Source organism: Cottoperca gobio, chromosome 16 (assembly GCF_900634415.1).
Source record: "Cottoperca gobio chromosome 16, fCotGob3.1, whole genome shotgun sequence".
Taxonomy (NCBI): domain Eukaryota; kingdom Metazoa; phylum Chordata; class Actinopteri; order Perciformes; family Bovichtidae; genus Cottoperca; species Cottoperca gobio.
Window position 1 is genome coordinate 14,943,240 of NC_041370.1, and position 144,179 is coordinate 15,087,418.

At 39.4% G+C, this 144,179-nt stretch overlaps 4 protein-coding genes and 1 long non-coding RNA gene across 7 annotated transcripts; all 5 read right to left on the reverse strand.

The window, feature by feature from the left end:
* Nucleotides 1-17,072: 17,072 nt before the first annotated feature.
* LOC115021490 (uncharacterized) lies at nt 17,073-18,332 on the reverse strand. The gene is made up of 3 exons (XR_003833730.1): nt 18,016-18,332; nt 17,764-17,938; nt 17,073-17,460 (listed from the first exon to the last, which is right to left on the reverse strand). It is a non-coding gene; the product is annotated as an uncharacterized LOC115021490 (long non-coding RNA).
* A 7,423-nt stretch (nt 18,333-25,755) lies between these two features.
* Nucleotides 25,756-39,444, reverse strand: LOC115021296 (secretagogin-like). Its single transcript, XM_029451637.1, has 11 exons — nt 39,260-39,444; nt 38,723-38,793; nt 36,521-36,613; nt 33,258-33,347; nt 32,453-32,509; nt 32,182-32,259; nt 31,593-31,648; nt 31,207-31,252; nt 30,642-30,701; nt 27,157-27,225; nt 25,756-26,319 (listed from the first exon to the last, which is right to left on the reverse strand). Exons 1-11 carry the CDS (start codon nt 39,327-39,329, stop codon nt 26,188-26,190), a joined length of 822 nt encoding a protein of 273 aa, XP_029307497.1. The 5' UTR covers nt 39,330-39,444; the 3' UTR covers nt 25,756-26,187.
* Nucleotides 39,445-39,730: 286 nt separating this feature from the next.
* On the reverse strand, nt 39,731-105,434 carry LOC115021102 (F-actin-uncapping protein LRRC16A-like). Of its 2 annotated transcripts, none has more exons than XM_029451261.1 (38): nt 104,936-105,434; nt 100,529-100,626; nt 83,455-83,505; nt 77,321-77,380; nt 73,021-73,142; nt 72,150-72,247; nt 71,821-71,891; nt 71,551-71,624; nt 71,212-71,287; nt 66,041-66,129; nt 65,406-65,500; nt 64,737-64,823; nt 63,191-63,294; nt 62,651-62,728; nt 61,925-62,001; nt 60,995-61,099; nt 60,558-60,627; nt 58,762-58,843; nt 58,573-58,672; nt 58,282-58,336; nt 54,335-54,507; nt 53,754-53,822; nt 52,255-52,348; nt 52,016-52,114; nt 51,420-51,548; nt 51,145-51,276; nt 50,359-50,534; nt 50,192-50,279; nt 49,813-49,953; nt 48,132-48,198; nt 47,686-47,912; nt 47,372-47,481; nt 46,900-47,154; nt 46,580-46,790; nt 45,055-45,091; nt 44,378-44,641; nt 44,142-44,279; nt 39,731-43,027 (listed from the first exon to the last, which is right to left on the reverse strand). In XM_029451261.1, the coding sequence occupies exons 1-38, from the start codon at nt 104,973-104,975 to the stop codon at nt 42,855-42,857; spliced, it is 4,215 nt and encodes a 1,404-aa protein (XP_029307121.1). In that variant the 5' UTR covers nt 104,976-105,434; the 3' UTR covers nt 39,731-42,854. The 2 variants fall into 2 exon arrangements, with proteins under 2 accessions (XP_029307121.1, XP_029307120.1); XM_029451260.1 differs by having other exon boundaries at nt 44,378-44,644.
* Nucleotides 105,435-110,856: 5,422 nt separating this feature from the next.
* On the reverse strand, nt 110,857-113,506 carry LOC115021472 (tumor necrosis factor receptor superfamily member 6B-like). Its single transcript, XM_029451961.1, has 5 exons — nt 113,481-113,506; nt 112,492-112,879; nt 111,969-112,148; nt 111,766-111,847; nt 110,857-111,666 (listed from the first exon to the last, which is right to left on the reverse strand). Exons 1-5 carry the CDS (start codon nt 113,496-113,498, stop codon nt 111,438-111,440), a joined length of 897 nt encoding a protein of 298 aa, XP_029307821.1. The 5' UTR covers nt 113,499-113,506; the 3' UTR covers nt 110,857-111,437.
* A 3,588-nt stretch (nt 113,507-117,094) lies between these two features.
* On the reverse strand, nt 117,095-137,149 carry LOC115021441 (tumor necrosis factor receptor superfamily member 11B-like). Of its 2 annotated transcripts, XM_029451901.1 has the most exons (7): nt 136,649-136,692; nt 136,088-136,112; nt 127,332-127,559; nt 126,528-126,672; nt 120,472-120,687; nt 118,516-118,740; nt 117,095-118,425 (listed from the first exon to the last, which is right to left on the reverse strand). In XM_029451901.1, exons 2-7 carry the CDS (start codon nt 136,100-136,102, stop codon nt 118,031-118,033), a joined length of 1,224 nt encoding a protein of 407 aa, XP_029307761.1. In that variant the 5' UTR covers nt 136,103-136,112; nt 136,649-136,692; the 3' UTR covers nt 117,095-118,030. The 2 variants fall into 2 exon arrangements, with proteins under 2 accessions (XP_029307761.1, XP_029307759.1); XM_029451899.1 differs by lacking the exons at nt 136,088-136,112; nt 136,649-136,692 and adding an exon at nt 137,032-137,149.
* Nucleotides 137,150-144,179: the final 7,030 nt, after the last annotated feature.

Below are 144,179 nucleotides of genomic sequence, written 5' to 3' on the forward strand. Positions count from 1 at the left end.
TTATAGTTCATATATACATAAAACATTTTTGTTTTTTAAATGCTATATTCAATATTTTCATTTTAAAATAAAGAATAATTCAAGTGTTATTAATTTTTGAAAAAAAACAGCAAAACAATTAAATACAAATTTTAGACAAAGCTCCATGGTGACAAGTGTTATTTTTAGAAAAGACATGGTCCCTGCGGTATATATATATATATATATATATATATATATATATATATATTTACAGATACATATATATATGTATATATACATAAATATATATACGTATATATATATATATATATATATATATATGTATAAACACATATAAATATATACATATATACACATACATAAACACATATATATGTATATGTATGTTTATATACATACATATACGTATATATATATATATATACATGTATTTATATATATATACATAGATATAGCTATACATATATCTATATATATATATATATATATATATATATATATATATATATATATATAAACGTATATATATATATATATATATATACATATATATATATATATATATATATATATATATATATATATATATATACATATATATATATATACGTATATATACATACATATATGTATGTATATACATATGTTAATTTTTTTTTTTTTTTTTATCATTACTTTTTTTTTTTAAATCAATTTTTAGGGCACAATTGGCCCCCCTCCCAAATCATTTCGCCCCTCCCCATGACCTCCCATGTATAGGGCCGCCTTGGCTCATTTGACCGCCGCTCGCACCGGCTTATTAGGCCCCCTGGGGTTTTATTGGCCGCCGGCGATCGGGCAATTGCGGTCGCCAAGACTCATTTGGCCTGCCCTGGTGTGTGGTGTCTGGCCGCCCTGGTGCTTTGTGCTTTCTGCTTGCTGCTCCGAGTTAGCTGTTAGCGCTGCTCCTAGCTAGCTAGAGCTGCTCCTTGCTAGCTAGCGCTGCTCCTTGCTAGCTAGCTAGCTAGCGCTGCTCCTCGCTGCTCCTTGCTTGTGCTGCCTACCTGTCTCTTTTCCTCGTGCTTAATGACCAACGGCCTCAAACCGGCGGCTTATATAGCCTCATCTCGTCGCTCATTGGTCAGTTAAAATCAGCCGTTGCGCGTTGCTCATTGGACAGTTACAGCTGAACACGTTCGCCCAAGCAAAGAAGCACGCCACCAATCGAACCCTGGAGATGCAACAGTTTTGTGTTTCCTCTTCACCAATAAATGTATGAAATACTCATTTACAGGATGTGATAAAGTGTCAAATCTATTCGAACTGATAGCAAAGGAGTTTCCTTTCATATAGATCTCAAATAAACCGTATTATTTTTCTGTATTTTGATTGGGAAGCCTTTAAACCTCCCCAACTACTGCTGTGTGAGGCACTGATCTGTGACTTTCCCCTGTAATATCGCTGCTAAATGCTTTAAGCACTTACAACTCTCTCATCCTTCTTCTCTTAGCGACTCTCGCTTAATCCTCAATTGTTTACACTCCTTTCGGCTCTGCTAACGTTAGCTACTGTAGCTTGGCAGCTAGCGATGGCATCTCTCTCTTCCTTTTCTGCCCTGTTGAGCCAGAGACTTGGCTGACTTTTGGGAAACTCCTGGTCTGATTAGCAGTGACGGCATCCATCGTAGGATGGAGTGGATCTCATATCTACTAATATTACAAAGTTTATTAGTGGACCTAATCCATGACAACCCGGAGTTGAGACCAGAAGGCAGAGCTGCAGTTTTACACACTTCTGTGCTTCCTTCCGGGCAGTCGCCCACTCAAATCCCCATAATGACTGTGTCTGCCCCACGACCACTGAAATCAAATCAATGTTAAACAGAGGGAGAGTTATACAAAAAAACCTAATAGAAATTAACACCACCACTGCTAAAGTGCAACTAAGTAGAACAATTAAATGTGGGCTCTTAAACATCAGATCTTTGTCATCTAAAGCTGGACTAGTAAATGATTTAATATCAGATAAGATTTATTTATTTTGTCTCACTGAAACTTGGCTGAGACGTCAAGAAATATGTCAGTCTAGATCAGGGGTCTCAAACTCAATTTACCTGGGGGCCGCTGGAGGTAGATTCTGGGTGTGGCTGGGCCACATCAAATATTCCACAAAAAAAGGGTTTCTATTATGCCAAAAAAAGTACAACTGATCCAATCTTCTCAATCTTTAATAATAACAGTTCAGAACACGAACGGTTCTTCAGAACATATGCTTCTCTAACCTACTCCTTGGTGCCAGAGACCTGGCAGCGCTTCCTCTTACACAGCAGAGCCACATTTGGCTTGAGGGAGGAAGCAATTGAGACCCTCAGTATGGCTTGAAGATGTTCATCAGTAAGTTTGGACCTGTACTTTGACTTATTAAAGTTCATGGTGGAGAAGAGCTTTTCACACAAATATGTGCTCCCAAAAAGGCACACGGTCCGCTTGAACATCCTGGAAAGCTCAGGGAAGGTGGGGGGCAATTCTCTCAAAAATTGTCCAAGCTTGTCTGCTTTTCCACTCACCTCCCTGAACTTGGCTTTGCGTTCAGAATTGCACTGCAGGTCAATGAGCTCCATTTGAAGCACAGGAGGGGCATCTTGCACATCGAAGGAGAAGGGGTCAGCAAACATTTGAAAATTGGCTCTGTGTGTCTTGAAGTCTGCAAACCTGTGATCAAATTCCTCCTGTAGCTTTACAATGGCATCAGCATACTTCTCGCCACTGAATGGTGTGCCCACATCCATGAGTGCCTTGCATGCTGGGAAATGGCAGAGGTTTGTCTGAGAGAGCTGGGCTTTCCATAACACAAGTTTTGTGGAGAATGCTCTGACGTTGTCATAGGCAGCACTGACAAGCTGCCCCTGGCCTTGTAATTTCTTGTTCAGTACATTCAGCTCCTGTGTGATGTCAACAAGAAAAGCTAAGTCCATGCGCCATTTGGGATCACTTAGCACAGGAACAGCCATCCCATCCTTCTCCATGAAGGCTTTCACTTCTGCTCTCAACTCAAAGAACCTCTTCAAGACGTTTCCCCTGCTGAGCCAACGTACCTCGGTGAAGTAGAGCACATCCTCATATGCTGACTCTATTTCCTCCAAAAAGGCGCGGTACTGCCGGTGCTTTAAGCCCCTGGATCTGATGTGGTTGATGCACTTCACAACAACAGACATCACATTGTCAAACTTCAGGCATTTGCTGCAAAGGGCCTGCTGATGAATAATGCAGTGCAGAGCAATGGCCTCCTCCACACCCTCATCTCCCAGTTTTCTTTGAACAAGTGCCACCAGTCCATTTCTCCTCCCTGTCATTGATGGCGCTCTGTCGGTTGTTATTCCAGCAAACCTCTTCCATGGTAAACCGGCATCCACAATGGCATCACACAGCTGGCGGAATATTAAAGCCAATTTTATTTGTTATACTGTTCTGAATTTATATCTGAATTCTCAGAATTTAGTCCTTAAAACAGATAAAGTAATTATCGTAGGTGACTTTAATATTCATGTGGATATCGATCATGACAGCCTTAATAACGGCTTTATCTCATTAGATTCAATTGGGTTCAGTCAGGATGTACATAAACCAACTCACCGTTTAAACCACACCCTGGACCTTGCAAAAAGTCCAGTGTTGAATTAACTCCCAGTTGATTTCAACACTTTTTCAGGGTTTATATAGGTCCACACTTTTCAGAGTTAAATGAACACTTTCATAACACTGTGCCAGAGTTCCTTCTTTAACTCACAAAACAGAGTTAAAGTAACACTAATTAATGTTATTAAATAATATATTCATTGATTCCAATAAACAAAGCCATTTTCATGGTATAATGTATAAACTTTCATCTGAAACATTGTATGAGCTTTGAATATCAAATGGCTTATGGAATTTAAGCTCAGACATTTTTAGTATGAACCTTTCCTCACTTTGAACACTCGAAATGCACGATGATGGTCATCAAAAGAATTCTCTGTGAATAGCTTGTTAATAAACAAAATGTGTTACCTTCAACCAAAAGTATATCACATATTTGACAAAAGACAAACAAGTCCACATGTATATTCTACACCATCAACTTTAACCCAACTAGTTGAGAAAACATCTTTTGACAAAATAATTTCAAGCATTTCATTGTTGACCACTTTCACATCTCTGAAGGAATAAGTCTTAATTGGACCATACTCTTTTTATTTGAGGGTGAAGGTTTCCCAGTGATAAGCAATAGCCATCTGATGCTTTTTAGCAAGTGATTTTGTTATGTTTTTGAAATAATCTTTAAACATCTTGTCTTTGGCTTCACACCTCATAGACCACATATACAGTGGGTCATAAAATGATGCTTAACGAGCAAGTTTCTATGTGGATACAAGTTCTTAAATAGTTTGTGGTGGTCAACAATCAAATGCTTTAAATATATTGTCGTACCTAGAGTGAGAAAAAGTGACACAACCATGTTCATTATTTTAAGTAACAACAGTAACACATTCCAGTTTTCGTTTCCTGCAGGAATAATGTCACCAAACAACAGTGGGATGTTTTTCACCAGACACAATGTCTGAATAGAATTCAAACCAATGCCATTGCCAGCACTGTCCAAATTTATCTTGTGGGACGTTTCTTTTGTTCTAAAAATCTGCAGTCAAAACCATAAATCCTGGAAAGCAAGTTCTGTTGTGATATTAAGACTTTTGTGAGATATTCAAAAAGCAATTTGATCTCACACTGAGTCACACCCTCAAGAAGGTCATGCATTATATCAAATGAGTAATTATTTCAAACATGGAAATACTTCAATGAGTTAAGTGTAGAAGTCTTTTTCAAACCATACAAGGACTTCAATTTTGGGTTGTCTTGGAGACATTTGTAATGCATATCAAACATATTTTTTCCACGAAGGATCACTTTGGGATCTTCCTCAATGTATACCGTTTGAGAATCATTCCTCTCAATCAAACATTACTAAGACTAAGGCCTTGGGTTTCCAGTAATTCTATATCATTTATCAACGGTTCCAGTATAACACCATCCACTTCTGGCTGCTGGGATACAAATTCTGACACGAAACCGGTCAGTATTGTTTTAGCCTCTTACTCAGAGAGTGAGACCGGTACTAGCTGGTCAAGCAGTCTTCAAGCAGTCTCTGACTCTGGGTGACTCCTTTATTTTCCCCACATCAATGTTATACACTGTTGTCTGCAAGAATGGGTAAAAATTCAGTAACGCAGCATCGTACGACAAATTAAACACAAAATGGGTTTTGGAAAGTTTGTCGAAAGCCCCAAGGTAGGGAGCGGTTTGCCTGCCGTGGGATGAGATGCTTATCCATGGTGATGTAGAAGCTGTCAATCTTGCTCTTCTGACGCCCAACAGCGAGGAGGTATGGCTGCCGACCCTGCTGGTTGCGGAGATGCTCCTCCAAACTGCAGCATGACTAGGGTTGAGATGAAGAAACCTAACATTACACACAAGAATAATGTGCAGCCACAGAGAAAACTACATTATAGAAGTGATCAGTTATTCAAACATCTTCTTAAAGGCTAGTGCAAGATGGGAATGCTTGTGAAGACTTCATTTCAATTTCATTCACTTTTTAACAACCCTCTTTTGTGGCTAAGGTGACGTGACAATTATAATCACTTTAATAATATAATTACCTTATGAAAGACTAAGTCTTTTTGGAGATACTTGTTTGATACAAACTTCCTGAATAACATAGTTGCACGGTTCACCTTTAATGATAATATTATCATTAATAATGATAATACATATTCATATACGTGAAGAGACTGTCTGATCACATGTTAATGTTAATTATTCCTCACAATGATTATTAACAATGATTTACCATGGTAGGAAACAGATATCTTTAAACATGCAACATTATTTATTTAAGTTCTTAATCTATTTCAACATTTGAAAGTCAGAGTTATCACATCTCTGATATTTTTGTAAATATCTTTATTGACAGTTTTGTATGAATGAGAACATTTGTAGCATTTTGTTCAAAATTACACCAGTTATATTTTAATACAAAGCATGACTTCTGTAAAAAGATTTAGGAAATCATTAACTGTCACATCTTCAAATCATATTCTGTTTGTACAAACACTAACTTTGTAACATTGGAGAGAGTGGAGATGACATCGGAACCTTTCTTCTCATCTTAGAACAGTGTTTGCAATAACCATCATTGCACCTTTCCAGACCTCTCCGTCCGAAAAGGCTTTCTTGTACTTTATTTAAAAAATACGTATTAAAAATGTGCAGCTCTAAATTAAGCTTCCGTTGCTTTCTGTGACTTGTTCACCGGCCTCGTGAAAAGAGATGCTGCTGCCCAAAGCTGCCTTTAACTCCCGGCTTGTTCTGCCCGCAGTGCTGCAGGTGTGTAGTTAGCATGTAGTTAGCATGGTAGCTTCTGTGACACGTACCGAAGTGTCTCCACAATGTGCCGCTTTGCCGTCGCCACGCAAATGAGACATACACACTTTTCCTTCACTGTTGTAAAAAATAATTCTACCTCCCAATCATTGTGAAAATAGTTCGTTTTCTTTCGCTTTTCTGCCATGTTTAGCGTAAACAACGCACCTAGCGCCCCATCGTAGCTGCTCCCGCAGCTTGTCTCAGCGAAAAGGGAAATGGAGATTTAGTTTACAGGGTTATAGTTCATATATACATAAAACATTTTTGTTTTTTAAATGCTATATTCAATATTTTCATTTTAAAATAAAGAATAATTCAAGTGTTATTGATTTTTGAAAAAAACAGCAAAACAATTAAATACAAATTTTAGACAAAGCTCCATGGTGACAAGTGTTATTTATTTTAGACGAAGCTCCATGGTGACAAGTGTTATTTTTAGAAAAGACATGGTCCCTGCGGGCACCGCGTTATATATATATATATATATATATATATATATAAATATATATTTACAGATACATATATATATGTATACATACATAAATATATATACGTATATATATATATATATATATATATATATATATATATATATATATATATATATATATGTATAAACACATATAAATATATACATATATACACATACATAAACACATATATATGTATATGTATGTATATATACATACATATACGTATATATATATATATATACATGTATTATATATATACATAGATATAGCTATACATATATATATATCTATATATATATAGATATATATAGATATAAACGTATATATATATATATATATATATATATATATATATATATATATATACATATATATATACACACATATATATATATATATATATATATATATATATATATATACGTATATATACATACATATATGTATGTATATACATATGTTAATTTTTTTTTTTTATCATTACTTTTTTTTTTTAAATCAATTTTTAGGGCACAATTGGCCCCCCTCCCAAATCATTTCGCCCCTCCCCATGACCTCCCATGTATAGGGCCGCCTTGGCTCATTTGACCGCCGCTCGCACCGGCTTATTAGGCCCCCTGGGGTTTTATTGGCCGCCGGCGATCGGGCAATTGCGGTCGCCAAGACTCATTTGGCCTGCCCTGGTGTGTGGTGTCTGGCCGCCCTGGTGCTTTGTGCTTTCTGCTTGCTGCTCCGAGTTAGCTGTTAGCGCTGCTCCTAGCTAGCTAGAGCTGCTCCTTGCTAGCTAGCGCTGCTCCTTGCTAGCTAGCTAGCTAGCGCTGCTCCTCGCTGCTCCTTGCTTGTGCTGCCTACCTGTCTCTTTTCCTCGTGCTTAATGACCAACGGCCTCAAACCGGCGGCTTATATAGCCTCATCTCGTCGCTCATTGGTCAGTTAAAATCAGCCGTTGCGCGTTGCTCATTGGACAGTTACAGCTGAACACGTTCGCCCAAGCAAAGAAGCACGCCACCAATCGAACCCTGGAGATGCAACAGTTTTGTGTTTCCTCTTCACCAATAAATGTATGAAATACTCATTTACAGGATGTGATAAAGTGTCAAATCTATTCGAACTGATAGCAAAGGAGTTTCCTTTCATATAGATCTCAAATAAACCGTATTATTTTTCTGTATTTTGATTGGGAAGCCTTTAAACCTCCCCAACTACTGCTGTGTGAGGCACTGATCTGTGACTTTCCCCTGTAATATCGCTGCTAAATGCTTTAAGCACTTACAACTCTCTCATCCTTCTTCTCTTAGCGACTCTCGCTTAATCCTCAATTGTTTACACTCCTTTCGGCTCTGCTAACGTTAGCTACTGTAGCTTGGCAGCTAGCGATGGCATCTCTCTCTTCCTTTTCTGCCCTGTTGAGCCAGAGACTTGGCTGACTTTTGGGAAACTCCTGGTCTGATTAGCAGTGACGGCATCCATCGTAGGATGGAGTGGATCTCATATCTACTAATATTACAAAGTTTATTAGTGGACCTAATCCATGACAACCCGGAGTTGAGACCAGAAGGCAGAGCTGCAGTTTTACACACTTCTGTGCTTCCTTCCGGGCAGTCGCCCACTCAAATCCCCATAATGACTGTGTCTGCCCCACGACCACTGAAATCAAATCAATGTTAAACAGAGGGAGAGTTATACAAAAAAACCTAATAGAAATTAACACCACCACTGCTAAAGTGCAACTAAGTAGAACAATTAAATGTGGGCTCTTAAACATCAGATCTTTGTCATCTAAAGCTGGACTAGTAAATGATTTAATATCAGATAAGATTTATTTATTTTGTCTCACTGAAACTTGGCTGAGACGTCAAGAAATATGTCAGTCTAGATCAGGGGTCTCAAACTCAATTTACCTGGGGGCCGCTGGAGGTAGATTCTGGGTGTGGCTGGGCCACATCAAATATTCCACAAAAAAAGGGTTTCTATTATGCCAAAAAAAAGTACAACTGATCCAATCTTCTCAATCTTTAATAATAACAGTTCAGAACACGAACGGTTCTTCAGAACATATGCTTCTCTAACCTACTCCTTGGTGCCAGAGACCTGGCAGCGCTTCCTCTTACACAGCAGAGCCACATTTGGCTTGAGGGAGGAAGCAATTGAGACCCTCAGTATGGCTTGAAGATGTTCATCAGTAAGTTTGGATCTGTACTTTGACTTATTAAAGTTCATGGTGGAGAAGAGCTTTTCACACAAATATGTGCTCCCAAAAAGGCACACGGTCCGCTTGAACATCCTGGAAAGCTCAGGGAAGGTGGGGGGCAATTCTCTCAAAAATTGTCCAAGCTTGTCTGCTTTTCCACTCACCTCCCTGAACTTGGCTTTGCGTTCAGAATTGCACTGCAGGTCAATGAGCTCCATTTGAAGCACAGGAGGGGCATCTTGCACATCGAAGGAGAAGGGGTCAGCAAACATTTGAAAATTGGCTCTGTGTGTCTTGAAGTCTGCAAACCTGTGATCAAATTCCTCCTGTAGCTTTACAATGGCATCAGCATACTTCTCACCACTGAATGGTGTGCCCACATCCATGAGTGCCTTGCATGCTGGGAAATGGCAGAGGTTTGTCTGAGAGAGCTGGGCTTTCCATAACACAAGTTTTGTGGAGAATGCTCTGACGTTGTCATAGGCAGCACTGACAAGCTGCCCCTGGCCTTGTAATTTCTTGTTCAGTACATTCAGCTCCTGTGTGATGTCAACAAGAAAAGCTAAGTCCATGCGCCATTTGGGATCACTTAGCACAGGAACAGCCATCCCATCCTTCTCCATGAAGGCTTTCACTTCTGCTCTCAACTCAAAGAACCTCTTCAAGACGTTTCCCCTGCTGAGCCAACGTACCTCGGTGAAGTAGAGCACATCCTCATATGCTGACTCTATTTCCTCCAAAAAGGCGCGGTACTGCCGGTGCTTTAAGCCCCTGGATCTGATGTGGTTGATGCACTTCACAACAACAGACATCACATTGTCAAACTTCAGGCATTTGCTGCAAAGGGCCTGCTGATGAATAATGCAGTGCAGAGCAATGGCCTCCTCCACACCCTCATCTCCCAGTTTTCTTTGAACAAGTGCCACCAGTCCATTTCTCCTCCCTGTCATTGATGGCGCTCTGTCGGTTGTTATTCCAGCAAACCTCTTCCATGGTAAACCGGCATCCACAATGGCATCACACAGCTGGCGGAATATTAAAGCCAATTTTATTTGTTATACTGTTCTGATCTGCTCTGTGAATAGCTTGTTAATAAACAAAATGTGTTACCTTCAACCAAAAGTATATCACATATTTGACAAAAGACAAACAAGTCCACATGTATATTCTACACCATCAACTTTAACCCAACTAGTTGAGAAAACATCTTGACAAAATCATTTCAAGCATTTCATTGTTGACCACTTTCACATCTCTGAAGGAATAAGTCTTAATTGGACCATACTCTTTTTATTTGAGGGTGAAGGTTTCCCAGTGATAAGCAATAGCCATCTGATGCTTTTTAGCAAGTGATTTTGTTATTTTTTTGAAATAATCTTTAAACATCTTGTCTTTGGCTTCACACCTCATAGACCACATATACAGTGGGTCATAAAATGATGCTTCGGTAGCAAGTTTCTATGTGGATACAAGTTCTTAAATAGTTTGTGGTGGTCAACAATCAAATGCTTTAAATATATTGTCGTACCTAGAGTGAGAAAAAGTGACACAACCATGTTCATTATTTTAAGTAACAACAGTAACACATTCCAGTTTTCGTTTCCTGCAGGAATAATGTCACCAAACAACAGTGGGATGTTTTTCACCAGACACAATGTCTGAATAGAATTCAAACCAATGCCATTGCCAGCACTGTCCAAATTTATCTTGTGGGACGTTTCTTTTGTTCTAAAAATCTGCAGTCAAAACCATAAATCCTGGAAAGCAAGTTCTGTTGTGATATTAAGACTTTTGTGAGATATTCAAAAAGCAATTTGATCTCACACTGAGTCACACCCTCAAGAAGGTCATGCATTATATCAAATGAGTAATTATTTCAAACATGGAAATACTTCAATGAGTTAAGTGTAGAAGTCTTTTTCAAACCATACAAGGACTTCAATTTTGGGTTGTCTTGGAGACATTTGTAATGCATATCAAACATATTTTTTCCACGAAGGATCACTTTGGGATCTTCCTCAATGTATACCGTTTGAGAATCATTCCTCTCAATCAAACATTACTAAGACTAAGGCCTTGGGTTTCCAGTAATTCTATATCATTTATCAACGGTTCCAGTATAACACCATCCACTTCTGGCTGCTGGGATACAAATTCTGACACGAAACCGGTCAGTATTGTTTTAGCCTCTTACTCAGAGAGTGAGACCGGTACTAGCTGGTCAAGCAGTCTTCAAGCAGTCTCTGACTCTGGGTGACTCCTTTATTTTCCCCACATCAATGTTATACACTGTTGTCTGCAAGAATGGGTAAAAATTCAGTAACGCAGCATCGTACGACAAATTAAACACAAAATGGGTTTTGGAAAGTTTGTCGAAAGCCCCAAGGTAGGGAGCGGTTTGCCTGCCGTGGGATGAGATGCTTATCCATGGTGATGTAGAAGCTGTCAATCTTGCTCTTCTGACGCCCAACAGCGAGGAGGTATGGCTGCCGACCCTGCTGGTTGCGGAGATGCTCCTCCAAACTGCAGCATGACTAGGGTTGAGATGAAGAAACCTAACATTACACACAAGAATAATGTGCAGCCACAGAGAAAACTACATTATAGAAGTGATCAGTTATTCAAACATCTTCTTAAAGGCTAGTGCAAGATGGGAATGCTTGTGAAGACTTCATTTCAATTTCATTCACTTTTTAACAACCCTCTTTTGTGGCTAAGGTGACGTGACAATTATAATCACTTTAATAATATAATTACCTTATGAAAGACTAAGTCTTTTTGGAGATACTTGTTTGATACAAACTTCCTGAATAACATAGTTGCACGGTTCACCTTTAATGATAATATTATCATTAATAATGATAATACATATTCATATACGTGAAGAGACTGTCTGATCACATGTTAATGTTAATTATTCCTCACAATGATTATTAACAATGATTTACCATGGTAGGAAACAGATATCTTTAAACATGCAACATTATTTATTTAAGTTCTTAATCTATTTCAACATTTGAAAGTCAGAGTTATCACATCTCTGATATTTTTGTAAATATCTTTATTGACAGTTTTGTATGAATGAGAACATTTGTAGCATTTTGTTCAAAATTACACCAGTTATATTTTAATACAAAGCATGACTTCTGTAAAAAGATTTAGGAAATCATTAACTGTCACATCTTCAAATCATATTCTGTTTGTACAAACACTAACTTTGTAACATTGGAGAGAGTGGAGATGACATCGGAACCTTTCTTCTCATCTTAGAACAGTGTTTGCAATAACCATCATTGCACCTTTCCAGACCTCTCCGTCCGAAAAGGCTTTCTTGTACTTTATTTAAAAAATACGTATTAAAAATGTGCAGCTCTAAATTAAGCTTCCGTTGCTTTCTGTGACTTGTTCACCGGCCTCGTGAAAAGAGATGCTGCTGCCCAAAGCTGCCTTTAACTCCCGGCTTGTTCTGCCCGCAGTGCTGCAGGTGTGTAGTTAGCATGGTAGTTAGCATGGTAGCTTCTGTGACACGTACCGAAGTGTCTCCACAATGTGCCGCTTTGCCGTCGCCACGCAAATGAGACATACACACTTTTCTTTCACTGTTGTAAAAAATAATTCTACCTCCCAATCATTGTGAAAATAGTTCGTTTTCTTTCGCTTTTCTGCAATGTTTAGCGTAAACAACGCACCTAGCGCCCCATCGTAGCTGCTCCCGCTAGCTTGTCTCAGCGAAAAGGGAAATGGAGATTTAGTTTACAGGGTTATAGTTCATATATACATAAAACATTTTTGTTTTTTAAATGCTATATTCAATATTTTCATTTTAAAATAAAGAATAATTCAAGTGTTATTAATTTTTGAAAAAAAACAGCAAAACAATTAAATACAAATTTTAGACAAAGCTCCATGGTGACAAGTGTTATTTTTAGAAAAGACATGGTCCCTGCGGTATATATATATATATATATATATATATATATATATATATATTTACAGATACATATATATATGTATATATACATAAATATATATACGTATATATATATATATATATATATATATATATGTATAAACACATATAAATATATACATATATACACATACATAAACACATATATATGTATATGTATGTTTATATACATACATATACGTATATATATATATATATACATGTATTTATATATATATACATAGATATAGCTATACATATATCTATATATATATATATATATATATATATATATAAACGTATATATATATATATATATATATATATATATATACATATATATATATATATATATATATATATATATATATATATACATATATATATATATACGTATATATACATACATATATGTATGTATATACATATTTTTTTTTTTATCATTACTTTTTTTTTTAAATCAATTTTTAGGGCACAATTGGCCCCCCTCCCAAATCATTTCGCCCCTCCCCATGACCTCCCATGTATAGGGCCGCCTTGGCTCATTTGACCGCCGCTCGCACCGGCTTATTAGGCCCCCTGGGGTTTTATTGGCCGCCGGCGATCGGGCAATTGCGGTCGCCAAGACTCATTTGGCCTGCCCTGGTGTGTGGTGTCTGGCCGCCCTGGTGCTTTGTGCTTTCTGCTTGCTGCTCCGAGTTAGCTGTTAGCGCTGCTCCTAGCTAGCTAGAGCTGCTCCTTGCTAGCTAGCGCTGCTCCTTGCTAGCTAGCTAGCTAGCGCTGCTCCTCGCTGCTCCTTGCTTGTGCTGCCTACCTGTCTCTTTTCCTCGTGCTTAATGACCAACGGCCTCAAACCGGCGGCTTATATAGCCTCATCTCGTCGCTCATTGGTCAGTTAAAATCAGCCGTTGCGCGTTGCTCATTGGACAGTTACAGCTGAACACGTTCGCCCAAGCAAAGAAGCACGCCACCAATCGAACCCTGGAGATGCAACAGTTTTGTGTTTCCTCTTCACCAATAAATGTATGAAATACTCATTTACAGGATGTGATAAAGTGTCAAATCTATTCGAACTGATAGCAAAGGAGTTTCCTTTCATATAGATCTCAAATAAACCGTATTATTTTTCTGTATTTTGATTGGGAAGCCTTTAAACCTCCCCAACTACTGCTGTGTGAGGCACTGATCTGTGACTTTCCCCTGTAATATCGCTGCTAAATGCTTTAAGCACTTACAACTCTCTCATCCTTCTTCTCTTAGCGACTCTCGCTTAATCCTCAATTGTTTACACTCCTTTCGGCTCTGCTAACGTTAGCTACTGTAGCTTGGCAGCTAGCGATGGCATCTCTCTCTTCCTTTTCTGCCCTGTTGAGCCAGAGACTTGGCTGACTTTTGGGAAACTCCTGGTCTGATTAGCAGTGACGGCATCCATCGTAGGATGGAGTGGATCTCATATCTACTAATATTACAAAGTTTATTAGTGGACCTAATCCATGACAACCCGGAGTTGAGACCAGAAGGCAGAGCTGCAGTTTTACACACTTCTGTGCTTCCTTCCGGGCAGTCGCCCACTCAAATCCCCATAATGACTGTGTCTGCCCCACGACCACTGAAATCAAATCAATGTTAAACAGAGGGAGAGTTATACAAAAAAACCTAATAGAAATTAACACCACCACTGCTAAAGTGCAACTAAGTAGAACAATTAAATGTGGGCTCTTAAACATCAGATCTTTGTCATCTAAAGCTGGACTAGTAAATGATTTAATATCAGATAAGATTTATTTATTTTGTCTCACTGAAACTTGGCTGAGACGTCAAGAAATATGTCAGTCTAGATCAGGGGTCTCAAACTCAATTTACCTGGGGGCCGCTGGAGGTAGATTCTGGGTGTGGCTGGGCCACATCAAATATTCCACAAAAAAAGGGTTTCTATTATGCCAAAAAAAAGTACAACTGATCCAATCTTCTCAATCTTTAATAATAACAGTTCAGAACACGAACGGTTCTTCAGAACATATGCTTCTCTAACCTACTCCTTGGTGCCAGAGACCTGGCAGCGCTTCCTCTTACACAGCAGAGCCACATTTGGCTTGAGGGAGGAAGCAATTGAGACCCTCAGTATGGCTTGAAGATGTTCATCAGTAAGTTTGGACCTGTACTTTGACTTATTAAAGTTCATGGTGGAGAAGAGCTTTTCACACAAATATGTGCTCCCAAAAAGGCACACGGTCCGCTTGAACATCCTGGAAAGCTCAGGGAAGGTGGGGGGCAATTCTCTCAAAAATTGTCCAAGCTTGTCTGCTTTTCCACTCACCTCCCTGAACTTGGCTTTGCGTTCAGAATTGCACTGCAGGTCAATGAGCTCCATTTGAAGCACAGGAGGGGCATCTTGCACATCGAAGGAGAAGGGGTCAGCAAACATTTGAAAATTGGCTCTGTGTGTCTTGAAGTCTGCAAACCTGTGATCAAATTCCTCCTGTAGCTTTACAATGGCATCAGCATACTTCTCGCCACTGAATGGTGTGCCCACATCCATGAGTGCCTTGCATGCTGGGAAATGGCAGAGGTTTGTCTGAGAGAGCTGGGCTTTCCATAACACAAGTTTTGTGGAGAATGCTCTGACGTTGTCATAGGCAGCACTGACAAGCTGCCCCTGGCCTTGTAATTTCTTGTTCAGTACATTCAGCTCCTGTGTGATGTCAACAAGAAAAGCTAAGTCCATGCGCCATTTGGGATCACTTAGCACAGGAACAGCCATCCCATCCTTCTCCATGAAGGCTTTCACTTCTGCTCTCAACTCAAAGAACCTCTTCAAGACGTTTCCCCTGCTGAGCCAACGTACCTCGGTGAAGTAGAGCACATCCTCATATGCTGACTCTATTTCCTCCAAAAAGGCGCGGTACTGCCGGTGCTTTAAGCCCCTGGATCTGATGTGGTTGATGCACTTCACAACAACAGACATCACATTGTCAAACTTCAGGCATTTGCTGCAAAGGGCCTGCTGATGAATAATGCAGTGCAGAGCAATGGCCTCCTCCACACCCTCATCTCCCAGTTTTCTTTGAACAAGTGCCACCAGTCCATTTCTCCTCCCTGTCATTGATGGCGCTCTGTCGGTTGTTATTCCAGCAAACCTCTTCCATGGTAAACCGGCATCCACAATGGCATCACACAGCTGGCGGAATATTAAAGCCAATTTTATTTGTTATACTGTTCTGAATTTATATCTGAATTCTCAGAATTTAGTCCTTAAAACAGATAAAGTAATTATCGTAGGTGACTTTAATATTCATGTGGATATCGATCATGACAGCCTTAATAACGGCTTTATCTCATTAGATTCAATTGGGTTCAGTCAGGATGTACATAAACCAACTCACCGTTTAAACCACACCCTGGACCTTGCAAAAAGTCCAGTGTTGAATTAACTCCCAGTTGATTTCAACACTTTTTCAGGGTTTATATAGGTCCACACTTTTCAGAGTTAAATGAACACTTTCATAACACTGTGCCAGAGTTCCTTCTTTAACTCACAAAACAGAGTTAAAGTAACACTAATTAATGTTATTAAATAATATATTCATTGATTCCAATAAACAAAGCCATTTTCATGGTATAATGTATAAACTTTCATCTGAAACATTGTATGAGCTTTGAATATCAAATGGCTTATGGAATTTAAGCTCAGACATTTTTAGTATGAACCTTTCCTCACTTTGAACACTCGAAATGCACGATGATGGTCATCAAAAGAATTCTCTGTGAATAGCTTGTTAATAAACAAAATGTGTTACCTTCAACCAAAAGTATATCACATATTTGACAAAAGACAAACAAGTCCACATGTATATTCTACACCATCAACTTTAACCCAACTAGTTGAGAAAACATCTTTTGACAAAATAATTTCAAGCATTTCATTGTTGACCACTTTCACATCTCTGAAGGAATAAGTCTTAATTGGACCATACTCTTTTTATTTGAGGGTGAAGGTTTCCCAGTGATAAGCACCATCCACTTCTGGCTGCTGGGATACAAATTCTGACACACGAAACCGGTCAGTATTGTTTTAGCCTCTTACTCAGAGAGTGAGACCGGTACTAGCTGGTCAAGCAGTCTTCAAGCAGTCTCTGACTCTGGGTGACTCCTTCATTTTCCCCACATCAATGTTATACACTGTTGTCTGCAAGAATGGGTAAAAATTCAGTAACGCAGCATCATACGACAAATTAAACACAAAATAGGTTTTGGAAAGTTTGTCGAAAGCCCCAAGGTAGGGAGCGGTTTGCCTGCCGTGGGATGAGATGCTTATCCATTGGTGATGTAGAAGCTGTCAATCTTGCTCTTCTGACGCCCAACAGCGAGGAGGTATGGCTGCCGACCCTGCTGGTTGCGGAGATGCTCCTCCAAACTGCAGCATGACTAGGGTTGAGATGAAGAAACCTAACATTACACACAAGAATAATGTGCAGCCACAGAGAAAACTACATTATAGAAGTGATCAGTTACTCAAACATCTTCTTAAAGGCTAGTGCAAGATGGGAATGCTTGTGAAGACTTCATTTCAATTTCATTCACTTTTTAACAACCCTCTTTTACACATGTGGCTAAGAAGGTGACGTGACAATTATAATCACCTTAATAATATAATTACCTTATGAAAGACTAAAAGTATTTTTGGAGATATGGCAACTTCTTTAAACAAGCTAAACAAATACAACTCACTTGTCGTCTCATCAAGCTCACTTCCTGTGGGACTCTGCAACAAGCGACGAAACTCTGCGTGTTGAAGTAAGCCGCTTTGCCTCTTTAATGACATTTGGACTGAAGAACACATCCCATTTCTGAAGGAGCCTGGAGGATGTTTCATGATCTAATAGAGGGTGAAGTCTTGATCCACCTTTACGAAAGAAGATATTACCGTTATTACTACAGGAAATGTGTCAAACCATTGTAAACATTTAATTCCAAACTTACCAATCCTTTGTCATCCAGGAATCTTGGGAAGGTGGAGAGGACATCAACACCTCTGCTTGGGTCATTAACAAGCTTCTGACGGTGCTGAAAGGTTTCTCTCATTTTCTGAAAAATCAGGGAATTGTCTGTTGAGCAAAGACATGTCCTCTTGGCAAACATCCCGATCCAGCTGTCTTTCTACATGAATAGCTCGTTGGACATTTGGGAGAAGTGTCCATAGGGCTATTTGGTGATGGTGCAGATCCTCGACAAATCTTTTGTTGAATTGCTTATAGACGCCAAGAAATGTATCCTGTGCTGCTTGCAGCATCATGGACGTGTTCCTGAAATAAAAAATATATATATATTTTGGTCATACTTTAAAGAACTCAAATGTCAATGTCATACAAACACCGTTGTGTCATAATATGCACGTTTGATATGCAACTTTCATGCAAACAATAATAAGGAATATTACATAGCCTTTCTTGGTATATGGATCCTTGAGGGAACGGAACGGCGTGACTATCCCAAGAGCATACTCTTCTCTTATAGCTTTAGTGGGGATGTGCCCGAGAGGAGATATTAAATTCCTAATCAAAATTTGCACAATGGGCATGCAGTTATTTGGCACAAATGAAACAATATAAAAAAACCACACTCATGATTTTCAATCTTGCGAGCTACCAGTATGTTAACCATTTGTCTTCTTGTGGCATCTTTTAATGTTTCTATTGTTTGGTATTCATGTTTACTTCTTCCCCACCAGACTTGCCTCAGCACAGCTTCAATCAACTAATAAATAAAACATGATAACGCAAAACATAATGATAAACAGCCTTTCTAGAGAAAGTGTTAAGAGACTACTGAGAAACAAGCTTTGTTATGACCTCAGTGTTTCCCCTAGGTTTACTGCTTTACCGCTCACCGCGCGACGGGGGATGGTTGCTCCTCAATGCCCATCTCTAATGCAGCAAACACCCTGGCAATAAGCTCGAGTTTTGTTCTTTGGTGAGGTTCAGATGTGGAAAGTCAAAGCTTTGAAAGTATTTCGCCGCAAGCGGAATTTAAAGGTTTCAGGAACAAAGCTGGAGCTTATTGCCAGGGTGTTTGCTGCATCAGAGATGGGCATTGAGGAGCAACCAAGAGCTAACGAAAGACTTTCAATCACAGAAAAAGAAAAGACTAAGCTTTTGGTTATGCCGAGTGGCGTTTCAGTGCCTGATCCCTTGACATTGCAGGATGGCTGGGTCAAAGAAAACAACAGCATGACTTCTTGGCCGCCGATATAACATTATTTTTAATGTCTGACCACCCAGGGAACCATGTCGAGTTTCATAAACCAACTTTGAACGAATACAAAGAAGGCAAAGCATTTAGACTGTTTGAAACATATCTTTCAATCCTCTCGCAGATTCTGAGTATTGCTTTTTGAAAGCAAAATGTACTCATTCAATGAAAACTTCCCATACGCCACATTCAGCATGGATCTGCGCAGTCAAGAAAACTGGAGATATCATAAGTGCTTATTGCAGTTGTGTTGCAGGGTAAGCTATTATAAATATATACCTAGCTTGTGTTTGTTAATTATTATAAAACTCAATATATAGAAAGTACATTTGTCAATATATAAATCAAGTATAGACTACATACCCCAGGTCGAGTTCAGGATCAGGGAATTCATTTGTTGGTTTTCCTTGCATGAAATGAAGATTTCTTGGGCTCCCAAGACTTCTCATTGTAATCCTGTCTCTTTACATCTTTGGTTCATGCTAGCCTTCTGTCTTTGTTCTTTAGTGCAGTTGGAAATGGTAATAGTTTGAACGGTGGCTTGCAGTTGCAATTTTTGCAATCGAGAAGCTCACAATGAGATTCTGCCCATTTATTTAGCTTTTTCCCACTGTTTGAACATCCTTTCACCCATAACTAGAAGAGCGATGATTACACACTACAAACCAGCCAAATACAATGTAAATACGCTTGAAGAATAAGCTAAATACAATGTAAACACGTAGAGAAGAAATCCAATATGGTGGCCCTTGTAGAGTTGGTGCTCACTTTTCTAGGCTTGCCACCCCAGCATGCATTGCGATTCCACCGGAAGCCCGAAACTCCGATTCCGTCTATTTAGTTCTCCCCTCTCCTTTCTTCCGCTCTGTAGGTGTGTGCGCCAGCTGCGAAGCCCCGCCCTTCGCAAAACGGAGCCGACGGAGAGAATGTGAAAGTAGACAGTACAAACTGAAACGTGCACATAAATTAGATCAATAGCATAAGCGTTTAGTTTATTTAATAAAAGAGCAACCTGTGAATGTGAAAAGTGAGTTGTGAATAAAACAAATATTATTTTGAAATTTGAAATTTGTATGCCAAAACAATGGTAGGGGAAACACTGGACCTGTTTAGCAGACACTGCATCAAGTGTATCCTCGATTCTTTGTCTCTTGCTCGGAACCTCATCGACATTCGCAGTTGATGCACTTGAGCTGAAGCTTGAATCGGACTTATCAGAAGCAGAGGAAAAAGGACCATCCGGAGAACTCTAAATAAAAAGAAAAGATATTGATAATTTTATTCTGCTCAGTGAGGTGTTTGATTATACTGGTCTTTTTTTTTATCTTACAATCACCTGAGAAAACTGTCAGCACCACGTTGCCTTGTCCAATGAGGTCTCTGAATATTTTTGTATTAACTTCTGTCTCCGTTGCATCCTTGTATACAACTTTCGCATCAGGCAAAATCTCTCAACGACTGGAAAAGACAGAACAGACTGAATGTGCTTTGACGTAAGCAGTTTCTTGCCACAAAGCAAATTACTTTTCCCTTACACACACAGACACAGAGAGACACACAGAGAGAGACAAACTGACACAGAGAGACACACACTGACACAGACAGACACACTAACACAGACACACAGACTGACACACACAAACAAAGAAACACACACAGACACAGAAAGACACATACACAGACTGACACACACACACACACACGCACACGCACACGCACTCGCACACACACAGAAAGACACAGACAGACACTCTAACACAGACACACAAACAAACACACACAGACACAGAAAAATAAAAATAACAAAATAAAAAAAAAATAAAACACAAAATAACTTAATACAGTGAAGGCCCAGTCTTACGGACAACTAGACAAGTTCGACAAGTGAGCCACTGTATGCATGTTGAGACAAGTTTCTTAGGGTCTCGCTGATGTTAAGCCGTCCTAAATGTAAAAAAACACCATTTAGGACCAAGAGTATTTTATTGCAGCTATGAATTTTGATGTAAGCTAATTCATAAAACATTGTTACATTGCTAATTCAAACCACAAAGTGAGAACAAAATATATGATTGCACTATGGGTGGGCGATATGGCCAAAATCACGGTATATGTGAGTAGTATATTCAAATAAAAAACAAGTGTATGCAATTTTTTTTAATGGTTGAATATTATTTTGATTCAATTCTGTGATTCATTGGAATACATTATTTATTTTAATTTCTCACTTTCATATATATTTTCATATTTGAGGTTTTTTTTTTTTTACATTTGCAGATTTTATGTTTTCAGATTCATTTTAGATTTTTACAGTTTCAAATCTTTTTTCTATTTCAGATCCCTGAATACAACTTTTGCATCTGGCATGGTGGCCGTGGCTTCAACTGAGGGGCGTTATATATATATATATATATATATATAGACCGTCTCACCTCAGTATACAGACTATACTTTATAAAACAGCGCTGTCCTCCGGTCTGTTTGTTAGCTAATAGCTAATGCTTTATATACAGCCTCGTAATATATGACGTTTGACATCAGACACAACGATAGAACCTCAACCGCAGAAACTTCGAGAAAGAATCAAGTTATCAAGCTTTACAGATGTCGATGTGTCCAAGTAGAGAAATAATTGATAAATAATTGTCGGGTTCATAACAATTCAAGGAAACCAAGCTATCGACTCGCTAGCAAGCTATCGATAGCTTGCGATCTATTTACGATCGAGGATAATGTTACGTTTTATTATGATGTATTTACTATATATTGAGAAGTTCTATGAACTATCGTCAAATGATCTCCACCAAATCCAGAATCACCGTCACCATCATCCGCATGTTCGCTCCCGTCTGTGTCTCCATCTTGAACACTGTGTCTCGAGCTGCTCTGTTTCCATCAGGTTAAACTCGCCCGCATGATCTAAATCCACGACATCGGCATCTTCTTCAATAAACTCCTCTTCTTGAAGGTGCAACGAGTGACAACTCACTGTCACTCTATTCTGTCGAATTATCCGAGCCAGAGTCCGACATAGAGTGCTGCCTGTGTATACTGGTGGACTGTTTTCTACTTGTGACGTCAGAACACGGCGTCGGGTGTTTCCGGTAGCGGCAATGTAAACATCGGTGGTTGACATACTAAATCATGATCTATTAAATACTGCGATCATTGTGTCATAAATAACACATCATTTTACACCACAAATAGCATTTACTATCATCAGTAGAAATTCATGTTTATCATTTCGTAGGCCCTTTAAAAACAAAAGATTCAAACCAGTAAAACAAAAAACAATTCAAGACGGAAGCTTTAAGGTCCCTGAGAACAATACTTTTAAGTGTTACAGGTTTTAAGGTTAACAGGTGCAAAAATAGAAGCCCTCCTGCCATCAGCGATACCGCTACCGTGGTGGAAACAGTATCACCAAATCTCTAACGCTGGACACATTTCTACTGTTGCACGATGTATACTGTCATATCGCCCAACCCTAGGTTGCACATATGATGTGCATTTAGTCCCTTACAAAAGGTTAAACGTAACATGCCCTTTGTGTTTGACCGTATCTTCCCCCTTCATTTTTCTTGGTTTTGCATCATTTGTGTCGTGTTCCTGGCTTCATCTACAACAGATCACGCACTAGAGCTACAACGCCCCAGGTGAAGCACTTGTTAATGTGACAGCAATTGAACACCACTAAATAACTACCTGATAACCTGTTTAGGAGCTCAGAGCAATGCTGGTCCAGGGCGCTTTGACTGTGAGGCAACAGTTCAATAAGGCCCACATCACTGAATGAATGGAACAACATGCTTAGCAGGGCTCCAGACCTTTTTCACCATCATCCTGGAACCGTCCCGAAAAACAATTTAAACGGTCCTGAAGTCAGAATGTTGGTCTTTAACTTTATTATCATCTATACTTGTTAGTTGTTAGCTGCAATGCTGCAACAATGCTGAAGCATAATAAAAACACCATTAAAATGTTTAAGAAATATACTTAATACTTCTCCATATAGCTCTGAACTGTTCATAAAGTCACTGGTGTCGTCCCTGTCACTCCTTTTCAGGGAACCAATTATATATTAGATGGGGCTGGACTCGTCACCCTCGTTTTTATCGCGTCTGTATCACAACAGACAGAAAAGTTTATTTGTGGGAGCAGATCGGCCGGACACTGAATGTTGCTTAATCATCAGAGTAGAGTTGAAGCAAAGTTAAAGCACTCTAATGTACGCAGAATCAATAACATATTCTCTTTCAATTGCAAAATAATACTCATTTAAATTATCTCAGTAGAAAAGTAGAAGCAAGATGAGATTAGCTGCTTTCTCTGATTCTATTAATTTATCATTTCTGTTGAACTAAGCTCCATTTTGGCTGTGCTTTTATCGCCGTATGTGTTGTAAGTGCACAATGGAGAAGTTGGCTTTCAGGGCTCTCTGACAGAAATGTTGAGGAGCTCCTCGGCACCAGCATTCAGTCGGACACAAAAGGCTTTATGGACACTTGGTCGAAACTGTAGTTCACTGTTAACGCTTCATTGTCCTCCATGTTTAGCTCTGTCACGTCAGCCGTTAGCTCTGCTAACTAAACACATTGAAGAACTTTGCCACCTTGGCTACAGTTCTCCATTTAAATGTGTCCTTACCTCAGACCTTTGCTTGTGACTGAGGGGATAGATGGACTGGTACTGCCTGAACGTACCTCGGGAAACTTTTAGAATCTTCATATTTTTAGTAGTAGGTCTCGCGCTGATAGTAACTATAGTTACAGAGATGACACGCTCCGGTTTAACATTAGTCAGCGTGTCATTTGCTATACTCAGCAGTGCTGGTTATATCGGCAAAACCGCCTGTCGTCTGTCAAGATCTCTGTCCGTCCCAAACACATTTTCTGCCGTCCCCGGGACGCCGTTAGTCTCAAGCCCTGAGGCGTAGATATGTTTCTTGGTAGGTTGAGAAAACCAAAAAACTATAACAAGGTATACAAAAAGTATAGAAGGAAATTCCAGAATCAGTCTGAAGCACTGTTATCTATCCACAATGGAGCTTAATTCAGAGAAATCAGAGAAAGCAGCTAATCTCATCTTGCTTCTACTTTTCTACCGAGATAATTTAAGTATTATTTTGCAATTGAAAGAGAATATGTTATTAATTCTGCATACATTAGAGGGCTTTAACTTTGCTTCAACTCTACTTTCAGGATGAGAATCATCTGATAGTGTTTTATTGTAATTCCCTGCTACTCCACCACAAAACCCGATAAACATCCACCGTTAATGAGGCCTGTGAAAAGAGGGTGAGTAAAGCTTTCAGCCTAAATGGGAAGCTGTTTGTTTTTCGGCAGCTGTGCAGCAGCTGCTCTGCCCACACAAATACACACAATCGTAAGCCCTTCACTGTAAAGCACAATACACACACGCAAACACTTACATAAGTGTATCTATTTACTGTACAAAAACACACTATCTAAAGTCTCTTTTTGTTTGTCGTTTAATGTTTGTCGTTGTGTCTCTCTGTTTAATGAAAACACACACAGACAAAGATGGAGACTAGATCAAACCAAACACTACAGCTTTGTGGGGACTTGAAAGGCAATCAGGCGGTCTGAGGCAGAGTGAAGCTTTTAGGTCCGCACCATTAGCTCCCTTTTAGTGGCCGGGGGGGTTTCCATCTACTTAACCATGCTGGTTTTCAATCTCTGGCTTAGATTTAACAAACAAAGACTCGACCTGTCGGCTCGGTGCATCTCACAGGAGAAGTTACATTGTGTCTGGAGATGAAACAGTTCAGATGTTAAGGCCTCAGTTAACCTCTACAGCTATATTGATTTACACAAAGAATATCAAGTTTACATGACCAGGGGCTTTGTTGTTCTTTACGAGATGTTAGTTTTGTTTCGTGATTCATATATGGTCATATTATTTTATGCTGTAGTTCTTCATACAAAGAACGCTTTCCCTCACTTCTGGTGGCTCTTCAATGTCACCAAATATTTTTCTGCAATAATGTGTTATTTAAAAAAAGTGTCATTGCATGGAGAATGTGAAATTCAAGAAACTATTCTATTGTAATTCATTCCTCATATTGGACCACCATCAGTATAGTGTTTTGAATGCTTTTAGAAAAAGCTTTAAATTTTGAATCATTTACATAATTATTTCTAATTCTTACAGCATTTCTGCCTTATATATAATATATAATATTGTAACAGCTTGTCAACACTTGTAAACATAACTAAGGTTTCTTTTAAAGATGTTTTAATGATACAATTCTGATTTGCTATATAAAATGATGGTTTTAGGATTAACACTAATGCTATATTACATTATCAGATCAAAACGTTACCTCCCTCAGTAAGTAAAGAAAACCTAATTTAATTATTTTTTGTTTACATTTTGACTAAGTTTAAGAGTTTAATTTATATTTATTTAAAAGAGCTGTTACATTACAGTAGGGAAAAAAGAAAACAATATGCATCACTTCATCTATTTATTTCCTCTGCAGCGCGTGATATTACAATTACAACAACATACTATACTTAAGCCTTCTTTGACAGAGAAACATGCAAATGGCCAAACAACTCCAGCACCGACCAACTGATTAATATGCCACAAATCTCACAGCACATTCTTATTATCCAAAAAACATTCACATCTCTTGCTTTTCTTCATGCACGAGAAAAGATTTCAAGTTATAGAAGATCTGCAGACTTTGATTTTATTTTTCATCACACGATATCAAATTGTTTCTATCACTTCCAGGATCAAATAACTGTATAAATATTGACCTTAAATATCCGAGTAATTAGACTGATCTGTATCAAAACACCACATTCTACCATTGTTGACTATACAACGAATACAGAGTGCTTGTTTCATGATACCATCTCATAATACAGCTCTCTAACTAAGTTTAGGTTTGACTCCCAGACACAGAGCCAGCTCATTTCTCTGGATCTTTCCGTCCTTGTTGACGTCACAGTGACGCAGCAGGACGCCTCGCAGTTTGTCCAGCTCAGGACCTGTGAGATTGGGCTGGAGAGGACAGACAGAAGAGAGAGGGAGAGTGGAAAGACATTATACTTATAGTCCGTAAACAACACTATGCCAGAGTGGTGTCACATTAAGTGCTCAGCAGATCTTCAAGCGTTAATAATTCTGAATTTTCCAGTCAAAAAACTTGCGGTTTTATAGAGAGTTGTCGGGCTGCAAGTAACAACAATTTTTGTATTTGATTAATATTCTTCATTAACAGACTAAAGGTTTGTGTTAGGGCTACACTGCGAGATTGCACTGACTTTAAAATGTAACTAATTCTTTTTTTTATTGGTGCCTTTTTGTGTTCAGTTCAATAAAATAATGTTGGAAAGGTCCAACTGAGTACACTTTAATATCTGTTTATATATCACAAATAATATTGTTTTATCTCATATTCCATATTTTCCTCATATCGTGCAGCCCTAGTTTGTGTATATAAATTGTCAAAAGAAATGTCCATTTTAATATTACAGAGTCCAGAGTAGCATCCCAAAATTGCTTAATATTACCATCAATTAAAAATTCATTTTATTCTTATAATTATATTTCATAGAAAGTAGTGAATCTTCAAGGTCGACAAGTTGATATGATATGATATTTGTGCATTTAACTGAAATAATTAATTCTCAGTAATTTCTATTGTTAGAGATTTTGGCAGGTACCTAAAAGGTATTGGGGGTTCAATACCAAGCCCTACGTGTACAGGACATGGAGAAGGAATATTATCAGCAATATGTGATATATATACCTGTAAATTACAGTAATCGTACATTTTTGGTAAACAACGCTCTGTCAGAAAGCATGTTCTCAAAAAACAGCATCATAGTGTCGTACCCTGACCAGCCCCATCATGTCTTTGACAAAGCCGTCCACCTCAGGACCCTCCAGCGCTCCTGTCTTACTCTGAACAGGCAAGAAAGAAAAGGGAAAAGACAGAAATGGAGGATTACTTCATCTAATTCACATCCCACTCACATTATTCACTCAGTCATTTGTCCTCCTTTTCTGGGCGTATTCCTTTGGTTCATTAGTAGGACAGAAACACTTCCCAGCATGCCTTGGAGTAGCTATAGAAAGAACCCAGGAGTGTTTTGCCTGCTAATCATATAGCTATTCACATTACATTTATTTGAAATACACACAAATTGTAGAGAAATAAATTGATGCTTGTAACCCTTCACACAAAAGCTGCTAGTTGCTGTTAAATCAAATCAAATCAAATGTATTTGTATAGCCCAATATCACAAATTATACATTTGTCTCAGTGTGCTTTACAGACTGTACAGGTTACGACACCCTCTGTCCTTAGACCCTCGCATCGCACAAGGAAAAACTTCCTAAAAGAAACCCCAAAATTAAAGGGGGAAAAATGGAAGAAACCTCAGGGAGAGCAACTGAGGAGGGATCCCTCTCCCAGGACAGACAGACGTGCAATAGATGTCGTGTGTACAGGATAAACAACATAGTACAAATACAACATTTGACAGAAATTGTGTTGTGTTGAAAAAAAAAAGAAAGTATGGATGAATCCAGGAAAATGTCAAAAAGGCTTCCCGGTGTCCAGCAGGACCAGGGCAGCAGGCGCAGCCACGATTCATGATCCTGACGTAAACTTTATCAGTGGCAACCTGCCACATGAGAGACAGACACTCCGGGGATGATGCCCCGGATGATGAGTTACTAACATACATTTACATAAATGCATACAGATGGAGAGGGAGAAGAAGAGAGGGAGGAGAGAGGAAGAGAAGGAAGAGAGCAGGGAGGTGTCCCCCGGCAGTCTAAGCCTATAGCAGCATAACTAGGGGCTAATCCAGAGTTTAGGGCCATGTATAATAACTTCAGTTTTGTCTGTGTTTAACATCAAAAAGTTGCTAGACATCCAAGTTTTTATGTCCTTAAGGCATGCTTGAAGTTTAGCCAATTGATTGGTTTCATCTGGTTTAATTGATATAATTGGGTATCATCCGCATAACAATGAAAGTTTATAGAGTGGTTCCTTATAATATTGCCCAAAGGAAGCATTTATAAGGTGAATAGAATCGGTCCAAGTACAGAACCCTGCGGAACTCCAAGACTGACTTTGGCTGGCATGGAGGATTTATCGTTAACAAGTACAAATTGAGATCGCTCAGATAAATAGGACTTGAACCAGCTTAGTGCGGTTCCTTTTATGCCAACACAATGTTCCAGTCTCTGTCGTAGAATGTCATGATCAACAGTGTCGAAAGCAGCACTGAGGTCTAACAAGACAAGAACAGAGACAAGTCCTTTGTCTGATGCCAATAGAAGGTCATTGGTAACTTTCACCAGTGCCGTCTCTGTGCTATGATGAACTCTAAATCCAGATTGAAAAACCTCAAATAAACTATTATTATATAAAAAAATCACATAACTGTTTTGCAATTGCATTCTCAAGGATTTTAGCGAGAAAGGGAAGGTTAGATATCGGCCTATAGTTGGCTAAAACCTCTGGATCAAGACTAGGCTTTTTAAGAAGTGGTTTTATTACAGCTACTTTAAAGGATTGTGGTACGTAGCCAGATAATAGAGACAGGTTGATCATATTTAATAACGAGGTGTTAATTAAGGGTAAAACTTCTTTAAACAGTTTAGTTGGAATCGGGTCTAAAAGACAGGTTGATGGCTTAGACGATGAGATTGTTGAAGTTAGTTGGTTAAGGTTGATTGGAGTAAAACAGTCTAGATATATTTCAGGAGTTACAGATGTTTTTAAAATTCCGGCAGTTGAAGTTAAGTCATTACCAATTGAGGTCAGGAGGAGATTAATTTTGTCTCTAATAATTATAATTTTATCGTTAAAGAAGCTCATGAAGTCGTCACTACTGAGAGATATAGGAACAGAAGGCTCTGTAGAGCTGTGGCTCTCTGTCAGCCTGGCTACAGTGCTGAAAAGAAACCTGGGGTTGTTCTTATTTTCTTCTATTAAGGAAGAGTAATAAGCTGCTCTGGCATTACGGAGAGCCTTCTTATACGTTTTAAGATGATCTAACCAGACTAAACGAGATTCTTCCAATTTAGTGGAACGCCATTTACTTTCAAGATTTCTCGATTTTTGTTTTAGTTTGTAAATTAAGCCATGGAGCTTTCTTTTTCTGTTTTATGATCTTCTTCTTTAGAGGAGCGACAGAGTCGAGTGTTATTGGCAGTGAGGCTGCAGCGCTATCAACAAGATGATTCATTTGGGAGGGACTAAAGTCCTCCATTATATTGATATTGAGTCCTGGTATTGAATTAAGTGCTGATGGAATCACTTCCTTAAATTTAGTCACAGCACTTTCAGATAGACATCGAGCGTAGGATATTTTGCCTACTGGCTTGTAGTCCAGTAACAGGACTTCAAAAGTTATTAAAAAATGGTCTGATAAAAGAGGATTATGTGGACACACTGATAAACTTTCAATTTCAACACCATATCCCAGAACAAGGTCCAGAGTGTGGTTTAAACAGAGAGTTGGTTCATGTACATTCTGACTGAACCCAATTGAATCTAATATTGAGATAAATGCATTATTAAGGCTGTCACTATCAACATCCACATGAATATTAAAGTCACCTACAATAATTACTTTATCTGTTTTAAGGACTAAACTTGATAAAAATTCTGAGAATTCAGATAGAAATTCAGAATACGGACCAGGAGGGCGGTACACAGTAACAAATAAAACTGGCTTTATTAAGTGTTAAGTGTTTGTTAAGTGCTTGATAAAAGCAGCCACAGTGTGAAACATGAGTGACTGGAGGCTGATGGTGCCCACAGGTCACAAAACTTCTCCAAGCATTAAAGTAAGTGAGGCAGAATTAACACACGGGCCATTTGTACTTGCACTTTACAGGAAAGGTCATGAACATGATATAAAGGCCGTGTCACACATATCCGTATGACAGAAACCGGCATACGAAAATTTGTTAGAGTCCAAATACGTCCAACTTTTCATCGGATCGGAAAAGTAAACATATACAGATACGCATGTCTAACCTGTTGATAGTGTATCACTTAATAATACAAAATGTATCAGACGAATGCCACATTATGCAAATTTGAGAGTGTCAATTGGGCTGGATTTCTTTTGTATATCTTTATATATCTATAAAGTAAGATATTGAGAGAGAGTGTTTGCTGTCCTCCTCTGCAACATAGCATTTCCTACAGGCTAGCTGACAATACAAACCTGCAACCTTTTGGTCAGAAGCCCTCTGTGTTAATTGTCCATATTGTCACATAGTTTCCTGTAGGACATAAACTTATGAAATAGCAGTCATCATCTGTGTCCCACCCAGTGTGTTGTTGTACTTACAACATCATAATGTTCAAAGATCTTCATAAAGTCTCTCTTTCTCTCGTCTTTACCGCTGGCCTTGGGAAAAGAAGAGAGGAGTTGTGAGAATATTGGAGGAGAGAAATGAGTTTAAAATAACAGAACAGAACTTAATTAACGGTTGCCACATGATTTACTTATGTTTTCAACTGCCAAATAGTGTTGTCACAATACCGACATTTTGATTTTGATACCAATACAATAGTTAAGTATCACAATACTCTAAATGGAAACAATACATGAAACTAAAACAATAGGGATTCTATACTATCAATATCGGATAAACGACGAGTGTCGAAATGCATTTATAATGAAAATCTTAACTTTTTAATTTTCTACATAGAGTAAATGACTAATCTAAGGTAATATTTACTGGACTGTCTGAAACTATAGAAACACCACATTTGTCCTACAACAAGTTGTGAACATTGCGAAGTTCTAATACTTAACCGATTTTAACAAAAAAGTATTGAAAAGTACCTAGATGTTGGTATACACTACACTACTGACAAATATTAAAGAAAAATATGTAGAATACACTTACATCCATTTGGAACTGGAGGAGGAAGTTCTCCTCTAAAGCCAAGATCCTAATGGAGGTGGAAAAACGAGTTATTATTGCGATGAAATAGTCAAGATTTATTTAAGAGTTCACCACAGGTTGGTGCATCTTTTTATTTTTTTCTTCGTAATCAAAACACTAATAGTCAGAGTTTAGTATTTTGTTCTACTGTAATACCGAAGTAACAATGTAGAAATCCCCATTCAGTTGCTTTTAGCTCTCTCAGTTAACATTTGGCAAAATGTGATAAATCTCTTTTTATGAACATTATAACCATCTGTCACTTGAGTAATGCAAATACAATTACAGGTGACAGACATCTTAACATAGACTTTTTAAAATAGATCTTCCTGCTCTTTGAAAAGTACCTGGCCAAGTCGTTCAAATCCAAAAAGCCATCCTTGTTTTTGTCAAAGATTTTCATCTGCAAGAAAAACGAGAGGTACTGAGACATAAAAAAAACCTTCAGCGACTGTGAATCTCTCTTTCTGGCTTCTTTCTTTCTCACTCGCACTGTCTTTTCTTTTCAGTCTTTTCAACTTCTTTTTGTGAAAATAAGCATGGTGATTGGATTTTCCATTTCAATTAATTTATTACCGTTTAGAGACTGGTTTGTTAGGAAGTTAAACAGGTTATAATTATCTCTCTAATATCTATTTTATATTGCTGGGAAAACATCTTCAAACAACTGTATTTATTCAATTTTCTCCCAGAAATCTACATTTTACAAGATTACATTTGAAAACATCATGATAGCGTTAAAATTGAGCTTCGCCCAATCCAAATCTTTACTCCATTAACTTCAGCTGTTAGCTCCGTTATTTAGCCAAGCAGGACTGTGCTGCCCACCAGCTGCTAACAGCTAACAATAACTAGCTCTCCTCTTGCCGATTTCAACAAAGATTTGTTGTTCACACCTGACTAAAAACACCTTAGATGCTAAAGCTGTATTACTACCATTGTGTCTGTGTACTCCTCCAGTTTATCAGATGAGACATCCTTGTGATGTTGTTGGAACAGATCTCCCAGGAAGGCCTAAGAACAAAAGTTTATCTCATCGTCAGACATTCCAGGATTTTATAGCGAGGAAGAGGACAAACATCTGAAATAGTGGCTGAGGGCTACAGTCATTATTTGTCAATGAATTTGGTTCCTCATACAGAAAAAACATGTATAACTGGTTCGGTTGTGTGAAGGGATGTGCATTTTGTTGTGTTGGCAACTTTACCTTAAGCTCCCGAGCTGATATGTAGCCGCTGCAGTCAACATCGTATTTCCTCCATATCTACAGTGTGCAGGAAAGGGCAAATGCTGACATGCAATGTGCAACAGTGGTGAAAGGTGAATTTGAACTAGTCATCATAGCAAGTAGTGTTATTATGTTGTGTTTTTCTGATGCAACATTTACAATGAGAACTGTGATTCACTGTTAAAAATATCACACTTGATTAGATGCAACTTGTAATTGAAACATTATCAAAAAAAACAACCCTGCAATGCATGTTATCACCACTACTTAAGTCAGTTTAGAATCATAGTGCTGAGGTTGTTGGGAGACTTCCTCATACTTGAATGTGTTGCAACTGTTTTACGTTATCCCGCCACTGGAATCTAATTCTACAAATAGTGTTAGAGATGCCCCGGTCACAATTTCGTTCAACGACAACGTTATAGTTTACCTTTGCCCAATACAAATGCTTACTAAATACAAATTGAACGCATCATAATGCAACCTCCATTGACGCTAGCTGTTAGCTACATTATTTACCAAGCACAACTGTGCTGCCCACCAGCTGCTGGTAGCGTGTTGAGCCTGAGCAACCATGTGCAGCTCCTGGCCAGTGAACGAGGTGGCAGACGGTAATACACTACACTGCACGCACACTGTTGTTGCTCTCAGCCGCATGCACAAGATTGTTTTACCACAGGTGTGTAGTACTAGTTTAATGCTCCTGTATAATACTGGTCTTATAGCCTTTCAGTGACACATTATAACCAATCTATTCCTAATAGTTTATAATCTTTTATCTTACCTTCATGAAGTCAACACTGTTGTCCAGAGGAGTTTCTCTGCGGAAAATTAACAGGAAGTTCTCATCTTCAGGGAGGATCATATTGGCCAACTAGAAAACAGGGCAGAGGCCAGAACAGGCAGCAGTGATTGGATAATGCAATTCTATGAGGCTTTCTATCTGGTTAAGTATTGTCCATTTTATTCTAAAAGAGAGAAGAACCAAGTGTAGAGCAGTCATGTAAACTCCAGAACAATTGTCTAACCTGGTCTGGTGTTGTAATTCTGATCAGATCAGGGGTCAGTTTTAATTAGTTTGATTTTCTACAGAAGAAATCGATCCAATGACTATTGACATTTGTGTCAATGAAGCTTATGGATTATCCTGATAAACTGTCGACACTGTACAGTATAAGAGACTTTCTATTTGAATTCACCTTTATTGGATGGCAGCAGAAGTTTCAGCAACAGATCTCTCTCAACCTCCGCAAACTGAAAATATCTGCATTGCTACATACGAGGGACGTGTGAGAATTTATGTTTACTGTGATTTGCAGCACTACACCAGTTCGTCCTGGCTCCTCTCCAGTTCATGTTCTTTCCTGTCCTTCTTTAATAGTATCAGCACTCCATTAGCAGATTAAACTGGCCTCCATCATCAATCTATTTATAATACAAAATGACACTGCGGCCAATTGATTCACAAAGCTAAAGAACAGTCGGAAAAAAGCGCAATGCACCAACAGTGCTGGCAACTCCAGAGTTCAGGAAAGAAACACTTACTGTCAGTAATTGGATAACAAAGTAGCATATTTATAATACCCACAGTAGTCTTGTCTTAACCCTCACTATGGATTTTCATTTTTGTCATTTTGGCTGGTTATTGCTTCTGGCATTGCATATGGCATAGATTTTAGCAAAATGTGAGTTTTCTTTTTAGAAGTTAAACCTCATCTCCTAAAATAAGTATATAACCGTGTAGACAAAATACAGACAAGCAGACCTTTTAAGAATAAAAATGTCCCCATTAAAACAACAATTTTTAAGTTCTACACAAGTTTGATTCAATGTATCAAAATCAATGTTGTTGCAAATCAGACACATGAGACTGTGAAAAGAAATACCCCCCCTATTATACAGAAAATATATCTATGTTTTCCTTTCATAAAAAGCAACAGTGGCATTATGTAACAAACAAAAACATTCTGAAAATTAATCAATATTTTGTAATTTTGATCAGAACTGATGTTGATAAAAACTTTACTCAGTAAAAGTGGAAAATAATATCAATAGATAGTATTATTATAGCAGTTCTAGGAAGGGGACATGTGCTTCTAAGGTAACAAGTGCTTTTCTGCTGCTAATCATTGATAAATCCCAGACTGTGAAAACCCTAGCATTTAGTGTACAGACAATAATAAAAATAATAAAAAATGAATAACAACAGTGAAATTATGACGCAGCCAGAAGGCAAAGCTCTCAATCTACCGGTCGATCTTCGTTCATACCCTCACCTACTGACATGAAGGCTGGGTCATGACCGAAAGAACGAGATCACGGGTACAAGCGGCCGAAATGTGTTTTCTCAGACGGGTGGCTGGCGTCTCCCTTAGAGATAGGGTGAGAAGCTCAGCCATCCGTGAGAGACTCGGAGTAGAGCCGCTGCTCCTTTACGTTGAAAGGAGCCAGTTGAGGTGGTTCGGGCATCTATTAAGGATGCCACCTGGGCGCCTCCCTAGGGAGGTGTTCCAGGCACGTCCTATCTCCTCACTGGCCTGGGAACGCCTCGGGATCCCTCAGTTGGAGCTGGAGGATGTGACCCGGAGAAGGGAAGTTTGGGGTTCCTTACTGGAACTGCTGCTGCCCCCACGACCTGACCCCGGATAAGCGGTAGACGATGGATGGATGGACATTTTGTCCTCTAAGGACATCGGGCACACCTTTTTTAAAGTGAGACACAAGGGGTAATAACATACACCTACGCATACACCAGTAGAGTGTAACTCTTCAGACTGTATAGAGCTTTATAGATGGCAGTTAAAAGATGATGGATGACAAGTTGAAACCCTCATTTAATCAAGTATCCACCACTGAAGTGAGTAAAAGTGAGTCTCTGCCAGATCCATGACAAGTTTCTCAATTCAGGATCATTGCCATTAATTAAGTATGCTACAAGTGCACAGGATACTAATGCTTTGGGATGGGCTCCCTAACTTCTTCCTAGTGCTATTTGTAGAGGAGAGTCGAACATATAAGGAGAAATAGAAGACAAAAACTAGTCAGTAGAGACATATTTATCATGTATGTTCACAACATGAGCCTAGTCCTATATTCTTACTGTTCTTAGGGAAGCACCCGTCTGAGTCGCTGGATCACCCAGTCAGACACTGGCCTCAAAAGGTAGATCAGGTTTTGAACATGTATGAGCAATCCACACTAAATACAGTACTGTACAGTATTGTGTGTACAGTTTCTTTGTCAATGACGGTGTTTCTGCTATCAGCTACATTCATTAAGTCACATAACATATGTTAATGTTCCAATAAGATTCAAACAGTGAGGTATACAGATTTTACATTTGGAAAAGAAAAATGCACGGGTATCAATTCGGAAAAGAAACAGTCGGATGGGTGCCTAGTTGGCAGGGCGTGTAGCTACAAAGAGGTTTGACCATACTGTTCCTGCATCAGCCACAGTGAATCAGTGTAAGTGTATTGTATTGATTTTATTTTCTAGCTCTACAGTATGAGTAAAAGCCAAAGCATGTGGGGTCTATGAGGACAATGCATTAAGTGATTGACCTAATGAATGGTCTATGAAGCACTGCTGCTGTGCCAAGCGCTGCATCGATTACTCTGACTGGAGACTGAAAAAGCAATGCAATCAAAATGACCTTAAACAGCTGCATAGTACAAGCTGCATCATTGTTATGGATACATATATATGAGAGAGAGAGAGAGAGAGAGAGAGAGAGAGAGAGAGAGAGAGAGAGAGAGAGAGAGAGAGAGAGAGAGAGAGAGAGAAAAAAAGAAGGGGCGGAGGAGAGGAAGATGCATGTAGAATAAAGAGGAAGTTAGCAGATGGTGACGGAGAAAGTGGTGTAGTGAGGGAGTTGACCTGCTGCTGGATGATGCCAAACTGCTTAGTTTGTTATGGACCATAACTATGAAGGAGGATTTTATATATCAAGAGTTCATCTTCACTAACTATAAAATACCCTTTCTTACATATGAAGGAAATCAAGTGAATGAGGGAGAGATTTTAGACGTAGAAATTGTATAGTACCTCCTGAATCTGTAGTTTCCCATCAGCAGTGACATCGTAGGCGGACATAAACCTTTGCTTCAGCCTCTGGACTTTCTCTTCAGTCACTTTCTCCTGTAGAGACACAACAGATTAAAATGCAACTTAAAGCCATAATGAACCTGGACACAGATATGATGGGGCAAAGTTAAATGGTAGATACAGTAAATTGTAATTAATTGATTACTTGTTGTTTTACACTGAATCCTTAGTCACATTTTTATTTTATTTTTTGAAAAAAACGATATCAAAGGATAAAAACGTAACCGGCTGAATCACAGTTATTTTAAGATTTGTCACCATGGATACTCCTTTGATCTCCTTTTTTCCTCTCAAGGTTTGCTGTGTAACTGCCTGTAAAGCGTTTATGCTGCTCACTCTACATGTCCGTGGTCTTTCTAATAAACACAACAAATACTGTTTCTCACCACAAACATTCCCTCCTTGAATATGAGATTTTTCTAATCCATAGTGCCATGATTGTGTGAGTTTTAATGCATGTACAGTGTGTTAGTCCAGGACTTGACTACCTTTGGCTCCAGCGAGCAGTTTACTGCAAATACCTCAGTGAAATATTTATAGCCCATCTAAACTCTCTCATTAGTCTACAGCACGTAGCTATAGATAATAAACAGTCAGTGAGTAAATTCACTCATGAAGCGTGATGCACTTCAGGATGTGGAGTATGAACATATTCTAGCAGATCATATCAAAGGATAAAGTGAGATGAAAAAGCTACGATAGCTTGTTGCGTGCTTATCTGAGTTAAGAATCATATTTCCTTTTCCTGTCCAGACCACTCTTTCTCAACCAGAGCTCAGACTAAAGCAGGAAGCAACTGAAGGCGAGAATATTTTCAGCCATTGTGGTTATTTTACAAACCCCCCATCACTGAACTGTAACTATAGAAACCTGTTGATCTGCGGTGCTGAAGCCTGATTCATGGTTTCATGCAGTGCAGAGCACAAAGTCTGCCGACTAGCTGGTGCCGGATGCTTGCTCATTACAACAATTTGTCTTCCTCATCAGGTTAAGTTTTATCAGACACTCATGTTTGGCGCCAGTGATCTCCTGTTGCTAAGCAGAAATTTTGAAAGCAAATACACTGCATAACAAACTTGTGTATTCAGGTTCTAACTAATATATTACAGTGTATCACATGCAGATTCAGAGCAATTCATTGAAAATGTGTTGCTTCATGTAAGAAATATCTGCATAATTACTGGAGTTGTTTCACTAGAGGAAATAAAAAGACAAAAAATAGAAAGTAAACATGTGGTTAATGTCACCCAATGGCTGAATATAATATAATAGGCTTCCTGTATCATGAGAAATGCACAACAGTACTTATCCTGGGGGCATTCATAATTAAAAGCAAACATCAGAGAAACAAAGTGACGTGTTCGGTGGTCTGTTTGTTTAATTTTACCCCGTTAGTGTCTGAGGCAGTCCAATCACAAGCAAACACACACTGAACATGTGCTAATAGTTGTATGCCCACTTGATTTTCCATTATAACAGGTAGGTAACTTTTCCTTTGACAGTGTCCAGAGCTCTTTAATTGTGTTTCGCTTGCCATCGTTACTCACCCCACCCCCATCGAGATGACTGCATAAAGCTTCAGCTGCCCACACAGAGTTCACAAGTACTGCAGTCTGTGTGTGAAGCCAAATGTATATCCTAGAATCTGATTCAAGATTTAATGTTGATAAATGGTGTCTTATATTAAATAATTAACCTAAGCATGAGAAAATGAATTACCATTTCATGCAGATCATTGAATTTAATGGTAAATTTCACAATAAATGTTGACTGTACTAGTAGACCATGTGCATTAAAGTAAATGACAAGATACACTTCACAAGATTTTGGTTTAAAAACAGTAATGTACATTACTTACACTGTATTATTATTATTGATTTCTGAAATACTCAAACCTACAACCAACGTTCAAAGTCATTTAAATCCCATTTCTTCCCAATTCTGATACTTTGTTTGACTTCAGTAGATCTATGTCCTCATTCCTAAATGCATTAAGTTGCTGCCATCTGATTGGCTGATTAGATATTTGACACAGTATAGTCTCATATGCATTTGCAGAAGGAAATGATGTTCGTGCTTGTTCAGCTGCCTTTGACGTGCACGCAAGTTATGGATTAATTAATTTAAACAAAATTGACTTACCTTTGGACCCAGTCTCTTCATCATGTGACGGAAAAAGTCATCAAGCTCTTTGTCCTCAATGTAGCCATTATCTGTCCATTAAAACACAAACAAACAAGTCCTTAGACTATAGATCCAGTGAAGCAAGTATGAATGCGTTTCAAAATTCAAATACTGAGTGAGAACGTATAAAGTCACGACTAAATTATTTTCAGGTTACTATAGGTTTGACCCGTGTAAAGTCTTGCTGCTTGCTGTAACTGTGCACTTTCCATTTTGTATCAAGCTCCTTTCAGACATGGCACATATGTGAAATGGTACTTTTTCCAATATACGTTCACATAGGACTTTCTTCAGACACAAACGGGACAGTTATTCTGCAATGAAAACAATATTTAACATACATTTTTTTATTACTTCCTACAACTAGGAATCACATTTGTCATCACAAATAAGGACGGTCTGTTGTGTGACAGCAGGAGATGCATTTTAAAGTACTGTACCATCTGTTTAGGGTACATGGACAAAATAGATTAAATAAATATGTCATTAACTCACCATCTGCATCAAAGTGTTGCCATATTTCCAGGAAACCAGCTGCATCCAGGATATCAAAAGCACTGTCCATTTTGATAAAGAAAGGCAAAGTAAGCTGTCAACAGAGGAGACAAACTGTGTTGCACTGTTCAGTTGCCTGCTTGGTTGACATATGCTCTTTCTGTCTTAGTAAAAACCACACCTTCTCAGTAAGAGAGTGTGTGTATGTGTGTGCGTGTGTGTGTGTGTGTGAGTGCAAGAGAGAGAGAGCATACTGTAGCACTGTATTTGCCATCTGGTGGCTGTATTGTTACACTACAAAGCAGATCTTCAACAACAGTTACAAAAAAGACAGTGCAGTGATTTTAAAGCCTGTCAAATTATTTTAATTATTTTAATTAAAATTTTAATTAATTTTAATTATTTGCGTGAATGACTTGGTGAAACATTGATCCACAACGAAATGGAACAAAAAACGTATTAAGACTGATGATGAGCAAACATGTCATTTGCATTTTTATTTTTCCAGCTCGAGGAAAACAGTCATTGATTTGCGTCATTTCTTTTTTGAATGATGAAAGTAACATTGATTACATGTAATAACAAATTAATACATACAAATAATTAATTTCTACATTTATGAACACAATGTACATGTGAGAGCAAAAACAACAAAGGATCAAGACATCACCGGCAACTTTTTTTTATTCCAAATAAGTTACAAACAAACCCCTAGTATAGTAGTGTACTTAGTACCAAAACAATATAGGATTTGCTGTGTTCACATAGGCGTGTGAATGTATCAGTGTGTATATTACACATACATATATACACATGCACACTCCTACATGTATGAAAGCACATATATACATACAGTACAACTCACATCATGCAGTCATACACACGTAGACTCAGGAGTCTCCCCTCAATGCTACTGCTTATTTTCACTTTTTCCCCTCCGTGCACCAACAGTAATGAAGCGGGATTCTCATTTTTCAGGATTGAAAACATCAGTTTTTCACACAACTTGACAGAAACACAGCCAGCTGCTTCCGAAATCCCAAACACACAGAAGAGGGTGTCCATGTGATATCCTTGCAATGGCTAAACATATCAACAGCTCACAGCCACACGTGTTCGCATTAAACCTATTGCAAAGTAGTGTTTTTCTTTTTTTTCTCAGTGTTCTGAAACACCTTTCAAACTGAAAAATGTTAGATTTTTGGGACTGAGACTGTAACTTGAAGCAGTTGTTGACATCGGAGATGAACTATTTACAGCAGTGTTATTTCAGAGCCATGATTAGTGACAAAGAAGCAAAATGTTATCAGAATAATCCTACAAAAAGACATCGAAAGACACCATAGGAAAAGGTGCACCAGTACGACCTTTGGCCCCGACTTGAATCTGACAAATGTCAAGTCGGCCCCTTTCACACTGCACATAGAGAACGAGGTCTGATGCACGGTGTTAATGTTGATATAAGCACTACATCTCACATGCAGGTGTTGATGGGGTATAATGCTGCGTTTACATCATATAGGACGATTGCAGAAATGGGACAAATTTCCATGTTTCTGACATGCAAGCATTTCCGTCATCAGGTTGTATTATTGCGAATTTGATTTGATAAGGTCTAAAAATTCAAAATATATTAAATGTGGGTTTATTTCCCTTGAATGATGGACTGATGTGAGGCATCCATGTGTGTTTGCTTGCAAAAGAACATTTCAGAAAAATCCAAGTTTTAGTTATGACTACTTGGATGTTGATGGTATTTCTGGTCATTACAGTAACTGATATGATATGAGTGCAGCATAATGTATTGCAAAGGCTCAATGTCTGTCCCAACCTTTATATCCAATATTGGTTAAACAGCAGGATTTTTAAATTAAATAAAACACTCCAATGCTAAGGGTACAAACTGTAGATAGAGGTATGAGTTTTGAATGATGAAGATGAACGATTTTGAACATAAAGTAATATTAAGGACCCAGTTTGTAGCAGTGTGAAAAGGGCATTTCCTTGCATCTAAAAGACAAATGAAAAGAATCTGCCTGAGACCTGTTGTTGTAGAATGAAGTAAAAGTGAACTGAATTGCAAAGCCCTGAAGGTCAAGTCTGAAGTGTTTGAAGGCTGGAGTTCCCTCAGTGTCCTGCTTTCACACAAAGTCAAAGATAGCTACTGAAATGGGAAGCGAATGTCAGTGGTTTCTGTGTTTCCTTCTATGACATTTCACCTTTTGAGCAAGTTCTTTGCTTTCATTGGATCATCAGCACACCAGGAGAATATTAATAAATTAAGCTTTATCATAAGTGAGCAATCCATCCGTCTGTAAGAGCAATATAGGGTCTGCATGACTGTGACAAACACTCAGTTTACTTGAATAGGTCTCATTTGTTCAGAGGAGTATCAGCTAGAAATTAAGCGGTTTCATTTTCTTGACCAAAAAACACTAGACATGTTTTTGATTGCACTCTATTGCAATTTAATGACAGACACATTCTCCGTTTCTCCCGGAAAAAAGATGTCCGTAGTTTAAAGGGTATCATAAGATACATTTTCCACAGTGTTAGTTAACAGCGCTGAAGCCATCAGTGAAGTTAAGGTGTACCACAGTCCTTTGGAAGCAATACTTCATATGGTCACTCCAACTCTCCTACAGAGACAAACCAGAGTTCAGTTGGGATGTTTGATGTCTATCCTTCAGTCCTCTCCTTTGAGTGACATGTAGTTTTGCTGTTATGCAAGCTACATCAAATGTGTTTCTGATTATGATGGGCTGAGATTCTCAGCTGAACCTGTATTTTCCTGAAAAAAAGATTGATTGCATAATGGATTCAGTCACCTCTGAAGTCCGAAGAAAAGTAACTTGCGCATACTGAAAATAGTATATAGAAAAATCTATACAAATATATTGAAGGAAGAAAATGCCATTGGGTCCTGGTCTGGTCGTATGTTTAAGTTCAAGCACAGTAATCCTGGTATTATTGTTCCACGTGTTTGGTCCCTGGGAGACGAGCTACTGCAACAAAACGTTTGATTATTAGTCAAAGAAAGATTTGGTCAGTGAACACTCATAGTTTCAGAGTCTCTCCCTGTCTGTCTTTGCACACAAAGTCTGCTGGTTTCTGAAAGCGTCTTTTTCTTCTTCTTAGTGGTTAACAAACTTCACACCAGGTTTTTAGTATTCATTGGTTGAAGTTGCTCAGTCATCCTGGGAACCATTTCCTCAAATCCTGAAAAGGTTATTCTTTTAGAGACATGAGATTTTCCTCTGACAGCAGAGTAGGAATAAAAAAAGGAAGAGAAAAGGCTGTGAGAAGGAAGCTCTGAGGAGCATTAGCACAGTTTGGTTTACTGAGGATATTTCCCCGAGATTAAATAACAATAGTTTTATCGTAGATAACTAAACTTTAATTTGAAACCGATTATTACCTGATGCTGCAGAAGGTCCTCCTGCACACCAAACAGGATTTCTACATTGCGGTCAGACAGAACTCACAGGTACAACCTCTAATATAAATTAAATTTGATTAGTTTCCTCCTTAGTTGCTTTTCTGGAGCAAAACGTGTGAAGCTTGTCAACAGGTTTTTGCTGTGAATTTGTCTTAATCATATTAAAATAAAGTCTTTGTCTGCCTCCTCCCCAGAGTCTGATGACTTCTTGCCCGCTGCCTTGTCTGGGTTTGGAGTTTGGTCCTTGTTCTTGAAGGAGCCGTGATCCTCAGAGTTGGTCCGGAGACGACTGGGTCGCTGAACAGAGTCTGACACAGACCCCGCCCTCGCTGAAAACAACAGAGACAGTAGATAAAAATGACAGCAAGTGTTGACAATGCTTAGAGTAAGGGGAAGAAAGGGGGGAGAGAAAAATACTAATGCATACTTAAATATACAGCACCAACTATTTTTTATTTATTTGAAAATTCTCTTTGTTTCCAATGTTTCATGTACTGTACACTACAAATCACATCCAGTGTGGAAATTCTGAAGACTAAATTATTATTGTAAATTATGAATTTTGAGAATATTTAGATTGTTATCCCTGTGATTGACTGGTGGTCTCACACCTTTGCCAAAATGATCAGAAAACTAAAAAGCCAAGAATGTCTCTTGTGAGGCACAAGTGTTCAAAGGTATTCTGGGTTAGGACTCTGCCACTTCAACATCTTGTACATGCACAAAGATAAATGAACATTTCTCTGTGTATACTGACACCTAATGGCTCTTGATTTACTCCGAAATAAGGTGAACGATCCAAAGAGGCTTACGTTGATTTGCACCTGGCACACATTGTGAATGCATGTAATACAGTGCTTTCATACAAAAGGAGGAAAATGTGGCAGTGTTCTTCTTCTCTTGAAAGCATTTATATTCTGTGATACAGCATCAAATGGATAAAATGTGGCAGCGTCTAAGTATCCCTCTCATGGTGCAGATGTTTTGAGATTACCTTGGCTGCACTGAGTAGATAGAAACTGCCCCTCTAGCTTTTAAGTCTCTGGAATCATTCGATAACGGTTACAAAAGAAATTCTTATTTGCCCGAAAGCAGAAAATTATGCTCATGAACGTGAATCAGATGCGTGCACTTCCGACAGGCTCCAGAGGGTGTCACTGATAACATAACACACAGGAGAGCAGAGAGACAACGTATTAGAGAGCTAAGACAGACGGACATATATCAGCTGTCTGTTACATAATAGATAATACTGCTGTCAGATCCTGACAGTGACATCAAACATCTATCCAGGGGAAATCTGCTTTGGCCAAAGGACAGGTTTTGGGTGAAGGAGAGAAAAAGGCAGCTGCCAATGTGTTTTTAAGAAGACAACTCTTTATTAGCATTAAGACCACAGCATGAAAGAGCTATGTGGACATATTCAAAGATTGTGTGACCCACCATCCTGAGTGGTTTTGTTGGCAGAGCCTCCTGACTGCAGACTGATCTGACCGTCTTTGTCTTTGTCTGACACCGTCCTCTTCAGTGCTGTGACCTTTGGAGACACACCGCCACTGCCGGGGGAATCTGAGCTCTCATCTGTCAGGGAAATTATATTATCAATTTAAAACAAATATGCCTCATCTGTCATACAATCTCACAGTAGGATAAAACTGAATCACTGCAGCAACAATCACCTATGCTCCTGCTGGTACTGCTGGTCCTTGGCTTCTGTGGGATGGTGGGTCGGGCAGCCAGAGCGGGCTTTGCTCCCTGTGGTACCGCCGGTTTAGGAGTTACTGGTCCCCCAGGGGAACTCGAGGAGGACGTAGACCTGAGACGAGTGGCCTTGTCAGGCTTGTTCTCTCCACGAGGAGGGGTCTTCTCTGGTGAACCCGCCGGTGGATCAGATTTATTAATCGAACCACTGGGGGACTTGCTTTCTGAAATGGCGGGCTTGGCTGCTGACACATCAAAATACAAAAATGATGCACACAATGACTTTTATGGAGTGTATAGGAAACCAAAACATGAACAGCCAAAGTAGCACTTCATAACCGAACTCGTCTCCCTGCATTTGAAGGCTGAGAAACAGTAGCTGCCTCAGAAAACAAAACCATTGACTAAGCCTTTTTTCCCATGTTTATCTCAACAGATGAATAGAATAGAATCGGAGGGATGAAACCCTCTTTTCAATGGTCTCACATGCAGAGCACAGCACAGTGAAATTTGTTCTCTGCTTTTAACCCATCCTAGTACCAGGAGTCAACTACTAGGAGCAGTGGGCAGCTAATGCACAGCGCCCGGGGAGCAATGGGAGTGAGGGGGGAAGGGGGATGTCCGGTGCCTTGCTCAAGGGCATGAATCTGTTTACCTGTTGAATTGCTGTCAGGCCGGTCAGGGCTGGAGGACTGGAGGAGACACAAGGACACAATATTGGATCACTGTGACTTCAGAATAGTAAAACAATTACAAATATATATCCTTTTACCTTATTATACAGTTTTAGGAGATGAAACCTAGTATGTACAAATATTGAACACAATTTTAAGACCACCTTTTTGAGTTTGCTATATTTCATACATTGCAGTCAATCTTGTAAACAGTATATTTTTATTTCAGCGTTTAGTGATGCCGAGTGTCCATGTAACACTGCCAAGCAACATTCAAACATAAGGGCGCGCCTTTGTGTTAGAAAAGGCTCAGGATACAGCTCACAAACACACTTTGCATTAATGACCCGCCTCCTGAATAACTCTCAAATTACCTGCATACACAAAGACACACATATATACACACAACTGGAAGCCAGCCATAACAAGCAGATGGCAGGAGAAGCTTTAGTGCCACTGATACAAGGTCAGAAAAAAACCCTAATGCTAACACCATAAACCTCTTATTGTGCGCTCACACACACACACACACACACACACACACACACACACACACACACACACACACACACACACACACACACACACACACACACGTGCTAACAGCAAATCATATTTCAACGACACTAAGATTGTATACAAAACAGTTATTGCCCTTATTAAACTGGGGATATGTGTTATCTCGCCAATTCTCCCCTTGAATCACACTTTTATTTTCAAGTAAATAAAAAAGCTCTTCTTGTTTGGAATTTAAAATGGGTGAAATATTCCCACATGTCGTGACAGGCCATTTGCATATCGGCCTTCTTTCTTGTCTTCATTCTGTCAATTTGCTGTTCATGCCTCCTATCTCTTCCACTCTGCACTTTCCTCCTTTCACCTTGTTGTTTGTGTTTTCATGTTGACAGACGCAATGACTAGCCTGAAGATAAACACATAAGCATCCGGGCCTGTGTGTAGATGCTTCTTATTTTGTGTGTCTCAGCTGGAATCCAGAGTGAATGAACATAACAGCCTTGACAAGTCGAGACTGAACACAGACAGCATTTTGTCCCCAAAACAAAATCTAATGTTGTCATATCACTATCCTAAAACCTTATTTTAGTAGCGTTAAATAATAGATTTTGTATCTGTCGTTTTTCAAAAACACACTTTTTACAGGAACGTTCAACTACATCACATGGCCTTCATCCGCAGATTGAGTTTGGTTAGTAAAGAACCATGTGATACAAAGTTGACCTTGAATTTATTCGCTGTTTGCAATGTTAAGAATAAACAGTCAAAGCTCACTTGTAACTGTCTGGGATTTTTTAAAATAAATTAGCACCCATCACAAATGTTGGTGCAGGTGTATAGTGTATTTAATTTGGGGAGCATGATAATGTTGTCTTTTCAAATCATGGACAAGAAGACTTTTGCCACATGTTCCCCCTCTCCCATCAGTCCCTCACTTTCCCTTCTTTCTTGTAACCCTGGTGCTGACTTTTCAAAATCACACCACCTCACCTTATGCGCTCTCCTCTCCTGCTTGGCCTTCATCTCTGCGAGGAGGCCGCTGCCCATCATCTGCATCCCCGGGTACCGCCTGCCTCCCTGAGGACTGCCCCTGCCGTCTATGCACTCCCAGGGCTCGTCCATGGAGTCTGGCGTCCTCAGCTCTTCTGAGCGGTCTGAGCTGCTGCTGTAGTCTGTAGGCTGTGAGCGGCTGGAGGCGTCTCTGCAGGAAAGACAGGATTTATTAGTAAATCAAAGCAGATTGGTGCATTAAGACTAACTTAGTTAGTGGGTGAACTGTTGTTCTACAACAGAAAAATGTTCATCTATACCTAGACTTTGGTTCAGGCGCCGGGCTCTTTACAGCCACCTTTGGAGAGGACGGCTCCTCAGGGATAGAAGCTGGCGTCGAGGCTGCAGAGGCTGAGGATGTACCCGAAGCTGCAGGGGTCGCCTGGTTTTTCTCAGACTTATCTGATTTTTCAGATTTATCTGCTTTGTCGGATTTGGAAGAACGTTTGATGAGGTTGAGGAATCCTCCTTTCTTCTTCTTCTCTCCATCCTGAGATTCTGAATTCTTGGAACGTCTGAGAGACAAAAATAATTAAGAGAGGAGTACAATAAATAGTGAGATATGAAAACCAAAGTCACCAGTTCATCCTTGAGCCCAAGTGGACGTTTGTGCCAAATTTGAATAAATTCCCTCAAGGCGTTCCTGGAGATATTGTGGTCACAAGAATGGGACATACGGCTGGACAACCTGCCGGCGTGGAAGCTTAAATATAAATAAAGCATAATCCTTACTTGGAATCCATCCTGGTGACTTTTGTAGAGAAGAACTCGTCCACACCCTCATCCACCCTTCCCATGAGGCCATTCTGCTCTCCATCCTGAGATGGAGCGCTGTTGATTTGCTGAAAGAGGAAGTTGAAGAATCTGATATTATGTCTGGACCATCTGACAAACAGTAGATCTACCGTCTCCGTACATGTGAGTGTTTAGTCCACTCATGTTTCCTGTTCAATTTAATGTGGCAAGTAAATGAAAGTAAGCCTCTTTAAAGGGCCACTAATGTCTTGAAAACTTGAATCCATGCAAAGCGGCTAAGCTTTACTCACAGGTATTTTGCTGGAATGCTTTTTCTTGTTTCGGCGCGGTCGCAGTTTGGTGAAGTGCTGCAGCTTTTTTTCCTCCTCAGACGGCAGCTCCACCATCACTCCTGATGGCCGGTGCTCCAGTTTGGGCAGGACCTGAGATGGAGTCGGAGGAGTTTGAGATGAAGTTGAAGTTTCCTCCACATGGATCGGGACGTCCTCCAGGGCCTTGTCCAGGTCAAACTCCATCTCTGTAGGTTGGGCGGTCATTAAGAGGTTTGTAAGAAGACATACATTAAATGCTTCAGTGTCTCTCACTTGTCATCATATTGAGGAACTACAACAAATACAGTATGATTCAAACCAGCACACTAACCCATCTGTTATAGCTTTTTATTGTACAAAGCAGATAGAGAATGAACTATTTGTACTAATACCAATGTCATATAAAATATAAATAAACTGCTTACCAAAAGCACGAGACACGGGCCGAAGCATTCTGCTGTGGATGCTCTTCCTTTTGGATTTAGGAGTCATCTGAAAGACGATAATAATCAGATTTGTGGTAATTGTTAACAAAATCTCAAAACTGTCATTTCTATCATTCAAAACCGATTGACCTTTGAGATTGATAAACTATGTTCGAAAGAATAATTGCTTGGGTGAACACAATGAACAAGCAATATTGTCAAAAATCATACAATTTATACACCAACTCTGTGGCTGTATGATACTGGTTTTAGATTTGGGATTCTGTCCAGTGCTTATTTGTAACTACACTAGATATCATTGTCTGCCAATTTGTACTAAGACCAAACATCTAACAGCCAATAATATTATTGATCGTTATTGGTAATTATCTATATTAATTGATACACTTCTTCAAGCTAGAATAACACAAACATCTCAATCTATATATAGACAGGAACTTTTAATGTTTAAATAAGGTTATCAACGCACACTGGTGAAGCAAATAGTTAATATCCTAAAATGTAAAGTGAGAAAGGGGCAGGGGTTATAGAAATCTATTTTCTTCATACATTGGTAGAGTAAACACAGTAGCACATGTTGTAAATTATATTGTACTGTGATCCACATTTACAAGGTGGAGATGACAGACAGTGCATTGAGTGGTTGGGTGCATTACGATCATAAATATCAGTATTCCAACAATTTTTAAATAATTTGCAGAGTGATGAAAGAAAATATATATGTGTTCTACCGTAGGTAAAAAAACAAAAACAAAAGTCCTATTTAAAATAAATCACTGGGGTCAAAAATCTATATACATGAGACTCTTTGTTCTGTAGATAAAGCTACAGCACAGAGAGCTGTGGAGCAGGCACAGTGACGAGAGACAGAAAAGGGAAAGAAGAGTATAGAGCGACAGTCCAGAATTACTTACAGTGGTGCAGCACAAAATCTCCATGGAGCAAAAATGGAAAGAGAAGGAAGAAGAGAGGAAAAGAAGAGGAGAGAAAGACAACACACAGTAAAGCCTAGTGGAGACAAACATGGAAGAGATAGCTGGAGTACCCTGTTCATGTAAAACAGGAGAAAGTAGAGGGATATAAGATGAAGAGAGGAGCAAGACATCAGAGAGACAGACAGGACCAGAGACAGAAGAACATGCAGCCTGTATTCACGGTTATAACTGATCTACATAAAATTGTGGTAAAAAGCAACCATTCCTCATCTCAAGACCCATGAACTTTCACAAAGGTTGAATAAAGTTGAACAGCGGTAGGTGATAAGTTAACTTCCCCTCTTTCTTGTCCTGGAGATTGTACTTCCCTCCTACGCATAAATGTTAATTTACACCACAGAATCAAATCAGACAATTATTTTTGGAAACGTGAAACTTTTGCCCTGATAGACTCAGACATGTCTCCACACATATACTCCAACCCGAACAGCCAAGTATAAAAGTTAACTTTACTGAACATCAAAATCAGCTCTCAATTGTCTTCAGTAAATGTAGATTCGTCAAGTTCGATTTTTTCGAGAAGAGGGTAATATTCAGCCAGTGCTTGTGTGTAATACAACTGAATGTAACAGGTTGCATTTTAATAAATACATTTGACTGTAAATCCAATTCCAATAAAAACCTAAGAATATAAATCATGGACACACATTTGCACATAAACCTACCATGCACGTCTCTAGATCCTCCAGCCTCTCAGCCTCCAGTATCTCGGTGGATGCCCGTTTAGGAATCTTCTCTTCTGGGACGTCCAGGTCCATCGACTCCTGCTGCACCAAGGGGCGACCTCGTCGCACCAGGTGGTCTGCCTGGGAGCACAAGAGGAGAGGAAAAATGGAGAAGAGAAAGTTGCGGATAGGAAAGTGGGAAGAAAGGAATGATAAAATGAAAAGCAGTTTTAGAGAGATTTACAATTTAATAAAAACTAAAATTGGAAAAGGTTAAATGAATGTGGATGTAGCTGGAAATACTGTATGTTAGAGCAATTAACAGCCACTGTTAATGAATCAATGAGCCAGTTCAGAGCTCTGTTGACTTTAATCTTACCAGAGTGAGTTGGGAAGAGGAAAGAGCCTCCAAAATCTCATCCACAATACGATCGGACAGGAAGGACGCGAGACTCAGCTTCACCTCACTGACGGAGAGAAAGAAGGACAGTGATGGTCAGGTAGCAGAACAAGAGAGCAGAACCAAACATTAAAACACACACACACCTGATCTTGTTGATAATATCCACCCCAGACTGCTCCAGGAGGGTTTTGGTGACAAAGCTTTTGGGTACAACCATCTTGGCTGAGCTGGCCTTCATTAGCTCTGGACGAAGACTACTCCTCTTCATCACATGGGGACACAGAGACTCTGCTGCATCCACCATCGACTCCAACAGAGTCTGGAAGGAGTCAAGTTAAAAGATGGATGGATGTGAACATGTGCATGATGAGGGTTTGATTAAAGTAATTCGACACCAGCAATTAACTTCAAAGGAACACTTTTATAACCTCTGCCAAGGAAGTTATGTTTTTAGTTTGGCTTGTTGGTTTGTCAACAGGATTACGAGAAAACTGCCAGCCCTGTTATTCATGAAGGGTGTAGCATCGGCCAAGGAAGACCCCATTACATTTTTGGAGCAGATCCGAATCACAGGGCGGAAACACACAATATATTTTCACTTATGGAAACGGCCTTGTGGAGGTTTAATTTGGTTTTACCCGTTTCATTATATAAACTATTTTATATTTTGGTGATTGGTGTAAAGCATTTTGTAATTTAGATTTTTAAGAGTGCCAATAAAGATTATTATAATAAAACATCTAATAAAGTGTGTTGAAGTCTTTTCCTAAGAGTTAATGTTTTCTGCTCACCGCCTGTAGGTGGTGCCTATTTTCTATTTATTACAAACAGACCCTGTAAATCACTTTGACCCCTTGGTAGTATTATATTTAAGGTATTGAGCCATAAATCAAACAGTTAATTTAAACTATAATTCTTTGGTGGCATACCTGTAGTTGTTGGTCCATGACATTCGTCACCTCCCCGGCCATAGACTCCAATTTCTCCTGGATGGGTCCTACTGATGAGCTGTTCACCTCCTCTCTGGCAGCGGATCCTAGGTGGTAGAGGTTAGGGAGCAGCTGGGGAGACACAGAGGATAGGAATAATCATTTTACAAGGGATAGTAAACTACTAGAAAATGATCTCCAAATAAGCTTGTCGGTAAAATCTTTTAATTCCCACGCACCAGGGAGGCCCGTGTGTGTAATGTGCGTCTCCTCACCGTTTTAGAGTTCCTGGCATCTTTGATGAGATTCTCTGCTGACCTGACGTCCTCCAAGATGGCATCTGTCTCCGAGTTCCTCAGAGAGTTCAGGTGGTCCTGCACCTTCACACAAATTCTGTCAATCATCTGGAAGACAAAAACAAGATATGGACAGTTTTGTTTGAAATGCCAAAGGCTTAATACTTGTATTGTTTTTCCTGACTTAAATTAATGGATAAACAATTTAAATGTTATATTAGTTCAATACCTAATATAAATATAAAATAGCTTTTTTAAGTTATGTGGCAGGTCACCTCTGTCTGTGTGATTCTGGTTGACTTAAACACTAATAACTACAGTGGCTAGACACACTGGTCAATGAAACATATCTTTGTATTCACAGAATATAAATGTGATATAATGTCCCAAAGGTGCAGTGAGTGTACAAATACACTCTTGAACTATACATAGAATGTTAGTGTAAAGTTAAGTTTTGTATCAAATGTCCTATTTACCTCATTTGGTACAGTCCTGTGTACTTCATAAACCATAATGCATTTGTGTGTGTGTGTGTGTGTGTGTGTGTGTGTGTGTGTGTGTGTTTGTTTACACACCTGTTGTGTGGTTGTGGTCACGATGCCCTGCTGCAGCCGATAGGCCTGCTCCTGTAGGTATTTTCTGGTTTCATGGTTCCTGTACAAATAATTCTCAATCTGGGGGGGGAAAACACAACATCACTGTCATGATAATAAACCAACGTGATAATGAAAAACAGAAACAGAAAAGTTCTTCTGTTTGTTTTTCACTGAAGCTGTTGCATACAGCGTTGAACCAATGAGAGTTGTTGACGTACCTTTAGCAAGGCGTCCTCTGTTTTCTCCGGGCCGGCCTTCAGAGCCTGGGAGGCATCGATGATGGGGATGGGCATGAAACGAATGGTGAAGTTCCTGATGGACACACAGCCAGAGGAGAGGAAATTATTATTCCACAGAAGAGAAAGAATAAGCACGAAGGAAAGTCATTTGTACACACATGTATACTATATTACAATATGATGCACAGCTTAGGGTTTGTATTTTACTCACTGTAGTACAATAGTAAACATACTGTAAAGTGAAATGCATCCCCTTGTATTTCATGATACATTCACTTATAATTTAAGAAGTCAATATCTGCATATCATTTATTACCAGGATAACTTGCTGCCATTAAGCTTATTGAACCATGACATAAACAGTTATTATATGCAATAGTTCAATTAGCATATTGCATGAGTGTGGTGGAGACAGCATTACATGTGGCCAGGTCCCTCAGCTGCTCTCATTGGTCTATTACAGAGCAATGAACTGGCCCCATTAGAGAAGGTTACTGATCTTGAAATGGAGGTCGCCACACAGTATTTATATTCATATATTGATGGAGGAGAAGAAGGGAAGCAGGAGGCACAGAGAGATGAAAAAGAGAGATTTCGTAGGAAAAGGAAAGGCAAGAGGCCGATCAGAGGTTGATGTTGTCAACCTTAAAGGTACACTGATTCATCTGTACTTAGATATGCAATCATTGATTAATTGTATGCTTTATAATTTAAAATGGTAAAGAATGAGAATTACTATCAAAATGTATTCAAGCATTCATACTGTAACTTTAATGCTGGTGGATATTGGAGACTTGAAAATGCTCAACCTCAAGTAATTATTTAGCATATTATTCAAGTATTGAAATGTCTGGGGAAACCAACACACACACACACACACACACACACACACACACACACACACACACACACACACACACACACACACACACACACACACACACACACACACACACACACACACACACACACACACAGAATTGTTATTTCAATAATGCAATACAGAGACTCAGAGGGGAAATGGGTAGATGTGCTCCTGGGAAAATATGATAACAGAGAGAGGTGGATGTACAGCTGTGTCAGCTGTCAGATGCACATTTCATTCACACACCGAGACTGTTAAACATTCAGACCGTAGACAAACATTTGATTTAACCAGTCTCAAATTGTACTTTCGGTCTCTTTATCTGCTCTGCTCTCTTCTTCTCCCTTCCTCAGCAGCTTCTTTGTTGTGGTATTCCCCGTTTGTCACTGTCTGGTTTACTTCCTCTGATCCTCTCTCCTCTTCCTGTCTAAACACACCTCAAGGTTTCCTCTTGCTCAGCACAAAGCCAAATGACATCTCGGCTGCAAATGCTAACCACACAACCATCCCTTCAGCAGTTTCCATTAAGCACACCAGTGTTTGTACTGTTAGAATAAAAGGTGCATTGTATGATTCACAGGTTGTTTACATGAGTCAGTCATCAGCTACTTACTTCTCCAGAGCGGCTGCTACATCCTGAAGACCCTGAGGGCTGGTGTTGTTCCTATCCCAGATCACAGTCCTGCACAGACAAGCACACAATGTGACACATGCAAAGTTGGAACTAATGACATGCAACAAAGGTCCTAAGGCCTGAATCAAATTTAATCATTTATGTCATTTTTACCAGGTAACACTTTTCTTTAAGCTCCGTTATTTAGCATTTATAGACACTATAGACTATTTAATAAATGGTTGATCACTAAGGCTGTTTTATTTAGACATAAGCATTTATGAATGCAGTTATGAAGTTATAATTGTACGTTAATAAACAATTATATTATAGTATGTTATAAATAATGTATTAAATGTTTATATAGTGCTTATATGTTAATAAGGAGGGTGGGTTCAAAGTAAAGTGTTCTTATTTTATTTTTGTCCAAGTTAAATTATTAATAGTGGCGTCATAAATGTAGCATGTGTGAAACATGCATTCAGGGGTGTGTTCAGGATCCAGTGCTGAAGAGACAGTAGAAGCTCAACTTCATTGTTATTTGTAATTGACAATCATTTGACCCCTGAACATGTACTCACCGGAGTTTGGAGTTTATCTGTAGCGCCTTGGCCAACATCTTGGCACCCATGTCCCCCATGGCGTTCCCGCTGATATCTAACCTGGTGAGCGAGGAGTTGCTGCCGAGGGCGTTCAAAACGATGGTCAGATCACTCTTCAGCCTGGAGTCTGCTAGAGACAGAGAGGTGAGGGGCTGGGGGGGATAATTCAGTGGGGTGGGAGGAGGAGAAAGGAAAAGGTGTTAAGAGAACAAGGGGTTAAAAACAATCTTGTGTTTGTTATATCTGATGCGTTTGTGACTGTTATAGGAAAGCAGGACAGGCTTCAGTTTATCTGCCTCCTGCATGCTGTCAGAGTCAGAGTTGTAATTATAAAGCTGTTCCTGCAGGGGCTGGTGACTAAAAAAGGGCAAACCCCAATTAAAAATGTATCAGAGGATCAAGTAGACTTGCAACAGACTTCTTTAAAATATCAGACGTATTATCATTCAAAACAGGGCACTCCACAGGGCAAAATGAAAAATTCAGCACTGGATCAAGTGGATTTCTTTGTGATGCGAGAGTGATGTGAGGGCTTACAAATGTCCAGCAGCGCCCGTCTGTTCACCAGATTTGAGCTGCTCTATGATGCATGCCATTTACACAGCTGGAGACTCCTGGGGGCCGTTTTCACAAAACATGCAGATGATGAAAGAAGCTCCTTACTGGCTGATTTAAGAGAAACTCAGGGCTGTGAAAAATCATTTTAGGGCATCCCAATTTTTTGTCTAAGTCATTTTAGTGCTTAAAGTAAGTTTCAAGTTTTCAGGATTCAAAAGTGACTAAAACCTGCTCATCACCTCAACTCAACACAGAAGCACAACTTTTCAGTGAATTCAGTCTTCAATAAATGTTTTGCTAAATGTATTTCATCTTATTTTGTGTATTTTAAATTTGCATGTAATGTCATTTTAGATAGTTTTAAAAATATTTTAACTTAATTTATTTGTATCCATTTGTTTCAATAACATGTATAATATAATTTGATTTAATGTATACAATGTCAATATAATTGTTTTTAATTAACTTACATTTTCAATATAAATTATTGAACTTAATTTTTAATGTACAAGTTTAGCCAAAATGGGCTTTATCAGTGTTGCAATATTACATATTCTATTAATGGAATATTATTATTATTATTATTATTATATTATTATTATTATTATTATTATAATTGATGCTTCCGCATGTAAACTGCAGTTTATATCAGAGCTGGATGTGGTTTTCTTAATTTACAAACAGTTGGGTGGTTTAATTTATTTTGTATTTCAAAAATCTTAATTTGCAAACTAACTTGTAACTACAGCTAAAAAATAAATGTAGTGGAGTAAAAGTATAAAGCAAGAAAAAAGTAGGTAAGTACAGTACTAGTATTTTTTACATTCCAACACTGTTTCAATCCATGAACTGCAGAGCAAATACAGAAGAGACTGGATGGGAATTGACTTTTAAAAACTAATCTTGTTGGTGGATTTGCAGCTAACTGAAAAAGTAACAAAGTCCCGTGTGAAACAATGAACCGTGGCCATGTTCATGTTTTAGTACACGTGTCAACCGGCCATCGCAAGAAAATAATGGCTCCCTGTGAGGCATCTCCAGCAGGACAACATCTGAATATGAATCTGAGTAGAGGAGACTCTCGTCTCCACATGGAATAACACTGTGGATGTCGAGCTCTAACAGCACACACGAATGCAAAAGCATACAGCGCTGCAGAAACACTCCCAGTGAGGTCTGAATGATGTCTTAGTTTATCTCTAATGAAGCTTTTAAAGGCAGATTATTTTTGGTTAGCAATGCATGCATGGAGGAATAGTATCACCATGGTTATAAAGGCAGAACATTACTTTTTTTATGTCTTGTCTGAGGATGCAGAGAATTATTCACTGCCTGCATGTGCTCCCGTGAGGCACAGAGTAGACATTAAACATGCAAATTTAAATAGGGACACGTTTATGGAGCAGTAGCTAATTCTTTCTTCAGTGAAGTAAAGTAGGAAAAAGAACCTTAACACTGGGTTCCTGCTTAATGAGAATACTAATAAAAACCTGGACTAAAAGTGCCCTACTGTTACACACTAAACTGGTGCACTAATGTTGTCTGGTTTTTAGCAGTAAATGTAAAATAAAGTATACAATGGCAACTTCTGTGTGATGCTGTGCCTACAAAAGTAATTACAATGGCTGAAGCTAATTACTTTCAGCAGCTCGGATTCCCAGCCTTTATTAAAACATGTTGAAATCAGTACCCTGGGTATGCAACGACATCTTGTTTAATAAAACCAAGCAAATGTAAAATTGTAAACCAAGACATGCAAATATAAGCGGCCTTATACCAGAAACAAATTAATCAATTTAATGAATGTCTGTAAAATGATGAACGGCGTTTAATATCCTGATTAAATTTATTTATTCTGCAGTGTGTATGAAGCAATAAAACATCCCGTCGCTCCACACTCCACTACTAGCTTGGTAGAGTGGAAGATGGTGCTCTTACTGACTCTTTCTGAAACACTAAAGAACTGTTATTAATATTGTTGTCACACATGAGAAATTAGGGAAGGGCAATTATTGCATCTTCATCTCTAACTTTGTGTTGGTGAAATGTAGGTTGTTACTGATTTCTTTGCTGCCATCTCCAAACCATAACATTCACAAGCATGGTTTGGGCTGTGGTTTTGCATTTGCTGTAGTTTATATAATAAATCAATGTGTTACTATTAGTTAGTTAGTTAATTAAGTTAGTTTAATTGTATTTGTTTATAAGTGTTCTTTCTGTGGATTAAAGGAATAGCTCAGCATTTTTGTGGAAAGACACGTATTTGCTTTCTCACTGAGAATTGGATGAGAGGATCGATACTGCGCTGTACAGTGCGTCTGTGGAGCTCCAGCCAACACACACACACACACACACACACACACACACACACACACACACACACACACACACACACACACACACACACACACACACACACACACACACACACACACACACACACAAAGCCCTTCTCTATGATCAGCTGTTCTTGGTAAGCTATTAATGTAATACATTTCATTTTCTGCCCCATTCGCTTTCTAACTCCATTGTATTCCTTACTATCCACCACTGATGAACTTTTGACACTCCACCTTTAACCTCTGCATCACTTTTTCAGGACCGGCTTGTCCTCATTTCATTATCTTAGTATCCCACCTGCACAGCCAGATTTGTTACAGCTCCCATGATGGGCAGAGTTAAAATGAGTGAGATGGATTGAGGGACTGAAAGAAAGGGAGATAGCTAGAAGCTGGAGAAGATCCCTTTATTTCACTGCAGGCTTTCTGAGCAAAGGAAGAAAATGATAGCTTACCCAGCATTTTGCAATATTTAAATAATTCTCCCTGACAGACATTGATAGACACAGGGAGGGAAAATTCAATGGATGGAGGGAGTGTCGAGGCAAAGCTATCATCTCTTTGAATTCTGAATAGAGATGGTGACAATCAGCAGACAGTAATATGTAAGGCAATAAAAAGTTACGATATTTGTCAGTTTAAATAATTGGGTCACAACCCTGTGAGTCGTTTCCAAGACGTACTGTACTTTAGTTGTTTTCCTTTTCAGTGCTGTTGTGATCTAACTTTATGCACCCGACCCTTTACACGAGTGAAATAGCATGCATATTTGCTCTCATAAACCACATGGTTTCAGTTTAATGTGACACTTTATTGATCACTGTAGGGTGATTATATTCACACCACCCTGCGATGGAGAGGTCAGAGGTCAGCTGTGAGCAGCTGGTGCAGATTCAGTGATTTGCTTCAGCTGGATGCTGGCTCATACAGAATTTGAAACTGAGGCATCTGTTTTGAGGACGTTATCCGTCACCATTTATCAACCATCCCTCACAAAAAGCCAGACAAAGAAGAAAATTAAAAGCTCACCGACTCCTCTTCCTGAATCATGTGGACCAGGCTGTCCAACACTGGAGCAAGGTTTCTAAGAAAGACAGGAAGAAAAATGAGACAGTGTGGACATGATAATCGGAATATTTTGAAAACGGCACTGTGTATAATCTTAAATATAGAAAAATCTACAGAATATACTGTTTCTAGATTATTCGGTGCAGCATACACATTATACATTGTAGATATCTGGTCATCTTCACTCCCTGTCCACAGGAAAAACAATGCACTGCACAGTACAGGAGGAGGAAGCTTGTACTGTATTCTTACTTGGACTTGATGTTAGTAAAGTTCTTGCCCAGAGACAGATGTCTGATGGATCGGTTCTTGGCCAGCCACACCAGCAGAGTGGCCAGGTCTGAGTCCAGGCCTGGAGGTAGAGAAACAGGTTGGAAACGTAAGATGGAGAAGACTTATTCAGCATGAGGTTAGAGTTGAAAGATTCAGTAAATATCTCACCATTGTCAGAGATGTCAAGGCTGGAGATGTTTGGGATCTCGGCAATACAACCTTCAAGGATCTGAGAACCTCCTGACCGCAGCTGGGAAGACAGGAGGGAACATTTTAAAACACACAGCTACACATACACTTCATTTGACACTATGTAGAGTATGGCCTGTTTATCTAGTAACAGCACAGGTAACTAGAGCGTGTAACACTTTGAATATGTGACTCCTTAATTGCCTGCTGCCGTACTACTGGAAAAAGAGAATCCTGCACCATGACTGCAAAATGTCATTGTGCTTCCACTGTGCAAATGTTTGTACAAATTCAGTAATATGAGATTCAAGTACGGTATATGGAGTATATGGGCAGCTGAGAAAATAACAAAGCAAATGCTTGAATACAAAAACATCTGGCATGCATTTGGTTTTAAACATGCAGGAGGAACTTATGAAGAGGAACTTGTGGTTTAAAATGACTAACATGTGATGGAAAATGACACAAAAACAACACACTTCATCCAGAAAATAAATATGGACCCCGAGAAGAATATGATCAGCAGAAAATAAACATCTGCAAATAAAAATGTGAGTGAGCACATATGTACTTACACAATGGCCAAGCTTACAGAAGCATTAAGGGGGAGAACAGCGTGTCAGAGCCATGCCAACAATTACCAGCAACAAAACACACAGATGCTTAATGATCATTCTTCTCTTCTCAACAATGACACACACATTTGCACAAACACACTCAACAGGATTCATAAACGCCATCCTTATTTTGCATGCTGTCAGGCCACTCAGCACAGTTTTTAGGCTGCCGCCACCAAACAGCTCGTTAGAACCGAACGCATCATTTCCCCCGCAGCTTCAGTTTGGGAAGATTTCTATGGAAATCTGGAATTAGATTTCCTGTGTAATTTGTATTCATGCGTTATCTTTAGCAATCCCATTGAATCTGCAGCAAACTGCCTTTTGCTGAGCAGGGGAAGAGATGAAGTGTGTGTGTGTGTGTGTGTGTGTGTGTGTGTGTGTGTGTGTGTGTGTGTGTGTGTGTGTGTGTGTGTGTGTGTGTGTGTGTGTGATGAAACAATTAGTGACAGAAACTAAACCCCCCCCAGCCCCTCCGCTCATCTCTCCCCCTCCACCCCTTCCTGCTGTCTGCCAAGTATTCTATTATACAGCCTCTTAACAGTGTCACTGGTCTGTCGAATGGTTTTTGGAGTGGCTCCTAAAAAGCTGATTGCATTGGATGAGTGTTTCCTTCAAACTATTAAAAAACACTATTCAAACCTTTTCTGACAAGGCATTTACACAAATTCTGCTAATACTAGAAAGTGAAAGAATAAAGGAATACAATAAACAAAACAAAACATATCCCCCGAAAATCCACTGGTTGCAGTCTTTTGATCACTCAGGCTTTCACTGTATTTTGCATTGTGCTTTAACCGTGTTACCTACTTACTATAAGATTCAAATGCATCATCACCAGCAACACTGTGCCGTGCATTTAATTTAACTATAGTCGTGGGATCTACTGTAGGTCGACTCTTCTCTGACAACGGGTCTGGAAAGCGCTGTTGTGTCTGCACTTGCTGATACATTGCAAAACACTTTAATATCTAATCAAGGTCTTCAGCTCTACAGATTTCACATTAAGATTTGATTTCAGTGCACCCACGAGGGAATAATCCCTCACACGCAACGTACAAATGCGCAAATTGTAACATATAATAATATTGTAATATCTTGACTTTAAATAAAATGATTTATGAGGGAAAATTACTGTGCAGTGCATCTTCGTCTTACCTCACAGCAGCTGAGGTCGAGACTCACATCCTTCAGATTGACGTTACTGGCCAGGCCAAGCAGGAGAGCTCTAAAATAAAAATACATTTGTTTAGTAGGCTGCTGATACATCCAGGTTTCCCTAGTTTGGTTTTATTTGGTTCCACTTTGTCTTTTGTGACCATTCTTTCCCCCACTCTCAATATCCAAACTCCAAATTTAGTAAAACACACTAAACTGTAATGTCCCGTATATTGCAGATAAAGCTGCAGCTGGCGTTCTCTAAAATAGGATAACAACACAAGTTTCTTCTTACTGTACCTGAAAGTCTAAAATTGCCCAGCTTTAAATGAGGATGCAGGTCATAAAAAGAAGACGAGGAACAACATGTACAGTCACAGAGAAAGTGGGGCAGAAGCTCCGCAGACACATTAAATGTGAATGAATCGCTCTCTCACTTGAGGGCCTCTGGCGGCAGCTTGGTTCCTGACACGTTGATGGAGCTCAGACACATGACGCTGCTGAAGAAGTGCTTAAATGATGGAGGCACCTCTTTGCCTTTCCTACAGAAACAAAAAGAGAGCATGATATAAAATAATGCACATACACCAATGACTTCAAATACAATTTCTAAAGCTCTTTTGGTCCAATCACCAGAAAAGGCTTTTATTACTCTTGCATTATCATAAAAGCCTGTGACCCACTGTAGTTTTTATCTACCGTTTAAGAAACTGTCAGCGCCACAAAACATCAGAGGGGATTGCTCACCTCTTCCATTGCCTTTTGTTCCTTCAATTTCTACTGCACTCGTGTTCCCTTCTTCTCTCCCTCACCTTTTCTCATCTTCCCCATCAACCCCCCCTCCCCTCCCATCCTCTGCTCCCCCTCCCCTTGATGAAGTCCTCAACTCCCTAGAGGCATACCGGAAAGAGAGATAATGATGGGAAGAAAACTCCACCCACCACCCATCTGTTACACACAAGACCTGCACACACACACACACACACACACACACAAATTGTGCACATCTACAAACCCAACCGAACACAGGCGTACAAACACGTATTTCATTTTGTCTGTAATGGCAGTTTGTCACCAGCAGGTGTCACACACCAACATACAGACATCATTCATTTCGCTAAATAAGGAACTACTGTAACAAGTCTGCCTGCTTCATATTAAAAACAGGTTTGGGACATTGTATTTAGGCCCTTCTTTACAAAAAGAAGCAGTTCTGGATAACTATAGATTTCATCTAGATTGTGTTGGCATTTGGGAAATCTTGCAACATGCACTCTTGATCAAACAAATGTAAAATACAAGCTACAACAAATTAATTTCCTTTTCCTCTTTGTCAGGTAACTGTTAGCAGCCACGATGGTTCTTACCTGTGAGGGAAGACGCTCTTTGACACGTTAAGAACAGCGAGGTGTTGGACCGAGCCTCGCAGCAGAGCTGAGCAAACCTGGCAAACAAACAGAATCTAATCACCATAACATCTGAGCTGTATAAACTGTCTCAAGTATTGTTTGATTTGTTATGTTTTATTTGTACAAGTGCTTTTATAATCAATGAGTTATGAATGTTGCACCTTCCAACCCTCACTCCTCTTGTTATTTTGTTCATGACTGTGACAAAGAGGGAAGACAAAAGCATTGCGTCTGTGTTGCGTGTTTAGCAGTGTGTAAATGTATTTACATCTGACAGAATATGATTCAGGAGCTAATCAATATGTTCAGTGACGGGCTGACAGCTGGCTACATCTCAGACTAATCAATAAGCTGTTTTTGGCTCTCAGACCCACATCGATACATCACATAATGTATACAGATGACTTCACAAGCAGTGAATGGCAACACAGATTGAGTGGGTGTATGCAATTGGATTACATTCCCTGTAACACAGGTATTAATGGCTGGCACTTCATCTAATGCAGCATAATGAGGGACAACTGTAATTGCATGTTTGTTTACATAAAGTAATTCTCATTCTGTAGGGCCTCTTTGTTAAAAATGTGTTATCTATTATTATTATTATTATTATTATTATTATTATATACATCTCTTTACCCGATTATCTTTTAATTGGCAGGATATCATATCAGTGGGACTCACCTGGTCCAATGAGCAGTCAGTGTTGGAGAGGTCAAGGGTTGCCAGGCTGTTGGGTTGACCCAGGAAGTGGTAGACATGCTACATGTAATGTAAAACATGACACATTGTTAGAAAGGAGAAGATGAGGCCTTGTCAACATGTGACATCTATTCTGGAGAATATGTTAGCAGATGTGCTGTTGTCGACCATAGTGAGAAATGCTTTCTAATATTGGGACTGTGACTCCTGCATACTGTATGTAGATTTAGTGAACAGATGATACTACCCTGCGTGTCTGTGTGCATCATGCTTTGTTGTCCAGCTATAAATACAGTGCATCACTGTGATAGGTGTGATACTGTCTGTTAGACTAGATTGTGATTTGTAAAACCCACAGTAGTATGTATCTGTGCTCTGGACAGAGTCGATGCTCTCCTACAGAGTGACATGCTAACTGATTGAAAAGGCCTCCACACAACAGCAGCTTTGATCTGTTTCAATCAATTAAGAGTTATTGCTACAAGCTCTAAAATGGATTAGAAACTGTGCGCGTGTTAGTACCTGCATGTCGTCTCCTCGGAGGACATTCCCTGAGAGGTCCAGATGGACCAGGCTGCTGGGGATGGACGGGTTGGCACTCAGTGACTGGCAAAGGCTGTTCACCCCTACGACACAACACACACACACAAACACACAGTCACCATTATCACAACCCTCAAATCTCCACTTGATGTTTTGACAGCACATTGAAGGAAATAGCAAAGGAAATGAACACTGGGTGAAGACAGGAAGGAACAGGATCAGCATGTAGAGTGATGAATGGAAAGTAAAAAGAGCATGCCTTCTCATGGTTGTGTAAATGTTATGCTCATCTTCGTCAGTGTCTCGCTTTGTTGAGGATGAGGCATTCTTATCGTTTTATATGCCACAAGAAAATATATCGAAATAAATTGACAAAAGCTCCGTAGTAAATAATGATCTAACATCAAGCTCATAAAGTGCTGCTATCATTCAAATGATTAGGATGCATTTGAGGAACAGAAAATGTGTGTGTGCGTCTTTGCATGCATGAATTTCTATAACACACAGCGTGTGCGTGATATCGACATTCTGTGCTTACAACCACTGACCCGTGTTACGTCTGTCACATGGCTGACACACTGAACTAGCAGTAAATCAACATGTGACCGTGGAGCTACTGACTTGACAGAGCTAGACAGCTGAGAAGAGATGGAAAAGGAGGAGCGATAAAGGAAAAATGTGGGAAATAAACAAGATGATTAAATGAGACAAGATTTATTATATTAAAGATTTCTGAAATAGATGCAAACGTTTCAATATGTTAAAATGTAATTGAATAGGATTAAATATTCAAACGATAGATCTGCTTCAGCTAAAAAACATGAGTGCTAAAACAGAAAATAATTTTATTTTCTCAAACCTCTACTTTTGCTCTGACCATTGGGGGCCTTTAGAGTTTGGATTATGGATAGTGCCCTGAGCTAGATGAGCAAGGCTCGGTTTAAGCAGCACAGACCTCTCACTAACCCTCCAATGTGAAATATGATAGCTCTTTATTGATTGCCTGAGAGCTAAGCATGTTTACAGAGAGTCCCTAGAGACGGTTCCTGGTGCGTTTACTTTGGGTGAGAACCAACTCTTTGGGTGAGAGATTTTTACCTGCAAGTGATTGTTGACAGCGGCTATATTTAATCAAAAACATTGTGACAAGAACAACTAGAAATCCTCTGCCGTTTTTGCAGAAAGTATGATTGTTCCATCATAACAAGACGTTACAGCTCTAGTGATTGAAGGAAAGTGGTCTAGTAAGCAGCATTCATGCAAATAGAAATAGGCATGCTGTTTACCGATTGTCTCTAGCAGGCTCACACATAGCAAATACATGCTTTCTCTCCCTCTCACTCAAGTGTTAATAGTGCAATAATTAAGTGTCATTAGCATCCCAGCAGTAGGTGTGATCAGATTAGTGGAAGATGTGAATTGCATCTGATCCTAGAGGAACATGTATATATTCACGCAATTTCTATTTTTTTAATCCGTCTGTTTTAGGAAATGTATACAGAAGAGAAGAGAAGACAGCTCATACCTTTGGGTGATATTGAGGTTTTGGAGAAGTTTAAATGCTTGAGCCCCATACGAAGTTTGGCAAACTGAGCACCCAGGGAGGAGATGCCTGCAGGAAGAGAGAGGAAACAGAAATGATTCTCCTCATAGTGTCTCATGTAGTTAAAGTATTAATTATATACAAACACATAACGCACAAACGTTTAAATGTCTATTAAGGCAAAAAGACATTTTTTTGATAACACATTAAAACAATTATTGTGGTACATTTTACATGAGAACAAATAAGTCAGAGACCGGTAAACCTCTGAAATCTGTCGTCTGTTTACATGCGACTGCCTGAATATTTGTTGGAAAGTATCTTTAATTCATGTGTCCTGGATAGACTCAGAGGCCTTGGGATAGAGGTAATGAAATATTGAACTTGTTGCACTTACTGGACTGTAACAGGAGAACCTAAACGCTCAACATTATCATTACTGTATATTATGTGGTGCGTTTAGTACACAATGAGGGAATGTTGCACACGTAAGAGTCGGCAAGCAAAATCTGAATGTTTAATGTATTCAATATCTGACTTTGGTAGGAGAGTTACCTTTCACACTAGATGTAGAACAGAGCTGTTTCGAACAAGTACAGTGGGGACTATAACAGATGAGTACATTAGACTACATTAGCGCAGATATCTTACCTCTGTCCTCCAGTGGGTTGTTGGCAAGATTAATGGTGGTGAGTCCTGAGCTGGGGTTGTGGGCGAGGGCAGCAGCTAGCTTCTGGGCAAAATCCCTGTAGAGTGTGAAAGAGTGTGTCCATTATGTGTGTATGACGAATGTACTGTACGTGTATAACCTAAGAAAAACTTATGGCAACACAAATATCCTTTTCTTGCCATGGCAGAACAGCAAAGAACAATATAAGTGTATAACTTACTCTGATTAAAATGTCTTACTGAAATGCTACTTTATATTTTTTCATTTGGCAGTAAGTAAAGTTTTACATTTTATTTTAAAATCTTATGATTTAGTATGGCATATTCATCAAGTTAGGAGAATTGTGATTTTTTTTAAATGGCTATAATTGATTGATTGAGTTGCTAATATGGTTCAAGCTCTACAAAGCTTGAATCCTACATTTCCCATAATGCAAGGCAGTATCTTTACTTCGACCCTTCCTAAAAATGTGTAGTCTCCAAGTTCAAGCGATTACACTTGAGTAATTTTCTCACACTTGACACAGCTCTGTCAGTGTTACTCTTCATTATGAGTTAATTGAACTTGACATGTTAAGTGTATAATTGGTGGGGTTTGATAGTTTACATAATCTCACGTTTTGAGTCCTGCGTTGTCCAGAACCAACTCTTCCAGTCGACTGGAGCGAGAAACTACCCGAAGGATCTGCTCGCACACGTCTGCAGACTGTACACAACACACACAAAAAAACTTTTGTTACACACACACACACACACACACACACACACACACACACACACACACACACACACACACACACACACACACACACACACGACAGAAAAAACTGCTCTCTAAATTTACTTTTCTTTAGTTTTTATGGTTAGTGCGCGATAAAAAACAGTGGATAGTAAGGGTGATATGAAAAGTGGGAAATATAATGTTCCCTGTTATGAGTCTCACGCTCTTTGCGGTAGATTAGATCTTAACTCACTGATCCGTTAATCAAAAGCATAAAAAAAATGACTAATTAACTAAACCAGCTCCGAGGCTTGAAATGCACTTTTATCTCGAACAGCAAAGCCTGGATTGAAACATTCAAGGTCAAAGGGATAACACAGAAATTTACTTTTAAGAGACATAATTCCCACAAGTCCTTCAAAATGATGTGAAACTGCTCTAGAAAGCTGTTCATTTATGCTAATTAAAGCTGCACTGCAGAACGTAAAAAAGGGAATTCTGTCTCTTTGGCTAAAAGGCCATTTATGCGTGACAAGGAGAGACTGGGGACAGCAGACTTTAGAGGGGGAAAAGTTATTTCGCAGGATAGAGAATCAGGGGAGCAAAGGCACTCATATTTAGACAAAATAAAAAATTCAACAGTTTGACGTCCATGCCCTACCTAGATGTTCACTGACCCATTTGACTGTGTGCTGCGTCATACTCAACCATGAAGACAAACACACATGCTGTTTGCTCTACTGCGGTAATTCTAATTTGTCTGAGCTAATTATATGCACCGATTCATAACACAACATTTTCTATCATAAAAATAAAACTTTACTGGACCATAGTTTGGTGGTTTTTCTTGGTAATTGACATTCATGCTATAGGGGCCTGTTCCTCTCAGCCAGCAGCATCAGTGTGGCAAAAACACTGGCGACATTGTCCCACACTGTTATCTCCAGTGAGGGGGAGAGAACGGAGAGAGGGGTAATGGAGAGACAACGAGAGGGAGAGATAGAAGAAAGGGACTGTTGTTCACATGTTTACTCTGTGAAACTGAGAATTACAGAAGAGGAATAAGAATGATGGAGTATAGTGAGGGATGAAATGGAGAAAAAGAAGGGGGAGAGAGAAAGAGTCAGAGAGAGAGAGAAAGAGAGAGAGAGAGAGAGAGAGTCAGAGAGAGAAAGAAAGAGAGCGAAAGAGTCAGAGAGAGAAAGAAAGAGCGAAATAAAGAAAGAGAGAGAAAGAAAGTCAGAGAGAGAAAGAAAGAGCGAAATAAAGAAAGAGAGAGAAAGAGAGTCAGAGAGAGAAAGAAAGAGAGCGAAATAAAGAAAGAGAGAGAGAAAGAAAGAGAGAGCGAAAGAGAGTCAGAGAGAGAAAGAAAGAGAGCGAAATAAAGAGACAGAGAAAGAGAGAGCAAAAGAGAGTCAGAGAGAGAAAGAAAGAGAGCAAAATAAAGAAAGAGAGCGAAATAAAGAGAGAGAGACAAAGAAAGAGAGCGAAATAAAGAGAGAGAGAGAAAGAGAGAGCAAAAGAGAGTCAGAGAGAGAAAGAAAGAGAGAGATAGAAAGAAAGAGAGAGAAAGAGAGAGTCAGAGAGAGAGCGAAATAAAGAAAGAGAGAGAGAGCCAGAGAGAGCCAGAGAGAGTCAGAGAGTCAGAGAGAGAGAGAGAGAGAGAAAGAAAGAGGGCGAAATAAAGAAAGAGAGAGAGTCAGAGAGAGAGAGAGAGAGAGAGAAAGAGAGAGTCAGAGAGAGTCAGAGAGAGAGAGAGAGAGAGAGAGAGAGAGAGAGAGAGAAGAGAGAAATAAGTCGAAATAAAGAAGAGAGAGAGTCAGAGAGAGAAAGAAAGAGAGAGAGAAAGAGAGAGTCAGAGAGAGTCAGAGAGAGAGAGAGAGAAAGAAAGAAAGAGGGCGAAATAAAGAAAGAGAGAGAGTCAGAGAGAGAGAGAGAGAGAGAAAGAGAGAGTCAGAGAGAGTCAGAGAGAGAGAGAGAGAGAGAAAGAAAGAGGGCGAAATAAAGAAAGAGAGAGAGTCAGAGAGAGAGAGAGAGAGAGAAAGAGAGAGTCAGAGAGAGTCAGAGAGAGAGAGAGAGAAAGAAAGAAAGAGGGCGAAATAAAGAAAGAGAGAGAGAGAGAGAGAGAGAGTCAGAGAGAGAGAGAGAGAAACAGAGAGAATACAAAGGAGCCTGTATTAACTGTTGGGGACGGCACAGTGACACTGTCAGCATGTGCACCATTTTCCACCCATTAAATAAGAGCCTTGTCATGCTGTGCTGTGCTTCTGACCCGACACCTTGCTGAAATACCACACACACACGCACCGTACGCACGCAAGTCCTCTCAGCACTGCCATCTCTTTTGCGTTCTCATTTTCGGCTCAGCATCTTGATTAGATCACTAGACAAACAGCCTGATTTAACTGAGGATGAGCAGCGTAATCCTTTACTGTAAAAGCCGGCTGTGTGTGTGTGTGTGTGTGTGTGTGTGTGTGTGTTGTATTATCCAGTCCACTGCCCTGAGATATTGCTTATCTGTTTGATTGAAATGGTTAGACTGTATTTTAAGCCTGAGGCTTGTGTGTGTTTAATGTTTCATATCTCCCTCTCACTCACTTTTTTCTTCCTGCTTTATGATCCATGTACATTTCTTTTAGATGCTCCTGATCCACAGTCGCACAGATACAATAGTTCAGGCTCAGTGTCGCCCTTAGGTTGAACTTTTACATGTCAATTGATTTGGCAGGAACATCAACTGATTTACTGCTAGAGAGTAAAGATCAGTTTTCCTAGCTGGAAATGTCTTGTTCCTCTTGTCCATCTCCTGCTCTGGCTTCATTCTTCAAATCTGATCTCTCTTTCCGGATACTTTCTGACTCATTTCCTTTTTTACCTGGCATCTCATCCATTCACTCTGTCCACTGACCTCTCCACTGGCCTTTATGTTTCTGTCTCAGTGCTCTGCTGTCTGTCATCGCTCTCTGTTCCCTTCTTATTTTTCTTTCTAACTTATTACCGTTTCCTCTGGCACAGGGTCAAAAACAACTTACGCTCCAGAGCACATCCTTGCACCCTTTGATTCTCCGTTATCGCCGTATAAACATGCACACACATAAAACAATGGGAAACTAAGACTGAAGTTTCCTTTTAAAAACACCCAAAGGAAAACTTTCTGTTGCACAGTAAACAAATAAGCACACAAAAGCTGCCCGTTTGCACGACAAACACAACATGACCACAGTCCAAAGCACAACAAGGGGTATCTGCGGCTTACTCTGAACACTATGAAACTAAAGATTTGGATAAACATGCGCTGACACCTTCCCAACACCTTAGGGTCCATTATAATACATACTATGCTGGGATAGAAAGGACACACGTTGGTGCACATGTGCTTGTGTGTGTATTTGAGCCTAAATATGCACATGGCACAGTAAGGGGCAGGATTTTAAAATTCAATACAAAAGGAATTGTCTGTGACGACGGCGTGAGATAATTGTTTGGACTGAGGAAGCTGCGTGTGGTAATTGGTGAGACTCAGCAAAGCCTTGAGACGGAGAGTTAGTAATGGAGTGCTGCAGGGGGGCAACAGCCTGAGACATCGAGTCCCTTTGTCTAGTTAGGATTAAGAGTCTTATCATACGAGAACATTGGACTGATCCTCAGTCAACAGACAGGAGGGGAAAACAAAGAGAAAAATATTCTGTATACGCAGATACTTAAAGATACAGAGTTAGGCAAAGGTAGAGTGAGAGGCATGTAGTGTAGTAAATGTAGACATAAGAGTGGATATACTGTAGATTCTAAATATATGATATAGGAAGAGACAGAAAACAGGAATATCTTTTAAATAATAGGCAACTAAAACTTTATTACATGCTGGATTTGAAAGGCCATAACACTAATAACATCCAAACTTCTTCTTTTCATCAGAATTGGGAGTATAGTATGCCAATTTTCATGTGACACGGTTACCATCTCATTAAACTATCAAAACTGATTCAAGCAGTGCTAGCTGTGTGTCTTTATGGATGGCAGTGTCCGCCTGTTGTTTGGTGCAGCACTTTAGTCCAGCCTCAACACTGTAATTTGTCCAATAAAAACCAGCAAAACTAATGACATTCCAAATAGCCTCAGCTGTATTTTGTTTGCTAATTAGCAAATGATAGCGTGCTTATTTGCAAAACTAAGACAATGAACATGGTTGGCACTGAGCAATACACAGTCCCTGCTAAACATGGAAATGTTAGCAATGTCCCTGTGAGCTTGTTAGCATGATGACGTTAGCATTGAGCTCAGAACAGCCTCACAGAGCTGCTATTATGTCTGGAAACTGTGATTTTCCACATTTTGCTCAAATCAACTGGTGTCTGCGATAGCCTATCACCTATAGCCTCTGAAATATGGAATATGACAGATGGACGGACAGAGAGACACAGCCTCGTAAAAGCCTTAACCCCACATTTTATTGCATGGGGGGAAAAAGCCATTAAATATTGCAACATACAAAGCTGAAACCCGTGTACCAGTGCAGTAACGAAGTGAGAAGCAGGACTTTTACAAATGTGAGAGGAATAGAAAAACAAACTGAAAGACAGGTAGCGAGACACATCTATCAATTTGTCATAATTAGGGATTCTCCTCACTACTTATCTCTGAGATGGGATTATATCGGGATTATTTTGCCGGTTTGTGGCAGCAGACTGACACTGTGATTATGTTTATCCAACATAATGTACAGTGATGAAAACCTGTAAGTAGACAAAGGACCTACCAAGATGTGAAATTAGAGAGGAAATAAAACTATTTATTGCCTCTGTAATATTTAATCCACCCTTGTGTAAATAGAGTGGTCAAAATACTAGAAACACCTCATCATATAATGCAATACAATTCAACAGCACCACAAACTACAGCCTTCAGATAACCAAAACCAGAGAAGACTAGCATGAATCCCCAAGCATGGAGCTCAGAATATATATTAAATATATACATAAAACGCATATTTGTTTTTGAGTTCTCCAAACTGATACACATATGATTAGTGAGCAAATGAGGAGTATTTCGAGAAAAAGGGGTACTAACCAGTTTGTAGTCCTTGGTGGAGAGCTTGGTGAACCACTGGTTAAACTCCAGGACTGCTATTATAGCCACCAGATCCCTGAGGAGGAGCACACAGGGAGGAAAGAAAAGGTCAAAACTGCAACTTTATATTGTTCTTCATTAGTAGCTGCTGACTTCAGCAAATTTCCACAATAAAAATAAATCATGTCACAACTGTAACACCTCTTATCTTTTAGTTTTATGTTCATCTTGTCCCAACAAATGTTTCCATGACCTCATCTGTGTGCATTTGTTTTTCACATTAAATTGTTGAGCTATTGTTACATTTTGTCACCGTAACGTTTCTGTGCCAACACTCACCGGTTCTCCAGATGGCTGAAGTCCTGCAGGTTGAGTTCTCTGGTGTCTTGTGTCAAATAGATGGTGTCCACATCCTGGGAAGGAAACAATGAACCAATGTAGTTTACATTATCAGATTAGGGATTAAATGTATATGGATATATATGGCTATCCTAATTATCAAAGGGCTTTATATAGTTTAATTTCATCCAGCTAACAGCGCTAACGCACAGTTGAACCAGGATCTGTCAACGATGAGCCACTGGACAAAAGAATGCAAATTATACTGACCCACTGCACCTCTTCTTTGTAAGGCAGCCCCAACCAGTCACATACACATCTGTACATCGGAGAAAACCCACCTAGAGAGAAAGATGCACACAACAAATAATATGTATTACAGAAAACTTTTTCTGACACTGTCCATTTTACCAAAGAGCAGTGGGATGTTGACAGTGCATGTCGTTTGAAACTACAATCAATTTCCTCACAAATGACAAATGCTTTAATATAACATGTACTACTACTATACAGTTGATGTAAACTCACTGCACACGACAACATTTCAAAACTGGAATGAAGAAGCACACAGTAATTACTGTCGAGTCACAGATTCCTACCACAGGGTCCAGGCTCAGCAGGCTTGTTGTTCTCCCACAGAGTCTGCAGAGAGGTCAGCCTGTCTGGAGGGTCCATACAGAGCTTCTTCATCACTTTACTGAGTAGAGAAGACAGATTAAAACATGATTTAGTCATTTCTACATTCCTACAAATGCCTATAATCCCTAAAATTCTAAAAAGATTCTGAAACAGCAGCTCCAGGCTACTTTCTCACAGCTTTACTTGTCAATGGACATTTTGAAAGCAGAACGTTGCAAAGTACTCCTACGGTAACTTAATTGAACTAAACCACACAATAATGTAAAACAAAACCAATCGGCCTCTCTGTCAAGTCAAAGACTTTGTCCTGTTTGCAAGACGGGTTTATACAACTTTATGGTTTTAAATCTGTGATCGTTTCTGCATTTATAATCATGCTTCCTCTTCTCGACAAAACATATTAAATGAGATTCATATCCAGATAACAATAGCTGCATGTTTTTTTTGGACATAACAAACGATATGTAGCTCTAACTGAACCACAGAGTTCAAGTCAAAAGTATCTGTTGCACCAGGTTAAACTCTTGGTGCTGGAAACAATTTTCAGTTACGTTTTTAAAAAAGTAATTCAGTTAATATATACTGTATAACATAAAAAAAATCTAAACGCACATAGTGTGAGCACACACACTCAAACAGGGATGGATAATAGAAATACTGTGAGATTAAATATTATTTAATAGGATTGATTCAAACTCTTAACTTGACTGGTACATTTAAATAAATCCATTTAAAACTAGGTAGGTCGGTCGGTCGGTCGGACACACACAGACACAGACACAGACACAGACACACGACACACACACACAGACAGACACACACACAACTCACCTAGGTGGTAGGCCGGGACATATCCTCAGCATACAGTTTCCTATGTGAGCGACCACCTCATTGACCTCCTCTGTAGAGAGCAGCTTCAGAGAGAAGCAGCCACGCTCGTACTCTATGAACAGCTAAAAGGACACATCATTAATTAGTGATGCACACCAGCATGCATGGCTTCACCGAAACTCCAACCAATGTTTTGCCTTTTTACAAGAAAATAGTTAGTCATCCATCTTTCTTTACTCTATTCCATTCACTGAGTCGGTCTTAAATCTACCATATAAGAAAAGTTTATTGGCAGTGAAAGGATTCAACATTAATGCGTTTCGTGTCTATATACGTAAGTTTTATCTGAGATTACCTTGCTTTCATATTCTACTTCTCTACCTGTCTACTCCACTGAATCTACCTAATCTATACGCTCACCGTATTTATGCAAATGCTGATACATTCCTGCTCTATAGGCCAAAATTAACATAATCCTTGCTGATACTTATTAAACATGGGAGCCAATCAGTCATGATATTAAGAGGACTGACGTCTCTCCAGATGAGAGGGAGAGAGGTTCAGCTGCAGGAGCAGTGATACACAGTGAAGTTAGTGAAGGATTATTTTGTAGGTAGAGCCTGCTAACTGACAGCTGGCCAGCACTGGTCAAAAAGCCAAATGGAAGCTTTTCCCAGATGGGAAACATCATTTCTGGATCCAGATCTGTTGTTTCATACATTAATCATTTTTTTAAGGAATATTCTAGCATATTTTGCTTTCCATCTTCTCAGTCTAGTCCACCGTTTACCCACTAAAGTATATGCTGTGATTAATGGCGCTGCCCTTACACTGGAGAAATTAGGTTCAAGTACCCAAATCAGCAAACATTCCTCCTGCTGAATAATAATAATAATAATAATACATTTTATTTGCAGGCGCCTTTCAAGACACCCAAGGACACCGTACACAATACAAGAGATAAAAACAGCAGGACATTGGAAGGGAGAGCAAACAAACAATACCAGAGATATGGTTGAGACACAGGAAGAAAGCAATAAAGAGAAAAGGGGGGGAGGGGAGGAGGATACAGGATGATTGATACTACAGAGAGTAGGCCAGTTAGAACAGGTGAGTTTTGAGTTGGGACTTGAATGTTGTAACAGTTTCGGACTGTCTGATGTGTGGATGTGTGGATGTGTGGAGGGACGGAGTTCCAGAGCTCGGCAGCAGTGCAGCTGAAGGCCCTGGCACCCATGGTGATGAAGCGTGATGTGGGGATTGTCAGTAGACCAGCTGAGGATGAGCGGAGGGAGCGGGAGGGGGTATACTCCTGAAGGAAGTCACTTAGGTAGGTGGGGGCGAGTTTGTGAAGGGCTTTGTAGGTGAGCACGATGTTTTTGTAGTTGATCCGGGATTGAACAGGGAGCCAGTGAAGTTTCAGGAGAATGGGGGTGATGTGTTCAGAGGATTTGGTGCGGGTCGTGATCCCGGCAGCGGCGTTTTGGATGATTTGAAGTCGGTTGAGCAGTTTGGTTGGAAGGCCAGAGAGAACAGCATTACAGTAGTCGATCCGTGATGTCACAAAAGCGTGGACCAAGACTTCTGTACTGGATTGGGACAGGGACGGGCGGAGTCGGGAGATGTTGCGCAGGTGAAAAAAAAGCAGTGCGGGTGATGTTTTTTATGTGGGGTACAAAGGAGAGGGTGCTGTCCAGAGTGACACCAAGGCTCTTGACTTGACTGGAGAACGGTACGGAGAAGCCATCGATGATGAAGTTTGGGGCAGTGGAAGTTTGTGTTTTGGATAAAGTGCTTTTGGAGCCGATGAGTAGGGCCTCGGTTTTGTCGTCATTGAGTTTCAAGGAGTTCCTGGTCATCCAACTCCGAACGTCTTGTAGGCAGGTGGTGAGGGATATGGGCGGGAGGGCAGTGGTGGGTTTTGTAGAAATGTAGACCTGAGTGTCATCGGCATAACAGTGAAAGTGGACATTGTGGTGGCGGAGGATTGTGCCAAGGGGAAGGAGGTAGATAATGAACAATAGTGGACCCAGTACTGACTCCTGGGGGTCACCCCGTGAAACCTGGACCTGTGGTTGCTCAGTTGCACATATTGTTGTCTGTTGTAGAGATAAGATGAAAACCAGTAAAGTGCTACACCAGTAATGGTTTAGGTCAGCACCAGGCTTTTTGAGGCGTAATTGCAGCTGTTTTGAGGGAGGGGGGTACAGATCCAATGGTGAGGGAGGAGTTAATTATTCTTGTGATCATGGGGGAGATGGAAGGCAGACAGGCTTTGATGAGTATAGTGGGGAGGGGGTTGAGCTGACAGGTAGTGGGTTTGGATTTAAGGATGAGCTTGGAGATGGTCGAGTCTGTTGCTAGTGAGAAGTTGGAGAGGGTGCTGGTGACTGGTTGGCTGGTGGTAGCCATCCAGGGTGGATCACTTGGGGAAGTACAGGATGAGGCCAGCTGATGATGGATGGTGTTGATTTTGGTGTCAAAGAATTGCATGAAGTCATTGCAGTGGTCAGTGGAGACATCTGGAGGGAGAGTTGTAGCAGGCTGAAGTACGTGGCTGACTGTTGAGAAGAGGGTTCTAGTGTTATTTTTACCAGTTGATGTGTTTAATGTTTCTGAAGGAGATGGTCAGTTGCTTTTTTATGGTGGATAGGGGGGCGTTGACCTTAAAGGACACAACTTTATGGTCAGAGAGACAGCAGCTCCGTTACAGAATATTTCAGCGGCGGGGAGATGCTTGTGACGGTGAAACACATAGCAGTCCATATGATGATCCACATGGTGGTGGAGAGAGGTCAGTGACAGTGTAATCCAGCAGTTCTATAGTCCATGTAATGACGAGGAAGCTACGGAACCAGCCGGGCAGAGTGATCGAGTTAGCTGTAGCCACAGACTGCAGGCTACACCAAGACGGGGAGACCCGGACCTAGCAGTAGGTTAGTCGGTGGGCACAGACAATGCACTGTGACGGGCAGCCTCCGTGTTAGTGATAAACCACAGGGACACCCTCGTGCCACGAAGAGCAGGCAGGATGGTCAGCAAAAAAGCCTTAGTCAGGTGGGTGTAGCAAGGCAAGCCAGATCGGAGAGTCCAGCATCATAGAGCACAGAGGAAACCTGACCTGTCTCGCACAGGTGAGCCCATTACCGGCGAGATTAGCTCCAGGCTACCAGTGTGGACACCATAGTGACGGTGACTGCTGTAGCTGAGTGTGATGTTTTTACAAACAAATGACTATACTGCAGAGATGCTTCAGCTGCAGAACACACAGGTTACAGCAAAGAAAACAGGTTACAGCAGAGAAAAGCAAGCAGAACACGGTGGAGGCGCGGCAGCAGCTTGCCAGCGGTCCCTCATAGAGCGTGAGCACTCAACTCTTGGTAAGTGATGAAGTGTCCCTGAGCAAGACACTGAAGTTTAAGCCTCTTCTGAGTCCCTTCTCTGTAGATGACCCTGACTGACCTTTGACCTCACTCTTCTATAGCTGTATTTTTGGTCCTTGTCTATTGTATATCTGCTAGTTTTTATGTATTATGAAAGTAGTACAGCGCACTCCCAATAACCTTGACTAGAATCCCTCGCTGATACAATACTCTCACAAACTTCCTGCTTTCTTTTATATGGCTGTTCTGTCACTGTAAATAAGTTCATTGCAACAGCACACTTCCAGACTTATGCTGAACGGTGAGACAGTGATCCGTGTGTTACAGTAGCTTGGTGGCATTTATGTGTAATATCCTTTAATTTGAATACATAAAACTAGCATCAAGGTATATTGTGTGTAAGTACATGTTATATTATGTGCAACAGACACACCTGTTTAAATTGGTAAAGTACAATTTAAAGGAATAGTTTGACATCATGTCTGTGTAGTAAGTATGGAGCTGGAGTTAGCTGGCAGTTAGCTTAGAATTGGCTAAGCTGAACGTGTCCAAAGTTAATAAATATGACAACCAACACCTCTAAAGTTCATTAATTGACATGTATCGTGTGTCTTTATTCCGCATTTTAACATAAATGTAAAGATGATCATTTGTGGTTTTTGGCAGAGTTGTGCATCACAGAAGGAGGGACTGTAAGGCTAACCATTTCCTTTTGCTTTCAATTTTTATGCTAAGCTTAGCTCTTCACCTCCTGGCTATGGCTCCATACTTAACACAGAGACACGGAAGTGGTTTAGATCTTTTCGTCTAACTCTCCGCAAGAAAGCGATTAAGTTTATTTCCAAAATGTGGAACTATTCCTTGAATATTTTGTGAGCTCAGTGTGCTTGACACAGTTATGGTGATAGGTACTGTACCTGTGTAGGCTTATTACAAGCAATCCCCTGGATCTCCAGATAGTTAAAGCAGTGTTCCACCTAAACAAAAGAGCACAGAAATCACCATTAAAATTCGTATACGCTGTCAGACATAGGCATGGCCTTGTAACATCTTAAACTAAAAGGAAGAACGCAATATTTAAGGACGATCTGAGCTACTGTTTATTACCGGACATAAACTATGTTACCACACTGACCTGCTTTGAACAATAGGAAGCTTCAAGCAATATTCATAAGAAAAAATAAGAAAAAAGGTGCACTATTAAATCAATGGCTGATATTTATACTTACTGAAAGTACATTTTAAGAAACATTATGCATGATAGTCTACAGACATTTTTTTCACTTCGTTATAAAGACAATGGAGAGCAGTTGTATCAGCAAATATTTTAATGAATTAATGTTCATCCATGTGCTTGTGTGACAGCATGAAGTATGTATACTGCATCTGTGAGAGTAATTGTGCCTAATAATAACAACAGTCGCGTCACTGTTTGAGGAATGTTGTGTAAAGATATGTCTGTTCCGTAATGAATAGGTAGGGACGCAGTCATTTCTTCTTGGTCATGTGCAGACTACTTAATCACTGGCTCACACATTTAAATGTTTTTTTTCTGGGCAGCATTAGACATATTTGTAAGTTTGGATTAAAACTAAGATTGGGGGATGAGATACAGTCTGCTAATCTAAATCATCTCTTTTACCAGTATTTCATCTCTGCCAGCTGAAATAATTTAACATGTAACCACTCTGGGATGCACTGTTCAATTTCTTGCTCATTTGCCAGAAAGCATTCGTTCTGAATTGCTTATAGTTATATACACATATAAGACTTTTCAGTATTTAAAATGTGCCTCCTGAATTGTTTGAATCAAGAAGGAATCAATTTCAGCTTTGATAGAAAATAAAGTAAGTAAATTGAAAAAGGCCTCCCTTCTATTCTCTAGTCACATCCAACAGACCTTTCAAAACAAGCCTGGCTAAAGACAACCAGAACCGTCTTACGCCCACATTTTCTATTTCTGTTTCTAGAGAGAGCATTTCAGGACAAAGAAAACAAAGAAAAGCAGCAGCCTGCCTTTCCATACCTAAAAAGGATAGGAAAAGACCTCCTTTAATGTGAGAGTGGGGAAACCTGAGAATACAAATGCCTACTACTGTATACGGAGCAGACAGTTTTCTGCACACCTTCTCCATCCCTCTCGCTCTTTTTCTCAAACACAGACAAACAGTGCCTGAGGGCAGGCCAGGGAGCGAGGCCAGACTATTCCAGGTGGGCTCGGTGTTCCTGAGGCTTGGCTCAGAGATGAGAGGACGGAGAGGATAAGCAGACTGTCTGTCTACCGTCTGACTACAGTATGGAGTGTCTGTTTATTTTATTTTTTAGCACTACCTGTGGTAACTCACTCATGTTCAGTCATGTAAACATGCACACACAGAAGCCGTAATTTCCATTCTGTAACTTCATTGTGTGAACTGATTATTCAAAAAGGAAGTGAGTCTTATAGACAATAACACCGTGAAGAAGTGAATCAACGCTGAGTCGGATAAAACAAAAGGAACAGACGCAATTAGGCATTAGCAAGGACAAGGAGGCACATGACAGGGGTGAAACTACAAAACTATTGTCTTGTTGTTTTTAAGAAAGACTATGTAACTGCTGAAAGAAATACAAGATTTATTCCTCTAAGAAAAGAACCGTTGAATTCATAAAAATGAAAAAACACACTCTTGTTTTATTGAACAAACTCAGGATTGGTTTGCTGTTACAGCCTTACGTTATCTGGTGTGCTCAAGACATTACAGTATGGTGGCTAATGTTAGCAAACTGTCAATAGATGCTACTGTATAACTGAAATACTAAATATCTTTGCTTCGTATAGTTGCACTGCAGTTACACTACATTTTAGCATTCACCAGCATCTCATATTTTTCTACAGTGGCCACTGTAAAAGTTACAATTGCTATTTATGACCACCAGCACTTAGCTATTTTACCATAGCACCTCACATTCAATAACATATCATCCTGAATGCAAAGTAACTTCCAATTATCATCAAAACACAAATACAGGCCACACTATTTGGACAAATTGTCAGTTATTCGATTATGCTCTAAATGTAATATTGCTCCAGGTCAGCATCAGGATGTTTCTTTCTGCTCAAAGTTTACTGTATAATTAGAAAATGGTATTGCAGAACAATTTGTCATTTTGAATATTACTATAATAAAGTGTATTACCCATGTTTCATTCCACACTTACCCAGGTATGGTGGGAAAGTCAAAATAGCAGACATCACGTCTATTTAATGTGCAAACAACTAGGCATACAGAACTACAGTACAAGTTCAAGTACAGCAGTCGACAGTATATATTGTGCAAACCATTTGCTGTATTTTAAAATATGCCGTATACAGTGTCTAAACCTAACTTGACAGGGTCACTCAGTTCACTGTATACAGGATGTACTGGCACGATAGCATACTGAATTGAGAGCCAGCCAATAAGTGAGCGCTGATAAATATTAGCTCTAGCCAATGGCAAGACCTCACGCTGGGAGGTTCAGGGAAGAACCAAATGCCAGTGAATTGCATCGTTCACTCATTCGTTCACTGTCCGTCTGTCACTTTATCCGCTCTCCACTTTTCTTTTTAAATTGTATTTTTATAGAAAACTCAACTTTTAATGTGTTTATGCAGAGAATCGTTTGTTGTACAGGGATTAAACCGTAGATGTTGGGATTTATTAACATTTATCTGTAAGTGAGATGTTTCAGAATGTCAGGTTTCTATGAGATGGTTTGCATTTTGTTATATCTGGGTACCTAAGTTATGAAAGATATATGCTCAGTGTGATCTTTTGTTTTATAAACTCCCATATTTCTGACGTAAAGCAGAAAGAGACAGGGTGTACAGGTATGTGAAATGTAGAGCAGTAAGAGGCTACAGAAAATAAAGAGGCAAATGGGACGGAGTGATGAATGAAAGTGTGTTTGTGTATGTGAGAGCATGTGGGCATGTTTGGGAGGAGACACTGACAGACTGTAAGGCCCTGCAGATTCTCAAGAGGAGCCAAACCTTCAATCGGAAACACACACTGAGAAGTGTATGAGAGAGCTATAGGGGGATTTCAACGACTACTGAGAGAAGATGGATGTTTAACTAAAAGGGTTTACTGCCACTGTATTACATTTACTTTAATATCAAGGCCCTGGGCTCAGAAGAGCATTTCCGATGAAATCCCTTCCAAGCGATTGTTCCCTTGTGTGTTTTAGATGCATCTCTGGGATTCTAGATGCATCTAACACATGGTAAATCAAACACAGCGCCTAAAATACATTCAGATGACCAAAAGCATAAATCAACACCCAACACTGTCTCAGTTTTTTTTTATTCAACAAAGATTTAACAGAAGACTCGAAAAAACTGAACAGTGAGCAGAGGCTAATCTTCATTTGCAGTCGACTCATCTCCAGTGTACTATAGATTTCACATTTAAAAAATCAATACAAGGAGAAATACTGTAACTGTCAGCTTTTTTTATGGAGGCAAGCTTCATCTTTTAAAAAAGACAGTATGCTGTAAGGACACACGCAGAACTTGCATTACTGGTAGCATTGTACAATTTGAACAAAAATAAATCATTACGTCATATAGTTTTTTTGGGCAGTAAGCATATCATTAAACAATTTTTGAAAATCGGGCAATTTATTTGCATGATTAAAAAAATGAAGAGTGGCAAAAGCAATTGTAACACAACAATCCATCCCTTAAAACATTATTAGTGTTTATTTTTTATATATATTTATCTCTAGATTAAATACCACTCAGTTCGGGGACTTTTGGAACAAACTATTTAAATCATATTTTTATATGATGGGCATGTTTAACTACTAAAAATACCTAAAGAGTAATTAATAAAGAAAATAATCATTAGTTGCAGAGAGTTCCTTGAAAGAAAATCTAACTATTACTTAAGATAAATCTATTTTATTCAATTGGATTTAAGACCATGTAAATTATCCCTGCTGACCTTTGGCACAGTGGTGAGTGGGGGAAGAAAACCAGATAGATTAAAGGGAAAGACACGGAGCGAGAGACAGGAATGAAGAGAGAAGGAAGTAATCTGGACTGTTAGAAAAGAAGGAAGGATGAGAGAGAGGAAGCTGAACGAATGGCTTAAAGGAAAGAAGGAGCGCAGAGGTGATCTGTGGCTGTAATCTCATCTGGCTAAGCAGAGCCAGAAAAAGGGATAGAGGTTTTCTGAAAGCCAACAGAGGAGGTATTCCGCTTTCATTGTGGAAAAACAAGACAGAGACAAACAGACCTACTTTATGCTTCATTGCCTTATGTATAAAAGAATATACCTTACAAGAGCCTCTTACTTCCACAAAATCAAATTTACAAGATGCATCTTCAAAAGGTTCCATAACTTTTCTAAAAGCTTGCAGCAAGACGTCTTGTCTTCATTAAAACAAGAGTTAAGTACAACAGCAAGAGTAACATCCAAAGTAGGAGAGAGAAAGTACAAACAAAGAGGTGTAAAGAAGTATAGATGAGGAGTCTAAGAGGCAGACAAACAGTACAGGTCAGAAGAGAGCACACAGATAGAAAACAGATGCAGAGCCAGCTAAATCAACAGATCCTGAACCTGCAGCTCATAACACTGGAAACCTATGACGACATGTGAAACAGAGTCAGCTTGAATGCTCTTTATGGCCTCTTCTACCCCAATGAATGCAATAAATCAGTTTTCAAGCTACCAATCAATCACCTAAACTGTCTCCGGAGGCATCTTATTGACTGGAAAGCATACAGCGTTTTGAAGGGCAATTGTTAAGTATTTCCTGGACCTGGTACAAGGGATGATGGTATCTCGTGGTTTGGGGGAAATACTTTGAAGTACTACTCTTTCCAACCAGGAGGATCAACAGTCCAGATACTGCAGGGAAAACACTGGTTTCACTGCCCTTTTTGCTTTTGTGCACGTGTGATTTGGTTTGTGTGCGGAGTCTGAGGATGGGATGTTTTGTTACATTTTTTTTACTACTACTGCTGCAACTGAAGACACCAATTAAGCAATGGTTAACCAATGAATTAAAGGATTTTAAAGAAGAAGCTTGCAAGTTGCATCTGCTGAAGAAGATCATGTGATATGATTGAAACTTCTAGAACAGCTACTAAACGTACGGCTAGGTTTGCCTTCCAAGGTCATGAATAAACTTAAAAAACATCTGCATTTCCATGACAAACGAGCATGAAAAGTCAATTTTTATAGTATGTTTAGTTCAAGGTTGGAGGGTGCTGGAGAAAATCCCACCACCGAGGGGCCTGTTTTTAAAAGCTAGCAGGCCAGACCCGGCCAGTGGGTTACAGCACAGAAGCGTCTAATGTGAAGTTAATATTGGCAATAGAGATACTAATAGTTGTTGAGCTGCTGCTTCTGGAAGTTTGCAACAACTGCATTGTAATACTGCACTGCTACTTTTTGTGGCAGATGTGACAATGATGGTGGTAAGGTGATGACAGAGATTTTATTTGCCAGCAGTTGCCATCTGCACTGCATTATGGCACCGCTGTCCACAGGCTGTGTAACTGCAATATAACCAGGCACACACAGAGCTGCTACTTCAGCCTTAATCCACTCTACTCTACTCTACAGCACAAACACACAAACTAACTGCAAAAGTGCCGAGTTGGGGAAATGTCTAGAACATGGGTCGCAAAAGTTGTTTGTAAAATGTCTGAAAATACAAATTACAGTAACATGAATCCAAAGATAAATAAGCCTATTTAATTAAAAAAAGAAAAAACATTTAATTGACGCAACATTGATACTGCTCGTGCACCTATCCATAACGGCTGTAAGTAATATTACTATTGTACAGCTAAGTATTTCATTTGACACTGAAAGAATGACATTTATTCAACATAATTGTGGTGGCAATAAAAGATTCTGTTGGGATCGCAGAAGACGTCCCAAAACTATTGAAATGTGTGATGAAATTACTTTCAGGCAGATGATCTAAAAGCAAAGAAATATTTTTAAATATTTGCTAACATAAAATATTACCGTTTTATAGATACCGTTTTCATCCTAGTTGCTGCTCTTACCTTTGTGGGAATGCGTGCCGTCAAGAGGTAGGCTCGGTGAGACGCAAGGGCCTGAGAGAGAGAACAGAGAGAATAATGAGTCTGTAGCTGTAAATATACACTCTGACCAACAAGAACAAGCAAATGACAAAGACCACAGAGAGCTCGCCTGTTGACTCATCCAGATGAAAATACTTGTGACTAAAACATCTGTCAGTATGGAAAGAGAGAAGAACATGACAATGAGTACAACTATTCCTCTCCACTTGAAAACAAACATATAAACAGACAGTAACAATTACAGAAATACCTGCTCTTAACCAGCACAACCCACTGAGATTCTCATTACATGAAGCAAAGATGCCTTCGTTGTTCAATTGGACCTCCCCTGCTGATTGAGGCCATTATAGGTCAGTGTGTGTTTTCTTATTTGTGTCGTTTGTGCCTGCTGAGCGACCTGGACACAGACTGCCACTGTTACATTAATTAGAGCACATGGTGAAGACTAAGCTTGTGAAAGAAAAAGTCAAGGCTTGAAGAGGCATAACTGGAATGAACCAACTTAACATTCCTATCCAGATGAGCAGCTTTGAAGGGCCACTCGTCTGGTTTTCTGAAATGGCTGCCATTGAATGTGATACTGTTATAGGGATCATTTGCACAATTCATGTGAATGTGTTATCATTGACAAAGATGTCATTTTAAGAAGGATCTCAGTGCTGCGAACACTGAACAATCCAAACATTGAGTCTGTTGTAGTTACACTATTACCACATCATTTGCACATACCAAAGAGGATTGTCATAGTGTGCCACAAAATAAGTCATGTGCAGGAGTTATCCAAGGCTTTTATTTAAGACATAATGATACCAGAGTGCTGCCTTTACCTTCATGTGCCAATACACTGGATTCTTTCCTGTGAAAGGGCTGACCTAAAGAGACACCGTCGACTACCTTCTTGACAAAAAACGCCCTGTTTGGTAAGCAAGACATGTGCTTCCATCGTCATAGCTGAAACCTCCTGACACTCGAAGGAAGTCATCTTCTTAATCTTTCCTATCGTTCTGCACTGACAGCATGATGGAATTACACTGTATTGTCACAAAGTGCCTAAAAACACTTTACTGCTCTACAGATAAGCAACATACAATATAAAAGTGAAGGTTAACAGACTCAAAGGAAAAGAAAATGCCAGTGGAGGAATTAAGGAAACATATGGATAAATATGAAGAAAGAAAAAAAGCTAGGATTAGATGAAACATGCAAAAATAAGTGTTTAAGGGCAAGGAAGGAAATTAGAAACTAAAAGCAGGAGACGTGAGGGAGCAGAAAGATCAGGGAGATGAGAGAAAACTGGAGAGAAGGTTTGAAAGCATGAGAGAAAATAAAAGTAGTGCAAAAGGAGGGAAGGGGTGAGGGCGAGCACACTTTTACAAACAAGTCCCAGAAAAACACGAGTGGCATGAAGGGCAGGGAGGGAAAGGAAGCAGAAAAGAGGTAAAGAGAGAAAACAAGAATAAGGAAAGTCTTTAAACTGTCATAATCTTTTTGAAAGACGTGAAAAAAGGATGAGTGTGTCCCAGCCCTCTGCAGCTCAGCTCCACAGGCAGGGTCTGTGTGGTTTGATTTGATGAAGACAGACAGGCAGGCCTGTGTGCCCAAAGATAACCTCTCCTAAAGAGCACCAGTCAACTCTGCCTTCGTCTCATTTCTGTACTGCAGCTCTCGTTTGCATACTATGTGCGTGCAGATATGCTGGTGATGGAATCACCTAGTTTCACTTAAAAAGATAAATTAATATTAGGAGTGAAAACGAAGGTCTTATTTTGATTGGTTTGGCCATCAGTTATGATGAGATTGGACTTATTCTGGACCTATACTAGAGAGTAAAAGTCAGGATATCTCAACCTATTGTGCACAGATTTTGACCATTAAAAGAAATGTGTCTCTTGAGACTCCCCTTACATACCAAGTGCAATATTAAAATCGTTGGAGTGGCCCTTTAAAAGCTGTATTCAGACCTCTTCTTAGCAATGTCTCTCAGACATATAGAGGGGGGCACGGGTTGCTTGTGTCAGACAGCAGGAAGTCATGGTTTTAGTTCTTAACAATACAAGTGATAAACACTAGAGTTTATCAAAGGACAGTTACACATGAGTGGGTTTCCAGGAGCGGAATAGCTGCAGTCACAACCAGTAATGACTGACTGAGTGTACCCACTGACCACTGAGGCTTCATCTTTTCTGTCCAATCTACAAAGGGTAGTACATCCAACAACACTTATCAACCAATGCATTAAAGAACACTTGTATGACTTCCTCACAAACTTAATTCAGTACATTTTATAACTAGTTCAAGATGTTTTAAACATACATACTGATTCAATTTGGATTTTCTTTCAGTTTTTCATCCTCCTCCCATCAATGCATGACTGCCCCTCTGCCCAGGCTCTATCCATCTGCTCTTTTGAGTGGACAAAGCCATAACACCCTCCTGTTTTATGACCCCCTCCCCCTCTTCTCTGCAACTGCTCTCCAACTTCTCCCATCTCTCTCGCTGGCTGTCAACTGCTTTGTTTCCAGGATTAATCCCACTGTGTCCACTAAATTAATCCACTAACCCTAACTTTAAAAAATATCTTCATGAGTTTGTCTGAAACTGCTTTTATTTTTAATGCAATAAAAACAAATGCAAAGAGAAGTGGCAGCAGTTGAATTCTGTGGTGGGACAGGCCAAACTGACAATTTACAAAAGTAGGAAAAATAAAATGATTAAGGTGAGGAGATGCTGAAAATATTTGTGTTGTTGCTGAAAGCCAGAGTCAGAATGGACTTTGTTGGAATGAGTTTTACAAACACATAAAACATGTTCATGAGTTTCTATCTGTGGAGCTTTGATGCATCTGTTCTTTTGTAGAGGGAGTTATGACCTTCCGTTAGTATAAGACTTTCAAAATCATTTTTTATCCCCATTTCATTTGGTAACAATGTCATGCTGAGATTGTCCGATAAGATACGTGTTTTTCCTCTCTCTCCATCTTAACTGGACTTAAAGCCTTGAGCCATCGCATCAGCCAATGGTTCACAGGGACAACCATCCCGCCTTCAGCTCCACTCAGCCAACCAGATGGCAGCAGCATTGGAGCATGTCTACAAGACCAGGGAGCATCTGCTACTACTCTCTCTGTGTATTTTAAACACCCACCCACCCACCCACAGGGATCACATACAAGATAACTGCCATAGACTCTGAAGCACCATTTGTCTCCCTGGCCTGCCACACGCATACAGACCTAATAGAAGATTTGTGAGTCAAAATCATTTGAGTAGGACAATTTCACACACACTTCTCTGATACTATTTTCTTTGTTAATTTATATGGATACACAATGTCATGTTTAACACACACACACACACACACACACACACACACACACACACACACACACACACACACACACACAAGATTATCTTTTTCCCTGTCAAACTGTCAACCCCACCTACCCCCCCCCCCTCCAATTGACCCAACACACATGTGCACACACTTTGTGTTACTACGGCAACAGCAAGCCCATACTGCACACAAACCCATTTGTGAATACACACACACACACACATTTGTGAATACACACACACACACACACATTTGTGAATACACACACACACACACACACACACACACACATTTGTGAATACACACACACACACACACACACACACACACACACACACACACACAGTGATAGACACTCACACATGAAAGTAGCACGCTGCAGTGCCAAGCCTTGCTTGAGAATGTCAATGAGTTTTTACCCCCCTCAACAACATTCACGCTGGCCTACAGTTATGCTGAATCTCTGTGGGAAACAAAGCAACACAGAGCAGTGTTTCATCTGCAGTCATTCAGCTGTGGCAGCACTCAGCCACAGGAAATCTACCCCCACCAAAAAAGGCTTTTTTTCATCCATCATGTCTTGGGGTGCATTCACGCTTTAATATATCTGTCTATCACACTATTTCACATCTATTCGTTTCGGTGAGAGCGTCGTCTTTAAAAACCCTGGTGGCATCAAAAAACATCATTAAAAATGCTAGCTATAAATGCTTTAAATGTTTAACCACCCTGAGGTACGTTTGATTCATCTTTCTGAAACTGTAACAGTTAATGAAGTTCTTTGCCAGATAAAACCGGTACACTATATCTTCTCGTCTACTTGCGACCATCTCGATTGTCTTTTACGCGGTCCTTGAAGAAATGGTTTGACTATATGAAATAACAGTTTAGCATAAAGAATGGAACCAGATGGAAACAGCTAGCCTGGCTCTGTCCAAAGGTAACTAACTCCACCTCCAAAGCTTAATAATTAACAAGTCATTTGTTTATTAATCAGTACAAAAACTATGAACAAACTACAAAAAATGAAAAATTGTGCTGAACTATACCCCTGAACAGAGAAGGGCTTGCATGTTCCTCTTGCTCTCAGTCTTTATGCCTAACTAAACTAACTAAAAAAAACTGAGCCAAAATTACATTCATCCCTACACCGCTGCTGACACAGACTCTTTATTGCATAACTAATGCCAGCATGTCCTGCATGTGCATGTGTGTCTGTTTGTAACATTAATGAGTCATGATTTACTGGCTGCTAACTGAAACTGTCTACACAGCACTGTAGGATGAGAGTATTTTTAGGGCTATGCAAAAAGAGAGAGAAATAGAACGAGAACGAGAGAGAGAGAGCGAGAGAGAGAGCGAGAGAGAGAGCGAGAGAGAGAGAGAGAGAGAGAGAGAGAGCGAGAGAGAGAGAGAGAGAGCGAGAGAGAGAGAGAGAGAGAGCTCAGCAGAGTGGACACCAGCGAGACAGTTAGACAGTGAAAGAAGGAGAGGCGGCTGAATGGAAAAGTGAAATGACTTAATAGATTCTAAGTGCTGTTTTGCTGATAAGGAGCCAACATTTAAATCCAATCAGACGGGCAGATATTTAATGAAGGGAAGTGTTTAAAAGTCGTTTCATCTCTTTTAAAACTAATGCTCCTAGGATGACCCCATCGCAGCTTTTAATACACTGAAATCAATCAGCTCAGCATGGATCCATTTCTCTCTTATCCTGCACTTCTTTCCTCTTCCCTCCCATTACTTAATCTCTAAATGTCCTCATTCTTCTTCAGCCCCATAATTTCTTGCTGTATTTTTAACAATTGCCTTAAAATATACTTACACTATATTACGACAGAAGGTTCCAAATGGTTAAAAAATAAAAAATAAAAAAAGGGCCATGATGCTCTTTTTTTGATGTCTACATGTGAGACTTTATACTGTGGAATCAACCCATCACTGCACAATAAAATCCATTCTGTGTGTTACTTCTTCCCGTGCATTCTTGCTCTCTCCGACTTCCTTATCTCAAATTGTATGCCAGGTGGACTGCACCATGAAGAAGTGCACACCGTACAAGAGGTAGAGTCATCACACAACATGCTAACAGATTGTAAAGTCTAACCTGAAATAGTATTCCTCCAATTTCCCTCTTGCTTTTCGTTCCGTACTATCTTCATATTACTGTTTCCTTGTATACACAATGAATTTGTATATGCATGTGTTGCATGTGCTTGTATGTATTCAAAAGAGGAGGCATGCATGTATCTACAGCCAATGGAGCAGACCAAACAAACACACTGTCCTGCTTTTATCTTGGAATATCAGGGATGGTGCAACTCAGTGTAATAAAGCAGCAAGACTGGGCTGCTGCTCAACAGGCTAACATAATGTAAACCAGCAGAATACAGGGCAGAAATACTGCACAGTATCATTTGCAAGGGATCATATCATTGCACTTGTGAGGACTTCTAGTCCTCACAAGTGCAATGCAGGTGAGGTGAGATTTATGCTTATCAGGCGTGTTTTCAAAGTCAAGAGTTAAAACGTTAAGGATTGGGATGAGGACTAACTGGTTGGTTTCACCTCCGTTAAAGAGCTGCTTCCCTGAGGTTTTCTATGGGACCTTGTATTTGTTCTTTAATATCATATTGTCATTTTGGTTCAACCATGGGTGCTTGTTAATTGATCGCACATCGTGCTGCTGTTTGGGTGCACTTTGGATCGGGTCTAATTATCCTTAGTTCTCCTTCAGATCGGGTCTTTCTCCTTTTCAAAATGATATGTATGCTTGTCGGTAGTCTGTTCCTGGTTCTGTCCAACTGGGTCTAAGATTTTGGCTCCATGAAGACATCTAATGTCGTTTTTTTTTTTTTTATAGAAAACACAAGTCCTGAAAAGTTAGTTTAACATCAATAACATTTTGCATACAGTTTTACTAACCTCTAGGAGTCTCAGAACTGTACCTTATACATAGCCATCAAATCTTTCAAAACGTCCAGAGAACGACCCTGAGCAAAATGTTAAACTGTTAATCCCCTCAACAGAGGAAGCACACTCTTCTGTTTTCCTGCCATACGCCTGCAGTGGGAAATGGCTCCAAAGCCAAAGATATAATCTTAGATGATAGAGAGGGAAAAGTGAGAAAGAACCTCAATCGGGCAGACACAGGAGAGATCACAATGCTGAGGCCAACTTAAACTGGTTCAAGAAAAAAAGCCTCCTAAGGGTCTCTAAACTCAGGCAGAGAAATAATTTGTTATAATACATCGATTCTCCGCTGCCAAGAAGAGCTGCTGACAGTGCAGCTGAGGTCTAGTCCTGTAATGTCTGCAGACTCACACTGCGCCAAAACCACAGCACAATGTGAGTATGTAATACTCTTCCATACTACAGCACGGTTCAGAGATAGAACAGCTTACATGATGTACAGTCTGGACTTCTTTCTGCAGTCTCAAAAATTGTGATCCGATTGTCTGGACCCTTTGGTATCACACTATACGAGACAACAGCCAGCAGACAGTGTGGTGGTCTGTCTGCAGCATCCTTATATGGCAAGTAAAGACTTCACCTTACCCTCAAATATTTATAGAAGGGTTTATAGGATTTTAGGAGCATTGCAAAGTACTAAAAAACAAGAAAGAAAATAGCACTCATTACTTGTGCAGCTCAAATGCATAATAATGCAAAAAATCTTTTTAGTAGCCAGTCTCCTCATAGGCAAGCTGCTAATCATTTTGTCAGGATAAATTCCACTTTTCTTTCAAATAATGGATATCCCATTTTGGAGCAAACCATTCTCAGCAGTGCAAATCCTCCCCACAGTGCATCAGCAGCCAAGAAGAGATTTAAGAGAGAGACATCAATTATCTTTTATCACTGCCCTGCTCATCATTATGTGTTTTACTGCTGGGGAGAAGAGCGTGGCGGGGAACAAAGGCGGCTGACAGTGGTACTTCCTGAACACGTTTGATTCATCAGCTGCAGCGAGCTGAGGCATGTAGAAATGTGTGGTCTGATTATGTTACATTTCATGCCTTACTTCCAATTTCATTTTCTTAATTGCTACTGTTGCTTGTTTTGTTTTCAGTAAGAATACAAAGTGTCAGTGATTATGCACAATGTCTTTAATAATAAATTAGACCTATATATAATGTACGTTTGATGATTAAAATGTATGGAAACAATTTTGAGGCAATAAAATGTGCCTTCAGCTGCTGACAAGTGAAAACTAAATAATTTTTCACTGGATTGGCTAAAATCAATAACAGTAATTGAATGCATGTTACCATATGCATTATCTCTGCATGCTGCCTGTGTATCAGTGCCTCACTAACAAGCTTCAGTCAACCTCCCAAATGTGTCTCACTGTGAGGCTGACCGAGCATTCAAAGGGCTGGGCAGAGGGATTAAATGATTGTGCTTTGAGATTAGGATTATAGTCCAGTTTGGCAAAACGCCCTCTAACACTGGACATACATCAGTTTTTAGAGACTGGACCTGGTAAGAGTGATAGGGGCGGGTACCTCCTAGAACAGAGTCCGCCTGCAGGGCGTCCTCTAAGAACCCGTGTGTGTTTAGGTTACAGAGATAAGGAATAAACACAAAGGTTCATTCATTCACCAGCATGCCAGCCAGACACAATGGGGAGGAGGCTTCTGTGTGTGTGTGTGCGTGTGCGTGTGTGTAGCTATGTGATGCTGAGCCAAGGTTTCTGGGTAAATAGGATATTGCTGTAGACCAAGGGGATGAAAGAGTGAGACGGAAAAAAGCAGAAAGGAGCAGAGGTGGAGAAAATATTATTTTTTACAAGGTAGGTAACAAAGAAAAAAGACGAATTGGGAATCCTCCTCAAAGTGAAGTCAAGGAGAGAGACTACACAGGTATGACAGAGAAGGCGAGAGAGAAGAAGAAGAAAGGAATGACGGAGACAAAGACAGAGCAGGGAGAGGGGAGGAGGGAGGGGAGAATATCGTTCTGGGCTGGTGTTGGCATTACCCGTTGTTTCCCTCTGGAGTGGGTAGATAACATCAGTCGGCACTAATAATGCACACACAAACACACAGTGCTGAACACTGATTTCAATGATAAAAACACAATTAGTGTAGTTTAGATTAGAAATGATAATTCCCCCAAAGTTAAGCAAGAGGACCTCTCATGATTACATTTATATAATCAAAGCAAAAATTATCAAAAGGACATGTAGATGATGTAAAACTAGCACTGGGTTTCCTGTTAGGACCCCATGCATTTCAGAGGAATCAGAAAACCGAATACCCGAGAATGGGGAAAGTACCTTTAAATTGGATGGATCATGCTTGACAGGAAACACAACATTTCTTCCAAATTAAGCACAGAACTACTTCAAATAAGCACTTAATACTATAATAACCTATTTGTTTTAAAGAAGACCAATAGGAGAGGAAGGCAGTTTTACCCATTTCAGCAAAACAGTGTTGAGGAAATATCTTACATTAGTCAGGGTCATAAAACATCAACACCCAGTTCAACATATTGCTGATCTGTCAAAATCCACATGCATGATGAGCACACACACACGGACAGACATGATTGGGCATAAAGACCCAATACACAGTGACCAGGAAGAGTTGGTATTTTCCTTACAATGTCTGTTATATGGGATTTGAACCCACTCTAAGCTCTGTATACTGTATGCATGACAAAAATAAAACAAGAAAATAGTTTTTATTTATTTAAATAGAACAATGGAGGAAAGGGTGGATGGTAAGCAGTTTGCAGAAGGCAACGATACAAACAGTAATGCAACATCAACTGCAAGCATCTCGTACAAGCATACGAGAGAGGTGGTAGAGGAGTCAATGTAGTTAATCTGCTGAAAAATAGCTGCATGTGTGCAGGCAAATGTCTGTGACAGAGTCCTTGAAGCCAGAGACAAACTGTCCAACATTATACACGTACTTCCACTATCCTCTGATCCGTATTGAGCAGAGTTGAAACTCAAATTAAAATGCAAACGTTTCTGGAAGAGATTAATTATGCATGTTGTCTTATTTCACTTTCCTATCACTGAGACTTCAGTGTTTTGACAGAAAACATCACATTGATTAAGTCTGATTGTTTTTGTGGCTGTTTACTATGACAAATTGCACAAATGTCATTACCATCCGATCAATGCTGAGTGTTGTCTGCGACCTACAAACCCCATTCAATTACATCCAACGAGAGCAGACTGACACTGTACCAAAGAGGCCATTGCACTATAGCACCCCACAGCCACTTTTACCACAGTTTGACCAAACAGGATCAGTTGGAAGAGTTCAGCATGTTCACATGTTGCAAAAGTGTGCAGATTTACACCAAAACTCAAATTAACTCTTTAATTGTTGTCATCAAAATAGTTCAAAAAGATCTCCAGGAAATAACTAGAACTCATTTGCCACATTTGATCCTGTGGTTGAAACGAGACGAATTAGAAGTCCGTATGAGATTATAAAAACCAAACCTATCAAATCAATGCCATGAGGCAGGGTCAATTAAATTACCAAGACTGTCTGAGTGACAATGACCCTGACCTATGAGATAATGAAGATGAATGGCTGTGGGCGTGGCTAGTATTGAGCCAGGCTATGTGGCTGGTTAATATCTCTCCAGGCAGGCTTTTGTAGGGCATTGTGGACTGGAAACATGCTAAGCCTTGCTATGAAGAAAAATCCCCATTCAGCTCTGGGGAGAGCATTACAACACAGAATAAGAGACATAGATACTCAGACTCTAAAATGTGAGTGAGTGAACAGACTATAGGACATAATGAGCATGTTCAACCTTATTCAGAGAACATAACGTATACAAACTACAATAAGTTGTGAGGCTATATAAAATGAATATATACCAAAAATAATAAATGCAAAATGCTGCATAATACATTCTCGTAAAATCCTACTCTTTTTTCTTTTCAGACAATACTTCCGGTGTTATATTATTCATGTGAATTTAAGTTTTTTTATATATTACTGTGCATTATGCTCTCTTTTCGTTCTTGACTTTCCCCAGGAAAGCACAGAAAGCATTAATGAAAAAAGGAGCCTTTAAGGTTTATTTCTCTACAAATACAGGGAGGTTATGCTGCTGCCATGTCTGGTGCTTTGCAACGAAGTGCTAAAAGGCAATACTGGGAAGTACGGCTCTTGTCCACCACGGCACAGACACACACACACAGACACACACGCACAGACACACACGCACAGACACACACACAGACAGAGACACACACACTCTCCTAATTAACCGGCTTATTCAGCTGAGTCCGTCGCAGCACTTTAAAGAAACCAAAGCAGAGACAAGCTGAAAATAAATGTGTGATAACATCTACACAATGCTGAGTGTGCTAAAATTAGACTCCCTGACTAACCTAAACTAGCATATGCATTCAGCCTACTCTGTAAGCAAGCTCTGGTTGAATTGGTCACAGTATGACTCAGCAAATCAGACTCAAGTTGAGAGGAATCACTGTGAAGTGTGTTTTCGGTTCTTCCATATTATTTAAATGCATGAAGAGATAACACATTTCTCCGTTTGAGCAGAAGTAAATAAGTGTACCTAATGAGATCACTTCAAACAGAGGACACTAAATGTTTAAATATATCCCTTGATGTCTAACAGCTGGACTGAACTATACTTGACACTGTCGCCTCCCAGCAAGAAGGTGGATTCAATCCTTGCTGTTGCTGTTTGTGTGTTCTCCCCTCACACGCTGAAAGTAACTGGGGGTTGGAAACTGTAAATAAATTGTTCACAGGGTTACAACATTATATCCAAAAGCACTTCAACAAAAATTCTTAGTATTGGATATTTTGTTTCAAGGTTATTTTGGTCATTTTAAAATCAATGAATTGATTCATTTAGCAACTTCTTTGACCACTGATTCATTGTTGAAGTCATTTTTAAAACATTTGCTGATTTGAGCTTCTCATATGTGAAGAATTCTGTTTTATATCATTACAAATGTAATATCTTTTTGGACTGTGGGTCTGACAAACCAAGACCTAAGAACACATCACTTTGGTTTTTCTTAACCTCTAAATAATTTAATAAAGTGCACAGATGAAACATTTTGTCAAGATGCTTCCTTCCCCCCCCCCCGAGTATGGTGAACTATGTTTCGTCTTCTGTTTTTTGTCTAATCTAGTCCATTTGTCACAACACAAATCATTAAAGACCAGTAATACACACTCAGCAAGGAAATGGTGACCTGTTTGACACATTTCCTCTGCCTGGTTAGTTCTCAATGTCATTCCAAGTATGTTAATAATCACCACAGTATTGGATGGTAGAAAACACAGAGAACCTTCAAGCAGAGTTAACTATTTAATAGACACAATGCTTATGTGCCAAACAATATTATAACCGTTTGAACTCAGGCTGAACCTTGATCAAAAAAAGGACAACGAACAACATCTCTGTGTTCATTCAACCGAGCAAAAGGTTCGAATATATAAAATGATTTCTAACCTCAAAAATGAGAGTAAAACTAAAAGAAAAGACCCTACACCACCCTGTGGTTTTTGTCAGACTCCGCTCTGACCACAAATCCCAAAATACAAACACCCACTGAATGACTTGGAGAAATAATGGAGAGGAGGGAAAGAAAGATTAACTATGAAGTTGCCTGACACTTTAAAAAGGCACAGAACAGAGACACACAATGTTTGCTCTTTCACAGAATGGGAAACTTTAATGCGTTTAATTCTCTATTGAAAGAGTGATATAGACTCTCACTGTATATAAGAAAAGCCAACAATGCATTCAATTGTATGTCTTTAAAAACAAGTGTAATGTAGTGCAGCAGGATAGACAAACAACATGTTCCATGCTGAAAGATTGTATCTGCGACAGTTCACTGTTGTAAACACAAGGGTCAATTAGCAGTATTTCTCAACCCGCTACATACTATATACACGTCTGCATTCACTGTATAATAAGGATTGCTTTTTTATACAACATAAGTATTATGGTGGAATATCTTCCACCACTCTCACATCAATACACGTACTAAATGACCTCCATCTTTAATGATTCTCTTGCAGCATTTCACTCTGAGATCATCATTCTGTGATCACGGGTAAATATATAGCGACCAACTAACCAGAGATAATAATACTTAAAATGCAAACGTAGCGATAAATTCAGAGCTATTTTAAAAACTTTTTTGTAAAGAAAGTAGCCACACTATAAAAAAAACTTCAACAGCCAACAGCAAAGACTGAATACCATATTCTGTTATCAAAGGGAATTCAAAATATGGAGGATACTTCCTCTGAAGCCTTCAAGGAAGAGGTTTAAGCACCACTAACAAAAGATACCAGAGCAGGGTCCCACGAGAGGACAGTACAGGTGGTCATCAGGGAGCACAGAACTGGGTCACTTCCATTTTCTCACTGCTCCTAATGACAAACCTCGGGGTTAATGAAAAGGAGAGATGGATGGTGGGAAACGTTGGACAACGTTCTAGGCTTTGGTCTGTTCTCAGACGTAAGCGCGGGTTATTTTTCCACCTTGAGACTACATCACAGTACATTTAGTCTCAATGAGGTGACCACAATTAGTAAGACATATTAGTGTGGCTAACAAACACACATTAGTACAAAATGCTGCAATGAATTAGTAACAAAATACAATTTTTAAGGCTTAATCTTTCTGAATTGTGTAATGTTCCCAACATTTTGTTAGACTTGAAAATGGCCACATATTATATTATTCTTCAGTAAAATGGTCTAAGATCCCATTTTCTTCTAAGGTGTAATCAGCAGTCATGTAAGGACAAGCTGCAAGTTTGGGGAATCTGACAGGGAGTGTCAAATGAGTGACTAATGTGTGAAATGATTAGGTCTGATGAGTGCAAATCTGTCAAGACAAGAAAAGACTAACTTCCTGTGGTTTAAGGCAAGGAAACATAGAAAGCTACTATGATACTGGACGCACTAATTCTCCAGTTAATTTAGCTACATTATGTTTCTTTGTAAACAGGTGACTTAACAGGATAAGAACTGAGCCTATGTTTTATCCTTGACACAGAAAACCACTCAGGCCCTAATGTTTTGTGACACAATGATTATTCTCTGCAGTGTAAACATGTGACGTAAAGTCCCATTTCCTATTGTCAACCTTAAAAGATAACCATTGTCATTCAAGATCATGCGTTATGTCCGTGTGAATGTTGACATCGTGGAGTCAGATGTTGCCTCTACCTTCTCCATCATCTTGAAAGCAAAGAACGAATAGCTTAAAATCTGTGCTACTCTAGATCTAATTGTGTTGATGTGTAGCAGCTTTGTGCTGTGTTAGTGCCACGCCCACATACAAAGCAAACAATGAGATGCAATAAAGCAGTTAACTATTGGTGACAGTCTCTGGCTAGGACAAACACACACCCACCCACACACACACTTTCCTTTATTCACACCAGGAGATCAAGAAAAGGTTTGCCACCACCCCAACGCTCCAGTGTTGTGGTAGAATCTGTGAATGAGTAACACTGCTACATGACTAACGGAAAGTTAAGCTGTACTCTTTTCATAATATAGGTGTATTATTAGCAATCCTATAGCCCAGTATGAACTTTAATTGTGACACTATGTTAAAATATTGGAAATTCCAAAACATTTGTTGGGTCTCTATTCCTTCTATCTTTGTGCAATGTCATTGATGATTTCGGTCTGTAACACTTCTAAAGTCTGGTTTCTTTCTTGACGATTCTCCTCTTTTTCCCCCTCCATCATCTATGCCCTGTACAGTACGTCTCATTGCCCGTTTTCCTCTCCCTTCTCCCCCCTTTCCCAGGGTGTGCTTGATGGACTGATGTTATTATCTCTACCTCCTTCATCCCTCCGTCTTCAAAGGAGGGGGATGACTGTATCTATCAGGCTTTAGTGTGCTTAAGAGATGCCTTGGGCACTGTATTGCTCCACTCCCCGTCTGTGCAAAGCACCGCGGGAAAGAGGGGAGAGCCTCGTGTGTACAGAGAAGCAATTTGATAGAGGAAATAACCATATTCCTCTCATCATTGTTGGTGTTGTTTGAACTTTAGATAGTTGCCCTACATTGTTTGAAGTAAATCAAACTCTCTACTGTGTGTGGCTGCAGTAAGCTGACAAGGAAAGTTCAATAAATGTCAACGAAAAACATCAAACATGGACTGTAAATCACAATGGGAGATAGATTGGTTGTGTGACATTTGGGGTGATTTATACAATACAATTGTCATGTCAACGTGGTAATTATATATATATATATATATATATATATATAGATATATATATATATATATATATATATAGATATATATAGATATATATATATATATATATATATATATATATATATATATATATATATATATATATATATATATATATATATATATATATATATATATATATATATATATATATATATACATATATATATATATATATACATATACATATACATATATACATACATACATACACTGAGCCACTTCCTGTACAATCGGTCTTTGCAGAACAACAAACAGTGGTTTATTTGTTCAATCCGGTCAAGCAGAGCCTTGACACAAACTCACCGAGTCATTCTCATGCTCTGCTTCTTCATGAAATACCCTAACCACTCCACTGGAATTCCTCAATTCCCAGTACTGACTCCCACTGATTTGCATTGTTGTATGTGTGTATGTGTACTACTATAGCCTGTGTTCCAAGCTCCCACATGATGACATAGCGGTCGTAACCACGTCAAGAGAGTTAGCCCCAAACCGAGCACTTGACTAGTCTAGATCAGCGGTCTTCAACGTTTTTCAGGCCAGTCGGAGTTGAGTTCTTTTATTAAAATATTTTTTTTAATAACAAAATGGTGCTTTTATCTACCGTTACTACCCCTGTTGAAGACCTATGGTCTAGATCAGGGGTCACTAACAATAAAAATCCTCTCTCTGCTTCTCCCTACATGACTTTTTTATTTAATTTGCTGCAGTAACTACAAATGTCTGGATATTAAAGAAAACAATAATGACCATGTAAGTGTTATAATGCCCAGGGTTCTGTTAATGACACACAATATCAAATCCTAAAGCAGACAACTTAGCTGTGCAGATCTATTCACAAAGCTTTTAAAAGTTTCTCTTCAACTTAATTTATTTGTCTATTCCACAAAGAGCTGTATAACTAAAAGCTTCTCATTCCACTGAGAGTTGTAGAACTAAACAGTTCCTGCCATTTCCACTCAGAGCAACACATATTAAACGTTGTGCAGATTCATTCACAGCAACCGAAAGCTTTGCGAGTCGACAATCAAACTTTATGGACCTTGTTCAGATACTGGTTTACTGAGGGAACTTTTCTGTCTTAACTATCTCCCGTATTTTATCCGGTTTAAGCTCAGAAAGAGCCAATATGCATTTTTAATGATCTACCAGGTATTAATTATTCAGCATTCAGTGGATTTACTGCTCTGTGGCCAGCAGTTAATGGTCTGAGCTGCTATTTCCACCTGATGGCTGTGGATATATAATCAGAGGTGTGACTGGATGAATGATTTACCTCAGTATTGGGCCAATGGGTTTTATCTTTAGATGCTCCTTTTGTTGTTTCAGCATGACTTTTCATTAAGGTTAAATTAAGACTTAATGGGAGGCCCCCCATGGAAAAACATGAGGCAGATACTGCATGAAGGGAAAAGGACGGATGTGTGCCGGTATTCTGAAAACGGGAAGTTATTTTTTGTAGTTTGGCCTGATGATCAACACAGTCAGCAGCAGTAGCGGCACACAGCTCATACAGGTAATCAGGTACTTTAAAATAAATTGTACACATATATTTAGATTCAGTGTGACCTCTACTTTTCAAGGATATCATTATCTCTGATATCTGTTGCACAAAGAAAAAAGAAATCACAGAAATAAGACGCTCCTTAGAACTCCAGACCTTGATGAAAATCATCATGTTTTTTAATATTTCTCCAGCATAAAAGTGATCCAGTGATATGTGTCTGTTCACCCATGGGTACGTTGCAAACAGGAACTGCTAATAGCTAATACGGCATACTTTTTCCAAAATCAAAAATAAATATAGGCCAAAAAAGAAAACAGAACTAACTAACTTGATTCTATGGCTCGTTTCCACATTTGAGACCGATTCATTAAACTGCAATAGATCATTCAGATCTCTTGCAACACGTTCTTGTGCATTTTGCAAAGGAGTCTTAAAACGTTGGCACACATAAACCCCACAGAGAAAATCACACGACCTAGATACTGGGAAGCATACTGGCAATCATTTACAAAACCTTCTTATAAATGAAAAAGAATAAAACGCTGGAGGAAACCTCTCTGCATCTAAGAGGATACTAGTTCCACTTAAAGTAAATGTGACCAGTGGGACTGAAAGATAACAATGCCTTTTTGGAATTTTCCCATTACAACAATGCCCAGTCCTCAGACTGAATAAGACCGGTTTCTAACAATCTCTTTAACTTTTATTGGCAGAAACTTAACCCACAAATCAAAGTATAACTGAACATTAAAAGACAGATGCAGAGAAGTGATGCTCAGTGTGACAGTAAACTAGTGAGTGCTGAAGACCAAAGAGATGAAAACAGGAAGATGTTTGATGTCATTAAATGCAATCTGTACATTTCAAGAGCAGAGAAAGGTGGGAGAAAAAGACATAATGAAAAAGTAGCTTGAAAGCAGCAAGAGTTGACTCACCAAGACTCTGTTCTCCGTCTTGTCGCCTTTGATCTCCAGTTTGACTCTCCTCCTCAGTGACAGTTTCACCTTCCTCCCCACTGCATCCCTCACACTCTCTACACAGGGGAGATGAGAGGAGATAAAATGAGGAGAGACTCTAATTTGGAAATACTTGCACACCTGTGCGTTGAATTAGAAGTCAAAGAGAAATAACTGTCAAGTGGTTTATCATGCATTAAAATATAGCTTTACATTATAGGCTGTTTCCCAAAAAGTCTTAGACACAATCTGAACAAAAAGCTCAAGTTGAGCACAGCAGAGCACAGATCAGTGCAGTTCACACCACAGGGGGGTGGATTCTCCATATCCACTGATAAGAACATTGATGAAAAATGTATCAAGTTCTATTTTAAAACACACTTGGAGAGAAATGATGGTTCCTATAGTGATCATTTAGTATGCGCCTCATGAATCCCTCTTCTGAGGAGTCAGATTTCGGCACATTTGCTGTCACGTTGAGATGTGAAGCCGGTCCGTGTCCAGAAATCCGGACATCAAATACACACACAGAAACAGTCAGTCGAACTAGTCAACTGAACAAGCTGTGTGCATGTCCTTCTTCATATACCGTCTAAAATAAGTGGACGTGGACACCGTGGCGCCACCTACTGATTTGTTTAGTGAGGTGACGCGTCGCAGACAGATCGCGAGCGGCTGAGACGGCACCTACCTGACACTCAAGGCGGCTACGCCCTTAATTCTGCATTACTTTAAACCTTATTATAATTTAAACAGGTGAGTTTCGTAATTCAGTAGTGCAGTTGTCACGGACGGGAAAATTAGCCAGGGAAACTGACGTCTAAATTATTCATCTCAATTAGCTAGGAAACCCTGACTTTTAAATGTCAAGAGGGACATGGCCAAGTCTTTCTGCAACACATCCAGGCTTCTTTTGTGATGTAAAATTGGGCACTTGAGCATGGGGGATTATGGGGATGGACCATTAATGTATTAGGGATTGACTCGTTTATGGAGCCAGCTTCAAATGGCCTATTCGAGGAACTGCAGTTTTTGATGAGTTAGATCGATGGAAAATAACAAAAAACTTTGATAATTAATTAATCATTCAGGACATTTATATAGCAACAAGACTAATGGTGCAGTTTGGCTTTACATTTATTTCTAAGCAAATATAATTCACTTCTGGTCACAAATTGACCCGCTTTATAGGATTTTGAAAAAATATCTAATTACGATTATTTTTGACTGATTTGACTGCAATTGCGATATTGGAGGTACTGATCATTTGTGCATCAAAATTATATTTTTCATAAAAAAAAAGTATTATAATTATCATACTGTGTTTTTTGAGAGGGGGACATGGCCAAGAAAGGCAGCAGCAAAAATACAAACACCTAGTTACAGAAAGAAAACCCAAAAAGAGAATAAAAAGGAACTACAAATCAAGCATTTTAAAATAGAAATGTAAAAGTCAGTTTCCTAACCGGGTATATTAAAAAAGGACTTAATGCAACATTTTCCTATCCAACATTTTTCTCTCCAATGTCCAGCCAGTTTGAGAGACAGTAGGACTGATCTTTCATTCCGGTATTGTTGTCTTTGTTTAAAGAATTGCACAGTAAAATAATGCATATATAACAAACATAATGGCTGTGCTGACTGCAAGGACAGTGACAGAGGTTAATGAGGTTAATGACTGTAAGATGATTGATGAAACACTGTATATTAAACACCTTTACTTGTTTTACGCAGTCGCTAGCCTGCTAGACATGTTCAGATGGGTTGTTAATGTTCACACTACCTGTGGAAGTCTCCGCTGTCACGGAACGGCTTTATTGAGCAGAACTGGGTCAGACACTTCTCCATGCTCCTCACTCACCCACCACACAGCAGCTGATATAGTCTGGCGTGTCTGAGACAGAGAGGGATTCTGAGTGTGTGCATCTGTGCTGGCTCCCTTGCCGACAGGCTTCCACAAACCATCATCAGATCAAAGTGAAACTAAAAATAAGGCAAAGTGCAAATCTGCCAGTCTTTCTAAATAAACTCCATGGAAAATGTGAACCATTTTCATACTGCAGCATTTCTTAAACTATGGCTGCAGACATCCAATAAGTCACACATATCTCCAGTGTGTTTCTACACAAAATAAAATGTTTTAATGAGCCTGGGCAGTTTTTGGTCCCAGGCAAGAAAAATAACTCCTGACAGACTCTCATATATAATTTATCTACCAATTCAACTTTGACACGGCTTTTCTGCTCATTCTTTAAAAGTGTGACAGGAAGGGACATTTTATTAACCAGCTGCCCAATGCTTCGGGTTAGGCAGTTAAGTCAAGTGCAATTGGTCAATTTGAGTAAGGAATCGAGTGGAAGGTGGGGGACCTATAGCCTTGTAAAACACTCAAACAGTTAACAAACCCATAAAGTCAGTCTCCCATTCATTGACCTTGTGCCAATTTGCCAGATTTGCGTGTTGATGATGTCACAGATTATATCTGTGATTTCTATCTTTCACTATGGAGAGTTGCTCATGGCAAACATTTTGGAAGTGTTTATGATCACATAAACATTTGTTGTAAACATTGGGATGAGTCAAACTAATTTACAAATAGAGGATACAAAACCAGAGAAATTAATTTGTTCATAATTTATCAACAGTTTTCTGTGTGTATACAAAGAAATCAAGAATTAAAGAAACGTTGATATTCTATGTTCTTGCATTTAACGCCAGCTAACATCTGCTTGTTGTTTTGTTGTTCTGAGCAACTTTAATGATAAACACCTACAGGATTATCAACAACTTGTTCATTAGTATGAGCTGTGCTTTGCCCCCCCCCCCCCCCCCCACCTCAATCTGACCCTCTTTTTCTCAAAGGTCTCTCTCACAAACAGAAACTGGTTTACAGGCAGTAACAAACACATACAGAGTCTCAGGTGAAAGCATGAGAGCATCTTTAACATACAGAGAGAACTCTTCACTGTTCAGACAGTACAACACAGCGTCCGTGTTTTGACACGATATGACACCACTAACTGCTACAGCTTCACCTGCCTGTTGAACTCTGGAGGGTAACCTGAGGCATTTCTTTGCCTGATCACTTAAAAAGGAAAATGTTTTCGAGGCATCATTCAAAATATTTTTCCGAGTCCGTTTCTCTCCTTTGTCTTCTGCTTACATAAAGTGTTAAGAGTACACGTCCATAAATATCTTCTTAGCACACGAACACACATTCTGAATGTGTGCAGCTGCTCCATGTTGGTTCCTCACAATGTTCTGTAACTCAGTCTAGTGTGTTTCCTTTAGCAGAATCATGCTGAAATGCCTTGAATGTGCTGGATGCCCAGAGTGATCTTGTATGCTGCTGTTTCACCAGCACCAGTGAATGTTTCAAACAATGGCTGGTCACATACTACACCCAGACAACACATGATATGTGATACATGATCATGCCTCCCGTTACATTGTGCAGTTAAGTATGTAGTGTTCATCAAATTAGTCAGCTAGAATCAGGACAATTCTTGAACAGAGTAGATAATGATGACCAAGTGATCTAGCATTTTCCCTTTAAGCCTCATCTACATTCTGCACTCTTTACGTCTCTACATGAAGCCAAAAGAACATTATAGGTTCGTGTGTGTCCACAAGAGAGTGAGAGAGAGAGAGAGAAAGCTTGTGCTTGTCCAACATTGCAGTGAGGTGTCAAAAACTGAGCTATTTTGCAAAACAAAGAGAGCCTGAGCTTGAGCCAAACAGCCTGCAGGAATCTAAAAGGTATGTCCACAATTAGTGCAAATAAAGCATAAGAAGCATAGCAGACTTAAACCACGAGGAAAGACCAAGTGAGGCTATGTGACTGTGTGGAAAATAACCCTGCAAGTGATGTGGGATGACATGCTGGCCACTCACATCTAAACTATTTAGCTTTTCTTCCAAATATAGTCTGGATAGTCCACTTTACATCAACAGTACACACACACACCTCGATCAACAACAGTGGTGCTCCATGTATGCACAGCTTCAAGCTTTTACAGTCTCATCGGAGTGATATGATAAAAGCCTGTTAATACTGTATAAAGTAATGTCTGTGTTTAGAGGTTTCACCATTAGGAAACGCAATATAGTAATCCCACTATGTATTTTGGAAAAGGATACTTCTCATCACAATATACGTTAGATACTATCAACACTACAGAAGATAATAGCATTACTAGTGTGTCTCAGCCACAGTAAGTAAGGCGGTTTTGTATGAATGGAATATATTTATTGCATCAGTTCAATAAGGCCACTACAGGAGTCGGAGAAGAGCACATGCACACTGTGAGTCAGGAATATGAGAGAGGCAGGATCAGTGATTGTTCCGGGCTGGACACATGGCTACTACAAATGATCTGTTCTTACCCAGAAGCTCTTTTGGGATCTCTGACACTTCCTCGCTCATTTTGCTGAAGATAATATCCAAAACAACGAGAAGAGTTCAGTCAACACATCGAGAAGCCTCAAATTATGAGGGAACAAGGAGCGAGAGAGAGAAGTGTCAGGTGGTGCCGCTGGTGCGGTTCTCCCGGTTACATGCTGCTCTCCTCTCGCGGTGTCGGGACAATGTATCCGCGTTTATCCGGGTGCATCTCCTTTCGGTTTAAACAGGGTTCAGAGGGTGTATGCTGGAGAAAGAGTAAGGAAAAACACCCCCTAATGTCTTCTTAAAATCATGTTGAAAACCCAGCAGATTGTGAGCTTCAGGGAAATGAAAAGAGCAGCGCTCGCGCACATCCTCTGTGACCGTGGACTACCGTAAAGCTGTCGGTAATACAGTAGCCGACTAGCCAATAGTGGAAACCGGGGCCCCTCCCCGCGCAGTGATGCGACAGCCTGGGAGCCGATGCGATGCCTGGGCGGTGTGGCGTGGCACGAGGGGGCGGTGGTGGTGGTGTCAGCCCGATATTAATGAGCAGGCTACAATGGTGGTTCCCAAGCTGGCAACCAGGGACCTCTAGCGGTCCTTGACGAGCTCTCACGGGGACCCAATCTCATGCTTGTGTCGCAGCACGGCTGTACATCGCCAACATCACTCCCAATGGATTATGTAGCCATACCATAGGAGATTAATACAGGCCTACAAAAACTAGCCTATAATAAAGTCACTTTCAATTCCCGACTACGAGAATAAATGCACTCCAAACCCCTGTGTGAATATTATGGGGATGTTAGGATGTCCCTGCAGTGAGGCTCTTTTAATATTATTATTATTATTATTATTATTATTATTATTATTATTATTATTATTATTATTATTATTATTATTATTATTGTTATTGTTATTGTTGTTATTGTTATTGTTATTGTTATTATCCCTATTCTTATTGTTGTTGAAACTGTACAGCTGTATTTAGTAGTCATAATAGTTTCATACACAGTTTAATACACTGTTAAGTCATTACCTAAAAGTAAAGTGTAATGGAAAAATACTTCATGGCTTTAACTCCTTCACTGCTCTGTGTCTCTTGTCCTCCTCAGATTCATGCAAGGAGCTAAGACTTGACCTTTCAAAAAAAAAAAAAGAATTGCACCTTACCCCATCTCATCGCATCTTATTCTTAAATGTTTCTATATATATATATTTGTATAAAACATTTTGCACTATTTGTAAAAAAAAAAAAATGTAAATCTTATACTGTGTATTGCAACTGTTGCAAAACAATTTCCATTGAGATAAATAAAGTTCTATCCATCTATCTTATGGGAGATCCTTAAGCTGTTTAGCTTTTTGTTTTTTAATCTTTTTAATTTTTTGTGCATATTTATAGTGCCAGTGCACAGTTAATACCCAAGCCGGACTTATTCATGCCGGACACAAAGGTAAACCATCTGTGTATCCCGCACATAATAATGCCGGTGGAAAATAAGCTAATTAACACTTAACAAAGTACAGCTGTGGCTGACGGAAAAGTCATTATTTTTTTCAGGTACTTGGTTATAAACCAAAGTATTAGACAAATTGAAATGTTGACCTGATGATGGCCCTGGATGTAAAAATGAAAAGTGTATTTGTTGGCGAATAGTTGTCTGTATTTATGGTTATAGAAGTTTTTCTTCCAGTTTTTGTATCAGCCAAGGACAACGATTTGGTAATTAATATTTTTGATGAAAAATATGACTGCAAGTTTTGTATACATGGCATCTATGGTGATATATCGATTACATGACAATCAATTACAAATGTGTTCAATTTCATAGCAGTCCATCCAATAGTTGTCCCGACATGTGATTAAAAGCCAAAAAACGTCATGGTGGCACTAGGGGTAAAGTGATGGGATCACCAAAGTCAGTAAGTAACCTACAAATGACCAGAGAAATATAAAACGACTACAAAGACACGCAAAGCAAATTGCTGAAATGGAGCTTGCTCAAAGCATGAGAAAACTGACCCTGGAGGAGAGAAGAGTGGAGGTCAGAAGACAAATGTATGTTGAGCTGAAAGCAATGGACATGAAGCGCAGACAAACAGTCGCTCTGGAGACCCTGCAGAAGTGCAAAAGGGACAGAGAGGAGGAAGAACAAGTGGCAGAAAGTGCACTGAAAGAAAACGTCGAGAAGACAAGGAGGCAGGAGTTCTTGGAGGAAAAACAGCAGAGCCAACTGAAAGCAGAAAAGCTTCAGTGGCAACAAGCCCCACTTGTAGTTTGAGTAGGCCAAGCTCTGCTCAGCTCAGCCCTCTGATGGGATCCAAAGTCCACCCAGAGAGCCTGCCCCCTGACCTGAAGTCAGCTGACATGAAAAAGAAAACTCTGCACAACAACTGGGTTGGAGAGACAACAATGGACAGTGTGCCTGCCAAAGACAACAGCTCCATCTATCTCCTCTTTGCTGCAAAATCAAGCCCCAAATGTGAAGGTGTGTTTCATAATCCTTCCATTCCTCTGCACTGACCTTGTATTTAACTAGTTAGTTTGTATTACATTGTAAGTAAATTGTAAGTAAACCTTTATCTTCTTTTGCCTTTAAGTAAAACAACCCAAAGTCAATAAGACCCTGCAGTGGATTCAGGACAGACTGAAAGTTGAACACTGGGTTGATAAGTACCAGCACCACACAGAGAAGAAGAGGGAAAAGCGCACTCGCAAAGCAGAGGAGCAATATGCAAACTGGACTGCCTTCAAGAACAGCCAGGCCAGCCACTATTCCCCTCTGAATGACTGTTCTGTTACACTGCAGGATTGTCTACACACAGAAACAGCATCCTGAAAGCCACTTTCTAATTCACTTCATTTCTTTTGATTTATTATTTACTGTGGAACTGTGCTCATGGTGTCGCCTGCTAGGGAGAGTCTGCAGTTGCTCAGCTGGGATCAGATACTATATAAGCATGATGCTACCTGCTTCTGTTCTCTTGCAGTAGACTGAGTCCTGGAGGGCCGATGAGAGAGGCTCACGGTCACACCTCCCTGAAAACACCCGAGCTCCTCCCGTCTGTCATTTTTACCTGACTATGGACAGGAGTATTCTACAATCAGCCACTTGTGGAAACTCCTGTGGCTGTGGCAGGACTCTTGTCACACTTGTTAGAAGAGTCGTGTCCACAACCAGGTAAAAATGACAGAAGAGGAGGTACGTTTTTTTAGGCCCGGGAGGAGCTCGATTTGTTTTTTAAGGATGGTGTGTCTGTGAGCCTCTCATCAGCCCTCCAGGACTCAGTCACCTTCAAGAGAATAGCACCAGGTTACCATCATGCTTGTATAGTGTTGCTGATGACCTGATTCTGTCCAGCTTTCTGAACCCTGGCTGAGCCACTCCCCACTCTCCCCAGCAGGAAGCGCCATCACCACAGTGTGTTTCTTTGTTTGTGTGATGTACAAACTATAATAAAATTGTGTTGAAGTGAAAACCTCAAATTGTCCTGATTACTCTCTTACATAAATAGTGGTTAAGATGTGTTGAAATATATTGATACTCATATCACATATGTTGGCATTGTGTGGGTGAAGGAAAAGTAATCATCTAAAAGTTTTCAAGTTCCTGGAAACTTCACAGTGACTGAAGGAAGTTAATGCTGCGAGCCAAGAAACATAAATTACGTAAAATTCATAAAGAATTTTGTACGATTTGAGCATAACTAAGGGAAAGAAATATTTGTTAATGTGTTGATTTTGTTGGTCAGTTAATCTGGTCCTGGTTTAACCTTTACAAATAATAATTAACCAAAGTTTTCAAGGTTAAGTTCAAACACACAATTTATTTAGCATGTTTAAAATAACCTGCAGACATTTGAACAGGCTCAGTGGGAGTGATCTCCACTTTTAAAAACTCTTTTGAAAACAAAACGGTAATGACGGAACAACACACATAAGACAAATACAAATAAACTTGGTAAAACTGTTGATGGACGAGACTGATGAAGAAGTGTTGGATAGAAGAAATAGGGAATAATGTTTTAAAAAAGGTTCAGTATGGTACAAGGCCACATGGTACCAAGGCAGTGGTAATAATACACGACCCAACACCAGGACAGCTTCAAAATCGTAAAGTTTTCAGGTCAAATGTTTTGCATGTATAAATGTTACTCTACATATAAAAGTGTTTTCAGTTGAATTGCAGTTGTTTTAATACATTCCTTGTTTAAGAGGAAGGAATCTGTGGCAAGCCGAACTCATCCACCAAAACGCCATCCTGAAAACTAAAAGAACGATAAGAAAACACCGAAATGACTGCGTTACATTTCAAGTGTTATTACTCTTTTAGGTGTTGAACAATACGGATTCAGTCAGAGGGTATCAGAGCTGCTTGTAAACAGTGTAAAGACTGGTGTTTCCTCTACATTCATTCTGCAGCGGCAGAATTATGAGCGCTGCTGCTAAACTTTCACACGATCATTACAATCCTCTGCTGCAGTGTTTCATCCAGTGCGGGACTCAAGCTGCATTCACACCATCGGCTACACAGGCTGTGGCAGTGGGGCCCGCAGGGGATACTGTAAAAAAACATGCCGGCAAAAGGTGAATAAACTTTTGAAGAAACACAAACCGGCATCACGCTGCGGAGGCCGATCACTTAACCGGCGACCAATGCGCGATTAACTATAAGTGACACAACTGCAACACACCCCTGCACATGTGATGTGAAAGCAGCCTCCTCCACACCGAGAGGAGCAGAGGAGAGAAAGGTTAAGTGAAGACACTTAGTCCGTACCAGTTACAAACAGGCTTAGTATTAGGGAACGACACGCACACGTGGGGACGGATTTGGTGTTTTGGCTTATTTGAAGCTATTGTTCTGCATTTAATTGATTATACCTACTTGAAGCTAATGTACTTACAATATTCGTGTTGTTCATTGTCTATATGTCTGAAACCCAGAAATAACACTAATGACAATTGCAGAATGTCAGCTTTAATACTGCTTTAGTACTGAAGGTACTGAGCATTGTCAGAAACATCAGTCATCTACAGCTAAGCCTCCACATGGTGCCTTATGAAGGGCTTCATCCAGTTGGGCGAGCACATCCTGGGTAAATATTTCACTTTTCTTTGTGGCTGATGATGCTGACATAGGTATTTGCTTTATTTTGTCACAAAGCTCTTCTTTTTGTTTTCCCTCAAGTAAAGTTTCAGCTACTGCACTCATGCACTCCTTGACAGCCGTAAATGTTTTTTTGTGTTGACCCAAAATCCAAGCAGCTCTGAGGAAATTAGCTCTGAGGAAATTATCAGGTTGTTGGGCAGTGAATGAATGTGTCAGGATCCTGGTGGATTGATCATATTGGGCTGTGAGGCAGCTTATTTTCTGTGACCTGAGTTCAGACTTGAGTGGGTATGTTTGGTCAACATCTTTGTGCTTTGTCTCATAGTGGCATTTCACATTGTCACTTTTAATGGATGGCTTAACTGGCATGCAATTGGTCTGTGAGTTTGAAAAATGAGAAAAAGTTCAAATAGCGCCCCGTCAACATTGAAAATCCCTTTTTTGTTTATTGATTATAGGTCCGGGTCCGTATAGGTCGGCGTCTGGGTCCGGACTCGGACCGCGGTCCGCCTGTTTGTGACCTACAGTCTATACCATATTACCAAGTCAATAAGAGACATACTGCAGTTACTTGTCTGGACAGTGTAATAGTCTATTTTAAGGAAGACAACACGTTTTTGATCGTGAATTATGGAAAAGTACCATGATCATACATTAAAAATAATGTAATAACTGATTCACTGTCTCTCATACGTTTTGTACATATTTCAGTATATATGTTCAAATGTTTTAGTCAAAAAACTACCAGTTAAAGACAGAAGAGGGCGACACCTTGTGGTGAGTTGGTTAAATTACAGCCAGGCTCCCATTACAACATACCGGTATACTTTATTTAGCTGTTGCACGTGACATGTAAACAGTTTGATATCCCACAATTTTACAGAACTTCATACATTTCTATGATAACATTTATTTTTGTTACAGCTTACGTTCCTGTCAAACATACGTTTCTATGTTCCACTTACTATGTAACACTTGAGTATTGCCACAATGTGGTGTTCAAGATATTTGCATATTGTACTTGTGAAGTTTCTCTCAAGTTTGGACATTTAGCCACTTTTTCCTCCCCCATAAATTTGAGTTAAACAGTCTGACCTTCATGTAAGACTCACAAAGAACACCGGAGGAGACACAGTTGGGCAGTTTAAATCCTAAGTATTTTAACATTTTGTTCATGGCAGTTTAATAATTTAGTCGTTAGTAACACGTTACAAGAGAGAGCAAAAATAACAACCATATAATATCACTATGTCAATGTATGCACTCTTAATTAACATGCAAATGAAACATATTTTAAACTTCTTGTTTACAAATGTGCAAAATGCCAAATAAAAGAAAGAGGCATATGTTGTGCTATGCTGCATGTACTAGGGACTCTGCCAGTCTACATCTTAACATCTAAGAGTGTTAAAGTACAGTTTGGGCTCTGTTGTTTAATCTCATTGACTATCTGCTCTAGTTGTTCAGTTCTTGAGCAGAGCTTTGAAGCCTTCAGCATCTGTGGCAGTTTCCTCAGCTGTTCCTCTGGAGCGTGCGCCAGCCACGCTCTGAATTGATCCATGACTCTCTGTTTGGGGAGAGTCGTGTCGTTGTCTTCCGTCGTATGAATGTAACTGTTGGAGGGAGATTATGGTTTATTAGTGTATATGTTTAAGTGGATTAAATGTGAAGGGAGTATTACTATTACAGAGGGAATCAGAGTGTGGGCTCACCGGGCAATAAATGCCTTCATTTTTGGCAAGCGCATCTTGTTCCTACTGAAGAATCCTGAGAAGAATGTCCTGAGCGTCTCACCTGAGAAAGAAGGTATACATTTTAAATCCAAACTTTGTTATCATTAGTCGTACAAAAAAAAGACCAGATTACCTTGCCATTGCTGCTATAATTGAGTGCTGTACTGAGTACAAATACTCACCCTCATTTTCAAGTTCCTTGCAGGAGCCACACATTGTGTCTTGGTTAATTGAACCGGGGAGGAGCGCAATCTGTCCGCTTGCGCATTCCTGTTGTTTTACGCACGACTTCAGCGCAGAAGATGTGTCGGAGAAGTAGCCATCGGAACACTGTTCACAAACAGTGTCCATTTGTGAGGTTCCTAAAGAAAATAACAATGCATTTGGGGTAATTACAATGTTTCAAAATACAGTTGTGGCTCCGGAGAGCCCAAGTGATCGCGCAGAGTTTCCATGCTCTTTAGCCTTAAGTCCAATTGCTTCGGGGCTCCTACTACGGTACAATATTGAGTGATTGGTGCAACGTTTATTGCCTTTTTAAATGTCTAAACATTTACAAATAGGCAAGAAGAGCATCGATGTTTTATTCATTGATGCTCCCTCAGGGTGCGAAAATGACCCACATATCTTTCAGCATATAACACTGAGATGGAAGTAAATCGATGACAAAGTAAAACAACAAACTATCCTTTCCCTCTTACATACCCTTCGTTTGGACACCGTTTCCGGGCCCGCACTCTGAATGCCTCCTACAGAAGTCAGCGGTCAAGTAGAAGCCTTCTGTGCACCGACAGACTCTGTTTGTGGTCGCTGTGCACTCCGTCTCCACTTCTTGGTTCTCCGTGCAGAAGTTGTTACAGTACAGACATTTGGGCAGGTAGTTCCACAACTCGGTGAAGGATCGGCTTCTGCATGGCACGCACGCGGTAGGCGTGGAGGCGGTGCAGTATGCGGCCAGGCGCGTCCCTGGTGGACACTTCTCACAGACGAGGGTTGCCCCGGTGAAACGGTCTCGGTGCTCAAAAGTGGGGCGAGACACCGCTGAGACACCGCAGAGGACACCAGAGAGCAGGAACATTACCGGTAAGAGGAACTAAGGAGAGGACAGAGAATACTGTTACAGCAGCCTCTTTGTTATAATATAACTACTGTTTTTATTATAATTACTACAACTAGTGCCTTTAAGATTTAAGAAAAGATAAGGTCATTGTATCATGTCACACAGTTATTTATTTAGTTGTAGGCTATTTGTCTTACAGCCTCATCACCTTTGTCAGTTGTAATCTTTATTTGGATTGTTCAGTGTTACTTTTACTTTTCAGTGAGTTTTTCTAACTCAACTAAATCAAAGCAATGTAATGCAAACAAGGAATACGTTAATTGTAAAGGAACAAGTGTCTGCAATTTGATATTTTATTGGAAATTGTCTAGATCTTTATCACTGAAATTGATTATTGCACTGCAGAAGACAACATTTGAAAGCAGCAGCATACAATATGTCTGTCAAATTGTGCACTTCTAGAGATTAGAAATAAGTCTTGACTGGCTCTACATCTGGTGATAATTTGACTAATTTCCATATTATTTTCATCAAAAATCCTCTTAAGCATCACTAATCATCCCGTATGTCTCTGTCTTTCCTGGATTTTATCCTCTTAAAACCTGCACAGAATATTGTTGTACAGACTACTCACCATGCTGATGATGTGCATGTCACCACTTTTGTAGAAGAGGTTTAGACAGTAGGACCAGTGTCATTTTTATAGTGTTCATATAGGAACTGTACTTGTGTGGGGGCGTTTGAGTTGTAAATTCTGTATTGAAAAGGTCAAATGACTTCCACATCTTAGTTTACTTATTGACACGACAGCTAAACTGAGGTGATGAGATTTGGGAAGTATTAAAGGAGGGGTTTTTGTAATTGATCAACAGAGCATCACTATTTTTTTAAATGCAGGCTGTGGTTCTATCTTGTCTGTGAAAATAAACTGATTTGTCCACTCTACATAACCAGTTTCTCATTTACTGGAATTTATTCATTTAATTTGACACCCAGAAGTCCTGCTGGCCTCAGCATCTAATAGTAAATCACAATAAAACACACATATTCCCCTTGTTTTCTCTTCTGATATTGTCTGCCCTGCTTTACTGAGTACTGTCAAGTAAAGGGAAAAATAAATAAATAAAACACTAAATATTGAAAAGAAAAAGACCTGAAATAATTTCCACGGTGTAAGGTCTGTGATAATGTTGTCTACATTCTACTTCTTGTTTTATTTTAAGAGCAATCTGAAAAAAAATATAATACAGCTTAAATAAATGGTTGAATTTTAGGATATCAGATGAGAAAATTCTGCGTCATTATCTTGGAATTTTAAGGGTTAAAGTAAATGAAAAAGCAAAGATACCTCAGTCATATCACTAATTGTATAATCTACAATCATTTCCCCATGCTTACATTAGGCTTTTATAAATGAAAAGCTTGTACAACTAAAACAATAACTTTTTAATTGTACAGTAATTTAGCTACATTAAATATATATTTATCTAAATAAATCAACAATGCTGTTTTAATATATTAGAAATCATGACTCAGAAGTTTTGAAACTATTAAATTAAAAATGTAATTTTGTGAAATGCAACGTGAAAAACACATCATTCTAATGACGTGTTTCTAATTCATGGAACATCATCAGGTGATATTTGAGAAAAACCTGAAATGAGTTTTTTGATGAGTTTGCAATAGATGGTTGTTGAAAAACCCTCAAATTTAGCAACGTACGTATTTGTCACATTTTGTGACAGTAAATGAGTCATTCAATATGACTACAATGAATTGCTTATATATGCTGTAATGAGTCAAACTAGTATGAACGTAACATCTCTCTCTGTTTCCACAGAATATGAGAACACACGGGTGTGTTTGTAATGACACACTGCAGACCACTTAATCTCCCTTTCATGTTCAATTTTGTGACTTTCTTAATACATAATAATAATAATAATAATAATAATAATAATAATAATAATAATAATAATAATAATAATAATAATAATGATAATTTGTATTAATTGCCACTTTTCATTAAACCCAAAGTCACCTTACATCACAGAAAATCAACAATAAAACATACAATTAGCAACAAAGCACCAGTAATAAAACATCATGTTTCTTTTGTGTGATGTTTATGAAACTTTTTATTGGCTGCCCATTTTGACCAGGACTCCCTGGCAGAAGAGACATTAATAAATAAAATATAATATTCAATGAAATCAACAATAAAGCATGCAATAAGCAACCGAGCATAGCTCAAAAATAAGTTTAATTGGTATTGTAGTATAAAATAAGATGCAGTTGTTGCAGTTAAAGTGAGTAAGTTGGTGTAAAAAGATCGGTTTTAGAGCAGTTTTAAATTCTGTAATGGAGTCCAGTAGATGTTAGGGGGAAGTGAGTTTGGGTGCAGCATAGGAGAAGGCCCTGGCACCCTTTATAATGCTTGTGATCTTGCATTTAAAACTGGGATACAAGAATGTTCGTGCTCATTATGTGTTCAAAGGTCGACTAACTCGCTTTCAGAGCAACATGTGGCTTAATGCTCAGAAAAGATAGTAAGTGGATCTTTGAGTTTAGATTACATTAGAAATACTGTTCCCAAAGGTCAAGAATACACCAAAATGATTCGTTTGAAATGTTACAATACTGGTGCCTGGTGGTTACAATACTGATATCTAACATTAAGGTTTTCTTATCTAATAAAACAAAGCTAACTTCTCAACTTCGTCATAGTTTAGTTTCTTAGGAAGTAGTTAGATAAAAGATATTTCTGATGAATGTAGCATGTGCGGTGAGTCAAACTCTCATTGACATACCCCAGGGAAAATATGTGATGTGGAAGAAGACGTATAAGAGCCAGACGACAATGTTGGGGATGCAAGATTGAAAGTTTCCTCTGAAGAGGATTCAGAGTGAATCAGGCCAACAACGTATGCCAGCATTCCTTCCATATCCTGACATAAAATTGGCCTTTGAGGTTTTTCTTTCCTCATCCCTAGAATACATTATACTGGACACAACCAATGTTGACCAATGTCAATAGAACATCTTCTTAAAACATCTTCTTAACATTTCTTATATACAGGTATGTATATATTTTTATAAAACGGACATGTCAAATCAAGCAATCTGATTGGTTCTTAGCCGTGATATAATGAGCGTATATCACGGGTAGAATTGTAGTTACTTTTCACAACAAGTCAGTATCCCTCCGCGTCTGAGAAAAAGCTACAACCGTTACAGCTGTTAAATTACGTCCGTTAAGAAACAAACTTACAAAGCTTTACTCTGTATGGGTTCCGGTCGCGCATGCGTCAATACAAGGGACCGTCCATTTATGCAATCCGTATAGTACAATTTTCTCTACTCTGGAGGAGTGGATTGATCAGTGCCTATCTCCAGAGAAAAAAGCCCCTAAAAGACGACATGCAGAGCTACGTGAAGAGCAGGTAGACCAAATGGAAAAAAAATGAAACGAACAGAACACCGCGCTAGCTGTTAGCGCGCTAGCTGTTAGCACGCTAGCTGTTAACACTATGTTTTGTGCGGAAGGCAACGGAGGGACTATTTTATTTTGAACATCATTATTTCATAATAAAAACTATTTAAATTGGAGTGTGTATTTTTCTTTCATATTGCCCCACTTGGTAACCGTTTTATAAAAGCAATATCTCACTTCAGACCGTGATATATGCTCATTATATCACAGTTAAGGGGGTTGTCGACCCCCCGCTTCGCGTCGGGCCGAACCACGCCCCTTAACTGTGATATAATGAGCATATACCACGGCCTGTCGTGAGCTATTGCTTAAATATATTATATATACTGAGAGAGAGAGAGAGAGGGAGAGAGAGAGAGAGAGAGAGCGAGAGAGAGAGGGAGAGAGAGGGAGAGAGAGAGGGAGAGAGAGAGAGAGAGAGGGAGAGAGAGAGAGAGAGGGAGAGAGCGAGCGAGAGAGAGAGAGAGAGAGAGAGAGAGAGAGCGAGAGAGAGAGAGAGAGAGAGAGAGAGAGAGAGAGAGCCAGCGAGAGAGACAGAGAGAGAGAAAGAGAGCGAGAGAGAGAGAGGTAGGTGACATATAAAATAAAGTATACTCACACCTTTTAGGAGTGCAAAGTAGACAAAAGTACCAGACTCCCTTGAGACTTGTGTGGGTGACTGTTTTGCTCCAAATCAAACACAAATCTTATTCTTATTCTGAGTTTTTTGGCAAATAGACAAATCCAGTTGCTTATTTCTGAAGAATATTTTTTTTTTACAAACTGATTTTAATCAGATCATTTGACATTAGTGTTCACAAGTTACACAAGCTTAAAAAGGACCAGTCAGGCATATATACAATAAAGATCATACATTTTATAATATAAAAGTGATAAAAACAAAATATAAAACAAATATCACTTCATGAACTTGCAGCATTTGGAATCCAGTATTTCTGATAAAGTAATAAAAAAGCCTTTACATATTCAGAAAGTAAAATGTCTATTATTTTTTAAATAGAAAACAATTGCACTCCTTTGTACATTCATAAAGCTGACAGTTAAAAAATAAATTCTGATGAGCTTTACTTGCCAGCAGTCCAGAATAAACCAACACACAAAGGAAAACTGTAGAAAATACATGTATTTCATTATGAAACCAAATCCTTCCTCTCAATCAGCGAGAAAGCAACAATACAAAAACACAACATCTGCCAGCCTATCTTCCATAAAATATTGTGATATTTACATCTTAAATAGTTTTTCATTTTTCACAGACTGGTCAAAAAGTTCCCAGGAAACCTTTTTTTTCTTTTTAGTTTCGGCCTGCCTGGAGTACACAGATGTTTGATAGTGTTTCTTTGAGGGTGAAGCTATTAGCATCCCTTGGTACCTCATATAGTCAAAACGCCCTTATTCTGGCAGAGGTGTTTTGCTAGAAGATCAGAGAGGCAAAGAAGAATCGACCTTCCCGTCTTGCCCTTTGTTTTACAGTTAGGCACTATATGCATAGCTTGATATCATTTGATGATATCCTAAAGACCTGATATTATCATGTTACCCATGTCTGTTACTCTTTCACATACATTTATCCCCCCTGCTCACTAACTGTGTATCCTTTTGTGTGTGTGTGTGTGTGTTCTTTATCTGAATGCATTAGTGTCTGGGTATGCTATAGATGGCATATATTCCTGCTTGTACCTCCCAAATCTCTACTCATTTAATGGCTTATGAGCCTTAAAACATGAATCGTCGTGAAGCATACTAACAAATATCTTCTCATACATCTTGTGCGCGGAAGTGGTTCCTATGATCCGGCCAATCTTCTTCAGGACTTTCAGTAGATAGCGTGGCGCCCCGTGGCTGCGCAGCACCCTCAGACTGTGAGACAGACCTTTAGCTAGATCCATGTCGTAGTTTGCTGTCTTCCAGAGGTGAAGAAGCTGCAGGATGTACTGCCTGGGCAGGCAAGTAGAGACCACGGCCCGGACATCCTCCTGCTGAACTTTGACCCCCGGCAGACTGTTGGTGACCTTCAGGAGGTCATCTAGGGTCAGATTCTTTAGGCCGTTGCAGCGGGAGACTTTCCTCTCACAGAGGTTAACGTCTAAAGGGACAGGGTGGAAACATTAATACACAAATCCCGATCTTGAATAGGAACTGTCTAAAACAAAAAAAGTGCACTTTTCTTTTGTACCTTGTATGATGCTGTACATCTTGTCCTGGTCTTTGTTCTGCTCCCTCCACAGTCGCAGCAGCTGGAGGACCTGCTGCTGGGGAGAGCAGGCCTTCTTCAGCTTCTCCAGGCTCTTATGATCCACCCTCCGCCCGGGAAGACTCTCTAACAGCCGCTCCACAGGGACCGAGGACAGTCGCAGGGAGGAGAGGGACTGGAAGACTGCCTCCTCACACAGGGTCACATCTGAGTGATTGTTAAAGAAACAGTGGACAGTGGGCTTAAAACATTTTGATGAACTGTATCACAATAGAAAGCTTCATAGCAGTGGGCACATTATACAATTAGAACGACGGCCAAGTCAATGAAAAATATATTCTTCACAGAGATTTTTAAACATGTGGTACACAGGTGATGTTTAGAATAGATTGGGATTACATTGTTTGTCAGTCCCATTGGTCTATTACATGTCTGGATTTTTTTAAACGTGTGTGAGTATTGAGACTGTTGGCTTGTAATTTGATCATAGCAGAAACCAGGATTTGTTCTCTTTCTGTTGACAGCACAGAACCAGCATTAACATTAGTTTGACTGAGCCCATCTGTGTTGCAACAAAGCAATCCGGGTTGGTTGTTGAACTGAAGCACATAGAGTGTGAGCTGTGCTGAAACGTGCTGATCTTTGCTGTCACAGTCAGTGCACTACACACCTCACTATTTGCCATCACATTTCTGCAAGCCAAGAGCTCTTGGGCCTTCCTTATTAGGGTCTTGACTTCACACAGAACAGTCAAAGCTGAAGATGAAGTGAAACTAAACTGCCCACATGAAATTGCAACTTTCATACAATTATGAAGCATTTCTGTGTTCACGTGTGTGTGTGTGTGTGTGTGTGTGTGTGTGTGTATGTGTGTGTGTGTGTGTGTGTGTGTGTGTGTGTGTGTGTGTGGAAACATTTTCTGATTGCCTTGCAGAAAATTGGGGACAGCAATAAATTAAAAGAAATGTTTAGGAAAACCGATGTCTGTGTAGTATGGTGGAGTTTAATGTGAAGAGGATTTTAGACTTGCCTCTCTGATGTCTGGATAATTTAAGTGTGGCTTGCTCTATGATTAACATTGACGGCCTGGTGGTTTCTCCAAATCACGTAGCAACTTTGGGAATCCCAACTGCTTTCAATTTACCATTTTTTTGTGAATAAAAAAACCTTCTAAACTGTTCCAGGATCTGCTGCAGACAATCTGTGGTTGTGTAATCCGCAGGAAGACAATTTGTGAATGAATGTTTGAGGAGAGCATCACCCTCCCTCAGGGACAACAGCTTTGTGCGTTTCCTTCTAAGTGTGGTATGCACAAGTGTGCCAGGGTCTGTACACGTGTGTGTGTGTGTGTGTGTAGGTGTGTGTGTGTGTTCCTCATTGTGGTTTCTCAGGCTCTGGGAATTCAGTGTTATATTTGAGGCTTCTTCTCTCAAATTAATTGTCAGCATCTGTCATTGTTAAAGCCTGAGTAACAAAGACTTACCAGCTCGGTTTGTGTCTCTCCGTGCTTGACTCAGTTTCCTTTGTTATTGTAGTTTGAGGATGTGACAGTTAACGAGTAATTGATCCATCATGGGTGATTATGACAGTAGGGGCATAAACACCCCATTCAACCCCTTCGCTTTGGCTTTTCTCTCTTGTGTTGGTTTTCAGACACGCAAGAATTTGTAAAAGAATGGAATCTGGACAACGAACTTGACCGAGGAAATCCCCTTCCTTCAGGAATGAAAATGACCACATGTCTGAAATAATTCAGCTCTGGCTGATTTTAAGTTGTTGACAATTGAGGTTTGCTCAAAAACATCATCACATGTGTGTGTGTGCTGTGTAAACACTGTACTAACAATCTCTACCCTGATTCCACCCCACATTAGTCCTAAAACCTCCCATATGAGTCCTATTGGTGATTGAACCCTGCAGCAGAGTTGTATGTCTTACCAGTGTGGCACAAAGTGAGTTGCTGAGAGCACTCCAGCGTTGCCGTTTTGTCCGGAGTTCCACAGAGGCTGTCTGAAGTGGACGTACCCCACCTCAGTGTCTTCAAGCCCAAATCGGAACAGTTTCTGTGGTGCTGACATGACTCGGAGGAGGAGTCGCTGCTGGAGAAATGACCAGCAGGACAACGTTCACACGCGGTGTCACTCACCGGTGTACCTGGAGGAGATACACACAGGATCATATGTTAATTTCATGAAGGAAAACAAGAATGTGATTGTTATATAGTTTAAGTCTGTGTATCATATTTAAAAACTTGAGAAAACAGCCAGGCCTACAGATTTCTTCTCATCTTTATTATCAAACATTATCGTTTTACACATCTGTGTGTGAACATGACCTGCCGCATATACTGTAGCTGATCAAAGAGATAATGGGATTCCAAGAACTATGACCACAGCGACATGTGATAACGCATAAGGACGACAGATGACTGTGATTCTGAGAATGACTCACACCGGGCTTACTCATTACAGTACTTCATATGTTTCTTTGTCTTGGTTTTGAATGGGAAATGCGTAACCACAGGGAGTGTTTTGTCAGCTGATTTTTCAGACTGACATAAATGTCGAAACATCTGTCAAAAAACAATTTAGAAAAATCAGCTTGTGAGATTATTTCATTACTTACAATGTTACCCTTATGATGTAATGATGAATAGAACCTATTTTTTCCCCAACTGATCACATTTGAAATATTTGTACCCACTCACAGGTACATTTGACTATATTTCAACAACGTTTAACCACACAAACATGGCATTAAAGTAAACCATGAGACCTTCTGGTATATGACTTGCAGCGTACATGATAATCATATCCTCATTTTATTTCATGCTCTAGAGGCGTAGAATAGAAATTGTGTGGGAGGAGGACGAGCTGTGCTTGACCTTTGATAAGTTTCCCTCGATTATTGCACAGTTTCATCATTTAGCACAAAAACATGAAACCACTTACTGATATGCATTCAGCAAAGGTGCTAATGTTTCCTGCAACACTGATGACGAAGCAGGTAAAGTGCATGAGAATGTACAAACCCAACTGTAGTATAGTTTCATATGCTAGCATTACTCTTTTTTTCTCTTAGAATTTCTTCTGTTGATGCAGAATCAGCATTTTAGCACTTTACCGTTGTAATATAAAGCTTTATATGTCATCTGAATCAGAGGTTCTAACTGTACTATTCACATAATAAGGGATATATTAATTAAATAAATTTGCTAAGGAAAAAATGCAAATATTAAATTGTGAGGATTTCTCTAAACATATAGTAAACTTAATAATAACTTCTGGAGAAATTCAAGATTATTCTAAACTCTATGGTAAATCACTCAGCCCTAGTTCTTATCTTACTTTTAGCTGTATTTTAATAATACTATCTCTTTTTAGCATGACTTTGTTTTGTCTGAAACTTTTTATGCTGCCAGGTCTCGCTTAAAAACAGGTTTAAAACGTCAAAGGGACTCACCTGATTGAATAAAGGTTCAATTCTAAAAGTAAATCTTTAGACTTTTAGATTTCTTGGTCAAATCAAGCTCATGACATCCTCCTCAACCGTCTTCACTCCACAATCGGACTCTCTCACTCGGCCCTAAACTGGTTCACCTCATATCTCACTGGGAGGACTGAGCATGTCACCTTGGGAGTGTCAAAATCACAAACACACTCTGTCACCTGTGGTGTCCCTCAAGGATCTGTCCTGGGCCCCACTCTTTTCACCATTTTCATGTCCCCCCTTGGTCGTGTCATCAACCGGCATGGAATATCGTTCCATTGCTATGCTGATGACACACAACTCTACATCAGAACTAACCCAACCCCCTCTGCACCTCTGCTATCATCCACATTAACCACCTGCCTGGAGGAGATAGAAGCGTGGATGAAGCACAATTTCCTCCAATTAAACAGCTCTAAAACCGAAGCCCTTCTAGTTGGCACCCCACATCAGGTCCAGTCCTCCTCCATAACCTGCATCACCTTCTCCGGTCAGAACATTCCCTCTCATCAACAGTCACCAATCTGGGTGTGAAAATGGATCCTCACCTGACCTTTGAGGCCCACATCAGACAAACATGCAAGAACTCCTTCTACCACCTCAAACATATTGCCAAACTCCGCCCCACACTCACTCTGTCAGATGCTGAAAAGCTTGTCCATGCCTTTGTCTCGTCTAGGCTTGACTACTGCAACACACTTCTCATCGGGATTCCTAGCAAAAACATCCAGAAGCTACAATACATCCAGAACAGCGCTGCTAGGATCCTGATGAGAGTGCGAAAGTACGAACACATCACACCCATCCTCAAATCACTGCACTGGCTCCCGGTCTCACTCAGGATTGATTATAAAATCTCCCTTTACACCCATCAGTGCATTCGCGGAAATGCTCCATCCTACCTCAGAGAACTGCTCACCCCACAAACCTCCACAAGAAACCTCCGTTCTGTAAAGGCTCAAAACCATGGGAGATCGCGCCTTCTGCTCTGCCGCTCCCAGACTGTTGAATGCTCTCCCTGAACATCTGAGGACACCACAGATTGTGGATGCTTTTAAAACAGGCCTAAAAACACATCTTTTTAACAGAGCATTTTGCTAGACTTTAACCATTTTAAAGTGTTGTCTTGTCTATCAAATGTTTAAATGTATATTTTGCTCATCGTTTTTATTCTGTAGCACTTTGAGTTTTGTTTACACAAATGAAAAGTGCGCTTATAAATAAAATGTATTAATATTATTATTATTATTATTATTTATTCACATTATCTTAATCTGTTTTAACTAATTATATTTTATAGATTCATTGAATTGGTTGCAGCCCTAATATAAAGGTAAACATCACTTGTTTTGTTTCACTCAACATTTGTTGGTTATTTCATGTACATCATGATCCAGTTTTTTCCAGTCAATACGGATAGAAGTGGTTTCCAAAAACACAGATAAACCAGCTAAAGACTTAAAATCTTGCTTTCAGCGAGAGGGAAATAATTACAACAAGAAACAGACAAATAAGGAGATTAAGGGGGAAATGGAGTCATTAAAGGCACGTGTCGTTGGAAGACTGAATCAGTTTTCTAACATCCTGGGGTTTTAAGTCTAACCACAACTCAAGACATTACATAATAACCACTTCAGCATCACAGGGAATCCCCTAAACTGCTGTCTCATGTCTGCACAGCTTCGTTAGACTTTCAGGTCCGATTATAGATCCATGTTACAGGAATTCAAGGAAAATGTTGTCTACTCTTTAGAGCGGTGTCAGCGCTAACAGGGGTCAGATAATAACCAGAAACCATGGAAAATGTTGTTTCATCTATGCAGCCGCTGGATTCCGGTTTCCGGTCTAAGATGAAATCATGAGTGTAGTGCAGTGCCAGTTTGTTCTGCGGTTCCAGTAGAAATATCAGATTCTGTTCACTGGAATGTTGAAATTCAGCATCAACCTCTCTTTAATTTGCCCACAATCACTACTGACGCACCAAGGAGAGCATCTGCAAGGAATATCAGGTCAGATATCCTGATAATTACATCCTTGGCTGCATCTGGCTTAATGATTAGCCAAGACTGCATCTGGTGCTGTATTGTGAGGAAAAGGATTGGACTCTGTGCTAAAGGGAATGTCATAACTGATGTTGAAGTTGCAGAGAATCAGTGATTCCTGGCTAATATGCAACAAATGACTAAGAGACAGTCTTTGTCTCTGGAGAGACTAGTCTAGTAACATTTCTCTCATTCTTTAGAGAGAGAAAAGCTTTTCATGTACAGTACAGGTGCATAGATTTCAGTACTGGTGTCACTTTCTTAGTATTTGTTAGGACTCAAACAGCAGGAGTCTGAGCTTGAAACAAAATCAATATTCCTGCAAAATGCTTTTCATTCTTGCAATCCATAAGAAAGAAGTTCAGTATTTTTCGCAGTTGACCCAAACAAATGAATCTTTATGCTAGGCAATTTAATTGAGTCTGTGCCGGACAAGCTGCAGTGAATTTAAAGAGGAAGTGCAGCTTCAGGAATGCAGGGAAAGGCCCTTTTCTTTAAAGTTTCCTCTTTAATTATGCAGTAAAATGTGCATTATCATGTTTGATGAATTACTTTAAAATGTCATGTTATTTTCTATTCCTAGTTTTATAACAGCTAACACAGAGATTAATGGATAGATAGTCACCCCTTTCATATTTCTTAACGGACAGATATATAACATACAGTAATAATGAAACACCTATTATATTATATTAACAGCTGCGTCACTTACACAAACACTGTCTGATACTCCTGCAGACAGGAACTTAAAAATGAATTAAAACTGAACTTGACTTAAAGGGGACAAATCATGCTCACTTTCAGGTTCCTCCTTGTATTTTGGGTTTCTACTAGAACATGTTTAATGTTCAAAAAACACATTATTTTTCTCATACCGTCTTACAGAATATACCTGTATTCCCCTCTGTCTGTAACGCCCTATTTTTGCGCCTGTCTCTTTAAGACAAAAAGTGTCCAATCTGCTCTGATTGGATTGCGGAGAAATTGCAAAGGTCAGAAATGGGGTGGGGTTTCTACTGACATATTTTATGTCGCAGAACAAAACGTTAAAATCTCTTAACCTTGTATTAACATGTATCACAGACCTTATCTCAGGCATTTAACCAAAAGCTCTTTCAAAAAACCCAATGCCTATGAGGCGAGGGAACACGAAGAGTTAAAATGCCAACTCATTTCTGGGTTTTAGGACTCATTCCTGCATCACTCAATAAACCATTTAGTATGATCTCTGCTGGAACCCACAATGTATGATTTACTACAACCAGGTATTGTGGTCAAGAGGAACAAGGAAGAGAGTAAATAAAAATGTGAATGGCACTCAAATGACTAATATATAATTCAAGATTATTTAAAGCTCCCATAAAAACAAATATGAATTGGCCAGCTTCCTATACTCAGATAAAACCCCTAAATGAAACATTACTTGATTCAATCAAAATTAAACAAACAGATAAACCTATGACATACAGCGTACTGTGAAGAAATACAGCTTTGAATTGCACAAATAAAATCCTCCTGGCTCTTTTGAAATTACAGTGACATAAGTTGTACCTCTATAAATGATGATGTTTAACAGTTTCAAAATGATCTATTTGCTGATAATGAAGTTCATGGAAAATATGAAGTGATCCTTTTCCACATTATAACAACACGAGGGGGACTTTTTAGTTTCCATATCACTGCTTCCTTCACGAATATTCAGCACTATATTTCCAAAGACCATTAAAACAGAATTGACCTCTCAGTAAATTATTTCTCAATCAGTCCAACATCATAATTTCTTTCATTAATAATAATTTGAATTCAAGTGACAAGCCATTGCTACCAACTGTTCTAATATATAATAATAATAATAATATTACAACATATAATATTGAATTAATATCAAAAGATAAATATGTAGGGCAATTGTTTGGTAAAGGGTGATTAGAAACACCCATTGCCTCTCTTTGGCAAGTGTATGTATACAACATGTCTCTGCTAGAATGATACATGAATAAGGAAGAAATCATAGACGGATCAAATTAAAAATCAGACTACTGGCCATTACATATTTCTGCCCTATAGTTTGACCAATTACAACTTGTGCAGGTTCAAATCAAACTGTGTGGCCTTGTGTTAAAGACACACAGACAGAGAGCGGTTCTAAGAAAGAGTCAGTTAGAAGTTGGTTCTGCAAAAAGAGACGTCTGCATCTGGAACAGATCTGACTCGTGTGCACACATAGCGGCATTGATAACATTGGGATGATAGGATTTATATTCTCTGAACTCAGCCAGTGCTTCCTTCCAGGCTGTACGCTGACTGAATGCCTAATTTTCTCTGGTTTTAGTACCAAGCCAATTTTTAACCAACGACCTCTGGTTTAAATCTAATTTATATGACCGGATAGGCAGAAAACCCACAAAATCACTGATCAAATATCTTCTGTAAAACCAATCTTAATGATAATCTCAGTCTTACCTGAAGCTGTCACTCCGTATCCAGGTGGACAGTAACTGTGTGTGATGCAGAACTCCACCACGAGGTGGAAACCTGGAGCACATTCACACAGCTGGTCGTGAGTGCTGTTGCACTGCTGCTTCACAAGCTGTCTCTCCTTGCACACCTAAACACAACAAACCACGGTCACAGACCCATCGGAACGGAGCTTCTGCATGCCCACAACGAAATAAAGGCTGCTTGACATGCACATATATGAACGGAGAGCTTACTCATTTATTCATGTCATGGGGACAGTATCAGTATTAGTTGTAGTAATATTAGCACAGTATCTTGAAAAATGATAGAAATGGCATCGTAGAACAGGGATATAAAAATACCTCAAGGGGGACATGTTAACAATCCATATTACATCATTTATCAAGAGTGGCGAAGAGGAAAACATCTAAACTGCGGGGGAAGATCACTCGACCACAATGAGCACATTCAAACTTTCTTTTTTAGTAACAACAACTAAAGTGGAAACACCGGTTTTGAAAAATGACAGATGCTTTGCCAAAATGTAAACAAACCGTATAGTCATGCATCTAATGAAAAGGCATTGGACAACCACAGAAGAGTAAAAAAAAACAGTAACGGGATATTTTAACTTTAGTGGAATTCCTGACCGTGATGCGAGTTAAGATTTGGATGATTCAATTAAGTGTGAGTAGACAGAGATACTACAAAAACTTGGGTTTCTCACAAAAACTACTATAAGTCACACTCCTCAATGTACAAAGAAGCAAAGAGAACCTTTGGTAAAACTTTTTGTCTCATACATACCGAGGTACAGTATTGGCACGTATCCCCCCAGTGCCAGTTTTCAGCAAAATGCCTCTCAGGACAGGCCTGGCACTCTGTGGGTGTGTCGGCAGTGCAGTGTCGTCTCACGGCTGTGCCAGGAGGGCACTGGTCGCACAGCAGGAGGTCAGATGTCACAGGGTCGCGGTACTGGTACTGTGGCAGTACGGCCTGCTGCTGGAAGGCCCAGGAAAGAGAAGCTGTTAAGAGCTGCAAGAGAAAGAAAGAAAGAAAGTGGGTATAGTAATGAGTCAACAGTAGTGACAAAATCTCTAATGAAACTCATCTCGTGCACAGCTCCTCTTTGGAAGGTTCAGATATTTTTATATATTGGAGCACTCGTAAATCCAGAGCTTCCAGTAAGAAAGAGTTGAAAGAAAGGTCAGAGCTGTAAAGTTGAAGCTCCTGGTGGACACGCAGTCCTAAAGGGATTTCCTCTGCTTTATCGAGAGCTGTTCAGGGAGTTTGAGGAGAAAATTCTGCCGCAGTTTCATGGATATGGATCACAGCGCAGTAGCAACGCTTGTAACAGTAAATTTTTTAATCTTTGCGTGTTTGCAGGAGAAATATCGTCCCTCTGTGTTGCCTCAAATCCCGATGATAATCGCTGCGAGCACAATTTCATGTATAAGTTTGATTAAGGCATCTTATATATTTTATTGCACTTTTGGCATTGCTTCTTAAAATCTCAATGGCTTTATAAAGCTTTTAAATTAATTCAGATGCCAGTCATGCCAGTATTCTGCACATATTAGATAAATAAAAATAAAGTGTATGACGCAGGATTAAAGATGATAATTGTGCAGCCCTTTGTTCTCTGACCTCACCAGCCGTCTCCTACCCCTGTCAGCAGGAAGATAGCAGTGATTCAACGCTGATCTACAGCAGTTTAATCCTGCCCTGAAGCAAGACCTACACCCATATATCTCCCCCCGTTTAGAAGCAATTCATCCATAAGGACGCACAGTAAAGTGGGTGGCTGTTCGCAAGACCTCTGAGACGGACATATGTAGCTATTGCCTCAAAAACAAGCCCATGTATCATCGCTTGAGCAGGAACTAGAAAGCTTTTGCCTAAAATCCAAGATATCAGTTGGTGAGCGTGTTTGACATGCAGCCATGCAGCTGGTGGAGACCACATGCAGACCAGATGTCACACATCTGGGTCATTCCACCCTCAAGTCCCTCAGCCATTGGCTCTGTGGACTTTCCCGTTGGCCGGGATACATTCTCACTGCTTGGACAAACTAACAATGGGCCATCCTAGCATTGTGTGTGTGAGTGTGTATTCTCATATGTGGTTTTCTGCTTTCCACCATGTTTGTGTGTGCATCTTCAAAAATGAATGAATTCATACAACAAACAACTACAAAACATTCATGCATGTGGGTACAAATGCAGGAATGTGTGTGTTGCTGCATGTGTGTGTGCATGTTTGTCGATGTTCATGTCCAATTATCGTCTTCCTCAGTGTTGGTCTGTGTGCTCTGCGGTCTCCTCTCCTGGCTGCTGTTCATAAAGAGAACTGTTGGAGGTTACTGGGCTTTCCCCATTCACCACCAGAATACAAAGCACTCCTCCACTCTGCTCGACAGTTTACCCGTTACACACCATTGATCTCCTTTCCTGCGTGTGTGTATTTGTACAGATCCCATTTACCTTAAAACTTGCAACTACAAAACACAATGTGTATGTGTGTGTGAAACAAAACAAAACCCAGAGAGAAAGAGTGGTATTTTCAGTATATATGTGTGCACATGTGCATCTCTTTCACTACTCACTATTACATTTCTAAATATTTGGCTACAGAAGTCTTTTCATCAGAAATCTATGTGTGTATGTGTGTGTGTGTGTGTGTGTGTGTGTGTGTGTGTGTGTGTGTGTGTGTGTGTGTTTAAAAGAGACACACTACTGTGTCTGCCCCATTTACTGAGCATACTGCTTCATCTGCATGTATATGTGTAAATGTATTTGCTGTGTATTCTCCCTTAATAATGTATTACATTGTACATATATGTCTGTTTTGAGCATCACTTTTCGTTTCTTAAATTTCAACCTGAAATGACGCACTACACACAAAAAGAGAAAAGTGTAGGTCTTTCTACTTCTGTTTGCTTTTGCAATAGAGGTCATTGAAAAAGATAGTAAAAATAGATGAATGGGTTTTACACACCATAATAGAACCCTTAGCTTCAAACAGCCTGGCGAGCACAGAGGTTTTCCCGGCAAAACCTATCGACCTCTGAGCACAACATTTGGTGGAAGGCTTTCATCCGCAGTGACTCGCTGAGCAGTACCATGGCTGCATCTGTTTGTTTGTAGCATGGGTGGCCCAAGGGAATCAAACCCATAATCATAGTCTTGCTCTTCACATTAAGAAGTGTATATACACACTATTAAGCTGTGAGTCCACATTCAATCAATTCGGAAACATCAGGAGTGTGGAGCGAACGGAGGGTCACTTGGATTCTTTGCAAATCTGTATACGGTTACACTTGTTGTTTCAACTTTAATCTTGGGTTTGAGTCAGGATGAGTTTACTGGCCGGACTGGAAGCTTCAGTCATGAGAGCCAACGAGCCTGAACACATGTGGAAGTGGTCACTTTCGTATTATTTTTCACATCCTTCATACAGCACAGTAGTTTGGCTAGATTCCAGCTACAATATACAGCACAGTGCAGAGCAATTGAGAGTAAGAGCAAATAAAGGTAATGTAAAATGACAGGATATGCATGCTCAGAGATGTTGCTTTATGATATCACATCTTTATGATTGGGTCTAAAAATTCGATGGAAACAACTTAAAAACACAAATGGTTCAATGGTTTAATCCACCTTTACACTTTGTACATCATATGTTGTGCATAATACCTTTGCTGCCTGTTATTCACTCTTTTATCTTTTTCAATTTAAACCTGGGCAAGAAAACAAAGCCTTATATACTCAAATAAATTCTAGCCACATATTTAGAACTATCTGACATACATACATAAAATGTTTAAGAGGAAAAAGCTTGGAAATGTTCAATGCCATATGTCGAACTTATGACACACTTCAGGCAGAACCGCAATTTTCTAAAGCAGCCAGTACAGTAGCTTTCTGCTACTGAGGATAAGAAAAACTGTCAACCTTTTAAGAATGAACTTATTGAGAAGATGTCCTGTGGTGTGTGCATGAATCCGTCTATCAGCATTTAAAAGAGATATTGAACTTTTCACCCTCCTTGTCGCCTTAGAAGCTGCCATCTGACGACATCACGGACGACCGCTGGAAACCCAAATTACACAGCAGCTAGGGGCCACTGACAGCCGTAATTATACTGTTAGCATCATCTGAGCGAAGCTCAGCAAGAGGCATATCCTACATGGAGCTCTGCCAGCTGAGGGGAAAGGATGGATGAAGGTAATGACAATGTTCTACCTTCACTAAGCAAATTACATTACATTATAGGTCATTTAGCAGACGCTCTTATCCAGAGCGACTTACAGTGAAGTAACTACAGGGACAGTCTCCCTGGAGCAACTCAGGGTTAAGTACCTTGCTCAGTGGCAGCCCTGGTATTGAACTCACGACCAGTCGGTGTTCTGTTTGGAAACTAGACCACTAGACCACTAGGCCATCACCACCCCAAATGCCCTTGAGCAAGGCTGCGCAGCTGCTATGTAAATGTTCGTAACTGATGAGAGCTGTATGTGAGGCTGCTTGTTGGAAATAGCAGGGTCAGTAATTTGCCTTCCTCTGGATAAATAATGGTTAAAACATAAAAAGACTACTTTAAATCGGCTTCATCTGATATAGTTTTATTATAAAATCTAAGCCAGTAAATCCAATTTGAAGTGAGTTGAGAGAAAACCTTGTGTTTATGTAGAGCAAAGATGATCTTTACCAAGTCTTTCACAGAGAACATTTGCTTTTAAACAGATGTTATCGTCTTGAATGAAACAATCAACGGCACAAGTCCAGTCGTAAAGTGTGATGATCCATAAGGTCACGCTGGATCAAGAGATGGACCGCGTTTTTCCACATCAAGCAACACAAGAGAAACGCAGTGAAAAATCCAGAGTGATGTTAATGGTTGTTAGATGATGTTTAGAGAGTGTGTTTATCTTTGCTGACTGGACACACAACTCTGACACTTAATGACATCTTTTCTGAAATAAATCCTTTCGCTAAACAGGTTTTCTTTTCACGTTTCAGATTTTGTATGACCTCTCTGTTTAAGTGTAATGATGACAGAGTGCTTTGGTAAAACAGGCTGAACTACACTTTGGGCACAGACAGATGGGCTGTAGCGGCATAACTACAGAGTTCAGACACCTGATAGAAATAGCCTTTTAAAATGAAGACGCATGCTTTCCATAGGAAGAGAGCAACATCTACAGATACAGTTTGATGCAGGTAATGGGCTTATTGATTCTGCGACTAACATTCTCTTTATCAGAAGAACTGCACTGAAGATACAATATGAAACTGAAGATACAATATAAACTGAAGATACAATATGAACTGAAGATACAATATAAACTGAAGATACAATATGAACTGAAGATACAATATGAACTGAAGATACAATATGAACTGAAGATACAATATGAACTGAAGATACAATATGAACTGAAGATACAATATGAACTGAAGATACAATATGAACTGAAGATACAATATAAACTGAAGATACAATATAAACTGAAGATACAATATAACTGAAGATACAATATAAACTGAAGATACAATATAAACTGAAGATACAATATAAACTGAAGATACAATATAAACTGAAGATACAATATGAACTGAAGATACAATATAAACTGAAGATACAATATAAACTGAAGATACAATATGAACTGAAGATACAATATAAACTGAAGATACAATATAAACTGAAGATACAATATAACTGAAGATACAATATGAACTGAAGATACAATATGAACTGAAGATACAATATAAACTGAAGATACAATATGAACTGAAGATACAATATGAACTGAAGATACAATATGAACTGAAGATACAATATAAACTGAAGATACAATATGAACTGAAGATACAATATGAACTGAAGATACAATATAAACTGAAGATACAATATAAACTGAAGATACAATATAAACTGAAGATACAATATGAACTGAAGATACAATATAAACTGAAGATACAATATAAACTGAAGATACAATATAAACTCAAGATACAATATGAACTGAAGATACAATATAAACTGAAGATACAATATAACTGAAGATACAATATAACTGAAGATACAATATGAACTGAAGATACAATATAAACTGAAGATACAATATAAACTCAAGATACAATATAAACTCAAGATACAATATGAACTGAAGATACAATATAAACTGTGTAGAAAAAGAGACATTCAGTCAGCTTGATCAAGTATACTGTAATGACAATAATAGATCGGTAGAGGTTTTGTTTTGATATGATACAAAAGGTAATAAATTATAAAAATGTCCATGAAGTTACTTGTTTTTCATGTAATGTCTCCATGATATATGCAAAAGGGGAAATAAAGGCAAACCAATCCAATGCTGGTCACAAAAAAAATAATTCAGGAACTTGGGCGAAAAAGAGCATCTGTACGCAGACAACAACTTAACCAAATTCATCGAGTCACAATTACATTTTGAAACCATAAACATGCCCTCTCTGGTGTTGTTAGTGGAAATATTCAAATACTTCCAGGACAAATTAGCTACAGTATTTCACTAACTTCCAAGAGACAGGGTTCAGGCTTAGAGTTACATGAATGTGGAGCACATTAAAGTGCAAAGAAAGAGGAGAAATAGAGTTTGGGTAGCCCGAGGTCAGTTTTAAATTCATGGCATGAGGAGAAGATCTATGGCACAAAGGGACCAAACCACACTACACCAGCTTATCCAGCAGGCACATGGCTTCAGTTAACTGTAGAACGCAGGTGGTCTGAGGGGGGATTCCAGCTCTATTGTGTGTGTGTGTGTGTGTGTGTGTGTGTGTGTGTGTGTGTGTGTGTGTGTGTGTTGGGTCCTGTGAACATGGAATCTGACAGAGACAGAGAAGGACATTCTACCATGCTGCATCACAAGAAGTCTATCATCACATTTATTGATGATCTTTGATGAAATTGAATGTTGACAATTTCAATAATGCACTCAATGCTCACTTCATATCGCAGCCCATCATCTCATGAAGTGCTTTTGATTTTGAATTTGTTGCTAAAGAAGGAACATACGTGCGTGACCGAATGTTAAACATTTGCCATTCTTCCAAGAATTGAATACTGTATGGTCAATTAATTGAACCCAGCCAGTCTGCTGTTGTACTGTAAACCAAGTAGAAACAATTCCACTTATAATGTACATGTCATGTTGAATAGAGCCGAAACAATTAGTCAACAAATCAATAAACAAATAGGGAAATTAATCAGCATCTGTTTTTGATTTCTTTTTTAAACCTCATTTTAAAATCATTGTTTCCAGCATCTCAAATGTTATAATTGCTGGTTTCGTAGTGTTTTGGGAAATTTTGATGCTATTTAATAAAATTAATCAAATCTGACATTTTATTAACCAAACTATTGATTGATTAGTCGAGAAAAAATAATCTGCTGATTAATTAGATGAAAATAAAGGCTGAATTTATGTTTTGTTGTCTTCACTTAATCCAGGAATTTAAATAAATAAAGCAAAATCCAATACCACATATGTGTTGTGCTACTTTATACTTCTACTCCACTACATTTCAGAGGAAAATGTTGCACTTTACGCCACTACATTTTATATTTACGAGTAACTTCACATATTAAGATATTACATTATAAACATAATAATAACCATATAAAATATGATGCATCGGTAGATTAAACTAGTAAATCCCAAAGGTTTTGGCTTGTGACTTCTTACAAAAAACAAACGTTGTCTGGTTGGGACTCCTACAGTTCAGATGCCTATGAGTTGTTTGCAATTCCACCAAAGATTGAGAGTTTTTCCATTTAAACTTCTCACATGGCTCCAACTCAATCAGCTACAAAAATAAAATACTACTTACACATTAATGCATCCGTATTAACAATCTAATAAATATATAAATAATTTTGCTGCATAATGAGTACTTTTACTGTTAATATCAAGTACATTTTGCCAATAATACTTAAGTAAGAGTTTAAATCAAATATTTTTATGCAGAATTAATTAAACTCTCCTCATGTTCTGACATACCAAGTGTGACAGTGTGTGATCGTGACAATAATAGATGTGTCTCTTTTGCCTATACCGTTTCTGCTCTTTGTGTATGATAACCACTCAGTCCGACACACACACACACACACACACACACACACACACACACACACACACACACACACACACACACCCACACAAGTACAGGCTTCTGCTATCAGTACTACTGTTGATGGAAAAGGGGAAGTTAGGCGTGCAGAAGCAACTTCCAGAGGTAATCGTTGCTTTCTGAATAAACGTTTGTGCTTGTTTGTTTAAAACATGTTGATCCTGTACCGTCACACACCCTCTGTATGTCTTCCTCCCCCCTGTCACGCTCACTTCCTCACCCTTTCTTCAGTGTTCGTCTAGAAAAAAGTGGAGTCTGTTTGGCCCAGTAAACTCTCTGTAGATTCTCCTGTCTGCGTGTGAACCTGCAGCTAGGTTTAGGGAAGTTGGCGCAACGGCCACAACAGTGATTGGAGGCGAGGAGGCGTAAAGATAAAGAGAGTACAGATGAAAGATACTGATGGGGATTAGGGGCTGGATGGTTGTCATGCAGGCTAGCTAGCCATTTGACTGGCTGGCTGGTTGACTACCTGCTGTCCAGACAGACAGGTCTCCTCAGTTGCATTATTGTGCTACCCTGAACCTCACTTCTCACTTGTGTCTGCACAAAAACAAAAAGACTGACAACATAACATATGTTGTCCAATTTCCATTTCCAGCCAATGTCTGTTCCACTGACATCATCCAGGGCAAAACAAAAACTAGCAGACAGAACGCAACCACATGAGTCAGAAGCATTCAGGGGAACAGAACGAGCACACAGGTGCAGGAGGTGAATTTACTGACGGACCTCTACGCCAAAACAATGTTTTGAACACAAAATTGCAGTGTCCCTTTACAATAGAATGACTTATAGACAGAGTGAGGCTGGCTGTTTGACAAGTGGATACACAGACAAGAAGGTGCGGGGGATCCAGAGGAGTGCAGATTGATTTATTGGCTAGATGCTGACAGTGAGACTGAGTGGTTGCATGTCTGACTCATTATTTGGCTAAACCATTGCTTGTATGGTTGGCCAAATGACTGACTGACTGACGGAATAATGAATAAACACAAGAATACTAAGTCAGAAATTGTGAGAACAAAATATGTGCCTGTTTTAGCTCAAGTGGGAAGTGCAGACTGTGCTGTGTATAAGAAATGTATGATATCACATTAAATAGTGGCAGAAAGTACACATGCAAACACACATTAATCTGTATGTCACCTACTCTACACATAAAGAAGCAACACATCCCACAAACGAAATTACCGACTGACCTTACACGTCACAACACAAACACACACACACGCAGATCACGAGGATAGATAGTGGGTCCAGTGTTTTGTAGCTACAGTAATCTGTTTCTGCACAGATACACATCTGTACACAAAGATATGCAAAACCTGAAAAGGCCCCAACGCAGCACAGCATGCAAAACACACCAAAGGAAATAACTGCTCTCACCCTGGATGCATACATTTCAAATCCACTGAGAAGCGTTGTAGAACAAGTTATTGTAATGTCAGAGTCACAGTAAACAGCAGTTTCATTCATTTCAAATGTGCAACATACTAAGCAATGACATTGGACCTAAAGTAAACTTTCAGTCATTGATGGAGATAATAGATCTTGTTTGTTGGTCTACACAGCAGTGATTAAACATGTGGGTGAAACATGAGCTACATTAAACTCTCAACACAACTGAATATTACCTGTACAAGATTATATTGCAGGGCTGCTATATGGGACTGCATTATATGGGAAGCCAGGTGCTACTTTGTCAACACCGTGTATTGTAATGTCAGCCTTAACAAACTGGGTTTAGAAAAAATAAATGTACCTAATGAAAATGTCATGCAAATATACAATACATATTTTAGCCTAAAAATAGGTGACGAACTTTGAATTTAGTTTTATTGAAGGAGCCTTTAAATGCGTCATAAACATATAACATTTTGAATATGACTACATGTAAAACAGATACTGCAGGCTATAAGAAAAACGTCTGAATATGAACTATAATACCTCTCACATGCGACTTCAAACCAGACCGGTCATAATCAATTTCCATCAAAATGTCAAATCCAGGAAAAACAGACTGCGTTTCAGGGGACACGTGACTAAATAATAGAGATCATCACATTACCTGCACAGACACATGCTGTACAGATGGACACGTGATCAGCGAATATCTTGCTTTTGGGACTAAAGCGAGTGCCCTTACCCAACTGATTACTATGTTTTTGAAACGCAATAATAATAATAATAGTAATAATAATAATAAAAATAATCCATGTCTCGCAAAACAAAAATATCATTCCTTCATGAAGAAGCGTCCCCGTGCTCCAGCGGATCAGATCGGTCTAGCGGACCAACGAGAAAAACTGCAGAAACTCTTGTTTACTCACCACTATCAGTTTCATGGCCGGGTTGGATTTCGCTATCCGAGCGCTCATCTCCACTGCGTAAAAGTGAACTGCGGTGTGATGGGGTCTCCATCACAGATCTGTACTTATACAGGAGGCTCCACGGAGAGAGAGCGAGAGAGAGAGGGAGAGAGAGAGAGAGAGAGAGAGAGCATGTGCCCACCCACCTCGTTATCCAGTGCACAGCCCTCTCTCTGTCTGTCTTTGTGTCTCTCCCATAAATCCTAAAAATAAATTGTTGCATCCTTACGAGTTGCGTTGCTATTACGTAAATAAATAAATGAATGGCGTAAGCGACAACTAAGGAGACAACTTGTGTATTAAAAAGCAGCATCCAATCAGCTGATGGGGATCCATTCGTGAATTCAGAATCACATAGGGTCGACGTTTTAAGCAATATAAATATTCCCTAAAAAAAGTCACTAATATGACACATTTTAAAAGAACATTGTACAGTAGCAACATAAGACACTTATTTCCAGAAATGGGAATAAATACTATGACATAAAAAACTGCCATCCTTTGGTGAGAATGTACGTTTTGCTTGTCTAGAGAGAAAGAAAGCCAATAATGTATGTGCTTTACATTTTCCTGACTACTGAAAAATGATGGTAAAATAATACAGCGATGAGGTAAAACTCCAAAGCAACTATTTCCATATGCCTATAATGCAAATTCTAGAGTGCGGATAATTGGTTTTATATGTGTTTGACAACCAGTCTGTCACTCACCCAAAGTGTCAAAGAAAAGTAGCTTTAATCAGGGTGGACATTTCCCAGGATAAATGTTTTGAGTTCTGGTATGACAGCATGTAAATACAATGATTGACAGCTGTTTATTTGGACGAGCCAAAATCATTTTGTAAGACGGGTTATGCTTATTTGAACATCCGCTGGTGGAATTTGGAAATGTTGTCTCAGTGAGGTCGAACGACACTGTACATATGCTGAGAAGAATTGCTTAAGAAACTTGAGCTTCAAGAATGAAAGATCAAAATACTGTCTTTCTTAAAACTACGACTGTTCTGCAAACAAGTTAGAGCATTTTCCATAAAGTGTAGACTCAAGATGATTTCTTTTACAATAGTTCAAAAAGAAATCTATTGTATTTTTTATACTGTGGTTACATGTCCCACAACTGATTTCACTGACTATTTTTCTTAACCCTTCATTTATTCAGGGAAGTTCTTTTTGCTGTAACATCCTGATCACACTTCTCTCACCTCATCTCATCGTACGGTGGACTCGTGTTGTGAAATTGACTTTGATTGGAGCCTCTTATAATGAACACTGTCTTTCTTTGAATATGAGTGTGTAATAAATAAGCTATGATTACATAATTGACTTTAGTAAGCTGTATTGCGCCATTTCAATGTAACATTCTACATAAATCATTGTATTACGTTTTGATAAAATGTGTATATAGGTTAAACAAACTGTATGGAAAACACACATTTGTTTTTCAGACCTAGACGTTTTTTTTTGCGTTTAAAAAAAGAAGAAGCTTAAACTGCTTTCAGTGATTAAATAAAGGAAATGTTTGTAATTATATAAAAAAACTTAACTCAAGGTCCACTTACTAGCTTTATAATTTCTCCCACATACAGTATATACAACGGATCCCCATTACAAGCACATGGGTGGGCCTCTAGTCTTTCTGGGGTCCTGAACATAGAAATACAAGAAAGTAATGACAGCTGAGCAAACTCCATCCGCTAAAGACCATTAGTTGAAAGCGCCAAAAAAAGATAGGAAGTGGACCTTTAGTTTTCTCCCAGGTAAAAGTCTCAGAAAGCAACAGATGCTCCTAGCCCTAACTTTTACCATCACAACTTACTTCAAATTGGTTCTCACAAAGATAGATGTATATAAAACATGTTCAAATGTTGGTGTTCCTTCTCTCCAGTCGTCTGTTTAATAAAAAAGTAAAAAAAAATAAAGAGTGCAATTCAAGAGAAAACTCTCACATTGAGGTTAAATTGCATAATGGGTACCGGACAACTCACGTAGTAAACCCAAAAGGGCAGTCCCACACTGTGATCTCAACATATGACGCTGATACAAAAACTCTGATGTCAAAGATCCTAAAATAAATCTACTTTTCCACTCGCTCTCGTCCACCCATACAGAGGCATGACAAAATGTCACAGCCTGCTGACGTAGAAGCACAAGGTTTCAACGTCATCAGAAAATACATGCTCACCCACCTACAAGTATCTGAGGCATTTGAGAGAAGTCTTGGTGGTGAGGTCAGAGCTGACCACAGGAGGACCTAGCACACGCACACACACACACACACACACACACACACACACACACACACACACACACACACACAAAAAACAAAAAATACACATATCTTTCAGTGTTTGGGCCAAGATAAACCGCAACAGTGGTGGAGCGGAACCTGGACGTCTACCCTCTCAAGCATACACTCACGTCCAGCCTGACGTGTTATTTGGCGGTGAGGCCTGTAGCGTATGAGCAGGGAAGACGTGGGTGTTACGGAGTGAACCAGATGCTACACACATTTAAATAAAAATAAAGCTACTTGCTGACTCACCATATGCCTATAAATTGGTGGATGGTTTTGGCCTGTCAACAACAATAATACTAAATTTGATTCATTTTGAATATCCAGTCCAAATGTATTTAAGGCAATGTGTTGTCTCCTCAGCCATAGCAAGTGTGTAATGTATATGTATGTAATTATGATCCTGAAGCCAACGCTCATGAAAATACCCTTATAGGCTCAATAAAGGCTGTCTGTCTTATAAGCAGAAATCTGGTCACAGTAAAGTGACTCCAAAGGTGATTTAAATTCAACTGCAGAGATGAGAGAGTTGGGATTAGCTCTTTGTGGTGCTTTTGCCATCTTGTTTGCATACTACAGGCAGATAGCAGATATCTCACTACCATAGTCTATTATTGTTCAGATCCATGGTAACTTCTGGGTACATGTGTGTTTAGTATTATCTGGTTGCGCGGTAGCCACGATTGTGTGTGCATGTACTCATTACCTGTGTGTGTCTCTTTGTTAACCAGTAGCCTATCATATACATTGGAGACCCGCTCATTTCCATAACAGATCTCATAAACAAATTAATAGAAAAGGGAACTCGTAACTGGTGTTGTGATGACGGTGACCTGAGCCAGTGAAATGTGAAAGACACAGCGAGCAACAAAGGCTTTTACCCATGTATGCAAATAAAGCATATTAGTATGCAAACTTCAGAGAGAGAAAGCGATAGATCCAAATGTCCTTGAACAACAGCAGAGATAATATCAGTTATTAAAACTGTACAAAGCACTTCATTATGGCTTGTATTATGGTAGCAAATCAAAAGTAGAAGTTTTAACCCACTATGTATCTCCAAGAGCTGATGTGGAAAAGACCATGATTTCACGAGGGTCTTCATTGAACTGTACATATCTGACATGCCTGTGGTATTAACTTTTACAGGCCAGTTAATGGTCACTGTTACTGCAACCTCTGAACAGTTCAATATTTCCTCTTCTATTTCACATTTCTGTACTGTTCAAAATGTTTAAGTAAGCATATATTGTAGATAATAAGTTGTGCATAGTGTTTGTTTGTTTACCCTTCGAAGTGTGGAGGTTTTTCTATATTTATATTATGATTTTTAGGATAGAGGGTGTCGTATGTTACACATATATAAGAGCATTGGAAGCGAAATGTATGGTTTTGGGCGAAGCATAATGTTATTAGCCGTTAGCCAACTTCCAAAGGCTTGTTAAGAGAGGGGTGTGGCTACGCAAGATACAGTATTTCTTGATCACTGAATATTTGATTGGAGCATCATAAGTCTATGGAGTATATAACCGTCATACATGGGGTGATTATGATGAGCAAATGTGCAGATGGTTTTCAAATGTTCTACTTCCCAATGGCATTACATTTGTATTTAACAGCCGCCACAGCATGACTGGTATTGTTTCAGCTTGTGAGTCTGTGTGTGTGTGTGTGTGTCATCGTTGCAAAATGTGCTCCTGGAGACATCTACTGAGCAGGAAGTTCCACAGAAGCGGTTTTGAGTAATTTGCCAGGTGTTTATATTTCTGTCTGTTTGTCTGTGGACCGATTGTGTCTCCGCGATAGCGTCACAACCGTACAAGATGCAGTCACAAAGCGTTACAGTTGTGTAGTTGAGATCAAAATGAAGGTTCAAAGTAGGTATGGTATGGGCGCAAGGGCACAGGAAGTATGGCGTAGGAAGTGGGAAAGTGACCACTGGTCCCCCACTTTACGACCCTGGCCCGATTTAGCATCGTGGCTGGTGTAATCCTATTACAAGATGCTCTCTAGTTTAAACATTGTTTACACATAGCACATAAATGGCTCCATGCAGACATAAATATTTGGGGCACCCCTTGTAGCTTAGTCGATGACCATGCAACGTCCCCGGTTTGAGTCATTTCCTGTCATCTATTTACTGGTGCTATCAAATAAATACATAAAATGCCCCAAGAAAAGATTCAGATAAAGACTATAACTAACCTCTCTGAAAACACACACACATTATTATACACACTTTATAATAAAATAATTCTTCAATTTGACTTAGATCACATGGGAAAGTTGTGGTCGCCTATCCAAAGGTGGTGTTGGTTTCGATGGTAACTATGAAACAGTCGTGTGTAGTCTTGCAACAGACGTCATGCTACTACTCGTTATGCGTTTTACATTTTAAATTTTAAATTTAAGGTCAGTTTATTTATTTTCAGCGGGCGAAAGGTGACCTTAATACCAAAGGTTTTCAGGAAACCTAGGCCACACAACTTTAATCTGTGTTGCTGTACAGACAGAGAAGAAGGATGTTGCCTTGTTAAGGTTCTTGACCTTCTCATATTCTCCTCTCCGCCTTCCTGTGGTCCACCTCAGAGTTCTTGTTTCAGGATATTTTATATCTCTCACTGCCTGGGCCCCTCAGATGGAAATCACAATGAACAAGTCTTTATTTTACTAACTGATGAAAAGGTCTCAACAGGATACTGAAATTATCAATGTGTGACAAAGAAACCTAGAGAAAATATGAACGCGTAGAGGGGAGGCAGATTATAATGAAGAGGAGAAGACAAGAGAGTGAGAATGATGTAGGGGTGTATCTGATAAAGGCCCCGGAAACGCATATTGAGAGAGTGTGAGGAGAGTGAAAGGGAAGCAGTAGCTGAGAGAAACAAAGACACAGGCTTCAAAAAAAAGGATGAGGGTTTAAGCAGACCTTGTGCCCAGCGTTGGAAGTTTTGCCAGTCAAAGCAGTGAGTCACATGTGACCTTGAGAGAAGAAATAACAGCGGAGGGATCCCTAGACTTCCACGGCAGCTGATGTGGTCACCTTGTTTTCTCTGGTGAGGTTTCTGAAAAGGATTTAGGGGAAACTCTTCTGCGCTTATGAATCGCGTGGTGTTGAGAGTGACGCATTCAAGGCTCAATCTCAGGAGAGGTTTGCAGACCTGTCTGACTGGTAGGTGTCATTTTCAGAGCACGTAGGTTCAAGTGAGTTTAATGACTAGTTTTGAAATTTTAAAAATCCTTCATATTTTCATCTCTCCATGCACATGATGTGGTATTTATATAATTTGGGCCTTTCTTTTAGAGCACCATATGGGTCAGGACCAAGATGCACGTGGAGATGAAGGTAGAGGATGGCGTAGGCTACTGAGAAACATTTCTACAGCATTATATATGTATTATAGATTTTATTCATATTTATACATATTTACTTTTATTAGCAGGCAGGACACCAAGTCTTTCTTGGTTGAACATTAAATTACATTTAGCCAATCGGTCGACCCCTTTGGTCCAGACTGAATTAATAATAATATTAATAATAATAATAATAATAATAATAATAATAATAATAATATATAAATACTACGAATTACGATCAAATTTGCTACAGACATGTATCCCTTGCACCACCATTACGTCAAACCTTTTAATGTGTTCAGTACTTTGGTTTATGGCTAAATATTGATGTTAGCATCACAAGCCATATCTATGTATTCATCGTTACCTTGTGATACAACACAACAACAAAACTGGAAAGCTGAGCAGGACATTTGCATTTACTACATCCAAATCAAGTATGACACTAGAGTGTGAGAGTTATAATGTGAGACCCTAAAACTAATGCAACGGCCATATATTTATTGGCAACATTACCTTACATCTAATGATAAATGAACCAATTCTTATATTGATCAAATAGTATGTATCATAATTTTCAAATGACAACTTTAGAACAATATATCACTTCTCATTGTTACCAGAAATGTAGTGACTATTTATATCATTCAGCAGCACACTCATATAACTGCTACCAGGAAAACTCCCTCACAATAGAGAAAAAAACAAGGAGGCAACTATAACTGTTTACGGCTGTTTACTGTTATTTTCATGTTAAAAACTACTACGCCTACTCTTTAGCAGTGGCTTCCCACTAAATGCTGCACGCGTATCGTATATTCAAATGAATAGACTTCAGTTCAGATCAGTTACTCCTGTTTTCACTTGACCTTGACATTCCCTGGCAGGAAATTTAATGTAATAAGATAAAAAAAACAGGATATATTTCACAATCCTGCCACTGGTTGACAAGCTAACAAGGGCTTTATGGCAGTGCAATATATTAAACAATTTGAGTGCCAACAGTGTGTTTCAGAATCACGTCTTATCAGGACAAGGGCTGATACACAGAGAGAAAGAGATTGCGTAATTAGAGGGGATTGAAGTTGATGTTACTGAGACAACACATGTATTGTTTTGAATAGGAAATGTGATATTGAATCTCCTGGCCATTATAAACTTAGCTGGGAACTAGACCCTGAACTATGTACCCATATGAGTTTAGATTCAAGTTAAAAGCAGTGATAATTATGAGGTCCAACGAGTCAGATGCACTGTAGCATTGCAGGTCTCAGAAGATAGAGGACTACAGTGTATTAATTTTAAAGAAGGAATGACGTTTTTTACAAGCATTTCTTTGCTGGGAAACTGATGGATACTGTAAAAAAAAAAATCTCAAATAGGCTAACAGTTGAATTACAGGGATTTATTTTCAGCTTTAATTCTCTTACAGCCAGCAAGGGAAAAGTGACGGTCAGAGA

What these genes read in the sequence shown, in the direction of transcription:
- LOC115021296 (XM_029451637.1), bottom strand. Translation starts at nt 39,329, where the DNA reads ATGGACAGTGCTTTTGATATCCTGGATGCAGCTGGTTTCCTGGAAATA. An exon ending in ACAGTGTTGACTTCATGAAG is followed by an intron (nt 32,510 to 33,257) that starts GTAAGATAAAAG and finishes TGCACACTGTAG; the next exon opens with ATATGGAGGAAATACGATGT. An exon ending in GATTTGAACGACTTGGCCAG is followed by an intron (nt 31,253 to 31,592) that starts GTACTTTTCAAA and finishes CACCTCCATTAG; the next exon opens with GATCTTGGCTTTAGAGGAGA.
- LOC115021472 (XM_029451961.1), bottom strand. An exon ending in AAACGGTGTCCAAACGAAGG is followed by an intron (nt 112,149 to 112,491) that starts GTATGTAAGAGG and finishes TATTTTCTTTAG; the next exon opens with GAACCTCACAAATGGACACT. An exon ending in ATGAAGGCATTTATTGCCCG is followed by an intron (nt 111,667 to 111,765) that starts GTGAGCCCACAC and finishes TCCCTCCAACAG; the next exon opens with TTACATTCATACGACGGAAG.
- LOC115021441 (XM_029451899.1), bottom strand. Translation starts at nt 137,079, where the DNA reads ATGAGCGCTCGGATAGCGAAATCCAACCCGGCCATGAAACTGATAGTG. An exon ending in CGTGCCAATACTGTACCTCG is followed by an intron (nt 126,673 to 127,331) that starts GTATGTATGAGA and finishes TGTTGTGTTTAG; the next exon opens with GTGTGCAAGGAGAGACAGCT. An exon ending in ATACGGAGTGACAGCTTCAG is followed by an intron (nt 120,688 to 126,527) that starts GTAAGACTGAGA and finishes TATCTCCTCCAG; the next exon opens with GTACACCGGTGAGTGACACC.
- LOC115021102 (XM_029451260.1), bottom strand. Translation starts at nt 104,975, where the DNA reads ATGAGCGAGGAAGTGTCAGAGATCCCAAAAGAGCTTCTGG. An exon ending in CGGCACGCATTCCCACAAAG is followed by an intron (nt 77,381 to 83,454) that starts GTAAGAGCAGCA and finishes TCTTTTGTTTAG; the next exon opens with GTGGAACACTGCTTTAACTA. An exon ending in CAGATAAACTCCAAACTCCG is followed by an intron (nt 53,823 to 54,334) that starts GTGAGTACATGT and finishes TTGTCTGTGCAG; the next exon opens with GACTGTGATCTGGGATAGGA.